A 144,179-nucleotide genomic window follows, 5' to 3' on the forward strand; every position below is an offset into this window, starting at 1 on the left:
GAACATAAAGAAGAAATAGAAAAACTGAAAAAACAAATCGCAGAACTTATGGAAGTGAAGGATAAAGTAGCAAACATAGAAAAAATAATGGATAGCTACAATGATAGATTTAAAGAGACAGAAGATAGAATTAGTGATTTGGAGGATGGAACATCTGAATTCCAAAAAGAAACAGAAACTATAGGGAAAAGAATGGAAAAATTTGAACAGGGTATCAGGGAACTCAAGGACAATATGAACCACACAAATATACGTGTTGTGGGTGTCCCAGAAGGAGAAGAGAAGGGAAAAGGAGGAGAAAAACTAATGGAAGAAATTATCACTGAAAATTTCCCAACTCTTATGAAAGACCTAAAATTACAGATCCAAGAAGTGCAGCGCACCCCAAAGAGATTAGATCCAAATAGGCATTCTCCAAGACACTTACTAGTTAGAATGTCAGAGGTCAAAGAGAAAGAGAAGATCTTGAAAGCAGCAAGAGAAAAACAATCCATTACATACAAGGGAAACCCAATAAGACTTTGTGTAGATTTCTCAGCAGAAACCATGGAAGCTAGAAGACAGTGGGATGATATATTTAAAATACTAAAAGAGAAAAACTGCCAACCAAGACTCCTATATCCAGCAAAATTATCCTTCAAAAATGAGGGAGAAATTAAAACATTCTCAGACAAAAAGTCACTGAAAGAATTTGTGACCAAGAGACCAGCTCTGCAAGAAATACTAAAGGGAGCACTAGAGTCAGATACAAAAAGACAGAAGAGAGAGATATGGAAAAGAGTGTAGAAAGAAGGAAAATCAGATATGATATATATAATACAAAAGGCAAAATGTTAGAGGAAAATATTATCCAAACAGTAATAACACTAAATGTCAATGGACTGAATTCCCCAATCAAAAGACATAGATTGGCAGAATGGATTAAAAAACAGGATCCTTCTATATGCTGTCTACAGGAAACACATCTTAGACCCAAAGATAAACATAGGTTGAAAGTGAAAGGTTGGGAAAAGATATTTCATGCAAATAACAACCAGAAAATAGCAGGAGTGGCTATACTAATATCCAACAAATTAGACTTCAAATGTAAAACAGTTAAAAGAGACAAAGAAGGACACTATATACTAATAAAAGGAACAATTAAACAAGAAGACATAACAATCATAAATATTTACGCACCGAATCAGAATGCCCCAAAATACGTGAGGAATATACTGCAAACACTGAAAAGGGAAATAGACTCATATACCATAATAGTTGGAGACTTCAACTCACCACTCTCATCAAGGGACAGAACATCTAGACAGAGGATCAACAAAGAAATAGAGAATCTGAATATTACTATAAATGAACTAGACTTAATAGACATTTATAGGACATTACATCCCACAACAGCAGGATACACCTTTTTCTCAAGTGCTCATGGATCATTCTCAAAGATAGACCATATGCTGGGTCACAAAGCAAGTCTTAACAAATTTAAAAAGATTGAAATCTTACACAACACTTTCTCGGACCATAAAGGAATGATGTTGGAAATCAATAATAGGCAGAGTGCCAGAAAATTCACAAATACGTGGAGGCTCAACAACACACTCCTAAACAACGACTGGGTCAAAGAAGAAATTGCAAGAGAAATTAGCAAATACCTCGAGGCGAATGAAAATGAAAACACAACATATCAAAACTTATGGGACGCAGCAAAGGCAGTGCTAAGAGGGAAATTTATTGCTCTAAATGCCTATATCAGAAAAGAAGAAAAGGCAAAAATTCAGGAATTAACTATCCATTTGGAAGAACTGGAGAAAGAACAGCAAGCTAACCCCAAAGCAAGCAAAAGGAAAGAAATAACAAAGATTAGAGCACAAATAAATGAAATTGAAAACATGAAAACAATAGAGAAAATCAATAAGGCCAGAAGTTGGTTCTATGAGAAAATCAATAAGATTGATGGGCCCTTAGCAAGATTGACAAAAAGAAGAAGAGAGAGGATGCAAATAAATAAGATCAGAAATGGAAGAGGAGACATAACTACTGACCTCACAGAAATAAAGGAGGTAATAACAGGATACTATGAACAACTTTACGCTAATAAATACAACAATTTAGAGGAAATGGACGGGTTCCTGGAAAGACATGAACAACCAACTTTGACTCAAGAAGACATAGATGACATCAACAAACCAATCACAAGTAAAGAAATTGAATTAGTCATTCAAAAGCTTCCTAAAAAGAAAAGTCCAGGACCAGATGGCTTCACATGTGAATTCTACCAAACGTTCCAGAAAGAATTAGTACCAATTCTCTTCAAACTCTTCAAAAAAATCGAAGTGGAGGGAAAACTACCTAATTCATTCTATGAAGCCAACATCACCCTCATACCAAAACCAGGCAAAGATATTACAAAAAAAGAAAACTACAGACCAATCTCTCTAATGAATACAGATGCAAAAATCCTCAATAAAATTCTAGCAAATCGTATCCAACAACACATTAAAAGAATTATACATCATGACCAAGTAGGATTCATCCCAGGTATGCAAGGATGGTTCAACATAAGAAAATCAATTAATGTAATACACCATATCAACAAATCAAAGCAGAAAAATCACATGATCATCTCAATTGATGCAGAGAAGGCATTCGACAAGATTCAACATCCTTTCCTGTTGAAAACACTTCAAAAGATAGGAATACAAGGGAACTTCCTTAAAATGATAGAGGGAATATATGAAAAACCCACAGCTAATATCATCCTCAATGGGGAAAAATTGAAAACTTTCCCCCTAAGATCAGGAACAAGACAAGGATGTCCACTATCACCACTATTATTCAACATTGTGTTGGAGGTTCTAGCCAGAGCAATTAGACAAGAAAAAGAAATACAAGGCATCAAAATTGGAAAGGAAGAAGTAAAACTATCACTGTTTGCAGACGATATGATACTATACGTCGAAAACCCGGAAAAATCCACAACTAAACTACTAGAGCTAATAAATGAGTACAGCAAAGTAGCAGGTTACAAGATCAACATTCAAAAATCTGTAGCATTTCTATACACTAGTAATGAACAAGCTGAGGGGGAAATCAAGAAACGAATCCCATTTACAATTGCAACTAAAAGAATAAAATACCTAGGAATAAATTTAACTAAAGAGACAAAAAACCTATATAAAGAAAACTACAAAAAACTGCTAAAAGAAATCACAGAAGACCTAAATAGATGGAAGGGCATACCGTGTTCATGGATTGGAAGACTAAATATAGTTAAGATGTCAATCCTACCTAAATTGATTTACAGATTCAATGCAATACCAATCAAAATCCCAACAACTTATTTTTCAGAAATAGAAAAACCAATAAGCAAATTTATCTGGAAGGGCAGGGTGCCCCGAATTGCTAAAAACATCTTGAGGAAAAAAAACGAAGCTGGAGGTCTCGCGCTGCCTGACTTTAAGGCATATTATGAAGCCACAGTGGTCAAAACAGCATGGTATTGGCATAAAGATAGATATATCGACCAATGGAATCGAATAGAGTGCTCAGATATAGACCCTCTCATCTATGGACATTTGATCTTTGATAAGGCAGTCAAGCCAACTCACCTGGGACAGAGCAGTCTCTTCAATAAATGGTGCCTAGAGAACTGGATATCCATATGCAAAAGAATGAAAGAAGACCCATCTCTCACACCCTATACAAAAGTTAACTCAAAATGGATCAAAGATCTAAACATTAGGTCTAAGACCATAAAACAGTTAGAGGAAAATGTTGGGAGATATCTTATGGATCTTACAACTGGAGGCGGTTTTATGGACCTTAAACCTAAAGCAAGAGCACTGAAGAAGGAAATAAATAAATGGGAACTCCTCAAAATTAAACACTTTTGTGCATCAAAGAACTTCATCAAGAAAGTAGAAAGACAGCCTTCACAATGGGAGACAATATTTGGAAATGATATATCAGATAAAGGTCTAGTATCCAGAATTTATAAAGAGATTGTTCATCTCAACAACAAAAAGACAGCCAATCCAATTACAAAATGGGAAAAAGACTTGAACAGACACCTCTCAGAAGAGGAAATACGGATGGCCAAGAGGCACATGAAGAGATGCTCAATGTCCCTGGCCATTAGAGAAATGCAAATCAAAACCACAATGAGATATCATCTCACACCCACCAGAATGGCCATTATCAACAAAACAGAAAATGACAAGTGCTGGAGAGGATGCGGAGAAAGAGGCACACTTATCCACTGTTGGTGGGAATGTCAAAGGGTGCAACCACTGTGGAAGGCAGTTTGGCAGTTCCTCAAAAAGCTGAATATAGAATTGCCATACGACCCAGCAATACCATTGCTAGGTATCTACTCAAAGGACTTAAGGGCAAAGACACAAACGGACATTTGCACACCAATGTTTATAGCAGCATTATTTACAATTGCAAAGAGATGGAAACAGCCAAAATCTCCATCAACAGAAGAGTGGCTAAACAAACTGTGGTATATACATACGATGGAATATTATGCAGCTTTAAGACAAGATAAACTTATGAACCATGTAATAACATGGATGAACCTAGAGAATATTATGCTGAGTGAATCCAGCCAAAAACTAAAGGACAAATACTGTATGGTCCCACTGATGTGAACGGACATTCGAGAATAAACTTGAAATATGTCATTGGTAACAGAGTTCAGCAGGAGTTAGAAACAGGGTAAGACAATGGGTAATTGAAGCTGAAGGGATACAGACTGTGCAACAGGACTAGATACAAAAACTCAAAAATGGACAGCACAATAATACCTAATTGTAAAGTAATCATGTTAAAACACTGAATGAAGCTGCATCTGAGCTATAGTTTTTTGTTTTGTTTTGTTTTGTTTTGATTTTACTATTATTACTTTTATTTTTTTCTCTATATTAACATTCTATATCTTTTTCGGTTATGTTGCTAGTTCTTCTAAACCAATGCAAATGTACTAAGAAATGATGATCATGCATCTATGTGATGATGTTAAGAATTAATGATTGCATGTGTAGAATGGTATGATCTCTAAATGTTGGGTTAATTTCTTTTTTTCCGTTAATTAAAAAAAAAAAAAAAGAGAAGGGATAATTAGAGCTGAAGGGATACAGACTGTACAACGGGACTGGATATACAAACTCAGAAATGGACAGCACAATACTACCCAATTGTAATGCAATTATGTTAAAACACTGAATGAAGCTGCATGTGAGGTACAGGTTTTTTGTTTTTGTTTTTTTTGGTTTTTTTTCTTTCTATTATTGTTTTAATTCTTATTCTGTTGTCTTTTTATTTCTTTTTCTAAATCGATGCAAATGTACTAAGAAATGATGAATATGCAACTATGTGATGTTATTAAGAATTACTGATTGTACATGTAGATTGGAATGATTTCTAATTGTTTTGTTAATTCTTTTTTTAATTAATAAAAAAAAAAGAAAGTAAAAAAAAAATGAGGGAGAAAAAAAAGGAAAAGGAAATAAGGGAGCATTTAAAACATTTTCATACAAACAATCATTGACAGAATTTGTGATCAAGAGACCAATCTGCAAGAAATACTAAAGGGAGTACTAGAGAAAGATAGAAAAATCGAGGAGAAAGAGGTCTGGAGAAAAGTGTAGAAATGAATAATATCTGTAAAGGTAAAAAGATTTTTAAAAAACTAGATATGAGATATGAAATCCAAAGGCAAAATGGTAGAAGAAAGTACTGTCTTTATAGTAATAACACTAAATGTTAATGGATTAAACTCCCCAATCAAAAGTCATAGGCTGATAGAATGGATTAAAAAACAGGACCCATCTATATCATGTCTACAGGAGACTCATTTTAGACCTAAGGACAGAAGTAGTTGAATGTGAAAGGTTTGGGAAAAAATATTTCAAGCAAACAACAATCAGAAAAGAGCAGGAGTAACTATACTAATATCCAACAAATTAGACTTCAAATGTAAAAAAATCAAGAGACAAAGAGGAACACTACATATTAATAAAGGAACAAATCAACAAGAATATATAACAATCATAAATATTTATCCACCAAGCCATAGTGCTCCAAAATACATGAGACAAATACTGACAACACTGAAGGGAGAAGTGGACACCTCTACCATAATATTTGGAGAATTCAATTCCCAACTCTCATCAATGGATAGACCATCTAGACAGAGGATCAAAAAAGAAACAGAGAATTTGAATAACACAATAAATGAACTAGACTTAACCAACACTTACAAAACATTACACCCCACAACAGTAAGGTACACATTTTTCTCAAGTGTTCATGGGTCATTCTTAAGGATAGACCATATTTTGGGTCACAAGGCAAGCCTCAGTAAAGTACAAAAGATTGAAAAAATACAAAACACTTTCTTAGATCATAAACTAATGAAGTTGGATATCAATAACAGGCAGAGGGTTAGAAAATTCACAAATATATGGGGCCCCAACAACACAATCTTAAACAACCAGCAGGTCAAGGAAGAAATTAGTAAATATCTTGAGGCAAATGAAAATGAAAACACAACATATCAAAATTTACGGGATGCAGCAGAGGCAGTACTAAGAGGGAAATTTATTGCACTAAATGCCTATATTAAAAATAAGAAAGAGCAAAATTGGAAATTAACTGTTCACATAGAAAATTTAGAGAAAGAACAGCAAACTAACCCCAAGGCAAACAAAAGAAAAGAAATAATGAAGATCAGAGCAGAAATAAATGAAATTGAGACCATGAAAACAATTGAGAAAATCAACAAAACCAGAAGTTGGTTCTTTGAGAAAATCAATGAAATTGATTGACCTTTACCTAGGTTAATAAAAAGAAAAAGAGGACACAAATAAAAAATCAGAAATGGAAAAGGAGACATAACCACTGACCTTATATAAATAAAGGGGGTAATGAATGGATACTATGGGCAACTATATGCCAATAAACTAGATAATGTAGATGAAATGGACAACTTCCTAGAAAGGCATGGAAAACCAACATTCACTCTAGAAGAAATAGATGACCTCAACAAACCAATCAGAAGTCAAGAGATTGAGTCAGTCATCAGGAAGCTTCCAAAAAAGAAAAGCTTAGAACCAGATGGATTCACATGTGAATTCTACCAAGAATCCAAGAAAGAACTAGTACCAATCCTGATCAAACTCTTCAAAAAATTGAAGAGGAGGGAAAGCTACCTAACTCATTCTATGAAGTCAACATCACTCCTATACCAAAGCCGGACAAAGACACTATGCAAAAAGAAAATTACAGACCAATAACTCTAATGAATACAGATGCAAAAGTCCTCAACAAAATACTTGAAAATTGAATCCAGGAGTATAATAGTAGAATTATACACCATGATCAAGGGATTTATTCCAGGTATGTGAGGACAGTTCAACTTAAGAAAGTAAATTAATGTAATACACTATTCAAATCAAATCAAAACAGAAAAACCACATGATCATGTTGACTGATACAAAAAGGGCACTTGACAAAATTCAACATCCTTTCTTGATGAAAACACTTCACAGAGTAGGAATAGAAGGGAACTTCCTCAACATGATAAAGGAAACATATGAAAATCCACAACTAACATTATCTTCAATGGGGAAAGACTCTACCTCATAAAGATGTCCTTTCAGGCTCTCCCCTCTCTCCTCCATGCCCATGTCCTTCTCCAACACAGTCTGTTAAGCACAGAGTAGACACAGTTCCAGATAGTACAGCTGGTGTGTACTGAAAAGCTGAAGAGACAAAAGAATGAAATCATCAAGAAAAAGCATTATGTTAAATGAATGGAAGACAAGCCATGGTCAGTCAGAAGGAGAGAAAGAGTAAAGGAGACACAGAGTAACAAATGTAGTTCATAATTTGCCATCTGACTGTTCTTTAGTTCTTTGATAAATACTTTGTCTGCCCTGTAGTTGGTTGTAAATTGCTTCCCTTAACCCCTCTTTCTCCCAGCTGAGATGCCCCACTGCAGAGATTCATTCACCTTCCCACCAGCCAGCACTGCACAGAGCTCTCCTTACCTGAGGCTTGTAGCTGGTCTGGGCTTCACTGCCAACCCCTCCTCCTCAAACTGCAGCTTCTCTGACAGCACAGATTCCAGGATGTCGTTATACTCTTTAGTCTCTGAGGAAAAAAAGATATGCCTGCCTCAGTGGAAAGCTGCACTTTCCATATTCTACTGTGGTCATTCCCTCCAAAAGAGGCCAAAAATTGAGCCCAGTGCATGGTTCCTTGCTGGGATTTTCATATCTTTATTTCTCAATCTCTCAATTGCATGGCTATCTCATACACAGGTAAAAATCTTGAAAAGTATGACTCAACTGCAATGAATTAAGGCAAATTTACTTCCCTTCAGGTCTGAAAACAAATCCTGGGCCCCTTTGAAAAGCCTTACAACCCCTTAGTTTGAGCAGTAAGCAGAGAGCCAAGTACAGATTTGCTTATGCTGAGAAATCCCCAGGCTTTTGGGCTGATGGCTTCCTTCTACTGGGAGTTTCAAGGACTTCAAATATTACAGAAATAATATAGATTACCTAGAAAAAACTGTGAAATTGAACACCAAAGACCATATGTATCTGAAATAAATTTACAAATTTCACTAAGTTTGCATTAAATTAAAAGTAGAAGAGGGTGTGGTGGTGGTTCAGTGGCAGATTTCTTACCTGTCATGCTTGAGACCTGGGCTTGATTCCTGGTGTCTGCCCATGACAAAAAAAATGTAGAAGAAATAAATCATTATTACTCTTAATGAGTTATTATTATCATTGTGTCAGGCCATGCTATAGGAGCTTTACAAAAATTAAATCATCTTTATATTAATACAATTCAGCAAGGTTACTATAAGACCATTTTAACAGGCAGGGAATCAAGGCTGTGGAAGACAAGCAACTTGGATTTGAACCCAGGAACTCTGTCATTGGCCTCCATTTTCTTCTCCATTGCATGGTTACCTTCACACATAGTTGGTGGGAGATAAGCTTTTTCTCAGCTTCATTTTTTTACTATTCATATTATGATTATATGGAACGATATTAATACAACTTAGTTTATCCATTCCACAAAGTTTTCTGCTTCAATTCCACATTAGGAGACTTTAATTTTTACTTCCTGAATGTCAGTCATTTTCAAGGTAACAAATCCCCCTTTCAGTTTACTCAAAATTAATTGTAGGAAGTTGAAGCAAAATGCAGCTCACTGTTGACAAGTTTCCAACAACCATTCTGTTGTGTATATATCCTGTTCCCAGGATCATTTCAGGCCAAAGGGTTTCCAAATCAGAAGGATGGCTTTGTGGATGGAAGTGGTTGCCCCACATGCTGGTGGCTGGGCTTGCCTGGTTTGCCTGGTCTAGTGGTCACCTCCATTTAGCTTCATTCTCACACTGACCATGTGTCTCACAGCTCAGATCCTGATAGCCCACATTAACTGCTGGCTGCTGTGAAGCATATAGGCTCAGCAGCTTAGGGAGAGGCACAGACGGGCAGGGGATACTCTGATTTTCCCAGATACACACATGACCTCACCACAGAGTGGTAAATGGATTCTTTGCATTAAAGTGGAAAGAGAGAATTCCCACAGCAGGACTTCCTTCTCATCAGGCCATTTTCTTTAAGTTCAGTGAGAAGCAGACTCATCTTTAAGCTCCTTCAAGTCAGGCATAGTATACTATCAAGCCACTTCCCTCCAGATAACTAGAGAAGTGCTTTGCCAATTTGGCCTCAGTTGATAGAAGTCCATTAGTCTCAACACATTTAGACCCACAAATGATGCTCTATGTTTTTAGTATCAGATCACACATGCAGAGGCTCCTACTGAAATAGTATAATCCATTCATAAGAGAAACAACCATTTTGTACCTACACTGAAAACACAAAAAGTGGAATTTTAGTTCTTGTCCTTCTTTACCTCTCACTGCTAGCAGCAAAATTTATTTTACTACCCTGTGCCTCAGAATTTCCATCCCCTTCAAGTTGAAAGTAAAATAACTATTATTACATCCCCAAGATTGTTGTCTGAATGAAATTGTTTTTAATATAGGTGAGAGAAAGGTAATATCTATAGGATTATTTTATCAGATGGAAGACAAAAAATTGGTAGTAACTTTGGTGTCTTTGACCCTATAGGGCTTACTGTATTTCTGCAGCTGATTGGCCAGGGAGTACACAGTAGCTTGAGATATAAAGAATTTATCTGAAGGTCTCTGAAATTCTGTTTGCTTTTTGCCCACTTGGAGTACAACTCCTGGTTGATTTCCTGGATGCTCATGTCTGTCCTGGGAGTACACAAGGTGCTGCATGAGACTGCCATGCTGAAGCAGATGCAGAAGAGGTGAAGGCAGAGACAGGGGAGAAGAAATCCAAGCATGTGGTGGATTAAAAACAGGTGAAATAAAATGTGTGGTATCAGGAATAGAGAGGAGGATACTGTCGTTCTTAACTTACTGTTAGGAAAATCTTAAACAATACTCCCCAGCACTTGAGTACTCTTAACCACAAAATTGAGGTTCAGATTGCCAGAGTTCAGAGCCTGAGATGCTGCCTGGAGCTCAGCCTCCAACAAGTATGCTGGAGGAAGGGCCCAGCTCACAGGTAACTGCAGTTGGAAGGTGGGGGATGGCATGGAATCCTGGCGGCCTCTTCCTTCTTGCTGCCTAGGCCATGCTGATGCACAAGCCCAGTTGGCCTCCTCTGAAGTCCCTCACCAATGGAGTCCATGCCCTCAGCAGCCACTCTCAGTATTTTGGTATCCTTGTGTATCCTGACACCACCCACCTGTCTCTTTCAAGAAAACTGAATCAATTTCTCATTCCTTCTTGTATAGTTGTAGAATAGTGAGGCATTAATCATCTCCCCAAATCATTATTTTCTCTAGGGCATTCCTGAAGTCAGACCTGTTTCTTTTTAAATTAATGCTGATCTTAGAGCTTTACCTGTGGTGAAAAATGTAAAACTTTTAGAGTAGTGTGATGTTCTTCTCTGGGTCTTCTGTCATATGTTACATATCCAATACAAAACATAGAAAAATTAGTAGCATATATATTAAGTGAATGAATACATACATGCAAAAAATATTTTTTCTTATCTCTTGTTTTTCATCCCAGTATCATGCTTCTTTCTTTTCCCTTCATGGGAAAACAAGTTTGCCCTTCATTAAATTCAACAAGATTGACAGTCTATCACCTAACCTGAAGCTCCTTCCCTATGAGTGATATACTTCATTTTTTTAATGTCACTATACATTACATTTTGTACTTTTCACTTTGGGATTTCAAGTCTCACAACAGCTGTTTCTAAGCTGTCAAAGTTATTACAATAGTCCATGTATATGTCCTTGAATACATGGAATGACTTCTGAGCCTGATGTCATTTTTTAGGTTTTCATTTGGTACACCCATATATTGAAAAGAACAGGGCTCAAGAGCAGGTGTAAGGAGTATTTCATGGTAGGATGTTTGAACTGGCCTAAAACCAGTGACGTGTGCTCTCCCTCCTCTACAGACCATGGTAACATCAAGGCCAAGGCTCTGGGTGTTTGGTGACCCACAGTGTACATGTACTGTGCAGTTCAGTGGCTCAGAGGCTCAGGTTAAGAAGAGAGAGGCTGGCAGGCAGAGGAGAGCAATCCCTTAAATTTCCTCACTTTCTGGTCATCCATTTATACCTAGGCCTTGTGAGACTGAGTCTTGGATAACTCCTCTGTAGCATCCCTCTCTCCAGTTTAGCTGCTGGCTTTGCCTGAGTTAAAGATGACATGGGTGTGGCCATTCACTAAGCATTCATGAAAAGGAAAGATAGGAGGACTGGACCAACCATCTTTATTTTCTTGATTATTAATAGACATTTATTTAATTTCAAGATTTTGGAAAAAATAAATAAATCTAGATAATCTGGAATGATGGCAGAGGAGAGTAGATTGAGTTCATTCCTGATTCATGAAACAAGATATGAGACGGGGAGAAAATGACCATGACTGCAGGCCCAGGGATGTGAGTAAATAAGGAGGGTCTTTAGGAAGTTTTGGGGAGAAGAGCATTGGCAGATCAACCAGGGAGAGTGAGTGGGTCAGGTGAGCTGTGATACATGGGGGAGGTATGATAGGAGGGAGCTGACAGTCCTCAGCACCAGACCTGCACAGCTGTGAGCTGGGAAACCTCTCCATGTGGTTGTGTTGGATGCCCCACAGGGAGGGGCAGGCTGATAATCCACTGAAGCACAGGTCTCAGGGCAGGGGGAGTGATCACCCAGTGCCATGCAGGAATAGCAGGTCTGCAGTTGCACTGAATAGGCTTACTAGCACTGCAGATCAGCTGATGCCCCAAGTTCTGGTCAGCTACCCAGTCCCCCCACCATAGACCTGCTGGCCAGCTGCCCTGGATGAAGAAGTCCCCTTGCCAACCACACTGAGCTTGAGTTACTTTGACCAGGAGGGTTGGGGCTCAGTGAGAAGGAGACTTGGGTGCACCATCTGCTGGCCAAATACAGTGTGTGCAAGTTGGCTATACCAGACAAGGATGGGAGAGCTTGAGGGAGGAGGAGACTTATGGTCTCACCCTGCAGGACAGAAGGAATAAGTGCAGACAAGCTAACTCCCTATCTGCCTAGGTTTTTATTTATTTATGTGTTTGTTAATTTGTTTTTCTTAATTTTCTTTTTTCTTTCACCCTTTTAAAAATATATCCTTTCTATGCATTTTTATTAGTAATATAATTGTTCTTTTCAATTGTTTATTAGTTTATATTATCTTTTTATTTTCTATTTTTTATTTCACATACTATTTTTATTCCATATTATTTGTTTTTATTATTAATATATTATTTTTCTCTTAAACTTTCTCTCCCTTTGGTGGGCACTGACTTGACTTCATTCCCAGTATATCCTGGGATGTCTCCATTTTATTTCTGGGCCTACAAATGTTGGGGTGCATCTTGTTGTGGTTCTTTTTTTTGTGTTTCATAATTTTATGTTATTATCTTACTTTATTATTATTATTATTGTCTCCTTTTTCTTTTTCATTTTTTTGTGCATAAGCTGGGAATTGAGCCTGGGTTTCCTATGCAGTGGGCAGCCATTCTGCCACTGGAGTACTCACTCACCCTGGCCTAACTTCTAATAGACCTTTAAGTTGACTTTTATCCCCTACATGAGCTCCAGACCTTGATTATGTGGAGAGTAATTGACAAAGTGCAAAAGGAAACATTCAGTAAAAAGAAAGTAAATACAAAACATTAGAAGAACAAAGGAAATCAGCTTGCAAAATAACCATATCAAGATAATCAAATGCCCTGAACACAACAGAAAATCACAAAGCACATGAAGAACCAAGCAGAAATGGCCCAGCCATATGACAAAAATCAAAATTCCAGATGGGACACAGAACATGGAACAACTCCTCAAGGATATTTATAAATAAATAAAGGATATCAGAAAGACACTAGAAGAACATAAAGAAGAATTTAAGTGGTTAAATAGAAAAATGGCAGAACACAGAAAAATAAAGATACAGTAGACCAAATTTAAAATATACTGGAGGCACATGATAGCAGATTTGAAAATGCTGTAGTAAGAATAAGTGAGCTAGAAGAGACAACAATAGAATTACAGTGCACAAAAGAACAAATGGCAAGAAAGATGGAAAAAATACAGGTGGATCTTAGGCAAGTGATGGAAAACATAGGATGTGCAAATATAAGAGTCATCGGTGTCCCAGAAGGAGAAGAGTAAAGGGTTGGGAAATTAATTGATGATATCATAAGAGAAAACTTTCAAACCTTTACAAAAGACATGAATATACAAATCAGAGTCTCAGGAAATCCAAATATAATTGCTCCAAAAAGGCCTACTCCAAGACACATATTAATCAGACTATTAGGTGTTGAAGAGAAGCAGGAAGTTCTGAAAGAAGCATGAAAAATGCAATCTACTACATACAAGGGAAAACACAAAAGACTGACAGACTACTCAACAGGCACCCTGGAAGCAAAGAGGCAGTGGTATGATATATTTAAGATTCTGAATGAGAAAGTCTTTCAACCAAGAATTCTTTACCCAGCCAAATTGTCCTTCAAAATTGAGGGAGAGATTAAAATCTTGAAAGACAACGAAAGATAAAGAGAACTAGTAAACAAGAGACCATCCCCACAAGAAATACTAAAGGGAGCCCAATCAGCTGACTAAAAAAGATAAGAGAGGGAGGTCTAGAGGAGGGCACAGAATTGATGAATATGAGTAAAGATAATTTAAAGAAAATGAGAGAGAGAAGGAAAATAATATATAGATCTGACAAATAAAATCTAAACAACAAGATGGTAGAGTCAAGAACCTCTTTTATAGTGATTAATTTCAATGTTAATGAGCTAAACTCAATAATTAAAAGTTACAGACTGGCAGAATGGATCAAAAATATAATCCCCTTTATGCTGTTTATAAGAGATGCATCTTAGACTCAAGGACACAGTTAGATTGAAAGTGAAAGGATGGAATCAAAAGTGAAAGAATGGACTTCCGGAGAAGATGGCGGCTTAGTAAGACGCGCGAGTCTTAGTTCCTCCTCCAGAAAAGCAACTAAAGAAACAGAAACAATACGAAACAGCTCCCGGAGTCACGACAGAGACCAAAAAGACAGCGTACCCCATTCTGGAACGGTTGAACGGGCAGGGAGAATCTGCTGCGGTGAGATACCCGAGGGGCACGCGTTTTCCCGGCCGGGGCGGCTGGCGACTGGGGTCCCCTCCACGCACGTGGCTCCCCGGTCTGACTGGGAACGTTGGATAGCGGGGCCCTCCCGTCACGCTTGGCGTCTCGGGCCAGCTGGGCAATTTGGACGAGCACTCCCCCAAGCCGCGGTGGCCAGCGACCCCCGCCTCCATGCGCAGTTTCCCGGGCCGACTGCCCCGCAGACAGACGAGCTCCACGAGCGCCACCTACTGGGCAGGAAAAGAAAAACAGAGCCCAGAGATTTCACAGAAAAACCTTTCAACCAGTTGGGTCCCACACCCAGGGAAATCTGATCAAATGCCCAGACACCAGCAGAAAATAATGGATGACACTCGAAAAATTGAAGATATGGCCCAGTCAAAGGAACAAACCAATAGTTCAAATGAGATACAGGAGCTGAGACAACTAATGCTGAGTATACGAACAGAAATGGAAAAACTCTTCAAAAACCAAATCAATAAATTGAGGGAGGACATGAAGAAGACATGGGCTGAACAAAAAGAAGAAATAGAAAATCTGAAAAAACAAATCACGGAACTTATGGGAGTGAAGGACAAAGAAGAAAAAATGGAAAAAACAATGGATACCTACAATGGTAGATCTAAAGAGACAGAAGCTACAATTAGTGAACTGGAGGATGGAACATCTGAATTCCAAAAAGAAACAGAAACTATAGGGAAAAGAATGGAAAAACTTGAGCAGGGGATCAGGGAACTGAATGATAATATGAAGCGCACAAATATATGTGTTGTGGGTGTCCCAGAAGGAGAAGAGAAAGGAAAAGGAGGAGAAAAACTAATGGAAGAAATTATCACTGAAAATTTCCCAACTCTTATGAAAGACCTAAATTTACAGATCCAAGAAGTGCAGCGCACCCCAAAGAGAATAGACCCAAATAGGCGTTCTCCAAGACATTTACTAGTTAGAATGTCAGAGGTCAAAGAGAAAGAGAGGATCTTGAAAGCAGCAAGAGAAAAACAATCTGTCACATACAAGGGAAACCCAATAAGACTATGTGTAGATTTCTCAGCAGAAACCATGGAAGCTAGAAGACAGTGGGATGAAATATTTAAATTACTAAAAGAGAAAAACTGCCAACCAAGACTCCTATATCCAGCAAAATTGTCCTTCAAAAATGAAGGAGAAATTAAAACATTTATAGACAAAAAGTCACTGAGAGAATTTGTGACCAAGAGACCAGCTCTGCAAGAAATACTAAAGGGAGCACTAGAGTCAGATACGAAAAGACAGAAGAGAGAGGTATGGAGTAAAGTGTAGAAAGAAGGAAAATCAGATATGATATATATAATACAAAAGCCAAAATGGTAGAGGAAAATATTATCCAAACAGTAATAACACTAAAAGTTAATGGACTGAATTTCCCAATCAAAAGACATAGAATGGCAGAATGGATTATGACCCAGCAATACCTCTGCTAGGTATCTACTCAAAGGACTTAAGGGCAAAGACACAGACGGACATTTGCACACCAGTGTTTATAGCAGCATTATCTACAATTGCAAAGAGATGGAAACAGCCAAATTGTCCATCAACAGACGAGTGGCTAAACAAACTGTGGCGTATACCTACAATGGAATATTATGCAACTTTAAGACAGACTAAACTTATGAAGCATGTAATAACATGGATGGACCTAGAGAACATTATGCTGAGTGAGTCTAGCCCAAAACTAAAGGACAAATACTGTATGGTCCCACTGATGTGAACCCACATTCGAGAATCAGCTTGGAATATATCATTGGTAACAGAGACCAGCAGGAGTTAGAAACGGGGTAAGATAATGGGTAATTGGAGCTGAAGGGATACAGACTGTGCAACAGGACTAGATACAAAAACTCAAAAATGGACAGCACAATAATACCTAAGTGTAATGTAACTAGGTTGAAACACTGAATGAAGCTGCACCTGAAATATGGTTTTTTTGTTTGTTTGTTTGTGTGTTTCTATCTTTTGTTTTTGTTTTTTTTTCTTTTTCCTTTTTATATATATATACTTTTTATTAGTATTATTATTTTAATTCTCTATATTAACATTCTATATCTTTTTCTGCTGTTTTGCTAGTTCTTTTCCTAAATCGATGCAAATGTACTAAGAAATGATGATCATACATCTATGTGATGATACTAAGAATTCCTGAGTGCATGTGTAGAATGGAATGATTTCTAAATGTTGTGTTAATTTCTTTTCTTTTTTTTGATTAATAAAAAAAATTTAAAAAAAAGTGAAAGAATGGGAAAAGATCTTCTATGCAATCTGTAACCAAAAGAAAGCAGGAGTAGCTATACTAATATCAAACTAAATATATTTTAAATGTTAAGATGTCATAAGAGACAAAGAAGGACACTACATATTAATAAAAAGGACAATTCAACCAGGAAGAAATAATGATCATAAATGTGTATGCTCCTAATCAAGGAGCTCCAAAGTACATGAGGCACATATTGGAAAAACAAAGGGAACTATAGGCATATCAACAGCATGGGGGACTTTGATACCCTGCTCTCTACTATAGAGAAAACAACCACACAGAAGATCAACAAGGAAATACAGAACCTAAACAATGGGATAAATGAATTAGATCTAATAGACATATATAAATAATTACATCCCCAAATACCAGGATATACATTCTTCTCTAGCTCACATGGAACATTCTCCAAAATAGATCATATGCTGGGACACAACTCAGTCTCTATAAATTTAATAAGTTTGATATTATTCAAAGAACTTTCTCTGATCACAATGGAATAAAGTGGGAAATTGATAATCACCAAAGAACCAGAGCTTTCACAAGTATGTTGAGATAAAACAACACACTCTTAAATAGTCAGTGGATCAAAGAAGAAATTGCTAGAGAAATTGGTAAATGTCTGGAGATGAATGATAATAAAATAAAACATAGCAAAGCTTATGGGATTTGGCAAAAGCAGTACTGAAAGGGAAATTTATTGCCCTAAACACATATATTAATAGACAAGAATGAGCAAACCTTGAGGATTTAAATGCTCACTTGGAGAATTTCAAGAAAGAACAGAAAATTAACCTCAAAGCAAATAATGAAGAGAAATAGTAAAGACTAAAGCAGAAATAAACCAACTGGAGAGTAAAACAACAGAAAGAAATCAACAGAACTAAAAGTTCGTTCTTTGATAAGATTAATAAAATTGATGGTCTCTGAGCTAGATTAATGAAGAAAGAAAGAGGACACAAATAAACAAAATCAGAGATAAGAGGGGTTCCTTACCACAGACCATGAAGATAGTTAAAAAATCATAAGAGAATATTATGAACAGCTATATGCCAACAAACAAGACAATTTAGATGAAATGGACAAATTCCCAGAAATACATGAATTGACTATACTGACTCAGAAATAGATCTTAACAAACCAATCACAAGTAAAGAGATCCAATCAGTCATCAAAAATCTTCCCAGAGATGAAAGCCTAGGACCAGATGTCTTCACAGGGGAATTTTATCAGGCATTGCCAATCCTGCTCAAACTCTTTCAAAAATTGAGAAAAAAAGAATGCTACCAGCTCATCTTATGAAGCTAACATCATTCTAATACCAAAACTGGGTAAAGACAATTCAAGAAAAGAAAGCTAGGAATCTCCCTAGAAAACAAACATGCAAAAATTCTTAACAAAATACTAGCAAGTCATACCCAATGCCACATTAAAAAAATTATACATCATAACAAAGTGAGATTCATACCAGGAATGCAAGGGTGATTCAACATGAGAAAATTAATCAATGTAATACAGCACATTAACAAATGGAAAGGGAAAAATCACATGATCATATCAACTGATGCTGAAAAAGCAAAATCCTGCATCCTCTCCTGATAAAAACACTTCAAAAGTTAAGAATCTCAATATTAATCTCAAAAGGAAACTTTCTCAATATTATAAAAGGTATATATGAAAAATCCATAACCAGCATCATATTTAATGGTGAGAAATTGAAATCATTTCCTTTGAGATCAGGAATGAGACAAGGATTCCCTGTCACCACTATTATTCAACATTGTACTAGAAGTACTAGCTGGAGCAATTAGACAGGAGAAAGAAATAAAATAGGGAAATAAGATGTAAAACTTTCATCATTTGCAGATGACATGATCCTATACTTAGAAAACCCTGAGAAATCTACAGCAAAACTACTTGAGCTAATAAACGAATTCAGCAAGCTGGCAGGATACAAGATTAATGTACAAAAATAAGAAATGTTTCTATACACAAGCAATGACCTACCTGGGGTGACATCTAAGGAAAAAAATCCATTCAGAATAGCAACCAGAAGAATCAGGTATCTAGGAATAAGCCTAAGCAGGGATGTCAAGGACTTATACACAGAAAATTACCAAAAAAAATGCTTAAAGAAATAAATAATGACCTAAATAGATGTACCAATATTCCGTGCTCATGGATAAGAAGGTTGAATACCCAACTGTCAATTTTACCAAAAATTCTATGCAATATCAGTAAATATCCCAACTACCTACTTTGAAGATTTGGAAAAGTTTGTTATCAAATTTATATGGGTAGGAAAGATATTCCAAATAGCTAGAGATCCTAAAAAGAAGAGAGAACTGGGAGAACTCTCACTTCCTGACTTTAAAGCATACTCTAAAGACACAGTGATCAAAACCACATGGTACTGGCAGAAAAACAGGACTGACCACTAAAATAGAATTGAGATATTGACCACCAAATTTATGGACATTTGATCTTTGAGAAGGTCCCCAAATAAACTGAACTGGGACAGAATAGTCTTTTCATTAAATGGGCATGGAAGAATTGGATTTCAATAACCAAAAGAATGAAGGAGAACCCTTACCTTACATCTTACACAAACATTGATTCAAAATTGATCAACAACCTAAATGTAAGAGCCAGTACCGTAAAACTTCTAGAAAAAATGTAGTGAAACATCTTCAAGATCTAGCAATAGGAGGTAGCTTCTTAAACTTTACATCTAAAGCACAAGCTGTGAAAGAAAAAAATTGACAAATGGGGATTCAAGTTCAAGAGCTTCTGTGCTTCAAAGGACTTTGTTAAAAAAGTGAAGAGGCAGCCAACTCTATGGAAGAAAATATTTGGAAACCACATATCAGATGAAGGCTTCATATCCTTTGTACATAAGGAAATTATACAGCTCAACAACAAAAGAACAAACAACCCAATTATTAGATGGGTAGAGGAAATAAATAGGCATTTTACTGAAGAGCAAATACAGATGGCTTAAAAGCACATGAGGACTTGCTCATCTTCACTGGCTACAAAGGAAATGCAAATTAGATGACGATGATGTATCATCTCATACCTATAAGAATGGGTACTATTAAGCAAACAGGAAACTATAAATGTTAGAGAGAATGTGGAGAAATTGGGACACTTATTCACTGTTGGTGGGAATGTAAAATATTTCAGCCACTGTGGAAGTCAATTTGACAACTTCTTAGAAAACTGCTGAGTTATCCTATGACATGGCAATACAAATATGGGGTATATATGTAGAAGAGTTGAGGACACTATCATGAACAGATATTTTCACACCAATATGCACTATTCATAATTGCCAAAAGATGGAAACAACCCAAGTTTCTGTGAATAGACAAGTGGATAAAGAAAATGTGGTATATACATATGATGGACCTGTTCTATAGCTGCTTGTTGAAGTGGGTGTTGAAAATTATTGCAGTTTTCTTTCTTTTCTTCATGTGTTATATTTTACAAAACATGTTATATTTTACAACAAAAAAGGTAAAAAATAAACAACTACAGGCAACTCTAGGCAGCTGCAGTAATATTAGATAAAATGAATTCCTGAAATCAAAAATTTGCAAATACTTAGTAATATAGCTCACTATTATAGCTAAGTTGATATTTGTAATAACATTTTACTTGATATTCTGAGAGTGCACAGCTTTGATAGTCAATCAAATGGTATTTAAGATACTTTTTAATATTTGTAACTTAAGAAATTCTGATACCTATAGATTTTTTCCTTCCTTTAATTTTAAACTGGTTTATGAAATATATTGTACAAACAAGTTTTATGATGATTACTTAGATTTTTAAGATAAGCTAAATAAGATATCCATATTAGGTGGTTATATTTTATATGTTAATTGCAAAAATATTTGTATCTTCATATTTTCTGGAAATCAGGAAACTGTTTACTAACATAGGTCATTGTTAGCGCTATGCAGATATTTGTAAGAACTTTCTACTTGATATTTTCAGAGCATTCACAGTTTAGACAGCTGCTAAAATGCTACTTGTTATTGTTTAATTTTTTTTTTTGCTATCTGAATTTGTATATTTTTTCCTTGTTGCCTTAATTTTAAATTGGTTTATGAAATTTACTGTGTAAACACAGGTTTTACAATTATAAACTTTACATGATTATATGGAAAGTTTATTTAAATATGCCTATAGTTAAGCTAACTACAATATTCAGTTTTGGTGGTTCTAAGTGTATTGTTTGTTTTCGTAAATAAAAATATATAATCAATAAATGAATAAATAAGTAAACAAAACTAGTGTGAACATCAGGGACAGATTATTGTGTGGATATATAATCCTCTCAAGTAGATGTCATAATTACTGGTATATGTTAAATTCTTAAGAATTTTATCTTTTCAAGTGATTGTACCATTTTTCATTCCCACATGCGGATGAGATTTCCTGTTGCTTTAAAGCTTCACATTTGATAATTTCAGTCATTTAATTTTAGTTATATAAATGGATATGTAATGGTATCATTATTTATTTCCCTGATGATTAATGATTTCAGCATTTATTCAAAGGCTCATTGGTCATTCATATATCTTCTCTGCAAAGATCTGTTTGAATCTTTTGATCAATTATTTTATTCTGTTGTTTGTCTTATCAGGCTTTATGGTATATCCCAAAAATTGTTTGTTTCCATATTTAGTGTCTCCCTTTTATTTTCTCCTGATGGTGTATTCTTTTGTATAAAAATGGATGTGGGGCAGGCCATGGTGGCTCAACAGGCAGAGTTCTCACTTGCCATGCCAGAGACCCAGGTTTGATTCCCAGTGCCTGCCCATGCAAAAAAAAAGTGTGTGTGTGAGTGTGTTTTGTGTGATATTTTATGTAAGAAACCATCAGCTAACAATTTCCAAAAAGGAGCTTTTCTGTTTTCTTTTAAGAATTTTTATACTCATAGCTTTCCAAGTCTGCTATAATCCATGCTTACTAAATTTTTTATATGTTGTGTGAAAATGGTGGACATTTTTTATACCACATCTAGCTTTCCTATCCATATTTGCTGAGAAGAATTAACATGACTCATTGAATTGCCGGAGTACATTTATGAAAAGCAATTGAACATATATTTGTTTGTTTATGTCTGAATCTCTCTGTACCATTAATGTATATGTAACATTTTTAAACTAATAACACAGTATCTTGATTTCTCTAGTTTTCTAAAAATCGTTATAGTTAGTAGTGTTTCTTTCTTTCATGAAAATTCTTCAGCTTTCTCAAATGTATTTTTTTGCATATATTGAGATGATCATGTGGTTTTTCTCTATATCCTGCTGCAAAAAACTGTCATTGATATTTTTGAACATATAAAATAACATATGTTGTATTTTAGGTTGTATGGATTAATGTATACAGTTGAAATTTATTTTAATATCTACATAGAGGTAAAATTGACAATAAGGTACTCATAATTTAAAGTGAAAAATTTAAGAAGTTTATTTATTTATATATATCTACCATCAAGAGTAGGTATATCCATTCCCACAAAATGTTTCCTCATATACCTTAGGAATAACCTTCACACCTTCTCCCCTACCCTAAGCCACAACTTCATAATAGATTAACTTGCATTTTTTAACATTTTCTATGACTGGAATTATTCACTATACTCATTATTTTGTTTGGTATATGTTTCACTCATCATACTTATGCAATTCATCCATGTTTTCATTGGTTCCCTCTTTTATTATTGAGTGGTCTCCATGATAAAGATAGTTCAAAAATTGTTTTATTCATTCAAAGGTCAGTGGATTTGGGTGGTATTATGTGTTAAGTATAAACTTCTATAAACATAAACAACTTTGCATGGGTATGTTTCTTTTCATTTTTGTAGAAAAGCTTTATCATATGGTAGGTGTGTATGTATCTTTAAAGACTGTTAAACTGTTTTCTGAAGTGTTCATACAATTTTACTTTCCCATGAGCAGTGTAAAATTTCTAGTTCATCAATATCTTTGCCAATACTTGATGTGATCAGTCATATACCTTTATATATTTTTGCTGGTAAGCAGTACTATCTCTTTGCATTTTAAATGTGCATCTACCTAATGATGAATGATCTTGAGCATCTACTTTTCAAAGCGTCTTTACAAGTCTTTTGTCCATTTAAAAATTGCTTTGTTCTGTGTTCTTATTAAGTTTTGAGTGTTCTTTATATGTTCTAGATAGAAGTGTTGTATCAGATACACGAATTGCAAATATTGCCTTGCTCTGTGTGGTTTGTCTTTTCATTCACTTGTCAGCATCTTTTGAAGAGGAAAAGTTTTTAATTTAATGAAATCCAGTTGATCAATATGTTCTTTTATTGGTCATACTTTTATTGCCATATTGAAGAAATCTTTGTTTAGGAGAAGTTTACAAAGGCCTACTCCTTCTCATTGCAAACTTGGAAGTTGTTTTTCTCATTTTTATCTTAATTATTGCCTGGAATTTGAACATAAACTACTTGTAAAATTCAAAGAACGATGTCAAGATATAATTTGTTTTCACATGGGGAGAGAATTTGAAGTCTGAAAAGCACTAAGCACATCAAATAGAACACAGAACATCATGATATTTTTACAATGATGAACTAAGAAGTCTTACTAAACTTCCCTCTATTTCCCTAGCTGGCCTGGATGTAGTCATTAGATATAGATATGAACATTTCCTTTTGGAGACCTTGGTAGTAAAGAGTGCCAAATTGAGCCATAATAGAGCCAAGTTGCAGTTTACATTCAGTTAGGCTGGCTGATATCCACAGCTGTTGGAGTGGGATAGGTCATCTAGCTGTTGGAAATAACCAGAAGAAGGATCAGGGCAACCATTAGGGACCTCCCCCAGCAGCATTCATTTCTCCCTCCTATCAACCATCCCTCATTATCTTTTGATTTGTTAATGTTTACTAGACTGTTAGCCTTGTGGGATGGTTAAGTTCCCAGATAACTTGGCAAGATTATGGTGTACAATAGTTTAGTCAAGGCATTACTGGCCAGACTGTTACGGAGAGGGCATTTTTCAGATTTTAATATTTAGTCAGATGTTTGCATCTGTGGTTGAATACATCAACATCTACCATAAAAAACAAATATATTGCCTTCAGCAATGAGAAAAGTCTCATCTAATCCACTGAAGGCCTTAAAGGGAGAACTGATGGTTTTAGCAATTAGAAAAGAAGAATTTCTAACTTTACTTCAGCCAGTCAGCTTCTCCTGGGGAATAGTTCTAAACCTACATTGATGTTCCCACTTTTGGCCAATCCTACAGATTTGGGACAGGCCAGTTCCCTCAGCTGCATGAATCAATTCCTGTAATACTCTCTTAATGCTTATAGATATCCTTTCTGTTCTGTTTATCTGCTGAGCCCCAAGTAATATAACCTGTGATTTGGGATAATATTATATACATCTCTGTATGTATAGGTCTTAGCACAAAGCCAAGTACTAAAGTGCCTCACAAAAATATATCTTCATTGACTGAAATGGGAAATCACTATAAACCTTAAATCATCTCACCTACATTCTTGTTCCAAGCATCCTCTCAGGGATGCTCTACATACTCCAAAGGGTAGCAAATCCCCAGGCTAGAGAGGGTAGTGCCCTTCACAATGCACACCCTATGACCAGTCACCTGGCTGAGCTTTGTTGAAAATGGAGCCATCTTGAGGGTTCCTCTCTATATACATTTCAAATGGAAACACTATCTTAGCCCTTCTGCCCTTCCTATGGACTGCCCCAATCACAGATATGGGGGGGCTACCAGAATTTGTTGGAATTGTTTATGTTCTTCCTCTCTCTGCTTTTAGATCCTCAAGGAATTCTAAATGACATGTAGTTCCAAGTGTTTAACAGTGTAGAAAAAAACTAAGCACTCAGAAAATACTGAGGAGATATTTAGCATAAACCCATCCCAAACTGTAAGTTCAGGAGAATATTATTACTATCACTACTTCAAATGCAAGGATCCCTTTATCCTGGCCTTTCCAGAACTCAGGGGGAAATGTTCAAAGTAAGAATGAACATCTGCAGCACTCCCCCAAATAGAATTTATTCCAGAAAAAATAGTTACATCCTTTTTTTCTTGTAACGGATGCTTCCCACAAGTATAGACCAACTCTTAGTTCACCTCTATATTTCCTTGACTAGTATATGCAGGTAATCAGCTGAGTGACTGTCCCCACTCTCATGGGACAGATGGGACCACGTCATGGATAGCCTACAATTTCCCCTTAAGTTTGAGAACTCCATCTAAAGACTGTCTTTACTCTCACCACCTTTATTTCCCATATGCCCATGTCATTTGGACCACCAATACTTCATCCTTCTTTGTATTATTCTCATCCTTGATACTTGCTAACTTTTTTTATTCCATTTGCTCCTTAATCTCTGTTATTGGTCATTGTGTCCAGCTCAGGTTCCTATCAAAAATATTCATGGGTTCAAAATTGATTGTGATGTTGAATGCACAATTATGATGATACCATTAATCACTGATTATATACTCTAGTTGATTATATAGCATGTAAATATGTCAATAAAATTGAATTTAAATATATATATTTACAAAAGAGACCATCTCAGGTCTTAGCTGAAATTCCCAGGATACTGTATTGTTGTTTTTTTTTAAATTATGTTAAGATATATTCACATACCATACAGTCATCCTAGGGGATTGTTAAAACACATCTCAATCCCTCTTAGATTATGAAAAAATCTAATAAGGAATGTCCCCTGATAATGAGAACATGAGCATTTATTTACTGATGAGGAAACTAAAGGCCCAGAAATAATAAAAGATATTTTTGAGCTCATATTCCTGGATGTCAGTGGAGCCCTCACCCAAAACCTTGACATCAATTTTTCCTGTCCACAGCATACTAACACAGGTGTCAGGACCACACATGTGAATATTAAACACCTAGAAATAAAAACAATTATTTCCATGGTTAAAACAAAAATATCAGAAGAGCCATTCCTGGGAAAAATTTTGCATCACAATTCTGCAGTCCTATTATACTCAATGCTCAAGCACTGGCTGATAGAATGGAATCAGGGAAAACATAAGTATGCAATAATGCTTGCTGCAACCATGATTAAGAGCTTTTTATGAGTTTACATGAAAAAATTTGCTTTTTGTACCAGAGGTCACTTTTCCTGTCTGTCTTCTTCACCCCATTCCACCAGGATCTGCACAATGTTTGATACATAAAACAATCACTGTATTGTTGAAATGAGTAAATATAAGGCACTAGGTTTAATACAACTTAACAATGCCTTCTATTTCCAACCATAATTCTAATCAATCCTATCCTGGGTCAGAACTGAAGCAATATAAGCAAAGCCTCTAGGAAAGTAGAGCCAGATATAAATATATCAGCTTCACAACGCAACAAGTAAATTTTAGTGCACAATTTCCTTACCCTGCTTGAGTTTTATTTATTCCTGTAGAGAAAAAGATGGCAGAATTAACCACTAGAGCACTGAGTAATTCAGTAATAATAAGCAACAGAGAGGTCTCCTAATTCCTGAGAAATAGCTGCCAATATTAAGAACAAATACATTGGTGTAACTGGGATGCTTGTTTAAAAATCTCTGGGAAAATAGCCCAAGAAATGGCAATTCATACAAAATTCCAAAAAGGTTGAATGCAAAATAAAATCCCCACAATTACATAAACAGCCTGGGATGGAGACTCCAAAAACCCTGGTACCAGCAAGATCAACTCAGCTGGAGCTGGAGCAGTGTAAGTCCCTTATCCATGGTGACCACTCAATGGGAAATGTCTCTTTTTCCAGAGAAGGGTATCCCATGTGTTGTGGGATTAAAGAGGAAGTCTGTTACCTCAGTCTAGGCCTTTAGCTTTGATTTGCTTTCATGTTTTTACCTCTGCCCTATTTGGTAGGAGCTCATATGGATACTTGTTCACAAATACCTTGATATTTTCTTTTTTTTGATGGAGAAATAAAGGGGAGAGATCAGTTCTGGGTGTCCACAGTCCTACAGTTACTTGAGATCCACCTACTGGAACTAAAGGAAGTCAGGCCTGAGAAAAATCAGATCAATACAGAGGATCCCAGAGGAGCTTGAGATCACAAGTACAGCCTCTATTTGGAAATAGTATCAACTATGACATCATCATCAGACCTATTTGGTCTGGGAAGGTACATCAACAGATTACAGGGAGGATGGTGGTATGGGGAGTAAAACAAAGCTAGAGAGAAATCTATAAAAATTGAAATAAAGTAAGATGAAAACAAATGGGAAGCCATAAGCCAAAGGCAGAACCCCATGCCACAAAGCCTTATTCCCAGTCTGTTTAGGATAGAATCATGTCTCCTCAAAAGGCATGAAGGCTCAAACCCCCAGTTCTGAGGGTGTGAACCAATTTTTAAGTAGGCCCTTGGAAGATATCATTAGTTAAGGTGTGCCCAAACTGATGAGGGGGTCCTAAACCTCATATGGCTGAAATCCTCAAAATAAAGGAAATTGGACATAAATGGGGTGAAACTACAGGGAATAGCCAGAGGTTGGAAGTCAACAGATACTAGAAGAGAAAGAAGAAGATGCTCCCATGAGCATTGACATGAGATGGAAATGCTAAGTAACCCCAACGGTTGTGAGTCAGTCCAAAGATACCAACCCTTGAAGGAACCAGGAACCCTAGGCTCTGAAACTATTGGCCAATAAATTCCTCTTGTTTAAGCCAATCCCTGGTATGGAGATTGTTTTAGCAGCCTAGAAAACTAAAACTAGTTTTGGTAGTAGAAAGTATAATGATGTTGTTACAAATATCTAAACACATGGAAATGACTTTGGAATTGGAAAATAGGTAGGGGCTGAAAGAATGGTGAGGTGTTTGATAGAAAAAGCCTAAATGGTTTTGAAGGGACTGTTGGTAGAAATATGGACATTAAAGTTACTTCCAATGAGATCTTAGAAAAAAATAATGAATGAGTTATTGGAAAATGTTGAAAAGGTAGTATTTGTTATAAAGTGGCAGAGGACTTAAATTATTTTCTGAGAAGTAAGTCAGAAGTTGAGGTTTCTAAGCTAAGAGTGGAAGGGGCAGTCTGGATTCTCCTTGCAGCTTACTAGTGAAATGAAAAAGGAAATGGATAAACTTGGGATTGAAATGTTAAGCATAAAAAACACAATAAATGATGGTTTGTAAAAATCTCGGACTATCCAGGTAGTATGCTCTGCAATTAGGACAAGAAGCAGCAGTATCAGGGATATCCCTGAGCTTTTGGCAGTTGAGTAACCACATATCAGGGCTCCATGCGAGGCTTAAAAGAAAACCCTTTGCTAAAGAAGGTGTGGCTGAAGTTGGATCCCATTTCACTGGGCCTCATGAATGGAAATGGAGTTATCTAGGAAGGATCTTTGGAAATTTCTATTGCCTGATAGTTTTTGGCACACCTTGGAACTTCATGAAAAGTTTCTATTGCAAACTTTGTGTGATGAGTGAAGCTGCTGCCACCCTGGTCTTAAAGGGATGAATTGAAGGAAGAATTACTCCAAAGGCAGAACCATGTTAGCTAAGGTTTGGGAAAAGAGAGTGAGCTGACCCACATGTGTGGAAATGCTTGGAGGAGGTGGGCTATGTGGGCATATTCTTTGAGGGGGCAGCCTTTGTGCTCCATTGGTCTAAGAGACAGCCACCACTCAAATTTTTACGGACAGTGGTCATTGTGCTTAGTCACTGGCAGGTGAACTGGCTGCCATTCTGATACTTGAAGAAGGTGGGGTCTTCACCCCAGTATTCAGACAGAAGATAGCATTGTACAAGCACTTGAAAGGGGTGAACCTGATTCAATTCTATCAAACACTCAGCATAAAACATCAATCCATAAATGACCCTCAGGCCCTGAAATCCAATGGAGATTGCCCTCTCATATTTGAAACATGTACCCCTATTTTTCTTGCAATTCATTCCTTCTGGAAGGGGAATGTTTATAGTATGCTTGTCTCACCATTGAATATTTGAAGCAGGTAACTTGTTTCCTATGTTCACAGGTCCATCAGAGGAATTCTGCCCTAGGATAGACTATACCCATAACTGATTTTGATGAGACTTCAGACTTGGCATTGTTCTGAAATGGATATTGTGATATAATGTATTTTCCATTTGGAAAGAATAGGTCTTACAGGGATCTAGAAGGTAGACTGTCAGAATACAGTCACATTCCCCACCAAGAAAAACATTCAGGTCCTAACCTCTGCTCCTGTTGGTGTGAACCCATTTGAAAGTAAGGCCTTTGAAGATATTATTAGTGCTCAAATGAATGAGGGTGTGCCTAATCCATTATAGCTGATGTCTTTATGACAAAGGAAATTGGACATGAAAGTGGGAGCCATGGAGAGCAAGCCAGAAGCTGGAATTAAACAGAATTCAGAAGAGAAAGGACAAGATACCACCATGAACATTGATATGAAATGAAAAAAGCACAGAACCCCAAAGATTGTCATTCAACCAGAAGATACCAACCACAGGAAGAAGCAAGTCTTCTAGCCTCTGATGGTGGGCCAATAAATTCCTGTTGTTAAGAAATCTGTTGTATGGCATTTGTTTTAGTAGCCAGGAGACCAAAACATAGGCCTCAAAACCTAAACAGTGGAAGTCCCTCTGGAATTGGCCCAGGTGGATTTCCAACTGTCTTGTAAAAATGACTAATTTATTTTTACTTTGAATACTCCCATTTTGAACTGAAATATCTATAATTGTTATCATATACCTGTCCCATAATTGTATGCTATGAGCACATAAACTATTTCTCTAATTTCACAAGATGACTCATGGAGAGGAAATGGGATCAGGATTTGTATTTAATGGATGAGAGCAGAAGCATCATCAACATCTGATGCCAATGATTGAGATGAGAAGTTAGATTTTTGAGTTAAGAATTTTACATGAGATTTTTTTGGAATTTATAAAGATGCTGTAACTGGATGAGACCAGGGGAACATTGGGAAGGCATGATCATGTTTTGCATGCAGAATATGAAACTCTGAGGCCCAGAGAGGCACTGCGGAAAGTAAAATTTCTTAAATGGCTTCCTGAATATGTCCCACTCAAATCCCCAAAACCTGTATAAAATGAGACTTCATTTCTGTGATGATCATATTTTCTATGTCACTGTTGACTTAAAGATAGCAACATTATACGGGCATGAACTTATCACATGACTTCTTAAATGCACAGAGATTACTCTGACTGGTAAGAGAAACAAAGTCAGAGTGTCTAAGTGTAAGGAATCAATGCACTCTTCCTGGATTTGAGAGAGTATGTATACTAAAGTGAGAAAGGATGCAGGTGGCCTCTAGAAGCAGAGAATGCCCACTGGCTGATAGCCAGCAAAGAAACTAAGACCTCAGTCCTGCAAATATAGGAAATGAATTCTGCAAATCTGGAATGAGTTTGTAAGAAGTGCCTGAGCTCTAGATGAGAATTCAGCCACCCAATACAGTGATTTTGGCTTTGTCAGCCCCTGAGAAGTGAACCCAGCCACCTCTTTACAGACTTCCAACCAGTATACCCATGAGATACTAAATGTGTGTTATTGTAAACCACTAACATTGTACTAATTTGTTATGCCACAATAGAAAACTATATACCAATGCCTATCTGTGTTCTCTTGATTTCTTATTTTTATATACATGTATGTTAACACTTATAGGATTAAAATAAATTTTTAAAAAAAAACACAATTGAAAGTTTTGTACTCACTTTCATGTAACTCTTTCATAGGTCCTTACAACTTGAAGGACAGTATGAAGGACATTTTTTTTTTTTTTTTAAAAGGAAAGACAGAGAGAAGGAAGGAAGGATAGAAGGAAGGAAGGAAGGAAGAAAGGGAAACATCTTTTTAAACATTTTCTTGTTTTATTGTATTCTGTTTCTCCGTTTTTTTTGTTACATGGGCTGGGGCCGGGAATCGAACCGAGGTCCTCCGGCATAGCAGGCAAGCACTTTGCCCGCTGAGCCACCGCGGCCCGCCCACTATGAAGGACATTTTACACAGTTAAGAAACATCTCTTCAATAAGAGATTTTTCAAGATTTCAATACAACCAAGATTTTGAAACAATGAAGATTATAAAACACTTAATATCAACTTAACATGATCATAGAATTCATGATCTATCTTTTCCCCATGGCAAATTTATATTAGCTTTTGTGTGCCTAAATTCACCAGGCATGATTTTTAGTATCACTTACCAGCATAGACAATAGAAATCAAGAAGAGCAATACGATAACCATCATTATTAAGTTCCTCCTGTTAAACTTTGCAGTATGGAATCTCCTCTCTTTTATGCCTACAAACAAGGAAAATATCCATTATTTAAAATCTCAATATAGTGCAAATAATGAAAAATGTCTCTGTTTACAAAATGTTAATCTGCTCAAGCTCAATCATGGAGATCTCATTCTTCAGAGTGGGAAAGTTACCTATTCACTGCAGCCTGGGAGCACAGTCAAGAGAAGTCAAGTTGTCAATCTCAAGACTTGTGAATCAGCTCACAAATCCAGAAAAATGTACAAAGAAGTAGCATTGTGTTTCAAGCCAGAGTAATATCTTTACAGAGCAATTTGTTCAAATTGTCTGTCAGAAAGCAGCAGGCAGAAAACAGAAAAGTCATATTGGTTTCAGCTTTTACTGGATATTAATTAATTTAGGCCAGTTGTCCAAAACCCAGCTCAGTGTAAATTAATTTTGGGAAATATCCCCCAAAGGGGTTAATGCTTGGATAAAATAAATAGTAGCTATCAATTCAATAAACTGTTGGCAAGAGGATAGAGAAGAAATTATTCTTATAAGCAGATGGGGATCTGATTTGGCCCAGCTTCATTACAAGGCAATGAGGCAGGACTTCACAAAATAAAACATGCAGATAGAATGATCCTTCAATTACATTTCCAAGAATCTACCCTAGAGAAATACGTAGCTAACATAAATGGATATAACTATAAGGATATCCATGTCCCTGCAGTATGTCTATAGCAATCAACATTGAAAACAATTTCATGTCCATCCATTTGGGAAACATTTACTTATGTAATGGTCCATTCATCCCATGAAAGGACATGCAGTTGTTTGAAGACACAGAACAAATAATAAAAATTCTGGTGGACTTTTCCATCTCTGAACCTTAAAACCTGAGTCTCTAATTTAAATCGTACTTAGAAAACCCTGTTAGAACCCGAAAGATTCACATTACTAAAGGAGTTTAGCACAAAGAATTTGTTTTTGTAAGAGGTTGTTTTACTAACAACCTCTAAAATTCCAGAGACCAAGAACACAAAGACACTAGAGCAAGATGGACTTTCCATCTTTTGAACTGGCAGGACTAGTGTGTATGGAACATTTTCCATTTTCTAGGCATGGGGCTCAACAATATACCCGCCCATGGTTCAAGACAGATGACAATCCATGTAAAAAGATGTCCTATTTGAGTAATTTTATACCGAAGAATTGACCTGTGGAAAATTCAAGAAACTTTGTCGAAATCAAGCTATTTCTCAGAAGCTTTTGTTACACACAGGCTGCAGTTTCATTACAGTCCATTCTTCTCTTGTTCTCTGTTCTGGAGATTTACAATGAGAAAGAATAAAAGGAAAGCAACCTGTGATGTCTGGAAATGATCTGACACATACAGAGGCAATCTACTGTTTCAATATTGAAGATAAACAATCTTACAGTACATGTACCTCAGAGAAGTTACTCTGCTCATGATAAAAAGTAAAATAACATCATTATACACATGTTTCTAGACAGTGATAAAAACAAGCTAGAAAAATACTGAACATCCTCTCTTGGTAAGTAAATGACTGCTACTTCATATCCCAGTTGTAGAATTGCACATGTTCTGAAAGCATCTGATCTGGAACAATCATGACCCACCAATCCCTTCCTTAAACTCTCCCCCAAATAACTCAGCTAAAGACCAAATCCCATAATAGGTTCTTCCTAATAACCCTTTATTGACACCATAGGGTGTGTTTTACCTCTGTGTGTGAAGTAATAAAACCAATCTGTTTAATGAGAGATGGACTTCTGGAAAAGTTAGGCTGAAGTGCACTGAAATCAGCAGTCCAGGAATGGGCAGCTGTAGAACCACAGCCTTAGGAACAAGTTTTTCAGTAATGCCTTTGTGCTCCTGGTCTCTTAAAATTCAGAGATTGTTCTTACCCTTGCAAAAACAAATTATTTGTGCTAAACTCCTGTAGTAGTGTGAACCTGTAGGATTCCAACAGGATTTTCCCAGTATGATTTAAATTATAGAGATTGAGGTTAAGATTCAAAGCCTAGTTAATAAGTGTAGCAGACAGAGTCTAAAGGGCCTGGATTAGTGAAAACCCAGCTATGAAGATGGAATCAAACCATCAACTTTTTGATTAACAGATGACCAAACTCACCAATTACCCAAAAGAAAGATGCAGATACTCTATTGATGAAGTACTCTGCTCTTCTGGTTGTGCAACTCAAACATCCAGCCAAGACTCACACTGAAAGTTCTACAACTACTCTACAGCACTATCCAAAGAACCTGAAAATTCTGTTGACAACAAAATTATGCTTTCATATACTACTTTCGTATAGCTAGTACCCCAAGGAAAGCTACATTTCTTTAGTATATTAGTTAAAATAAATTTGTCAATTCCCCTGCAACCAATCTTCAATGTATGATGTACTAAAATGCATTTCTGGATCTCACAGAAAGGTTGTCCACCAGTGTCTCTATAGGCTCTGTCCAGCCTCTTTCTCCCACAAGGTCCCTAGCCTTTTCCTCCTGCTTGTTCCCATGTAACTTCAGGATGTTGCCCTCAATTCCTTCCTCCAGATAAGGGAGAATCCCTGAGGTTCTCACAGCTCTCTTTTCTTTCTAGAAATCCTGATACTCATTTGAACCTGTGGACAGACCCTCCAGATTCATTTTTCCTCTTCTCTATTTCCTTGCAATTATTATTTTGATTTTTAGAGGCTGTCCTTTATATTATCTTGTAAATCTTGAGGGTTTTTTATTCCTGCTATTATTATTTTAATTTCCAAGACCTGTATTCTTAACTTGTGATCTGAACAAAGGAGCATGAAGGTCTGACAAGGCCAAGGATTCAGTGAAAACAGGATCCATTATGTCACTTCCCCTCCCTTGGCTGATCTGCCATTAGTTGATTGGGTGGGATGGCAGGAAAAAGGAGCTGGGAGGGGAAGGGCATGCAGTGGAAGGAATTTCAAGTCAAGTGTGATCACAGAAAGGGCCTGCATTAAGTGGGTGACCCAGCTCCAGAGACTGCGATTAAGCATCTACTGCTTTTATGCTATATGTTTTCTTCTTCTAGGAGAACCATTTATCTGAATGTACTTGGAAGTCCACTCTTCTCCGCCCTGGTTACATATTTCTTCCATGTAAACACCAAAAATTAGTATAATTCTCTTTTCCTAAAAATGCTTGACATCTCAGGCCAAGACTTGCACTGGGATCCAGGCTCCTCAGAGACACTGATGTTGGTAGAGAGAGTCACTTTGGTCAGTGGTTGTCAGAAGTGCCTCTTGGGCTGGAGGCTGCCCTTCCCTGGCCCCTGTCAATCCCAAATCATGACACCACCAATTGACAGGTTGGGACCAGATACCACTTCCTATAAATTCCCAGGGTTTCATTAAGGACATAATAGGGGTGACCATTTTTCCCTTTCTTGATGCATTGCCTGGATGGCTGTTTCTTCCTGAAACAAAACTTTACCTGAAATCCTTTGCCTCATCTTTTGTGAGTTTGCCTTTCATCTGGTGCCAAAACCCAGGACTCAGAGTGAGGTGAACCCCAAACACTGGCCTTGCAACCTGGAAGCAGCAGGCAGTGACAGCTCATCTCAGGCTTACTCCCAGATACTGGTTGGTAGGTCCCTGGGTGTGGTTCCCCTGAGTCTCTTCCAGCAGTCTGTGAGGCAAGGGACTCAACCCACCCTGCCTTGCAATTGGGGAAGTGGTAGGTAGTGGCAGCTTATCCTGTGCTTACTCTCCAATCCTGGTGTTTCAGTCATGAACAAAGTTCCATAGTAACCCTCTGAACTCACCCTGCAAACTCCACTTCTGACGATGGCCATGCCACCCATGAAGGAACTGGAAATTCACCCACCCAAGCTCACCAAACTGCCAGAACCAATTCCCCAACCAGAATCTTGCCCAGTGAGACATCATGATGGTCACTGAAAATCAGACTTCCTGATCGAGATCCTAGCCCCCACTGGGATTGTGCCTGGTGTGTCACCATGAAGTCCACTGGAATTCAAGCCAGTTGGAAAACTGTTTCCAGGAAAGTTCCTCTAGCACACTGTATTGACCCAGAGCCAGTATCTTCCTTTCCAGACCTCCTCAGATTGATGATAGAACACTGATTTGTCCTTGGTTCAAAATGACCCCACATATCCATCAGTAAGTCCAAACCAAGGGTCATGATCAAGGTTGGAAGTAAGCTGATCTCCTTTTCAATTAATATGGGAACCACATATTTGGTACTCCCTGAACATTCAGGACTTTTAATCACTTCTTCAATCTCATTTTGGGGGTTGACAGCATCTACCCCTCTAAATAATTAAGTCAATCATATGCTCAGTGGAAAATCTCTCATTCTCCCAACAATTTCCTATGATCCCTACCTGTCCCTTCCCATTCTTAGGCCATGACATTTTATTCAAACTTCATTCTACAATTCCCTCATGAAATCACCTCTCTACTTCCTCACCTTCCAGAGCCTTTAAAACAATTCCTAATATTCTTGCTAAATGAATTCCTTCAAGGCACCTTCCAGTACTTCTAGTGGAAGCAAATCCAGTTCTTATTCTACCTGTCTACCTTTACCTAAACCATGGTTCTAACATCCTTGATTTTTTCTCACTCTACTTTATAGTCAATGCCCAAAAAACTCCTTATCATCCTCTTACAGGAACCATCCAGACAATAGCAACCACAGTCAACCCATCCAACTGCAAGATATCCACCACACTGATGTCCTAACCCTCCTTGCCGTTCCTTTAAGTCCTGAAACCCTCTTATGAGTCTGTGCACACTATACTGGCTTTGGTGGCTGATAGGTCAAAAACTCCCCTCAAGTGTACCAGAAAGTGAAGATATATCTATTCTTCATCAAACCATAAACAAAATGAAAAACTCCCAACCTATAGAAAATTCAGATTCTATTGACATAATTACAGTCTTAATGGTTGTGCTGGTTTGAAAGGATGTATGTCCCCTAGAAAAGCCATGTTTTAATCTAAATCAATTTCATAAAGGCAGAATAATCCCTATTCAATACTGTGTGCTTGAAACTGTAATCAGACCGTCTCCCTGGAGATGTGATTTAATCAAGAGTGGTCGTTAAACTGGATTAGGTGATGACATGTCTCCACCCATTTGGATGGGTCTTGATAAGTTTCTGTAATCCTATAAAAGAGGAAATATTTTGAAGAATGAAGGAGATTTTAGAGAGAGCAGAGACTGCTGCAGCACCATGAAGCAGAGAGTCCATCAGCCAGAACTTTGGAGATGAAGAAGGAAAACACCTCCCGGGAAACTTCATGAAACAGGAAGCCAGGAAAAGAAGCTGGTAGATGATACCATGTTCACCATGTGTCCTTCCAGCTGAGAGAGAAGCCATGACTGTGTTTGCCATGTGCCTTCTCACGTGCGAGAGAAATCCTGAACTTCATCAGCCTTCTTGAACCAAGGTATCTTTCCCTGGATGGATGGCTTTGATTGGACATTGCTATAGACTTGTTTCAATTGGGACATTTTCTTGGCCTTAGAACTTTAAACTAGCAACCAATTAAATTCCCCTTTTTAAAAGCCATTCCATTTCTGGTGTATTGTATTGTAGCAGCCAGCACACTAGAACAATGGTCAAGCCATTCCTATACTTTAAACACCTCTCTTCATGACCCTATGCAGCTGAATTAGGGCATATATCATCTACATCCTGCAATTATACTTTATTCTTTAATACAAACACCTTACAGTGGTATTCAAATCAATATATACCAAGACAGAATCTTAACTCAACCCTTATATGGAATGATTCAGGCATTAACAGAGCCCTCCCTATGTACATAATTACTAAAAAAAAAATAGTGATGGCACTCTATGCTTTAACAGCTCTTATAAACAAACTGGACTGCTTAGTTTGGGAACCTGATTGGGACAAATATATAACTTAATCAAATAAAACAAACAAAAAAAAGGATCTCCTAAATTTTCACTTTTCTTTCTGCAATCTCCTGTGTCAAACAAAGCTAATCTTTAACATCTGTGACCCTCATTACTCTCTTCTATGTGTAAATGTAGTGTATGACAGAACCCAAACATTCAACTTCTCTACCCACTCAAGTTAATATTTTATCCCTTCTGAACCTTCAACAGCCCTGACACACACAGGCACTGGTTTTATTTCCTTTGTGGGAACACTGCATACTTAGTACTTCCTTGACTATGGACAAGAACCTGTATTATAGGATTCATTATTCCTAATGTCACCATCTTAAAACCCAAGAAATGGTCTCTTCCAGACAAATACCTAATCTAGTTTTCTTTCTTGAAACCTCGCTTCAACCTCAAAAAGTGGGAAAAAAAGAAGTTTTTAGAAGATCCAGAATTTGGATTTCATACTCATGCTAATGTTATTCTAGAAGAGCCTGACATAGAGCACACCATCTACTGCAGTCTGTTTTGGTTTGTAGAAATTCCACTATTAGAACAATCAATTTTAAATGTCTCCTTCACATTGCAACTATCCTGGAATGCAACAATACGAGCTATTAATAATCAAACAGGAGATAGTGTAGCTTCAGTCATTCTACAAAACAGGAGAGCATTAGCTGTTCTCACCACAGTCATAGGAGACACCTGTAAAATCATAAATGAGACCTATGTTTCTATATTAATAAAACTGGGCAGGTAGAAGAAAATATTAAATTTTTGAAAGAAAACATAGAAATCATCCAAAAGCCAAGGATGCTAATTATGGGCATCAATCATGGCTATCTTCATTTCTCTCCTATTTCATTTCACTCTAAAATAATTTCTGGTATCCCTTATAATACCATTACTATTGTTATTATTGGTTCTTCTCTTTAGCCCTTGTCTGCAAAGCTCCTCTCCCAGTTCATACATTGAGTCATCTGGTCAATAATCCAAGAATATATGAATGATGTCTCCCAATATGAGAAGCAGCAGAAACAACTTCTCCTGTCCAATGGCACCTCCTCAAGAATATGTGAATGATGTCTCCCAATATGTGAAGGAGTAGAAATAACCTTTTCTCCTATTCCACAGCACCTCTGGTCACCCCCCAAATTTTTCCACTTAGGAAGACTATACCACATTTTAGCTGGAAGCAATTATCAAGAATGGACCATTGTCCCATTTCCCCTATTACCAAAAAGACCCAAATTTTAGCCTGGATTACAGGGTGTGTAATCCAGGCTTTCCCCCAAGGATGTGACCCACCCCTGACAAATAATTCAGAAAGCCTCTCCAATCCAATTCATGCCAGCCCACATCTCCTTCACCCTTCAGCAGCTGCACTCTTGTGATAACCTCCACCCTCCAGCAGATTCATTCTTGCAGTAAACTCCTTTACTCACTATCCACCCTCCAACAGTTACATCCCTGCATAACTAAAGCAGCATTTACGTTCTAAACTTTACCAATGGAAAGCTGCCAACTCCTAAATTAGATCTCTGTTTCTGAAAACTAGCCAATAAGAACATGCCTAACCCTTGTTCCAACTCCCTAATCCTAAGCCATAAAAACCCTATCCCCTGCCACCTCAAGGCAGCCATTCCTCCCTCTATTGAAGTGCTGCCCAAGTGGCTCTGTTTCTTCCTCAAATAAAACTTTGTCTGAAAAAAAGACATAATAGTACCATACATCACAGAATGTTTAGCAGATTGAGATAATTCATCTCCATTCTTGGTGCAGTTTGTGAAGAAAATTTGACTAAGATTAGACATTATAAGTTTTTTTCTTCAACTGTTCCATACAATTTGTAATATGAGCATAAAATAAATGTAAAACTTAAATGAATTATCCACATGAACATGTAATCCCCACCAAGATCAACACCTAGAAAATGTCAAGCTGTCAGGAGCTTCCCACATGTCCCCTCTTGATCACACCCAGTAGTACATTTAGAAGTCAGCACTGCCTAATTCTCATGATATTCAATCCTTGCTTTTCTGCTTATTATGTACCCTTAACAGGTTTGGATTTTAACCTTTAATCATACAGTATATATACTCTATTTGACTTTTTTCACTAAAAAGTATGGATTCAACAGTCATCACTAATTCATCTAATATTTTAGCAATTAAATATACCACAATTGTTTATTTTTCCTAGTGATAGTGGACACTTGGATTATTTCTGTTCTTTGGTATTGAAAGCAACCTAGCTATAGTTTCTCTTATATTTGTGTCCTGGGAGAAGTGAGCCCTCCTTCTCTACATTACACAAAAAGCAGTGGAATTAGTCACTCTGGGATGCATCAGGGCATCACAGTAACCTGTATGATCTCATGCCTTATTCAAGATTCCATGTATTTTTGGTGTTCAAACAACTTGACCATATAAGTTAAATTAGATAAAGAACTACCCAAAATATAAATTTTGCAACATATAAACATCTTGACCTCACACAGAAGTTAAAGTTTGAAAACATGGACCATACCATCCTTTTTGTTTCTGAAAGTTAATTCAACATCCTGTCCTCAAGGTTCATTCACCTAGTTGCCTGCATCAAAACTCCTTTCCTATTTGCAGGTGCATAATAGTTCATTGTATGTATACACTGTTCCCCCTTCCATTCCTCAGTCATTATACCCTTAGGCTGCCTCCATCTGTGAATCTCAAAAACTACCACCTTAAACACCAGTGTGCAAATGAATATTTGTGTCCAGACTTTCAGTTTCTCCAGGTATATATGTAGCAATGAGATTGCAGGATCATATGGCATCCCCACCTCTAGCCTTCTGTGGAAACACCACACTGCCCTTCTGAGGGGCTGCACCTCTCAGCTTCCTTACCAAAACTAGATAGGTACAGCTCCCTCTCCACACTTTCTCCAGAACTTATTTCTCCCTGTTCATTTTACAGTTTTCACTATTTAGAATCATACAATTCAACTTAAGTAAAAAATCAGAGGTTTCTGGTATAAACACATAGCCATATCTTTGCCACCACAATTTATATTAAGGCATTTCCTTTTCTTCTGCAAAGATTCTTATATCTCTTTCCTATATCCCCTGCTTGTTGACATTTAGTTTTGGCATTAAAAGGAAGCATATTACATGTTACTATTGACTTTAGACCCTAGTTTGCACTGACTGTATTTTTTCTGGTACACCATCCCATTTCCAACACCTTGCAACATTGACATTCATTTGTTATCCCTCATGCAAAAACATTCTTATATTCATACATTTAATCAACAATGTTTTCCACTCTAAGGCATTCCTAAGGCATACTATCTCAGTCTTTATCCTCTATCTTTCCTTTTGGTGTCATATGTCCCACAGCTCTTCTCCCTCAACCATACTCACTTCCAGCTTCATTTAGTGTACTTATATTACACTATATCAGATAGTATTGTCTACTGATTTCTGAATTTTTACAATCAGTCCTTGTTCTAGTTTGTTAGCTGCCAGAATGCAACACACCAGAGATGGACTTGTTTTTAATAAAAGGAGATTTATTTCATTAGTTCTTCATAGGAAAGGCAGCTAATTTTCAACTGAGGTTCTTTCTTATGTGAGAAGGCACAAGGTGATCTCTGCTGGCCTTCTCTTCAGGCCTCTGGGTTCCAACAACTTTCCCTGGGGTGATTTCTTTCTGCATTTCCAAAGGCCTGGACTGAGCTGCAAGTGATGAGATGAGGTATGCTGAGCTTCTTGGGCTGTGCTTGGTTGAGTTCTCTCATTTAAGCATCAGCCAATTAAATTAAGCATCATTCACTAGCATGCCTCCTAGCCATTGGCAGATGTAATGAGCAACAGATGAGGTTCATGCACCACTTGCTCATGTCCACAGCAACAGAACTAGGTACTTTTACCTGGCCAAATTGACAACTGAATCTAACTACCACAGTTCTGTACTACCTCAGAACTAAATGCCTAATCTCTACCCTCTTTCTATATCCTGATAACTTGTGTCCTTAACTTTAACTCTCAAAGTTCACATTGATTTTAGTTCATATTAGTGAGACCATAGATTATTTGTCTTTTTGTCTCTGGCTAATTTCACTCAGCCTAATGTTCTCAAGTTTCATACATATTTTTACAGTCTTCATGATTTTATTCTGTTTTACAGCCACATAATATTCCATCAAATGTGGTAGGTAAGACTCCTTCCTCCATGGTGTGACTAGCTCTTAAAGGATATTCCCACAGCAGTTCCATAATGGACAGCCCCTAACAGATATTCCTAAGGAGTTCCATAACCAATCCTATGCCCACCCTCATCCAGTTGCCTCCACCCTCCAGCCCTGTTTGGCTGCAGCGGTGTTTAATTTTGCACACAGCCAAGACTCTCAGATATAAAGAACCTCTAATAGCTCTTCTGGGCTGAAATATGACTTCAGACCTCAACCTTGCCAGTACCTGAATAAATTCCTTTGCCTAGGGTCAGTCTGTCTCTGAGCCTTCTTTAAATCCAATAGTACATATATAACAGCTTGTTTAGTCATGCATCTGGTGATGGACATTTTGACTGTAGAAAGACCTGTCAAACTGCCTTCCAAAGTGGTTGCAACTTTTTACAGTCATAACAGTGGATGTGTGCCTCTTTTTACACATCCTCTCCAGTACTTGACATTTTCAATTTTTTACTTTTTGATAATGGTTATTATAGTGGGTGTGTGATATCTCATTGTGGTTTCAATGTGTATTTCCCTGATAGCCAGTGAAGTTAAGCATCTTTTCATATGAAGTTTAGTCATTTGTATTTCTTCTGGAAAGTGTTCATATCATTTGCACATTTTAATTGGATTTTTTTTGTCTTTTTGTGGTTGACTTGTAGAATCCCTTTATATATTCTGGATATTAAACCCTTATTGTATATGTGGTTGCCAAATATAGTCTCCCATTGAATAGGCTTCCTTTTTACTTTCCTGACAAAATTGCTTGATCCATAAAGGTGTTTAATTTTGATGAGCTCCCATTTATCTACTTATTTTTTCATTGCTTTTGCTTTGGGTGTAAGGTCTAGGAAACCACCTCTTATTACATGATTTATAAATATTTCTATACATTTTCATCTAAAAGTTTTATGGCCTTAGCTTTAATGTTTAGTTTTTCATCAATTTTGAGTGAATTTTGTATGAGGATATCTTTTGCATGTGGATATCCAATTCTCCAAACACCATTTATCAAAGAGACTTCTCTCACCCAGCTGGGTTGGCCTGACAACCTTATCAAAGATCAATTGTCCATAGATGGAAGGGTCTATTCCTGAACATTTGATTAGATTCCATTGGTCAATACATCTATCTTTATGCCAGTACCATGCTGTTTTGACCATGTAGCTTTGTAATATGCTTTAAAGATAGGTAGTGTGAGACCTCCCACTTCGCTTTTCTTTCTCAATATAATTTCAGCTATTTGGAACACGCTGCTCTCCCAAATAAACTTGGTTATTAGTTTTGCTATTTCTGCAAAGTAAGTTTTGGGAATTTTAATTGGTATTGAACTGAATCTATTAATTAATTTGGATATAACTGACATATTAACTTCCAATCCATAAACACTTTATGTCCTTCCATTTATTTCAGACTTCCATGATTTCTTTTAGAAATTCTTATAGTTTTCTGTGTGTATGTTGTTTGTGTCCTTGGTTAAATTTATTCCTAAATATTTGATTCTTTTGGTAGCAAGGATGTTGTCATGAAGAGAGGAAGAGTCTAGGTCTCTGAGGGCTTCTGTTAATGAATGAATCAATGTCTGGGGAGACTTGTGGGACAAAATACATTCAAGATCCCATCAAAATATTTTAATTTTCTTTAAAATCATAAGAAAAAAGTTTAGGACAAAGAAAATACTTCATTATGCAATATTAATATACATTGTTTTATATTTGTCTATTCCAGTTTAGTCATGAATATAATATTCATATTATTCATAAAAAACAATCCATTGAAGGAAAAGTGCTTAGGGCCCACAAAATTCATGATACAGCCCTCTGATACCACCATTATCTTGTTAAATGGTGAGAAGAAACCCTTATTTATAGATAGGTTCTTCTATTCACAGCCTATGCATTCCCACCTGCTGAAGTGAGAAAAGTGTCCTCCTACATCTCTGACATTCTGTTCCTAGAATACAACACAAGCTCTGCTTGGGAAAGAGTGACATTAAGATTTTTTTCAGTTTTTGGCTATCACTGCTTTATAACCCAAACTGAAAGATCTGCCAGGAAGCAGACACTAACATTTCCTCTTTAACTCTTTCAGTTAAAGAGTTTGTGACCCTCACATCACACACCCCTCTCTTCTCTACAGGCGTATCTATGGAAGCAACTGATCACTGTGTGTAGTTTGGGGATGAGCATCCTTATATTAGCAGTGCCTGAGCTCCAAACTAGCCAATAAAGTGCTTTGCTGTAGCACCATTCACTCTAACCTTACGCTGCTATAATTTAAAACCTGGCACCAAACTTTGATGTCATATCATAAGGAAATAATTAAAGTTGCTCTCCAAGAATAAATTTGTTCATGTTTGCAAAAAACCCAACTACACAATAATAGAAGACAGTATAAGCTAGGGAGCATCCATATTTATAAAATCCTTCTGTAGAAATGAGAATAATTATCCAGATTTATATTGATGTAGGGAGATGTTCATTTTTTAAGTGAGAAATCAGGTCAAAATTTTTTCTACCCATGTGCATGGAAACAGCTGAGAATACTATATAGAACAATGACATCAGAAAGATATTTTCATCTGCACGGAAAGATGAAACTGACCGGACAGCCTTCACCTGAGGAAATGTACTTCATACAACAAGGAACCTGGAGCTGGCCTGGCCCTGCCTCCATATTCTGTTATACTCACGCTCATCCTCCTTCCTAGTCGGCCACGCTCTCAGGCTGTCCTTCCGCCTGCTCAGGTGATGACAGCACATCCGGACCAGCCAGCAGCAGAGGAAGGATAGAGCAGTGTCTTCCTTGGACCCCTCTCTCTAGGCCTAGAGACCTTTCCCAGAAGCCTCCACCAGCCTCTGACCCACTCTCATTGGCCAGCTCTAGGTCACATGTGTATGCCTAAACCAATCACTGGAAAGGGGAAATCACTGCTGTTAATGGCTTATGCCAATCTGGATGAACCCCTCTGGATGGGAAGGGGGGAACCTCCCTTAAGCATGTGTCAAAGGTGAGGAGGGGGAAATCTGGACAAATTAAGAGTTTTATTCAAATGGGAGGGTGAGCAGTGGGAGCCGGGAAGTAGTGAACGGCAGCACCAGCTGCGCAGGACACACAGCAAAGAGCTGGTGGGGCATCTCAGTAAAACAAGGTTGCTGAGAGTGTCCCACATTGAAGCCAGCGTCTGCTTACTTTCTAGCTCCACGTCTCTGCTTTAACTGTTTCATTTCTGAATCCCTTAACTATGAAATGCAGATAAGAGTGACAAGATTTTGAACTTTCTCATTAGAGGGCACTGAAGATATACTGCAGGAGGAAGCTGCTTCTCTGACTGATTCCATCAGCTGCATAGTTGGTCAACCTCCTGGTAAGGATAAAACTTTTATTGCTCTGTCTACAGGGAGGGGTCCAGTTCTTCCCTCACTGCCCTAGGTGATGGTGTCCCTCATAAGCAGTGATCCAAATGCAGCTAGAAAGAGCAAGGCCCCCCACTCAAGCCCTGTTCCACCTTCCTATTGGTAACGAGTTAAACACCCTCAAGTCCTTCATCTTGGAAAAAATCTGCACGTTTTCTAGGAAGCACCAAAGCAGATCAACTGCACAGTCTTCATGTTTGTCAGGCAAAAGAAAAACATGGCTTTAAAAAATGGTTCGCAAATGAATGTCAGTATTGCATGACATTGAAAATAGATGATATATGGGTCAAAGTACGATCAATGTAAGCTAGCATCTATAGTCATAATAATATGCTTCCACTGTATGTAAAAAAAGAAATTATTTCAATACTAAATGACAGTGGAAGGGGGAATGGTAAAGGGGCATGGATTCTTTGTGGAGCAAAATAAAATGTCTTCAGATAGGGTATGGTGGTGAAGGCATGTGTATACACTTAGGTTGGTTTGGACTGTATGATGTGTGAATAAAACTATTTAAAATTAACAGAGAGAAACAAATGGTAGAAAGAACATGGAAAAAGTGATGTACTTATTCACCATTGGTAGGGAAATGAGAGGTGCAGCCCCTCAGAGGGCAGTGTGGTAGCTCCACGGGAGACTAAGGATGGGTTGGTATATGATCCCGAAACCCCATTACTCAGTGTGTACCTGGAGGAACTGAGTGTGGAGACATGAATGGACATTTGCACACTGGTGTCTGTGGTGGAAGTGTTCACAATCCACAATGAATTTAGCTGGCCTAAGGGTACAATGACTGAGGAATGGGTGGGTGCACTATGGTGTATATATACAGTGAACTACTGAGTGGCTACAAGAAGGAAGTTGTGTGACATGCAACTAGATGAATTAACTTTAAAGACTGTACTTTGAATGAAATATCAGGAGCAAAAATACAAATATTATCGTGCTTCAATCATATGGACTAATTATAATATAAAATCTCAGTGAACTTAGGTCAAGAGCATGGGTCATAATGTTGACGCCTATTGTAAGCTCTTACAACAGTTGCATATATTCAGGAGGTGTAACTATTAATTCTAAATTCCTAGATACTGAGCTGTTTGTATTTAACATGGCCATTTCCAGAAACTTTGGGTGTTTACATGACACCTGAGACACAGAGTTATAGCTCTGAAGCTATGAAAGTCAGCAGTACCCCTTACAGGAACTGTTTAAAAAGTTAAAATAGTAGTGCCCATTGCTCTTTGGTTGTGCGTTTTTTGCACTCTCGGACCGAAAGAGCGATTGTGCCACTAGGATGAAGCTCGTGAGATTTTTGATGAAATTGAGTCATGAAACTGTAACAATTGAATTGAAGAATGGAACACAGGTCCATGGAACCATCACAGGTGTGGACGTCAGCATGAATACACATCTGAAAGCTGTGAAAATGACCCTGAAGAACAGAGAACCTGTACAGCTGGAAACGCTGAGTATTCGAGGAAATAATATTCGGTATTTTATTCTGCCAGACAGCTTGCCTCTGGATACACTACTTGTGGATGTTGAACCCAAGGTGAAATCCAAGAAAAGGGAAGCTGTTGCAGGAAGAGGCAGAGGCCGAGGGAGAGGAAGAGGACGTGGCCGTGGTAGAGGAAGAGGGGGTCCTAGGCGATAATGTCTCTCAAGATTCATGTTTCAAAGTGCTAAGTAACTGGGCTATTTTTTTTGTACAGCTTTTGTTTGTTTATGTCAGTTTTTAATAAACCTAAATATGGGACCACATTGTCTATTGACTATCAAATTAAAGTTTTAGTAGTTTCATATATATATATATATGTGTATATATATATATATATATATATATATATATATATGCATGATACTAATAAAGGAAGAGTTAAGCATAACTTATTTGGCAGTTCCAGAAAAATTCCATTCTTGGGTGATTATGCTTTAATTTTTTTAATGAAAATTTTTATTTTATGATGAGTCTATACAGAATATACACCTTTTACTTGACATGCATTGTGAGGATACATTTTATTAATTTCCATTCTGTGAAACCTACCCACACATGAAATAAATTCTTTTTTGTACTTCAGAAACTTAAGTCCTGCGGAATGGGGTTACAATTGATTCTTTTTCCTTGAGTTTTACTCCATGGAGACTTAGATATTTGATAAAAAAAATTATGGTCATTTTCTAAATCAGGAGTCAGTGATTTTGTTGTCATTGTTAATATTTTTATTATTTTTTTAATTTTTTATATAAAAAGCTTTTTATTTCAGAAAATTTTAAACACATGTAAAGGTCAAGAAAACAATGTAATGAATCCCCAGGTTTCTCTCACTTAGCTTCAAAAATAATCAACATTTACCCCATCTTGTTTTAGCTCTACTTCCCTCTCCTCCTCAATCTGGATTATTTTAAAGCAAATCCCAGACATCTTTTCATCCACAGTTCACATGGTTTAGCTCAGTTAAATTGACTTAGGGAGGTGCTGGTTTTATCTGTATTCTAGGTGAGGAAACTGAGGCACAAAGAAGTTAAGTAACTTGCCCAGAGTTGCAGTTTGGAAATAACAGAAATGAGCATCAGTCCCAAGCAGTTTGTCCCTAATTACTGCCTTAAACCATTTCTCCTTTACAGCAGCTGTTCAGTGCATGTTTTGGAGCAGACAAATGGCTGGGTAAATGAATGAAAGTAAATGAACAAATGACTTAGACCCCAAGGTCACGCTGTGCCTCAGTTTCACAGACACAGGCCACCTTACTGAGAGGTGCCCCTTTCATGTCCACTGGACCCTTGTGTGCCCAGAAGTCCAGAGATGCTAGAGTTGGCTCTGGCCTGTGCATCCCTGATGGTGTGCCCTCTGTCCCCGGAGGAGACAGTACTCATTGACAGCTGCTGGCAACAATATTTTTTGTTTTATAATAGGTTCTCAGTAGAATAGTTTTAAGTTCTCCTGAGTTGAAACTGCAGATACCTAATTGCTTATCAGTTATGACCAGTGTTAAAACCTCATGCTGATTTGGAATGCACCTACTAATGGCTTTGTCAAGTATGAGGAGTCCTTTAAGAACAAAATGAAAAAGACTTACTTATTTTCAATCACTAATAATGAATTTTTTAAAGTGTTTAATTAAGCTTCACAAAAACTGTATACAAGCCAGTACTGTTTTTGTCAAGCTTACTACCATTTCTGTACTAAGAAAGCAAGCTGAGTTTGAGAATGTGAGTGAACTAAATCTGCATTTTTGTTTAGTTATGCATTGTTGGCTTTTTTGTCTGTTTTTAATGAAAAAAAATTTTCTGCAAGGGCCCTATAAGAGAGTTACTTAATTTGAGAGATGGCAAGAGCACTGTGCGTGTGTGTGCATGTGCATGTGTATTTTAAATGAAACTGTAAGCTTGGAATATATATATATATATATATATATATATACACACACACACATATATATGTATATATATATATATTTTTAAGAGTATCTTGCTCATCTCCTGAACATAATTCCATAGTTGATACGTTTTTTCTGTTGTTCATAAGTCATTGAAGCTGTCCCAGAGTGCTTAGCTATTTTATCACAAATTAACCAGCAGTAGTAGTTAGACAATTTTATCACAATTACTATGATCCAATAAAAGATGGTGGGGATCATATATGAAATCTATGATTAAATGCAATTTTATTTGAATATTTTTTAGTAGTAAATATATTAAACTTCAGCTCCTGTGGCACTCTGCCATCAATATGTAATTTTCCTCTGTACCTTTTGTGAATGAAGACATTGAGGGAATAAATTCATTATTTTCCTAATCTCTTGCTGGTGCCCCTATGGGTTGAAGCCAAAGATAAACCAGAAGGCAAGTTGGAGAGAAGATTTGAAGGGGGCAGACAGAAAAGAACCACACACAGCTACTGAATAAACATAATTGTTTCCTGCATGTTAAGGAAACATAAATACATAATTGCAAATTGTGGTAGAATCTCTGCAGGTAAAAGAGTACTTCATATTTCCTGTCCATTTTAAAAGTAGTATGTAATGGCAGCTCATTTTCATGTTCAAATACTAGATAACATTTAAGATTTTAACTATGTTTTATTTTGAAGGTTTAATGTCTTTAAGATGTTGGCATTGTAAAATCAGTCTAAGAAATGGTTTAAGCATAGGATAAACTACTGTGGATACTAAATTGAATTTATTCTGCTGGAGGTAATTTTTAGGTGAAAAGGCTTAAACTGTGAAGAAAAAGCTGGCTGACGTAATTGCCATAATTAGCTGTTTATAAAGGAAGCATTGCAATGAGAATAAAAGCAAAACCAGACTGTAGCACGCTTCTCTTCCCAAGAAAAAAAAGTCATAAGACTTCAATACAACAGCATTTTGCCCACACCTAATATCTTTTAAAGCTTAAGATATTTAGTGTTTTTTTAAATAATAATTTTATTGACAAATCTTCACACATACAGTGATTTTACTTTAATAAAGACTTTCTGCTAAAGAAAAGTATAAAATTGAACAGGATTGGAGCTTTTTGTATATTCAGACATGATTTGGTGAACTTCTGTTTGTGTCATATAGTGAACATGTGTATTGAATGCTGCCTTTCTTTCAGTTCATTTTCATTGGTTTGTAAGAAGAAAAAGCATGAATTTAATGATATTACATGAAAGAGAAGAAAAAAAAGTTAAAATAGTGATCAGACTTTGAGTAAAGTTATGACTCAAGCTGATATAGTTAGAAATAAGTATATAAGAATACAGGGTAAAGGATGATATTATCTACATTTTAACTTCTGTGTGAGAAATTTTTAACTTCTCAACTTCTGTGTGAGACTAAAGGGAGAGATGTTTATTGGGTGCAAAATTTATATTTTTGGTAGTGAATTTCCTAATTTAACTTGTATTATCAGTTTAGTTGAACCTCATATGTACATGGAATCTTGAATAGGGCATGAGATTTTGTTGGTTTATACTGGTTAGCATGATGCCTCATTAAATTCCACAGTAATTTGGGCAGTGAGTAAATAAGTATTTGCAAAGTACTAAGTACTTTGTAATGGGGAGAAAGAAGGAAATATTCAACTTCTCCATTTGGAGAATTTCTGATATTCTCAGAAGCAGTGGCAATGACCAAATCAAAAGGCTGTGTCCTAGATCTTGGGGTTTGCTCCTATGAAATTTATTCCTGCAAAAGATAGGCTAAAATCTACTTAAAATTAAGCCTAAGAGTCACCTCAGAGAACCCCTTTTGTTGCTCAGATGTGGTCTCTCTCTAAGCCAACTAGGCAAGTGAATTCACTGTCCTCCCCTCTGTATGGGCCATGGCTCCTAGGGATGTAAATCTCCATGGAAATGTGGGACAGAAATCCTGGGATGAGCCAGAACCTCACATCAAGTGATTCAGAAATCCTTCTTGACCAAAATGGGAAAGAGAGAATAAGACAGAATAAAGTTTCAGTGGCTGAGAGATTTCAGAGTCAAGAGGTTATCCTGGAGGTTATTCTTCTGTATTATGTAGATATCAACTTTTAGTTTATGGTGGAGTGGCTGCAGGGAAGTACTTGAATCCATTGAACCATGTTCCAGTAACCTTGATTATTGAAGATGATTGTATGAAGATATAATATTTACAATGTGACTGTGTGTTCTTGAAAACCTTATGTTTGATGTTCCTTTTATACAGGGTATGGACAGATGATTAAAAAATGGATAAAATAAATAAAGAAATAATAGGGAGACAAAGGGCAAAACAAATTGGGTAAATGGAAGTACTAGTGGTAAAAAAAAAATTCCCTAGAGTGAGTCCTAGGCACTCTATTTTTCCAAATTTCACCACTCATCTCAGGTTGTACTCAATGTGCAGAACTACTTCATCAATCACTTGGGCCCTGGGGTCAAAATTCCGGTTGCTACTCACTTGCTGTGTGAATGTGGACAAGGGGTTTCCTCTCTCTGAGCTTGGCTTTCCTTTTCTAAAAGACTCAGTGGGGTGGTATGGAGGTGGGAGTCAATATGTGATGTAAGCAAAGACCCTGGAGTAGTGCCTGGTACATAGTAGGGTCTCAATATATCATGGTGGTGGTTGTTCTTACTATTATTTTGCTGCCAAGCAATCATTGCCAAATTTCTGGGCTCCTGGGAATGTCATTATGATGGAGAGAGTGGGGTAGAGGGAGTGTGATTAGGATCCCTCCCCCTAGCTAAGGCACAGGCATATGTCCCAAGCCAGGCCAATGGGATGCTCCCTCCCTGGAACTGGAAACTTAAATAGATGGGTCGAGGTGGGAACTCCTTCAACCAGTGTGGTGGAATCCTAACCACACTGGCTTTGCCACATGACTAGTCTCAGAATTACCCTCCCTGTCTTCTAGAGCTGCCTCAGTTTCATCTCATTTCCCAGTTCTTCAGCCTCACATGACTTCTGGAAATACCCATCCTCCTGTCAATTTATTTCCATTGACTAAGTTAGCCAAAGTCAGTTTCTGTGGCTTGTGACCAAAGACCCTTGACATTGACATGGGGAAGGAAGGGATCCTGGATGCACTGCTCCAAGGATGGGGCATGCGCTGCACTGTCCTCTTGTCCTTCTGAAAAGTACACTAAATGCAGGGGAGCATCTAGAGGGCAGGATGCAAATCCTGACAGTGGCTCTCAATATTATACAGGTCCATGGCCCAACTCCTCCTTGGTTCACCTTCCACCACAATACGCATTGCTCACACCACTCTGGTTCCCCTGGGATTCTTGCTATTTGTCACTCTCAGTGGGCACACTCCCACTTCAGGGCCTTTGCGTATAGCATTCCCATTGCCTGGGATGCTGCTCCCCAGAAATGCCCAGAGCTCACTCCTGTTCCTCTTTGCTTGAATGCTACACCTCAACAGAGCCTCCTTCAACCATCATGCTTCAAAATAAAACCCCTATCTTTTCAGACCCTCCATATTTCCCTTTCCTGGTTTATTATTCTCCAGAACTCTCAAAATACCATGCCATTTGCTTATTTATTTTGCTGTCTACCACCTAAGCTCTCTAAGGGCAGGAGTTTTTGTCTGTCTTACTCATTTTGTATCTCTGGCAAAGTGGCCTAGCACACAGTAGGTGCTCATTAATATTTGTGGACCTGAGTTGCATTCAGCATAAGCAGTTAGGAATTTGGGGGTGGAGGAGGATGGAACTATTAAAGGAACAAGACTTGGTCCCATACAGCCCACAGCATGCCCTGGATGACAAGGGGCCTCTGTTCAGGGTGAGGGGGAGTCAGGTTGCATGGAAAGCCTTTCCCCCCCATAAATGGCCTGTAACTGGGGAGGGAGCCTCTTAATGGTCTCTCTTGGCTGAAGACCCAGTATATCTTGGAAGACTCTCACTAGAAACAATAATTAATAATAATAGCTGCAGCAGCTATCATTTATGGCTGCAACTCTATTATTTTGCCCTGGGTCTGTGTTTAGAGCTTTGCATTCAATATCACATTTAAGTCTCAGATCACACATATGAGAGAAACATACCCAATTCAGAACTGAGAAAACTGAATCTAGAGGAGGGGCAGTAGGATCCCCAAATTTCCCCTCTGCTTTCTCTGGTCTGGCCCACCAGGCATTCAACAGATGATGCTTCCCTTCCCTGAGAGATGCAAACAGGTTGGGACATGGGGGGGTTGGGCTTCCTTCAGAGGCTCAGGCCTGGCTGCGCAGGAGCTAGGTTATGAGGTTTGCTTTGGGAAAATCAACACTTCCTCTCCCACCTCCCAAATTTTCAGTCCTTGAAGCCACCCCAGAAGTCAGTGTCTCCCACCCTTAAGTGTCCCTGTGCACAGGCTGCTTCTCTTTTGGGCATGTATTGGTGCTCCCTGACAGTCAGGGCTCCTCACCCCCAATAGGGTGTTGAGAAGCAGACCAGATTCAGCTGCTCCTCATCCCCTCCACCCTCCATAGGAGAAAATCTGTAGTGGTGTGGGCCTGGGGAAACACTTAGATGCGTGGAGTTTGCATATGAATGTGCACACACCTGTGTGTGTGTGGGGGACACATAGCTGTGAGTGTGCATATCTGAGAGCATCTGTATATATGCCTAGGGTTTTCTAAGTGTATCTCTGTGGTGTATTACATGTGTGTGCCTCTGTGAAGATCTGTGTTTTTTTTTAGTATAGGTCTGTGTGTATCTATCTGGGTGATGTGTGAGTCTTGTGTAAATGAGTGAAGCTCTGACCAGCATGTGCATGCATGTGTATTTTCATGTGTGTGTCAGCCTGCCATGTCATCCCACACCCCTGCTGCACCTGTATCACTACTGCACCTTGTAAGTCTTCAGACTGAGGCCTCCCATGAACCTTCGGGACAATGCTTGACTCTCTGTGCATGTGTGTGTGTGTACATGCATATGTGTGTATGTCTGTGCATGTGTGACACTTGCATGGGTGTGCATGTGGATTAACATGCTGGAGTTGGCATCAAGGGGCATGCCTGAGCATCAAGGAGTCCTGTCCCCTTCAGTTGCAGGCAGTCAGTCTTATTTCTTGGCACTTCCAAGGGTAGTGGCAAGGCTGGAACTAGTAGCTGTCCCTGTTCCTCTGTGGGAGGTGAATCTCATTTTGTTTAAAGAATCAGCTGTCTGTATCAGGAGACATACAGACACATCAGATCTGGTAGAAAGGCCCAGGAGTTTTCAAACTGATCCTTGTAGACACCCCAGTGTGGACCTGAAGGAAGATCTGACTAGACACTCTTTCTTACAAAACCCACCAACCCAGATCATTATGACTATTTCTGGGGTGGGAAGGGGTGGCATAGACCCCAAGAGTGTTCAAGTTAGGAACTGCTGACTTTCTGTTCTTCTGCCACCCAAACCTGGATGTAACATGTACTCCCCAGATGCTCAAAGTTCAATTGGCTATAGATGGAAGAATTTATTTCTGAACGCTCAATTAGATTTCATTGGTCTATTTCTGTGTCCATGTACCAGTAGCATGTTAATTTTGATTACATTATCTTTATAATAAGTTTTAAGATCAGGAAGTTTGAGTCTTCCAACTTTTTCTTCTTTTTCAAGATTTTTTTTTAGCAATTCAGGACCACTTTCCTTTCCATATAAATGTGATGATTGGCTTTTTCATGTCTGCCAAGAGGGCTGTTGAAATTTTTATTGTGATTGCATTGAATCTGCAATTTATTTTGGATAGATTTGACATCTTGACAATATTCAGTCTTCTAATCCATGAACTTGCAAGGCCCTTCTATTTATATAAGTCTTCTTTGATTTATTTTAGCAATGTTTTCTGTGTATAAGTCCTTTACATCTTTGGTTATATTTATTTCTAGATAATTGATTCTTTTAGTTGCTACTGTAAATAGATTTTTTCTTGCTTTTTCCTTCAGATTTTCATTACTACTGTATAGAGACATTACAAATTTGCACCTACCACTTTTCTGAATTTGTTTATTAGCTCTGGTGACTTTATTTTGAATTTTTGAGTATTTTCTGTATGTAGGATCATGCCATTGCAGATAGAGAAAGTGATACTTCTTACTTTCCAATTTGAATGTCTTTTATTTCTCTTTCTTGCCTAATTTTTTTTTTGGCTAGAACTTCCAGTACTATACTGAGTAGCAATATATTGAGTAACGTAAGAACATCCTTATGTTCTTCCTGTTTTGGGAGAGAAAGCTTTAAGTCTTTCAACTTTGAGTGTAATGTTCACTGTGGGTTTTTCATATATGCCCTTTATCATGTTGAGGAAATTTTCTTCTATTGCTAGTTTTCTAAGTATTTTTATTGAGAAGGGATGCTGGGCTTTGTCAAATGCCTTTTTTTGCATTGATTGTGATGTGATTTTTTTGTGTTTGTTCTATTAATGTAGTATATTACATTAATTGATTTTTTTGTATGTTGAACCACCTTGTATACCTGGAATAAATGCCATTTGATCATGATGTATCATTCTCTTAATATACTGTTGGATTTGATTTGCTAATATTTTGTACAGTATTTATTCATGTGTATTCAAACAGGACATTGTTCCATAATTTTATTTTCTCATGCTATATTTACCTTTGACATTAGGGTGATTTTGGCCTCAAATAATGAGTTAGGAAATATTCCCTCCTCTTTGAATTTTTTGGAAGATTGTGGACAGAGTTGGTGTTAATACTTCTTGGAATGTTTGGTAAAATTCACTAGTGAAGCTATCTGGTCCTGGGCCTTTCTTTGATTAGCTATTTTTTTTATTACCGGTTTGCTGTCTTTATTTGTTATTTGTTTGTTGACCTCTTCTGTTTCTTCTTGTTTTTGTTTGCATGTTTATGGGAATTTGTCCATTTTAGTAAGGTTATGTAATTTGTTGCCATACAGTTGTCATAATCATGTATATTTCTGTAGGATAGATAGTAATGATCTTTCTTTCCCTTCCAGTTTTGGGTATATCTCCCTATTTTTCTTAGCTATTATAGATAAAAGTTTGCTGATTTTACTGATCTTTTCAAAGAAACAACTCTTAGTTTTGTAGATTCTCTCTATTGTGTTAATATTCTCAATTTCTTTCATCTCTTCTCTAATCTTTGTTATTTTCTTCCTTCCTTCTGCTCACTTTGGATTTAGTTTGCCCTTCTTCTTCTAGATCCTCTACTTGGGAAGTTAGGTCTTTGATTGAGATCTTTTTTTTTTTTGGTCTAAACATTTTTTTACTATAGTGTTCCTTTCAGAATTGCCTTTACTTCATCCCATGTTTTGGTGTATTGTGTTTTCATTTTGAATCACTTCAAGATATTTCCCAATTTCCCTTTTTATTTCTTCTTTGTAAAGGAAGAAAATTGGTTGCTTAAGAATGTGTTGTTTAGTATCCAAATATTTGTGAATTTTACAGTTTACCTGTTATTGATTTCTAGATTCATTTCATTATGTTCATAGAATATACATATTACATTATTTCAGTAGTTTTGAACCCTCAAGACTTGCTTTGTGGCCTTAAATAAGGCCTATACTGGGAATGATCCTAGTGCATTAGACAAGGGTGTGTATTCTGCTCTCTTAGGTGAAGTGCTCAATGTAACTAGAACGTTTTTTTTTCCTTTCCTACTTCCTGCTGAGTCTATTCAACCAATAAGAGAAGAAATTGGGGGTTCTCATTTATAGGGGCCCTATTGACTGTGATCTGGACCAAATGCCTTTATGATTATCAAGAACAAAAGAGGAAAACTGTAGAAAGGAAAAGTAACTGTTCATCTTAGATTGTTACTCTATGGGCAGCTGAAACAGATGCACCCTAAATATGCCTTATTTTTAAACCTTGACAGATGCACAGCTGATGTGTGTTTGTGATGACAGTGATAAGCTCACAGGATATTCAGATATGAGAATAAAACTCATCAGGAAGTGCAGGACAAGATCAATTTTTTTGTTGTTGTACTGATTTTTCCCAACCTTTCAAATCTTAGATTCTATGTAACTGGCATGAGTTTTCATTCTTTGGTCTTAAGAGACCAGTGATGCAGGTGGTACACACTCTAATGTGACATATATTATTGAAGTGGGGTTTGGGGTTTGAGATCTGTTGCCCAGGTGCATATGCTGCATCTTGATTTGGCCCAGTTTGCAGATGCCTAGGAAGCCATGTGACTGGTTGCTGAGGCAGATGCAGTCACTGACAGCCAAGTTCAAGATTAATCTGCTGTCATCAGGATGAGAGAAGCTGGCCTGGGAGAGCTGTTACCCTGTTTGGGTTGAGAGAGGGAATGTTGGTTTGGAGGTGCAGTTTTTTCTTCCTACCATCAGATGCATGGAAACCATACCAGCATAAGGGAAATAGGAAGTTGGAGTCTAGTTGAAATTAGCTCATATTAGTGAACCTGTGAGTGAGCAGACATGATTTTCTCCTCCTGTCTAAGAGAATCCAGATCATGTTCTTGTCAGAGTGGGTCTCTATTTCAGGGAAGACTGGATGCTCCCCAATCTCAGCAGGTGAGTAGAAGGGAGATAGTTGAGCCAATCAAGTTAATTCAATTTCCTTTGCTGGGAGAGAACATGTGACATAATTCTGACTAATGAGGGAAGTCTGTTGGGGTGGAGATTCAGGGCATGCTCCTAGGGAAGACGTTTTTTGCTTTTGAAGGGACTCAAGTATGTACCTTTTGGTTTTGTGCCATGGTACCTGGAGCTGTGGCAGCCATCTTATAGCCTGAGGGAACATATCTGAGGACAAATACCAATTCCCTGAGGATATCAAAGCAGAACAATGATCAAAAATTGTGTTTCCTTGAGGCTGTCATTACTCCACTGATGTTACAACCTTAAGTCTCCCTACCACATGACTTCTTACAAGGCAAGATAAAATATATCTGACTGCTTAAGCTTTTTAGAACTGTCCATTCTGTTGCCTGCCTTCCATTTACTAACTGTGATGAGAGGAGGTAAGAATGTCACATCCCTGCTGGTTTTGAGCTCAGCCTTCAGAGTCAGGCAACCCAAGTTTAGGTCCTTGTCTTGATACTGACTTGCCCTGTGATCTTAGGCAAGCTACTTAGCCTTTCTGACCTAAGTTTCTTCATCTGTCCAAATGAGGACACTGGTAAGATTATAGAAGGTACCATGTGAATCACTTAGTACACTAGTACGTTGCCTGACCTCTAGTGAACATGTGATGGGTTACCTGTTTTTAAGAGCTGGCTGGCTATTGGTCTGAAGAATTTTAAAGCCAATTAGACAGCAAAGTTTCGTGATCCAGAATTTTTCCAAGCACCTGTTGTGGGAGTGGAAAACTAGAAATTAGCCCCGTATGACCCAACTTTCTTTAGATTAAAGCTTTCAGGCACCCTATTTAATAGCAGAGTATACTAGGGGAATTTATAATATCTTTATACTCCTATAAAATGGAAACAACATGTACCTTTTCTATTCAAAATTGACTCATCATCAACTGAATATATATATATATATACATATATTCACCAAAATAAACAAAATGTACAAAGATACTTGGCAGAATCATTATTAAGAGCCCCAAACTGTAAATAGGACAAATGTGTGTCAATAACTGGAGGGGCAAATCCATTTGTGGCATATTTGCCCCACAGAGAACCAGACAGCCAGGGCATTAATTCTTACAGAGGTTAAGCAAAGGGAGCCAGATGCCAAGGGGCATATCCTGTGTGATTCCATTTATATGAGGTTAGAAATGGCCCAAGGCAACTGACAGTGATGGAAGTCCAAAGAGAGGTCACTCTTGGGGGTTCAGTGACTGTGAGGGGGCACAAGGGGGCTCCTGGGGGGCTTGGAATCCTTTTTCTTGATCTTAGGTACATTCAATTGAGTTAATTTCATTGCTTCTTAGCAATTATAAGAGGACATGGATAACCAGAAAAATCCTTTGATCCCACACTGCCTGAGTCCCTGGGTGAGGGGGGACCCTATCTATGAGGGCCAGTGGTTCACAAGACCCTCCCTTCCAGCCCACATTTCCTTTTGCAGCACCTCAGTGTCCCCACTGAGAGAGTAAAATGTGATCTTCACTCAGCTTCAAGGTCATCAACTTCATATGTTTAAAACCCAAGCAGAGAGAGGGCCAAAGACTTTTGGTGTCAATGCAGAAACAATAAGGAGCAGGGGTTCCTCCAAACTACGCCATCATCTCAGCCATACTCACACACACTCTCTTTCCCATGTTTCCTGAATTAGAGAAATACCCAACACCTGTTATCTCTTCCCATTATGAAGTTAAAGAAGAAGTTTTAGGTAGGTGGTGACATGCTGGAGTCCAAAGCTTACATAATGGCACAGTCCAAACCTGTCCTGGGTTCCCAAGCCCATGCTTTGTACAGCTCTCAGCTCTGATTCCAAGAGCTGTAGGCATACTTACATTAATTTCCCTCTTTTCCTTTGAGATTTCTCATCTTGCACCTGAAAGGATCTTCTTGGGAGAACTTCAGAAGCTCTCCAGGGGAACAGAATAAAGTGAAGTTTGTAGGTGGAGGCAGAAAAAATGGGGAGCTTGGCACTCAAGAGTGTTGGGGCCAGGCTTAGCTATAGAGCCCAGGGAAACCTGATTGAATTTTAAAAGTGTGCCATTCCTAATCCTTCCAGGATGCTCCTCTTTTTGATCATGTCCTTTTCCCTCCTTTCTATAGGCCTTTTAGATAAAAAAAAAAAGCAAACAACATCATATAATGTACTTCTTGCAACACTTCAGCATGACAGATAGCGTCAGCTATTTCAACTCCTGTTTTAAAGGTTAAGCTCCAGAAGCACCAACTGCTGAGGATAGCAGTGCTTCCCAGGAGCCAGCCATCCCATCCACCCAGAGCCTATCTTGCCTCCTGGAGTCCTTCATATGACCCTTTGTGTTGTCCCCTTTCTGTAGGTGGGGCCCAGGGAGATGAATTCACTTTTGTTCACAATAAGACAGCTTATGAGTGAAGCTACAGTTTGACCAGTTGGATTCCAAAGCTCCTGCTCATGTAACAATATGATTCTGACTTGTTATCTGGAAGAAAAAGCAGGTAAATTTGCAAAGAGAAACAGGAGAAAAAGATAAACAGGAGATAGTTCATCCTATCGAAACCCAAACATATTAATAGTTATGGAGCTGCCTGGATGCAAGGCTGAGAAGTAGTGGCTTATTAGAGCTCTGTGGCCATCAGTTATGGTTGTCCTTTCTGCTAGGGTCCAGCCAGAAAGCCTGCCTTTATTTCTCAGCTGAATCTTTATGCCCCCACCCTTCTGCTTTGGATTTCCTAGAATCACATCCATATAAAGCTTAGGGTGGGAGGTAATGAAATTTCTATCTATTTATTTCTTTAAAAATACTGTTTAAATTATTTTGCATGTTGCATTGCATTTACATCTATTTGGAGCTTGTTCAGATGAAAATGTCAGGCCTTTAGAGCTTTTATTAGCAGGACAGGCAGAAACAAGTAGAAACAGTGGGGACTGCTCCCAGCTTTCCCTAGAAAATATTATTCTTTTTTTCCCTTTATACTCTGAATCACTGTTGTAGAACATGTCATTTGAGTCCACAATGAGTTTCACAGGGAGGATGTATGAAGTTTGGGGATGGACATCAGTGTTTTGCCACAGATGACCTGAAATTCCAAAGAAAGTTACAGATTTAGTTAACATTCTTATCATTGGCTCAGAGTTCACCCAAAATGGACCTAAGCAGAAAGTCACCTCATTTTCCTCCTGAAAATGAGACAGGTTCAGTCTGTCATCTGCAGGATGTAGAGGTGGATTTCTCCTTGCAAATTGATTTTTTGCTGTTCAAATCAGTGCATCTTTACTAAACATCTCCTGGGTCCTGATGCAAGCCCAGCTCTTCCAGCAGCTGAGTGCATGTGTGCAGGTGGGGTAGGCAGGGTCACCCGTATTGGTGACACACATGCAAGGCATCTGCTGAGCAGAACCAGTTGGGAGAGGAGCCAGAAGGGTGGGAAAATACAAGCTGGACTGTATTTAGGGGAGAAAGGGGTCCAGTGTGGGTGGGGAGACCCATTTATACATTCTTCCACTGAGCAGTGTGACAGAGACTCAAGGAGCCTCCTTTCCTGGAGACTTTGTGGATATTAAAAATAAATTCTTTATGTTGTCCATGTTAGAATTCTCTTATCACAGCCATGGAAATTCTAGAAAGCAACTTATGACTTTATATCAGTAGAAGCCAACTAATCTAATATTTCAGCCAGTTAATCCACAGTGATGTAAAAATTTTATTTTGTTAGAATGTAGATATGGGCATTTATTTCTTTTGATCAAACAGAATATGCATTTACTGATTCACTTTTCTTTTTGGAACATTTCACTTTTCACTTTTGCATAGGCACATCCAAGAGGCACCGTTATGATGTCAAGTGCCTGTTTCTTTAAAGTGACATGAGCATGCAAAGACATCTGTTGAAAAAATGTGAGTATTGTTTATGCATTTGGTGATTTATCCTTCCAATATTCCAGATGTCTGTCCCCATTTGTTCTGATAGGAATGCTTTTGGTGACCTGATTCTGTTATATCTTTTCATGCATTCAGATTGTTTTTCATAGAAACGAATTTTGCATTTGCAATTCATTGGTAGAGATTATATTCCACTAAATCATATACTTACTGTGACACATATAACTGGCATAAATAGGTTTGGGAGTGTATAAAAACCAGCTCACTGAAAACAGGTGGCAGAAAAGTGTGGGTGTTAATACATGGTTGTGGGTCCAGGATTCTACAAGGAGCATTCTGGGTGTTGCCGTGAACCAGATAAACCAGGAGGCCCCATCCCCAAGAAACTCAGCATTCACTGAATGTTCACCAGTGACTAGGGCAGGCTGTAGCCATAGTGTTACTGGATAAAATATAGAACAAGTTAAATTTGAATTTCACTTAAACAGCAAATAATTTTTAGCTTCAGTATGTTCAATACAGTATTTGGGATATATTTATACTAAAAGAATTATTTCTTGTTTACCTTAAGTTCATATTTAATTAGACATCCTGTAATTTTATTTACTATATCTGGCAACCCCTACCTATGGTAGATCAGTGCTTGTGAGAACAGTCCTGGGGCCAGACTCCTTGGTTTTGAATCCCAACTCATCCATGCACAAGTTATGTGATCCAGATCTGTGACTTAACCTCTCTGTGCCTCAATTTATGCACCTGGAAATGAGGATAATAATGATCCCTGCCTAATGGGAATGCTGGGAAGATGAAGGGTGCATAGAGGAACTTAGAAGAGGGCTTATCACAGATAATCAATGGGTTAGCTTTGGTCATTATTATCCAGTCCCTGGGGACAATGGCTGTGAAGTAAGGTGACTCCAGGTCCTTCCAACTTGCACCCTTATCCTCAGCAATGGGCTTGCCTAACTTCAGCTCACTGTACTTATATCCCCAGCCAATGCTGGCCTACACACTATAGGAGCGATCTGGCTGCTATACTGGGGACAGAGCGAGAGTGGGCAAGTCCAGGAGGCCCATTGGGACCAGTAGAGTCCAGGAGTGAGGCTGTAGCAACTCACACCAGCTAGCTGGTGGCAGGAGAAGGTGATGGGGGTGGCAATTTGAGTGTGGTCTGGAGACTCTGCTAATGGGTGAGGAGTGGATCACATGAGAAAGTGATGAGCCAGACAGTTCTGAGCTTTGGGGCCTGTGAGACAGACAGAAGGGGTTTGTTCTGACCTAAGATGGGCACAAGGGTGTGAGGAGGTTTGTGGGGGAAGAAGATGAGTGTGTCTGGAGACCATATTGGGTAGACTGTGTTCCTACAAATGAAACACCATAAAGCTTCAGGTGACCTTATTTGGAAGTGGGTCTTTGAAGGAGGAATTAAGGTGAAGCCATCCTGGCTTTCAGTGGGCCCTGAATCCAATGACTGGTGTCCTGGTAAGAAGAGGGAAACTTGGATGCAGAGACAGACAGACACCACGATGACAGGCAGAGAATGAAGTGATGCATGTATAAGCTGAGCCAGCACCAGGAGCTCAGAGATCATGAAACCCAGAGCATTCCAAGGTGCCAGCCCTGCCCACATCTGATTTCACTTCTGGGCTCCAAAGCTATGCAAAAATAGATTTCTATTGTTTTAAGCCCCACATTTATAGCCCTCTGTTATGGCACTGAGGACACTTAGATGGGGTCACATAAAACCCCAGGCACCTATTAGGGGTCTTGGTGGGGTTGTTGAAGCAGCTGCCATGGGGGCCTGGGGAAATAAATCTGGAGCCATTGGTACACTGAGGGATTGGAAGTAGATTAAGGAGCTCTGTCAAGTGCCCCCAATGTGAAGAACACAAGAGGCAGAGGAGGGAAAGGGTATGAAATGGTCCAGGGGTGGGTAGTGTTAAAACAAATTGCGGTGGTTTGGTCCAACACTCATAACCATGCAGCAAGCTGAGGTTGAAAGAGGTTTATTGTAAAGGAGGGGGGTAGAGGAGGGGAGAAGGGGGAAGAGGAAGCGGGGAGGAGGTTAGGGTAAAGGAACACTTTCTTTAAGAGCCTGAAGAAAAGGTCCACCTGTGTTGTGATGTGTTTCTGCTTTTATGCTCTGAAGTTCTCCATCACTTTTTGGTCCTGAATTCTACATTTGGTAGCTTGTCTGATTGCTTTTGGCTAATATTTTTGCTTCCTTCTTTTTGTGCCTGACCTGACCTGTTTGCTCTTTATTGGTTGAGTTTGTGCTTTAAGTCCTTCTTTGATGTGATTTCTTGCCTTGGGCAGCATTTGGCAAGAGGGATCATGAGTTGTGACAAGGAGGAAGGGGAGGGGAGAGGGTCCTGAGTCAGTGGACCATAAGTTTCAGCCATTGCTGCAGGTGAGGAGGGAGTGGGGACTGAGTTTAAATACCTGTGATCTGTCAGGTAATTTGGCATTTCTCATACATATCTTGTTCACCCCCCTGCCTGCAGGCCTGTGCTGAAGCTCTACACTGAGGTCATGATCAGCATCTCTGCTTAATATTAGAAAACCAGGAACTTTAAAAAATATTGATGCCTGAATCCCACCCCAAATCCAGCAGAACAAAATCTCTGGGGGATATAACCTGGGTATTGATGTTTTTAAAAACATCCTCCCTGAATCTTCCTGTGTACTGTGGACTGAGAACCATGGCTGAATAGCATGTCCTGGTTGCAGCAATTTTCCAGGTTACATGGTTGAAGGGCATTTCAGCTTACAGCTTCCTGCCACAGCCCCCATGTGGTTGAGCCTCCTGTTAACTGCCTTTGCACCTGCATGGAAGATTTATCTATTTTAGATACAGTGACTGGACTTGGCAGATCACACAACATGCACTCTTTGAAATTTCATAGATGTGCCAAATTGCCCTAAAATGGCTCCATTAATTTTCCCTTGCTCCAATGAAAGTGTTTTCAAACCATCTTTCCTAATGCTGGATAATATCAAACTTTCACATTTTTCGCCAATTTGAAGAGTAAAAGAGAGGTACCAATTTAAAAGGAATATCAGAGTTTGCACACTGGTTTGGTGAGCTTTCTTAGATAGGTTGTTGAGGAAGTGAAATGAATTGCAGAATATAAAAGACAAGTTTGCTGCCTGGTAGAAACCAAGTGGCAGAAGGATGGGGCAGGCTGATTGCAGCAAAACACGCATCCACCTATGTAAATGAGGGTGCAAAGGTATTTGGAGAAGGAGGCAGAGAGGGCCAGATAGGTAGGGGGCTTGTGCAGGCAGGATGTTCTCCTGGTCTGGAATGATCTACCATCCACAAGGAGAATGCATTTAATTATATAAATAGGAATTAATTTTTCAATTAATTTTTAAATGCTCAAGGAAGATACTGAGGAAATGGAGGCCATGGCCATGGAGAGAGGCAGAGGAGGGAGAAGGAGGAGGAAGCAGAGATGGAGAGGATGAGAATTGGGCTTCCATCTGGTTCTCTTGACTTGGTCCCACAGCTGTTGGGAAGATTGGCACACCGTATATGTGCATGTGTGCAGTGTGTGTGTGTGGACACATGAGTTCATGAGTGTGCACTGTGCATGCATGTTTGGGCATATGTGCAAGTACATGCACATGTGTGAATGTCCATGACACATGTGTGTGCACATAATGCATCTGTGGGCCTTTCAGCACAGAGCACTAGCAGAAAAGGTAGTTAACAGCATTATTTATGAAATTAAATTAAATTTGGGGGGGCATGGACAGGCTCCAGGAATTGCACCCAGGTCTCTGGTATGGCAAGTGAGAATTCTGCTGCTGAGCCACCATTGTACCACCCAAAATTAAGTTAATTTTAAAGTGTTGAAATGAAAAACAGAAGAGTCATTCATTCTCTGTCTTGTTCTCCCTATCTGTGAAGTGGGTATATCCCATAATATCATGCATCTTTGTATATCCTAAGGAATGGTCACATGTGATGGGGACACAGGTGAGAGTATTCTCAATAAATACAAGGAACATGAGGATGTAAAAGAGAGCAATGATCACTTGGCTTTCCTCTGAAATCCACTCTATGGCTTGAGCCTTGGGAGAGGGCTGCATGTTTTACTTCCTCTTCAATCTTGCCCCAGGAGGGACACAGGCTTCGGGAAGGTTCCACTGTCAGGTGGGGTCAGCTGACAGGTTGGCCATACCCCCAGGGAAGCAAGGGTGCAGGTGCTTCCTGCCAGGACCCATCACCTCTCTGTGGATCTGACCAAGTGGGCAGTGGGGCAGAGCTTTGCAGACTGGAGTGAATGACCCTCTCCCAGGTGAGTGCCCTGCCCACATTCCTCATGGGTCCAGACCTTGTGCTGTCTTATGGATGTGCATCCTCTTAGGTGGTGTGGCTTCATTTACTCATGCCAGCCCATACCTGGACCAAACCAGTAAGTGAGAGGAGATATTTTACTCACCACCTGGCCCTTAGGTGTAAATCCAGCTGAGGGGGCACAGCTGGGCTCCATGTGATGACACCATGGTCTTTCTAACAATGGGAAAGACTATCTTGGCTTAACTGCACCAAAACATGCAAAAAAAAACCTGCTAATTTTCATTGCACATGACACTTGACTTGAACCCAAGTCAAGAAGCAATTTCAAAGTAAAACCACACAGGGCTGCCAGTGCCTTTGCCTTGGAGACTGTGACCTGCCGTCAGCCTGAGGGAGGACAGGGAGGAATGAATCCGGGTGGGTAATAGAAGAAGCCATGTGGTTTTCTTTCTTTGTCCCCCTTTATCACCAGCACTCAGTGTTTGTGGGGCTGAATAGTGTTGGGGTGAGGCCACCCCACCAGCCCCACCTCCAGCTGGATCCTGGGGGTCCAGCTAGGGAGAGACCTGCTGCACCTGGACAGGGAGCTTCCTCCATAGGCTTGTCATGGCTGCAGTGAGCACAGGACAGCCCTTTGTCCTCATGGGACTGTGGCTCTTGTCTATGGCTGAAAGCCCCTGAGCAGTAATCAGACAATACCAGCCCACATGGAAGCCTTCCCTGGTGTTGGTTTTGCTGCAGTACATATCAGATGCATATATAACCCTTGTTATTGTCATTGTACAGATGAGAAGACCCAGGATCAGAGAGGGCAGCTACCTTGCCAGACACTGCCCAGGTGGAAGCAGACCTGGACTTCAATCTGGGTTTTCTGTCTCCACAGCCCTCATTGGAACTGCTCCCCATTAGCCTCTTCCCGGTGCCCCCCAGGCACCTGAATGCCTAGAATCCCACCTTGGGATGTGGGCTGGCCTCAGGAAGCGGGAAGGGGGTTGGGTGGACTTTGCAGGAGGAGGCTTGGGGACCTGGTGCAGTGGGCAGAGTGTGCTTTTAGACAGGACAGCCAGGGAGGGGCAGGGTGGGCTGGGGGAAGGCCGGGTGGGGAGCTTTCCCACAGCAGTGCATGAGTGGTGCCACCTGGTGGCCCATAGCAGCACTGCAGACTGAGTAGGCCCATGGGTCCATGGCTTGGACCCGGACCCTCCTCCTCCCGCAGCTCTCCCCGGGGATTAGAGGGGCCCCCTCCTCCTCCCACATACCCTCTGCCAGGCTGGATGGGCATCGGGTTGGGAAGCCAAGGAGCCGCATCTGCCTTCACATTTGGGGGTGCCAGGTTTAGGAAGCAGCATCCACAGCAGGTGAGCTGGCCTGTCCCGAAATGTTTCCTGTATCAGGCACCTGCTTTGCACCTGCTCCTGGCTTGGGCAGCTACAGTAGGAGAGCCAGAGAGAGGCGCATGGGTGGCGACTTGGGCGCTCAGAGCTCAGATCCCCTGGGAAGACCCAAATGCCCTGGGCAGGTTATTCTTGCCGCCTCTGTCTCAATGTGTCCATTTGAAAATGGGCAGATGCTTTGTAGGGCTCCTGAGGATGCATGCGGTCAAGATACAAGATGCTTAGCTTAGGGCTAAGCATCCATTTTGGCTGTGGTAGCCCTCCATTACAATGCCCTTAGTAGTTTCTACCTGCCCCGTTTACAGACTCAGTGAGATCAAGTTCTTTACAAGTGCATAGGGCTGGGGAAGCTGCAGAGTCGGGATGGGAATGCAAGTTGGTCTGACAAGGCAGTCTTTTCTGAGTGCTCTCTCACTTCTTTCCTCTGAAGCACTTTCTTCCATCTTCCCTGTAGCCCTTACCCGGCCTTTCATACTGGGGGAGAATGCCACAAGGGTAATTTGCTTGTAAATATTTAATAACTTGCTTTCTAGAAGAAAATACATATATGTGTATATATGTTATATATATATATACCTTGAAATGTATATTGCAAGCTTTACAGCTGTGAAGGTTTAGCACACAATTTATAAATGATAATTGTTGAGCATGGATAAGACAGAGGTCACATGCTCGCTGCAGAGATATAGCAAAGCTGTCTCCATGGGAATAGGCACCTCATGTCCTGAAAAGACTAAAGTGTTGCAAAGCTGCTTGAGTCTGGGGTGGAAGGAGACCTTGGGAAACATGTCACTTTTGACTCATTCAGACACAGGGAAGCAGATGGTTGAGCCCCTGCTTCCTCCTTCCCCTTCTTTAGTTCTTTTAAGTGCTAAGAAAGTAATACTTTTGTTACTTTCCTTACCTGGAAGCCTTATAAAATAAACAGCTGAGCCTCTTGTGGTCTTTGAGTCTCCATCAGAGCTCCGAGTACCACCTGGTCCCAGCTTTAACTATAACTTTGTCTCTTGTTTTTCTTTCTTAATTTCCTTCACCTCCCTTCAGTCCCGACACTGATCCATGCTGGTCATGGCAAATAATACTATTATATATTATAGATGTTACTGATACAAATATTTTACTAATATAATTCTATAATATATCATAGATTTTACTCAATTTACAGAGTAATAAAATGTATATTACTAATCTTCATGGAATGATTTTGTTCAGTTTTGTCAAATTCTCGATTCCTTTACCAACCTGTGGTTGTCATTTATGAACTTGTGAACTTGCAATGTGAATGTAGGTTGATATTTTCATTTACCTATGTTAAAAATTGGCAGCATCAATTGTGACTCTGGAAGAAAATAATTTAGAATAACAAAATCTCTCTGATCTGGAAGCATGGAGGCAAAGATGGTGGGAAACATGTAAAACATTGTGCAATGGAAAAGAATGAAGTTTTGACCTGTGAAAAGCCCTCTGAGTGATGTGGCCAAGCCCTAGAGGGGAGGAACACTGGGTCAGGGATGCCCCAACTGGGGTATGATGCTGAAGTCCAAAGGCCCATACACTGCTTTCTGAGTTTAGGGTTCAAGAAGCAGAGGCACATTGTACCAAAGCTCCTGGAGCCAGAAGGAGCTAGGCAAACTCAGGGAACCAAAGAACAGGATACCAGGAGATGAAGGAAACCCAGGCTGTAAGGAGGGTTAAGAGAATGGAGATGATCAGACTTGGTTAAGAATGGAAATATTAGTGGTCTTCCTCAGAGGGGAGTGTCAGTTCCATAAGGATGGCAGGAAGTGGCTGCTTCTCAGGGACCCCCTGCTTGTGGGGTGGTGCAGCTCCCCCACAGTAAGCCCCTCTCAGAAACCTATAGGGTCTTTGGGGCAGTGGATGGCACCTGGGCCTCCAGCCTTTGAGACAGTGGGACCCCTCCCTTGGGAGAATGACCACTCTTTCCTAAAGGACATGCAGGTGTCCTCCTGACAAGGCGTCCTCCTGACAGACAAGGTGGTGGGAGCCAGCCTGGATGAGGGCAGGACTGGGAGCAAAGCACAGGGCCCCCAGGGTGCAAGGGGTTGTTGAACACACAGGCAGTGTGTTCAGGGTTCCATCCCTCAGAGCCACCCAAGAATGGATGCTGCTGCATCACTTCCATCGTTCTCATTAAGGTAGCACAGAGAAAAGAATCTTTATTTTCTTCTTAAATAGACTGTTCCTTAAAAAGACATTCTGGTTATTTTGTTTATGGGGACAGGACTTGCTGAGGGAAGAAAAATAGGTGCCTGGGAAAACCTGCAAAATGAACAAGCAAAACTAAACCAATTTACAGGCCCTCAGGACCTGTCTTACCTGAACCAAGCCTCTTTAGAGTGGGTTTCTTTCAGGTGAGAATGAAGCTCCTTGCCTGCACCCAAGGCAGCTTCCCAGCTGGGGAAGAATCCTACTGGCCTCAGACTCCTTTCTCAGTGGGTGCTGGGAGGAGGTGGGTTAGGTGGAGCCCTTGCCCACAGCCCCAGCTGAAGCAGGAGCAGAGGAGGGCACTGTCTCTGTACAACCCTGCCATGAAGGAGAGAGCTCTTCACCAACCTTCTCCTGTGTCTCCCAGCACTGTGGCCTGTCCCCTGCTGGCTCCTGGCACATGCCTCTTCCCAGTTTCTCCTCGGGGGCCAGAATAAGCAGGGACAAAGTCAGCTGAATACCTGAGCTCCATCCTGCCTCACTTTGATCACCATCCATTCAGAAATAACTTGTTATTTTACAAATTTAAATCTGAGACCCCACATAGCTGGGCCGGGGGGGTGGGTTCTGCCCCTGGTTTGATTCACAACTTCCAGACCATGGGCAATTTCTATGTAGTTTTTTCTTAAGGTTTTCTAGCTTTCAAGTGCCCTTACTCAGCAGCTCTTACAGTAATTCACCTGGTCGGTGGTCCTGAGAAACTTCTCATCTCCTCTTGTTCCTCAGAGCCATCAAGAATAACCCAGAACAAAGAAGCAGATTTATTCTTCAAGGCTATGTCTACCCAATACTCCATCTGTTAAACCTGGGGTCATCACCCTGGGGTGTAACTCAGTTGCTGCCTCTTGGAGAAATCAGAGGGACACAATTGAGTTATACATTGCTAAAAAATCAGCCATAGCATTGAGGAAAGCATAGCACTACCATTGCTGCTTCCAGACAAGATTCACCCCATTCCAGCAGTGCATGGTCCAGTTCACCAAAAGAGTATCCCAGTCTTGGAGACACCCAGTACAGGTGAAGGGAAGCAGGAGAAGAATGATAAAAGTATTTGAGTGAGTAGGGGCTGGCATTCCAGGTATATAGGATCTTGTTACCTCCATGCTGTGCTGTTCAACAAGGGTTGTTTGCCCATCAAGAAAGCTGGGATCTGCATACAACAGATGATCTTCTGGCCTGAAACACACAGACACATGAGGGAAGTAGGGCTACATGTGTGTCTTAGGACAAGCTTCCAAGGCATCCTCTGACCAAGGACACACATTGATGCTGGCAGTATTACTAGAACTGCCACAGACATCTTTCTGTCCAAATGGACCTGGGACCAAGATAAGATTCTGCATGTGCTACATAATTAGAGAAACTTGGCAGAATGGATTAAAAAAAATATGATCCATCTGTATGCTGTTTACATGGCATTTAATGGACTATTATATAGCAATAAGTAGTAATAAGGTCCTGTAACATGTGACGACATGGATGAACCCTGAGCACACGATGCTGAGTGAAATAAGCCAGACACAATAGAAAAGAGATTGTATGATTTCACTAGTATGAACTAACTAGAACATGTAAACTTAGAGTCTCAAAAGGTAAAATATAGAGGACCTAGAAATAAACAGAAGCTAGAGAAGGGGGAGTGGTACATAATTGTTAATGAGGTTGAACATAAGTGTTTGGGAATGGATAGAGGAGATAGCAGCCCATTATTGGGACTAAAAGTTATAGTAGCATATTGTAGGTGTATTTGATTGAGAGAGGATGTTTAAAGCCATTTCTCTAAATAAATTTTTGCATGCCACCTACATAAAAATATTCCTACATAAACTAAGGACAATAGTTAATAGTACTGCTTTAATACTATCTCATCAACTGCAACAAATGTAACTACTGTTAAAATAGAATATTGAAAATATGTTATCTTCGGTTGTAACAAATGTTCCTCACCAATGCAAGTATTGGTGATGGGGAACTGTATGAGAATCCTGTATTTTTTATATGATTGTTCTGAAAACCCACAACTTCTCTAAAATATTTTTAATAAAAACATGCAATTTGAAGGGATAAAAGTAGAAACAAGTATTTTAAATGAGTATTTTTTCTAAGCTTTATGTATTTTCCTTTTAAATGTAACTCTCATAAAAGAGCATTACAGGGATAATGTATAAACTGTGTCATAAAACACAGTTGCAGAGGATATTCAAATTATCAAATATAAAGGAAATGTGATTTAGCAGGAATTGAAGATCAAGAAGGATGCCAGCAAATGCACATACACACAGACACACACACACACACAAGGTGAGAGGTGCTGACCAGGCCTGCACTGTGATCACAGAAAAGCTGGTCACTTTTCTGGACCTTCTGAGTGAAGGTCAGGAGAAACATGGGATCCATAGGCTATAGATGAGCATATATTGCCCAAGTTTTCGAAAAGGGGAAGGTGAGGATCTCAGCAGCCTTTAAAGCTGAGCCACTGCTGTCAGGCCAGGCGTAGCTTGGAATGGATTGTAAGTTGAACATCAGTATTTTTGTCCCCTTGGAACTTGGTCTCCACTTTCTGGAACCAGCAAGCAGATTTTCTTCAGGGGCCCTGCTCTCAGTCCAAGGATCTGTGCAGGGACTGGCTCCACCCTTCTGGTAAAGTGAGACATGAGACCAAGTCTTGGCCTATGAGAGCATTGCCATGGGTAGAAAGCAACACTGATCAATCCAGGCATAGAGGTTTGATGCAAGCTGGGTGGTCAGACCACAAAGGCTGTGTTCCCACTCTTTTACTAGATCTGCTTTCCCATTGGAATTATAGCACATATGAGGCCTAGAGATGCTGGATGCCATCTTCCTTCCAGATAGTGCAACTGACTCATCATGAAATCAACATTCATGAAAACAGAAATGAAAAATCGAGAGAGAGTGGGTCCAATGATGATCCCTGAGCACCTGGATCCAGCCATGCCTGAAACTGGATACTTTCTTTTTTTTCCTAAATTCAATTTTATATGGATTCTTCCACTTGCAACCAAAATATTCTTGACTCATAAGGAAGAGTATCTAGTTTGCAGTCCCTTGAAAAGAAAATTATATTCACATGAAACAAGCTTACATTTATTGAGAGCAAGACTGACAATTGAACTCAACCTTATTTCCTCTTTGGAGATGAATTTCTTGATCAGAAAATGCAGTAGCCCTATGTATAAGGATTTCAGAAAGGTAAGAACTCATTTAGGACAAGCCACAAAATGTATTAAGTAAGTAGACTTGGGTGAATTCTTGGCTGTTCTCTTCCTAGATTAAGTTTACCCAGAGGGTGGTCTTGCCACAGGGACAACAACAAGATCTGGCCTAAGCTTGTTCTGTTCAGCCACCTAATAAAGAATTGGTGAATGCTTGTTGGATTTAGGGATGGCCCAGAGGTGGCAGAGAAAGCAGGTATTTGAATAATATACTTGTAATTCAGAAACTCTAAACTGCCTGGGGCATCAGGCCAGAACTGGTGAGATAAAAATATAATAAAAATAATAGATAGTGGTAGAATTCTTGCCTACCATGCAGGAGTCCCAGGTTTAATTTCCTGTCCATGCATTTTCCAAACAAATAAGCCAGCAAAACAAACAAAAACAAGCAAAACAAAAATTCATCAAATGATGCTGTAGTAATGGGATACTCACATGGAAAAATAATGAAATGTAACCCTGCCATGCAGCATACAAAAATAACACAAAGCCTGGACCCCAGTTTTGATAAATACTAGTGAGGGAGGACAAGGGAGGGTGCAAAAGGGCTGCAGTGTTGAATGGACCACAAGCACCTATGAGTCAGCCCCAGGCCCTCTTAGATACATCCATCCACTGCCTTGTTCACAGGCATTTCAGAAGCCTGGCCTTTGTGAGGGATCTCAGGTCTCCTAGAAATGTTCTGCAGAAAAGAATATTATCAGTCTTTCAGTAGAAGATAAAGGCCTTGTGTTCATTAAATAACTCAGACTTTGATGACAAGACCCCATAAAAATATGCATTTGCCTTAAACTTTATGTTAACTGATATGCAAATAATCACTAGCTTTTTTTCTCAACTGATCCTAAAACTGGTCTTTGTATTTCCAAAGTGCTTTTGTCAACAGCTTCTTATTTCCAGTGATTAAAATGTTGTAGCTGATAGTTTTAGCTTTAATTTTAATCAAGATAAAACCAAAGATAGTCACAGCACATGACAATCTATTTTCATGTTACCATTAAGACAAGAAAGTGTTTGGCTTTGAGTGCATGTTCCAAGAATGGTCACAAGGGGGCAGCAGGAACAGTCATTGGGCAGACTTCATGCAGCACCATTCATGTGCAGCAAAAATCCCTGGATTCCTGCCATTTTTCAGATTGGGGGTGGACTGAAACACGGTCTTGCTACCCAGCTCTTCCAAAGACTGTAGCATTAAGCCTGAACATATTATTATACATTATTTTAGCATTTGTTCTGTTGCCTAGGAGCCATATAGTATGGTAGCATTAAATTTACATAAAAAATGCTGGAGCATAACCTCTAAATGATTGTGTGATCTGGAGTTTGTTATTTTTATTAATAAAAACATTGGATGGATGTGAAACTTGCACCAGTGTTGTAACTTTGGCATTGCTGGCACTGCTCTTGGGAAGCACACTGATCCATTATATTTTGTTTTTTGGTCTAAGCTCTGTATTGCAATATGGATGTACCAGTTTGAAGCTATTATGGGAAGCCCCAGGAAAGCCATGTTTTAATCCTGATCCAGTCTTGTGAGAGAAGCCATTTCTTTTAATCCTGATTCAATTCTATAGAGTGGAAACTTTTAATTAGATTATCTCCATGGAGATATGGCATACCCAATTCTGGTTGTGATCTTTTGATTAGATGGAGAGGTGACCCCACCCATTCAAGATGGGTCTTAGTTTACTGGAGTCCTTTAAAAGGTGAAACATTTCAAAGAAATATCAGAGCTGATGCAGAGACTTGGAGAACAGTTGTTTCACAGGTGAAAGGGACATGGATGTTTGGAGATGCTTAGAGCCCAGCAGACATTGCCATGTGCCTTCCCATGAGAATGCTAAGCAATCCAGAACCCAGAGTTGTGTCTCAGAGGAGCTAAGTGAAAGCCCACAGGTGTTTAAAGAGAAAACCACTGGCATCAGAACCTGGAAGCAATGTAACCAGGAACATGGAACAGTAGATGTCAGACATGTGCCTTCCCAGCTGATAGAGGTGTTCTGGATGGTATCAGCCTTTCTTGAGTGAAGTTAACCTCTTGTTGGTGCCTTAATGTGGACATTTTAATGACCTCAGAATTTGTAACTGTTAAATCCCCTATTTAAAGGCATTCCATTTCTGATATATCACATTCCAGCACCTTAAAAAAACTAATAAAATGGGCACAGAAACTTTTAGAAATTTTCTTTGGAGTGGATGGGGGAAGCAAACCATGTCAGTGTCCTACATTTGTGTTTTGTGTGATTGGTGCTGTGGTATATGTTTGGATTGGCACTTAGCACCCATTGTGGTCTCTGTTTGGTGTGCCACCTTTCCAAGACTCCCTGCTGCAAGGACCATGAACACAGACTAAATTCTACTCTCATGAGAGCTTTGAGAGGAAAGGCCATTGTTCAATGTGCCAGCTGCTGCTACTGGCAATCCTGATGGGAAGAGAATGTGATTATGTGCATCTGTGGCCAGTGCATTCTGGCTGAGTACACAGGTGTTCAGAGGCATTTGTGGCCACAGCAGGAGCAGCAGTAAGTCCTGAGGTCCAGGACTGTACCGAATCCCTTTCTGCCTATTCACATTGTAACTGTATATAGATAGAGACATGCACAAACTCTCTGTACATATGTATGCACTTGTGAGAATGTTTATATATATAAATAATGTATGTTTGTACATATAGGTATATATACATTTCTGTGCTGCTGATATTCCTAATAAGGAATAAATTAATTAATTAATTAAACTGTCCCTTCTAGTTTATTCCTTTAACTTATTATTTTTCCTCCAAGTCTATATAAAATTATCTTCATATTTTATATAACTTTTATGATAATTTTCCATATTACAATGGTATATCTTGTTATTAAAATAAGATAATTTACCCCTCATAAAAATATCCTCCTTGTGATCTCTACTTCACTATGCATCTCACCCCACCCCTGAAGTGAGCCATAGTTGACAATTCTTCCATATTCTTTCAGAATTGTTTCTTATAAACATAGAAATGTTTTATTACCTCATTTGTGAAAGGTTTTCTTGCATATATATTTCCTTGATGGATACACAAAGTTGCTTTGTGAAGAAAGAGCAGAAGACTGGACATAACTATTCCCTGTTACACTCTGTTATTTTTACCATATAGGCATAATTTTATTTACAAAAATTTGCAGCATATGGTTCTAGAAGACAGCCTATGCCCAAAGTCTTTATGGTAGATAATTGTATTGGAGTTTAGAAGTAAATGATTATGCTCTCACCTGAATAGTGCTATTACACATGAATAGTGCTCATACGTGCAGGGTCACAATGGTTTCTTCCTTCCTTCCTTCCTTCCTCCCTCCCTCCCTCCCTCCTTCCCTCCTTCCCTCCCAGGGGGTATGCATGATTTTATTATGTTTAGAATTCTTAAAATTCTGGTGTTAGTTCATGGTATTTGATAATGGTTCACCATCTAATTTTTTTTAACTTTTTTATTGTATAGCATAACAAAGCAAAGAAATGTAGAAAATCAATAGTTTTCAAAGCACTCTTCAACAAGTGGCTACAGGACAGATCCCAGAGTGTCATGGGCTACCATATGATCCTCTCATATTTTTCCTTCTAGCTGCTCCAGAATACAGGAGGCTAAAGAGCTTAAATATTTTTTTATCATCACAATCTACATTTTTCCTTCTTTTTTGTGAAAAATAACATATATACAAAAAAACTATAAGTTTCAGAGCACAGCACCACAATTAGTTGTAGAACATATTTCAGACTTTTATATGGGTTACAATTTCACATTTTCAAGTTTTTACTTCTAGCTGCTCTAAAATATTGGAGACTAAAAGAGATATCTATTTAATGATTCAGTATTCATATTCATCTGTTAAATTCTATCTGTATAACTCCACCATCACCTTTCATCTTTCCATACCTCTCTAAAGAGAGTGTTTTGGGTGTTTGGGCTATGGCATTTCTAAATTTTTCATATTGGAAGGGTCTGTCACTAATATGGAGTAGGGAGATGAAGCTATCTGATGATCTGGAGAGGTTTACAAGAAGAGTAAATCTAATGATCAAACACTCATGAGTAATCCCTCATGATTGAGGGCTTGGCCTATTGATTTGGGTGTCCCTAAAGTTTAACACAGTATCAGGGGATTCCCTGATGGTAAGATTTAATAGTTCCATGTTGTTTCTCCTGTCCCTCAGGGGTCTTTGCTTTTTGATTATCTGCTTAATATACTCTAGGATGGTTCCAGACATTACAATAATATATATAGAATTAAAGGAACTCTTTCTTATTCTGTGCTCCCTGTGTTTGTTTTGTTCAAATGAGCTATACAGATAGGTTGAATTAGATTATGCACTACAGAAAATTACAATTTCAGACCAAATAAGTCTTTCTTCCATTGATATCAAGGGGTATGTGTGGTTCTAAAGTATAGACACTGTCTTCCTTATCCCTATGTTCTGAATTATTATAACCCCAGCCTGTTTGGCTTCATTCTTATCTCCAAATATCAGATTATATATATAAAACAGCCTCTCAAAATCCAGAAATAATAATGACTCCAGACTTAATATGTCTCCTCTAAAAGCCTATAATCTAAAAGCCTATAGTCTAAAAGCCCCTGTTTTCTTATAAGCATTTTCTAAAGGTGACCATACCACTCTGGTTCTTTTTTTCAGGCTTATTTTGTGTCACCAAAAGTCCCACATGTTCATTCACATCATTGCATGCCTCACAACTTTGTTCCTTTTTGTAGCAGCACAGCCTTCATTCATAAGTATACACCATTGTTCTCCAATCTACTTCTCCATCAGTGCATCCTTCAGTCACCTGCATTAATCAGGCATCATGTAGAAGGCCCACAGTCCACAGTCCTCTTAACTCTTGTCCTTCCCCTCATTTTTACCACTGCTGTTGTTCTGGTAGTGCTGATGGTTTCCTTTTGAGCACAGCTCATAGCATGCAATAGCAGTTTTTCCCCCATACCCTTGACTTAAATACTCTTTACAGAAGAATATATCTTTGAAGGAATTCTTGGGAGAACTAATTCATATTTCTAGTGTTAATCAGTGGGGCATGTAGGTCTATATAACCAACCCCTTTCAATCTTGTTTGTCTTCAATATGTTAATACTACTTGTAGACCCACTAGAGAATCACCTTCACTCCTATCTATTCCCTTACATTGGAATTCAACCTCATTAGCTAACAGTTCACCCATCTCTAGTTTCTATGTAACCCTAAGACCCCTATATTCTGTATTATAAGTCTCTGATTATACCTTTATGCTAATCATAAAAGTGGAATTATACAGTATCTATCTTTTTGTGTCTGGCTAATTTCACTCAGCATTATGTCCTCAAGGCTCATCCATCTTGTCATGTGCTTCAGGACATCATTTTGTCTTACTGATGCATAATATTCCATCATATTTGTATACTACATTTTGTTGATCTACTCATCTGTTGATGAGCATTTAGATTGTTTCCATCTTTTTGCAACTGTGAATAATGCTGCTATGAATATTGGTGTGCAAATGTCTGTTTGTGTCATTGCTTTCAGCTCTTCTAGGTATATACCAACTAGTGCTACTGCTGGGTCATAGGGCAACTCAATATTTAGTTTCCTAAGAAATCACCAAATAGTCTTCCATAGTGGCTGCACCATTATACATTCCCACTAGAAGTGCTTAAGTGTCCTAGTTTCTCCACATCCTCTCCAACATTTATAATGTCCTATTTGTTTAATAGCAGCCATTCCTGTAGGTGTGATGTGGTATCTCATTGTAGTCTTGATCCACATAAAAGCCAATGAAAATGAGCATCTCCTCATGTGTTTTTGAACCATCTGTATTTGCTCCTCAGAAAAATGCCTATTCATATCTTTAGCCCATTTTTTAAATTGGGTGGTTTACTCTTTTGTTGTTGAGTCATATGATTTCTTTGTATATGCAGGAAATCAAACTTTTGTCCAATATGTGATTTCTAAATATTTTCTCCCATTGAGTTGGCTTCCTCTTCATCTTTTGGACAGTATTTTGTGGTGCAGAAGCATTTGATTTTGAGGAGTTCCCATTTATCTATTTTTTCTTTTGTTGCTTGTGCTTTGTGTGTATAGTTTAGGAAGCTACCTCATATTACTAGGTCTTGAAGATGTTTCTTTACATTTTCTTCTAGAAACTTTATGGTGCTATTTCTTTTATTTAGGCATTTGATCCACTTTGAATTAATTTTTGTGTAGGGTATAAGATAAGGACTCTTTTTCATTCTTTTGGCTATTGGTATCCAGTTCTTCCATGCCCAATTATTGAAAAGACTATTTTGTCCCAGTGAGAGGATTTGGGACTCCTGTTAAAAATTAGTTGACCATAGATTTGTTGGTCTATTTCTGCACTTGATTCAATTCCATTGGTCAATGCTTTGATCTTTGTGCCAGTACCATGCTGTTTTGACCACTATGGCTTTATAATAGGTTTAAAAGTAAGGGAGTGTTAATCCTCCCGCATTGTTCTTCATTTTTAGGATGCTTTTATCTATTCAGGGTTTCTTTCCCTTCTGGATGAATTTGGTAGTTAGCTTTTCCAAATCTTCAAAGTAGGTTGTGGGAATTTTGAGTGGTACTGTGTTGAGTCTGTAGATCAATTCGGGGAGAATTGATATCTTAACTATATTTAGTCTTCCATCCATGAGTAGGGAATGTGTTTCCACCTATTCAAATCATCCAAGTATAATATCATATCATCTGCAAATAATGAGAGTTTTACTTCTTCCTTTCCAATTTGGATGCCTTTTATTTCTTTGTCCTGCCTGATTGCTCTAGCTAGAACTTCTAGCACAATGTTGTGACCAATAGTGGTGACAGTGGGCATTCTTATCTTGTCCCTGATCTTAGGGGGAAAGCTTTCAGTCTCTCTCCATTGAGTACAATGCTGGCTATTGCTTTTTCTTATATTCCCTTTATCATACAGAGGTAGTTTGATTCCTACCTTTTGTTGTGTTTTTATCAGAAAAGGATGCTGAATTTTGCTGAGTGCTTTTTCAGCATCAATGGAGATAGTCATGTGATTTTCCCTTTTGATTTGTTAATGTGCTGTATTACATTAATTTATTTTCTTGCATTGAACCATCCTTGCATTCCTGGCATAAACCCCACTTGGTCAACAGTGTATAATTCCTTTAATGTGTTGTTGGACTCGATTTGCTAATATTTTATTGAGGATTTTTTCATCTACGTTCATTAAGGAGATTGGTCTGTAGTTTTTCTTTCTTATAGCATCTTTACCCAATTTTGATAGTAAAATGATATTAGCTTCATAAAATGAGTTAGGTAGAGTTCCTTTTTCCTCAATTTTTCAGAAAAGTTTGAGCAGGATTGGTGTTAGTTCTTTCTGAAATGTTTGATAAAATTCCCCTGTGAAGCCATCTGGCCCTGGGCTTTTCTTTGTAAGATTTTTGATGACTGATTAAATCTCTTTATTTGTGTTTGGTTTGTTGAGATCTTCTATTTCTTCCTGAGTCAGTGTAGTTTGTTTGTGTGTCTCCAGGAATTTGTCCATTTCACTTAAGTTTTCTAGTTTGTTGGCATATAGTTGTTCATTGTATCATCTTATGATTTCTTTTGTTTCTTCAGAGTCTGTTGTAATGCACCTCTTCTCATTGCTGATTTTGTTTATTTGCATCTTCTCTCTCTCTCTCTCTCTCTCTCTCTCTTTTTCATCAGTCTTCCTAGTGGCCCATCAATTTTATTGATTTTCTCAAAGAATCAACTTTTAGTTTATTGATTCTTTCTATTGTTCTTTTGTTCTCCCATTCATTTGTCTCAGCATCAATCTTTATTATTTCTCTTCTGTTTGCTTTGGGGTTAGTTTGTTGTTCTTTCTCAGGTTCCTGCAGGTGTGTGGTTAAGTCCTCGATTTTTGCTCTTTCTTGTTTTTTAATATAGGCATTTAGGGCAATAAGTTTCCTTCTCAGCACAGCCTTTGCTGCATCCCATAAGTTCTGATAAGTTTTATTCTCATTTTCATTCATCTCCAGACAGCTACTGGTTTCTGTTACAATTTCTTCTTTGACCCACTGGTTGTTTAAGCATGTGTTATTTAATTATGCATGAATGTGTTATTTAATTATGTGTGAGTGTTCTCATTCTTTGGTGATTATTGAGCTCCAACTTCATCCCATTGTGATCAGAGAAAATGCTTTCAATAATTTCAATGTTTTTTTAAATTTACAAAGACCTGTTTTGTGCCCCAGCATATGATCTATCCTGGAGAATGTTCCATGAGCACTAGAGAAGAATGTATATCCTTGTGCTTCAGAGTGCAATAACCTATACATGTTTGTTAGGTCCAATTCATTTATCAAATTATTTAAGATCTTTATTTCCTTGTTGATCTTATGTCTGTTTGCCTATCTTTAGAGGAGAATGGCTTATTGAAGTCTCCCTACTATTATTGTTGAAACATCTTTTGCTCCCTTCAGTTTTGGCAATGTCTGTCTCATGTACTTTTGAACTCCTTGATTGGGAGCATAAACGGTTACAATTGTTATATCTTCTTGGTGAATTGACCTTTTAATTAGTTTATAGTGTCTTTTTTTTCTCTTATGAGACATTTTTTACATTTAAAGCCTATTTTGTCTGATATTAGTCATAGCTACTCCTGCTTTCTTTTGGTTACAACTTTCATGGAAAATATTTTTCCATTCTTTCATTTCCAATCTATCTGTGTCCTTGTGTCTAAAATGAGTCTCTTGCAAGCAGCATATAGCTGGATTATGATTCTTTATCCATTCTGCCAATCTGTATTTTTAATTGGTAAGTTTAGTCAATTAACATTTAAAATTATTACTGAAAATGTGTTTCTTGATTCCATCATCTTATCTTTTCTTTTTATTTGTCAGATCTATATATTTTTCCCTCTTTCTCTTTGTATTCTTTAAATTACCTTTAGTGGTATTCTTTAATTCTGTGCTGTCCTCCAGACATCCTTCTCCTGTCTTTTTTTTTGTCAGCTGTCAGAACTCATTTTAGTATTTCTTGCAGGGCCAGTCTCTTGTTGACAAATTCTTCCAGGACTTCTTTGTCTGTGAAAACTTTAACCTCTCCCTCAATTTTGAAAGGCAATTTGGCTGGGTACAGAATTCTTGACTGGAAGTCTTTCTCTTTCAGGATCTTGAATATATCATACCATGGCCTTCTCGCCTCCTCAACACTAGTTGAGTAGTCTGAACACAGTCTTATTTGGTTTCCTTGTATATAGTAGATTGTTTTTCCCTTGCTTCTTTCAGGATTTTCTGCTTATCTTCAACATTTGACAGACTTATTAGTATGTACCTTGGGGAAAGCTGATTTATTCTTTTTTGGAATTTATTCCTTTTGGAGTTCTTTGGGCTTCTTTGACTTGTGTATTTATGTCCTTTATGAGGGTTGGGAAGTTTTCCCACATTATATCCTCAACTGCTCTTCTTCTCTTCTCCTTCTGGAACACCAATGATTCTTATATTTGTGTGCTTTGTTTTGCCTATCATTTCCCTGAGGTTCCATTCAATTTTTTCCATCTTTTTTTGCCATTTGCTGTTTTGAATCTTTGAAGTCAGTTATTCTGTCCTCTATATCACTGATTCTTTCTTCTGTCTCTTCGGATCTGGTGTTATATGTCTCTAGTATGCTTTTATTTGGTCAACAGAGTCTTTAATCTCCATGATATCTGCTGTTTTCCTATTTATTTTTTCAAATTCCTCTTTATGCTCTTCTACTGTCTTCTTGATATCCTTTATGTCATTTACTATCCCACTTATTTTATTAAGTAAAGTTGTATGAACATGATTGATTAGTTGTTCCCATGTCTGTGTCTCCTCTGGTGTTTTACTTTGATTATTAGGGAGGGCTATATCTGTCTACATTGCGATATGCTTAGTGATCTTCTGCTGTCTTCACAGCATGTCAATATCTTGATTGATTTACTTGGGGGTTGATTTCTTTCAGTTGTATTTGCAGGATGGTTATACAGCAGGGAGCATTGCAGGGGGTGGGACACTCAGTATGGTGATTTGTTTCAGGGTAAGTATAGGCACAGTTTGGGGATGTTATGCTAATGCTTGTGAATGTGAATGCCCAGTGACCAGGGAGGATGGAGCTGTGCAGGTGCACTGGTTTGGGGGGCATGTGCTAGTCCCTTTCTGTGCATGCATAGAGCTGTGGCAGCAGGTTGACATTATACCTGCATGGATTGCAGGCAGATGTGTCACAGCTGCACAGTCAGCACTTTCTGAGAGCTGGGAAGTATGGCTGAGGGCCATGTACATGTGTGGTTCTATGACTACTCTAAAGCCATTGGAAAACTGGTGGGCTCTATTAAGGAGACTAATGAATCTGGATGCAGAAATACACTAGGAACTGGCATAAATGTGGTTAAAGTAGATTTTATTCTCCAGTGTCAATAGGGATGTTATTTTAAGTTATTACACATACTATATTAGAAAAGTTCAGGAGAACTTTTTTCTTCATAAAGCCTTAATGCCATTATTTTTACTTATACAGAAAAACTTAAACCCCTGTTATTTGGGAACTCGTTATTGGCATATTTTTTAGAGTTCAAGTAGAATGTTTTCTACTCCTTAATTGAAGCACAAAATAGGTTACAGAATTGTTACTTGCAGTTTATGAATTTTCCTATCTTTTCTTTTTAAAGCCATCCTGCTTTTTTATTATTATTTGCATGAAAGGGTGTATGAGAACACAATTACTAATGCTGGGGAAAAACTAGCTATCTTCATGGAATCCTGACTCATAACAGTCAAATTTCTGGTAGACAAACCAAAATCCTTTTAAAATAATGCAAGCATTATTGGAGCCAAAATACAAAAGAAGCTTCAGTATTTTCTTTTTAGTGAAACTTATGTCTTCTCAAATGAATTTTTAACTTTCATCAAAAATACATAATGGAAGATAGAGAAAAGCAGGTTATTTTTCCTGTTCCACTTAACAAATTTCTAAACAAATAAACTTAATCAAAGGGAAGTTCTTTCTTTTTAATTGAAATGATAGATTGCTTCTCTATATGAAATAGGCTAGAAATTAAGGGATGGTGCTCATATTTATCATGTACAGTATTATGAGCAGTTAATTATATATACAGTTATGAGCATTTAATGAATATATGGATATATTATATCCATAATATAATATGGATATATTTTTAAAACTGTTCTTTTATATTTCATGTCAAATGGAAAAATTTATTTCTTTTGACTATGTACCTCTAGAAACACAAACCATTTTTACAGAGAAAATCTTCCAAAACTAATAAACCGATCTCAATATTAAAAATGTGTTTTACTTCCATCTTGCTGTGTACTGGGTGGGGAGCTGTCCTTTGTGTGGTGGTGCTTCTGGGGCCAATGGATGGAAATTGTCAGTTTCTCCCTTTCATGCAGGGCCAACTGTTTTTCTATGTCCACGTCAGAGGATACAACACAGCACAGTTTCTGAGTTCACCATAGAATTCAAATATAGCCATGTTCTGGTTAAAAAACCTGTAGTAATAACCTTCCCTTCATACCATTGAATAGAATCAAGATGCAGTCATCACCTGGAAATAATCTGGAAATGTCACCTGGTGACATTTCCCATCTACCTCGCTGATTACATCATCTACATGAGGGGTGTTGCCACCTACTCCTTCTCCTCTACTAAATTTCTCTCTAAATTAATAAGTGGCCTCCTCTCTGATTTTCTTGAATACTTTGAAAACTCAACTCTTCACTTATTTTTGTAATGTTTTTAAACTTTTTTTATTGTGAAATATAACATATATGCAAAAAAGCAATAAATCTCCAAGTACATTTTAACAAGCAGTTATACAACAGATTTTAAAACTTGGTGTGGCTTGCAGTACCACGATTTCTTTTTTTCTTCTACCTGCTGCAAGGCACTGGGGACCAACAGAAATATCAATATAACAGTTCAGCAATCATACTCATTTGTTAAAACCTATCTTCTCTGTTCACTTTAGTCTAACTACTCCGTTTTCTATTTTGTTACAGCTTGCATGGGACTTTTCCACCCTTTCACTTTCAATCATTTGTATCCTTATGTCTAAGATGAATCTCTTGGAAGCAGCATATTGGTGGATTATATTCATTAATCCATTCTGCCAATCCATATCTTTTAATTGGTAAGTTTATTCCATTAACTTTCAAGTTATTACTATAAAGGCATTTCTTGAATCCACCATTTTATCCTTTCAATTTTATTTGTCAGATCAATATATTCTTTTCCCTTTCTCTTTTTATCCTTTAAGTTAACCTTAATGGTACTCTTCACTTCTGTGTCCTCCTCCAGAACTCCCTCACCTGTCTTTTTTTTTCAGCCAGCAGAACCCCCCATAGTATTTCTTGTAGAGCTGGTCTCTTGTTGACATATACTCTCAACCTTTCTGAAAATTTTAATCCCACCCTCAGTTTTGAAGGACAATTGGGTTAAGTACAGAATTCCTGGGTGGAAATCTTTGTCTTTCAGTATCTTAAATATTTCATTCCATTGCCTTCTCATCTCAACAGTGGCAGTTGACTAGTCCAAACTAAGTGTTATGTGGTTTCCCTTGTATGTAGTAGATTCTTTTTCTCTTGCTACTTTCAGGATCTTCTGCTTCTCTTCAACATTCAACAGGCTGATTAGTATGTGTCTTGGGGTAGGACTGTTTGGATTTATTCTGTTTGAAGTTATTGGGATTCTTTGATTTCCATATTTATGTCTTTTATAAAGGTTGGAAAAATTTCCCCCATTATTTCCTCCACTAATCTTCTTAGCCATTTACTATTTTCTTCTTCTTCTGAGACACCAATTATTCTTATATTTGCATGCTTTGTTTTGTTCATTATTTCCTTGAAATCCAATTCAAATGTTTTCATCTTTTTTGTTATTTGCACTTTTCTGATTTCAAAATTTGCACATTTCTGGTTTCAAAATCAGTTGTCCTGTCCTGTAGTTCACTTATTCTTTCTTCTTCCTCTTCAAATCTGCTGTTGTGTGTCTCCAGTATATTTTTATTTGGTCTACATGATCTTTAATCTCTGTGATATCTGCTATTTCTCTATTTATTCGTTCAAATTCCTCTTTATGCTCTTCTAGTGCCTTGGTCTCTTTTATGTCATTAGTCATCCCTCTGATTTTATTTAGTAAAGTTATGTGAACACCTTTATTTAGTTGTTCCAAAGACTGTCTCCTCTGGTTTTACTTTGGTTATTAGACAGGTCTGTATCTGTCTTTATCTTCAGATGGTTAGTGATCATCTGTTGTCTTTGCAATATGTAAATATTTCGATAACATTACTTTGGATGTTTATTTCTGTAAGTTATCTAAAGTTTTGTATCTACAGGAGGCTTTGAGGAGGATGTGGGGTGTGGGGCAGGACACAACAGTTCAGTGATAGTTTGTAGTACAGTGTATGCACAGGTTGTGGACTCTATGCTGGTGCCTGTGAGCATGGGATATGGGTCTCTGGCTGTGGAAATGTGGTATGGGGCCCACAGGGGTGAAATGCAGCTCAGGAATTCCTTGTATAGTAAGAGCAGAATGCAGCATGGGGGACACTGAGGTAAGGTATGGCAGGAGGTGTATAGTGGACCTGAGCAGCTTTGCTAGGGTTGGCATGTGGGCAGGATGTGGATGGGCACAGGAAGCATGTGAGTTGTAGGTGTCAGGGTGTGGGGCACAGGGTACAGAAGTTGGGGCACAGTGAGCCTGAGGCATAGGTGTATCCTTGTGCAGGGGAGTGGTGCAGCATTGTGGGATGTGAATGTGCAAGTATGTAGCAATGGGACACAGTTCATGGAGGATGTGGGCCCTTTGTTGGGGTGGGAGATGTTGGGTGGGTGGGGAACCCTGGTGCAGGTCTGGATGTGCAGAGGTGCGGTAGGGTAGGGGTGCCTGCTTGTTTAGAGCAGATGCTATGTGGCACAGATACACCTGAGAGCACCTGCCAGGTGTGGGAGAAGGGCATTTGTGCCATGGGTTAGGGCAACTGTGTCCACATGGGTGGGACAGGTTTGCAGGGGTCTAAAGGTCTATGAATGAATATGTGGGTACTGGCAGGGAGGGTGTATTTTGCTGTTGCATGGATCTGGGGAGCAGAGCCTTCGTTGTGTAAGGGTCTGGGGGTCAGGGCTCTGGTGTACATGTGCCAGAACCTCAGGGGTAGAGGGGTGGAATTGGGTCTGTATGGACTGGGGGCAGGTGTGGCCTGGATGTGCAGATCAGTGCTTGCACAGAAAGGAGGGGGCGTGGTATCAGGAGGAACATGTGTTTGCCTAAGTCTGAAAAGACCTGACACTGATGTACATATGTGCAAAATTGGTGGGGGAACTGGGTGGGGTAGAAAGAATGTATGGGCTAGATGTGGGTGTAACCTGGTTATGAAGGTGAACACCTGCAGCATGGATGTGCAGGTGGCTGCCTGCAGGAGGCAAGGAGGGGGAGATGAGGGTTGAGGTGTTGGGCATGGATACGTGGTTCTCTGCAGTGGTTGGGGAGGAGGAGACTGTGCTTGCACAAGAGTGGTAGGTCTAGCTGGGAGTGGCCTCTGCACATGCATGAGCTGGGATGTGAGGTGGGGAGTCAGGGAGGGGATTTCTGCAGGCAGGGGAGTCAGAAAGGGGATTCTTGCAGAATGGCTGGGTGGTGGTTAACCAGTTCCCTAAGAATAATTATCATTTTCTGAGTTGACAATTAGAGTGTATGCACTATTTCAAATGTGACCCTCAAGCAACCTAGTGAATCTACCCAGAAGATGGGTGAGAGTGACTGTTACCTCCAGTACACAGAACTGGGAAGTGAATCCTAGAATGGGTAACTTATTCAAAGTCACTGTATTCTCCTATCACTTCTCCATCATATGTCACCTCCTATATACTTCCACATCAGCTTAAAAACACTTAAGAGAAATGTAATCATATTATCAACTGTCTTGACAATTCCATATTTCAGAATATGCACCAAATATGTTTTGTAAATCTATAACTTCAATGGAGGATCTTTGGATTTATAAAGAGATGTTCATCCCAGAACTGTTTGCTAATGGAATACTAGAAAAAGATGATTACCTTGGTAATTGAATGTGCCTAGGGGTTAGAAGAGAGCTAATCATTTGAAATTTGGCTTAGCCAACCACAAGATCTGTAAATAGTTTCTATGAGTTTTAGTCCCGCTTCAAATATTAAAGAAATGCCCAAGACTCATTGACATGTTTCAATTAAGTTAGACCATGTATTCAATAACCCATACCAGTGACAGAACATAAAAAATACTACATCAATTAAGTTAGACCATGTATTTAAAAACTTCCATGCCATGACATAACATAAAAAATACTACATAAATAACATTAATAATTGTTATTAATGCCCATTAAGGAGAAAAAGGTGAGAAAATTACTAAATATAGACTTCAAAGAAAGCAAAGACCTTAGTAATTAACTACATAGTGCCAAATCCTATGTTCATTAAATATCTATGTTACTTTCTAAATCAAAGCTGATATAAGTGACTAGAATATAAGCTTTCTTTGACCTTTGTCAATGTTATACTGAGGTGTGGTAACTTTATTAATTCTAGGACTTGGGAATCGGAGAGGAAACCAAGAAAGTTAAAAGATTTATTGTGCTTAAGCTTAAAATATTCCTTTTGTGGTAGAATTTATGGAGTGAATCATGACCTCCAAAAACATTTGAATGTTAATCTCAAGCCCTGAGGATGTGAACCCATTTGTAAATAGGATATTTAAAGGTATTACTGGTTAAGTTAATGCCAAAAAGAGTCTGAGTAGAGCTTAATCCCAGTGGGGCAGTGATGCAGGCAGATGGGACAGGGGTGATGTCCTGTGGATCTTCCTAGCACTGGTGGATGCAGGAGACACAGGATTTGTGCCCATATTCAATAGTCACTGGGTCTTACAGGTACATCAAGCAGATGGGGCACTTGGCTGCTACTTTGAGGTCAGCCAGGGAGGCTATTAAGTCCATTGTTCCATGAAGAATTCTCTCTTCACAAGATCTGGTTCTCTAAGTTCTAGAGGTTGTGAGAATCTGAATTCTTCCCAGTGTTCTCTCTCTTTCCTGGGATACAGGCTGTAGATTTTCCAGGGTCCTCAAGAATCTATAGTTGCTTAGGCCTATTTCTGCTTCCTTCCCTTCAACTCTATAAGCCCCAGTCAATCACCACCGATGTCAGTTTCTCCATCTATAAGTAATGGTCTGCAATTAAAGTTTCATTGTCCTCTTTGTCAGAAAAGGGTCATGACCCCATGAAGTGATGGAAATCATGACAATGGAAAGACATAATTAAAATCCAGGCTGTGAACAATTCTATGAGACAGTTGGCTGGGTTTCTTAACCAGAGAATAACAAGGATAAAAGAGTACAATGTATATTAAAGAGATGGGAAATATGTGTCGGACAAAATGTTACCTTTATTTTTCCAGATTCTAATCTGTTCATTTCCAAAACAAAAACTGAATAAATTGAGACAGTGGATATCTGATATCAAACAAAGGAGATAATTGTTATAAATTTTGTAATATATTATGATATTTTATTAGAGGATACTCTATACTCAAGAGATACATTGTGTACTATGGATATATAAAAACCTATAACTCTAGGATTTACTTCAAAATGATGAGAGGTGGGATTAGTGGAGACATAAATTGGTAGATGTTTATATGGTATTCATTATACAATTTTCCATACTATTCTATATGCTTTATATAGTTCTATAATAAAAAATTTACTACAAAGGTAATCACTGTTGTTGGTGTCTTCCTACCTCACTCTAGATAAGCCATCCTCACTTTTACTCCCTTCTTTGAGCCAATACTCTCACTTTCCCCTCCACCCCAATTTCTCAGATCACTTCCTTTCCCTCTGTAGGGAACAGAGGTATTAAACTTAAAAGCCCTTCAATCTAATTACAATGTAGAAATTAATTTAGATCCAGTTTCAAATAAGTGGGCTTAAATATTACAATTTAAATAGGAAGGTGGATGTCTGACCATAATTTAAAATATTGCTAATTATTTTTAGTTTCAGTAATGGTATTAGTTTTATTTTCATTTTAAATTAGTTTTATTTCCTCATAGGAAACATATTAAGGAATGTTCACCCATATTATAAAAAATGCCTAGGGATTTCCTTCAAATTGATGCAAAAAGAGAGCTGGTAGTGGTAGAGATAAATAAAAATCAACGACGAATTTGTCATCATTGAAGTTGATTTCTTAGTATATGGAGTTCACTATAATATTCCTTTTACTATTCTGTATAATTAAAATATTCTGTAAATAGAAAATATTTTTCAAATGCTAATTTTTTGAAATTGACTTGTGTGTTACTTCCCCATTCTAGCCAAGGTAAGTTCTCCTTGATCCCTTCTTTGTGCCTCATATCTCATACTTCCATCCCAAAGATCTTAGAACCCTCTATTCTCCTTAAACTCCATGAAAATAATGCATGCTGATGCATTGAGATTGAGGAAATACCAAGGCAGGCAGTAGGGCTCTGTCTACTTATGTGATAGATGGGTGAAGTTACAGGCCTGCTCTCATATAGCCTTTGTTATTTGAGTCTGGTTCCACGCTCCCCCACCATTTCAGGGCAACTGGGAAGGCAATGCCTTTCCATAACTTCCCTTTTAGTTTTGTTTGAACAGAAACAAAAAAAGAGATACATCTTCTGGAACATCTTATTTTAAATAGGAATTTTGCATTGCACAGGACTGAAGAAATTTTGCTAAGTATTTGTAACTTGTTTCATTATTTTACTGATTAATTTTAGATTTGCTGATAATTCTGAGCACTTGGCTCAAACTGTGATTTTTCCACTCAAGAACAACTAAGTCCTTCTAAGGTTCAGTCCCCCTCAGACTGAGCCCTTAGGTCATTTAAATTTTCTCTCTCCCTGAAAAAGTACACATTTTCAGAATCTGCTCCTGACTGTCTCTTCTGATGTCCCAAACTCCTTCATATTTCAGTCCCCCTCAGACCAAGCCCTTAGGTCATTTAAATTTTCTCTCTCCCTGAAAAAGCACACATTTTCAGAATCCGCCCCTGGCTGTTTCTTCTGATGTCCCAAACTCCTTCATATAATCTTCAGCCTCTGCAGATGCACACTTAGCAGACATGCTCCCATTAGCAATGTCTCTCAAACCTCTATTTACTTCTGGATGTCTGGAGTACTGGACAAAGGGAGGGCAGGGCTCTTGCTGGGCAGTGTCAAGTCAGGCTTAGCAGATCTCCCTAGGCATAATGTACCTAAATTATACTTTTGGAGGACCTGAACAAGTAGTTTAAATAAATTCTCTGTAGTATATGGCTTCAGTCACTATCTAAGTTTTGATAAATGTAGATCTCCATCTACAAGCCTGATCTTTCTTAGGGACTTTATATTGTTATATAATGTCCACTTGGTTTCTCACCCATTTGCAGATTATTTCATTCATATATTATTTCAACGCATTTGTTGAGTGCTCATGGTGTGTGCATGTTGACCAGAAGCCAGGAAGACAAGGATAACAGCTCCCCACATCAAGGGCAACAGTGCAGAGGGAGATGGGAGCAACTGAATGTAGACTTTGCCTCATTGATGTGAAGGCCATCTTCTCAGAGGAGACCTGAATTTTCATTAATTTACATACATGACTGCTCTGGACACAGATCTGATATGAAAGGTTTTAAAATGGGAGTAATATATTAAATATTTTATAAATTTTCACTCTCGTAGAAGGGTTACACATCATCTCCTATCCTCTGTCTGCCTTTATAAAGGAAATCATTGTTAATGATTTCTTGAATTTCCCAAATAGTTTGTGTATAAAAGCAAGTGTTTGTATGATTTATATGTGTATATGTAAAGAACATTCCTCTTTTTCATCTCCAAATGAGAGCTACTTATATATTCTACAAATACCTTTTTTCTTTTATTTTTCTCCTATGATTGCAGCTCTACTTCATTTTATTTATATTTAAAATGTGTTGCCAAGGAAAACGCTGAATAGAAATATAATATAGTGGGTGTTTTCTAAATAACTTGTAAGTACATATTTCTCTGGATTTGTCTCCTAAGTGTAGCCAGAATTTACTTAGTTAACATTTTATACGTACTGCTTTAAGTGCTTCATGTATACATCCAGTTGAATTTATGTGGCAGACTTGTGAGGTAACACATTAATGCAGAAGTGGAAAGTAAGTACTACAATGAGTAACTTTTCAGCTCCACAGGGTTTTTTCTGTCACATTTCCATCTTCCCATAACATTCTTCCTAGCCATTCATATTATCCTTAAATCACTTAGAGAACTGTCATTGTATTATCAGACTTGGCAATTACATTTGAGATTGTACCCAAAATAAATCATGTACAAGCAGAAATTTGGAAATTTATAAGACACATGAGCCAGAGTTAAAAGGTAGTACTAAGAAAAATACATGGGTAAAGGAATCTGCTTGGGGATTGGAATGGATTCACCTGGGTTTGAACTTTGCCCAGCTGCTGGCAAGATAGGTGGTCAGGAAAAAGTTCATGAATTGCTCTCAAAGACTATAAAGTATATTATGTCACTAATCTAGAATTCTAGATGTAAATGTAAACTAATGTATAGCAACAGAAAGGTCCTTCAAGGTTTCCTGGGGACTGGGGAGTTGGGGTGGGGGGAGAGGAAAGGACTGCCTACAAACAAGCATAAGCAAACCTTGGAGAGTGACAGAAATTTTTCTTATCTTGATTGTGGTGGTAGTTTCACGACTATATCATTTGTCAGAACTTGCCAAATTTTTAATTTAAAAATCTAGTTTATTATATGCAAGTGTACATCAAAATACTGTTTGTTTTTAAAAAGGGTAACAAAACACTTTCCTATTGTGCATCTGTTTTTTATCTTAAACTAATTTCACTTAACTCTTTACCTCTGTTCCTCTAGTAACCTCAAAGTTGTATGTCAGTTCTACTGTTAAGCAAAATTTTATATGGCACAAATGACCCAACTGACAAATTCTTCTGGAGCATGAGGAATTAATAGACACTGTACATACATAATGGAGGCACTATAGCTTTGATCTTTATTGCTTATTAAGACTCATATTGGAAAGGTCCTTGGAATGTATGATGGAAATTATGAGCCTGGAGTTATTGACAGCGATAAGGGTTCCTGTGGTGCATGAAGATTTCAACCTAGCATTTACCCATATACCCACATTTCCCCAGTGTGGCTCTAATCTGATCATGGATCTTGTCTCATGTGATGTTCTTGCATCTGCCAAAATAAGCATTAAGTCCATAATTTTTGTGAGATTTTGACTTAGGGCATACCACTGGCAATTAGCAAAACACAAATCCTTTATAATGAGCAGTAAACTTGCTGACATTTGCTTTGGGGGGAAAAGATCATTTTTATTTTACATGACAGTAAGCAGACTTGCCCTTTGCTCCAGATGGAAATACTTTCTCTACCTTGCAAGGCTGCTCCCAGTACAGTTACCCTTGAAAAGAGAGTGCAGATTAGTCAGCTTCTCCATCCCCAAGACATACAAAAACATGAGCAAGCCACAGGGAATTGTCTGTCCACAATTCTGTCTGCAATTTTAAGGTACTTATAAAACAGATAAATGTTTAAGTTCAGAACACATCCACAATGTATTTATTGGAAGTGAAAAGTTACAGTTTGCATACTCTAATATTGCAATTCCAGAAAAAAGTTACACAGTTATCCCCACCAGATCTTTTAGTTCCAGTGGTATCCACTGAAAGAATTATGAGCTGCAACAACTTTGTATATTTCAGTCATGGAAACATTTTTGAAAAGTTTTAGTGCTAAATTCATAGGTAGTTGTTCAATGTTCTCCCTACTTTCCCCAAATTGCAGGAGACAATGCAGCAATGAGACAGCCATACAGGTAGTTTATCTTTCATCATCTGTCACTACACAGATAGTAAGAGGTTTGGAATCACATCCAACACAGAAGTAAGGCTTGAGTATTTCAGAAAATCTATTAGTGAAGGTATGGATATGAGTCTTCTCATTCAAACTGTAAAATGAAATCTCACCCAACTCACAGTCCAGATAAATGCCAATTCCTCTGGGCTTGTCAATTAAAGGAAGAGTGACTGGTGCAGTGCCCACTGCAAAATAGTCTCCATTCAGCAGCTGGATTGTCCACCATCTGTTCTGCCTTGATGGTACTTGCTCTCCCTTCCTGGAAAGGGAGTCTTTACAAACCCCCACAGTCCATTTAAGCAGTCACCCACTTGGACCTCCCAATAATGTCTGCCAGAATTGTATCCTTGATAACCCAGTACAGCCAGATCAATCATAAGTCTCTTTGGATTAGGATGAAGCCTTTTCTTTTGCTTCACAAATGTCACAGAATTTTTATCCTCAGAGACAAGTAGATTCAGATGTGCTGTTTCAGAATCGAGCATGGCGTCTTCTATAAATTTCTGTTTAATTTTCTGCAGAGCTGAATACTGCAAAGGAAGACTCAGCCCTTCTTTCCTTAACTGGAAAGAATAGGGGACTGGAGATTTAACGTTTTCACACCTGTGGTGGATACTCTTGACATCTGCCAGCAATTTCACTTCTGACATCACAATCTTCTCTGCAACCTCTTTTAGCAAACTTTTGAGTGTGGAGACATACTCTGAAAATGGTGATATGCTTTTATTGAGTTTCTGATGACTTTTCTTCTCTTCATCAGCTAACCTTGACAGTACCACCTCTTGCTCATATTCTAAACTCTGATTCAGATGCTCAAATTCAGAGAATAGTGTCTGCCTCTGGGTTTCCACCTTCTCTCTCAGCTCTAACAGATTTCTGTCGTGAATGGCTGTTAGTTTTTCTAGGTCTGCCACTTGTGTCTTCAGGAATGCAATGTAACTGTGAAGTATTTTCTTGTGGTGAGTGGTAGCCTCCTCTACTGGCCTAATGTGGTGACCCTGGGAGTCAGGGGACTGAGCACACAGGGGACACAGCACTATCTGATCCTCCTCATGGAAAAGGGTCAGAACCTGACTGTGCTGCTTGCACAACTGTGTCTCTTCCTGCATTCCCCTCTTACTGCTGGTGATGTGGAGGACCTTTGCAAGTTCACTCATCTTTCCCAACTGGGTGTTCCTCCTGAAGTGCCACTCTTGGCATTGGTGCTGGCAGACGGGGCAAGGGAGCCTGGCCTGTGGATTCTCCCAGGACTGCTAGATGCAAGGGTGGCAGAAATTGTTCCCACACTCAGTGGTGACAGGGTCTGTCAAGAAATCCAGGCAGATGAGACAGCTGGCTCCTACCTGGAGTTCTGCCAGGGATGCTGCAAAGGCCATTTGGCAGTGAATGAAGATCCAGACTGAGGGTTTTTTCCAAGAAAGCTGGGCACTGCAGATCCTCTCCAGAATGAGGAAATTAAGGACAGTTTTCAATTTGGGACAACAGGTTCTCTGTGGCTGAGTTAAGTGCCAAGGGGAGCTCAGCTCACAAACTGCATCTAATCACAGAATAGTCTGACAACTATTCTTCTAGCCCTTGGAAATTCAGAGGATATGAATCTAAGCTCTTAGTCAGGAAAACATCAATAATGCCAAGGTGTTTCTTTGTTCCTGTTGAAGAGAAAATATTCTTTAGCTTAGAAAATTGTAGTAATTTTTTAGGCCCTGCTCACCACATTTGAGGGCACCACTGATTTTTCTCTCTACCCCACCAATCCGCCCACATTGAAAGCCTCTACTCTGGGGTGCACAGGAGTGTGGAACAAATATGGGCTTTGGGACTAGATCACCAGTGCCTGGGTTTGTTTCTAGTCTTTGTCATCTACTCTCTTGAACCCAGGAAAAGTTCTTTAGCATCCTCAACTTGAACCTCAAGTAAACAGCATAAAAATCCAAGTTTTAGCATCTCAATCTTTTACATGGAGAATAATAAAACATTTGGCACAGTAAACTTTCTGACACAACTGGATTCATAATATACTGTGGTCTACATTTTTTCATATAAGTTCCAAACTGGATATATCAAACTATGTACACAAGTGGGTGAGAATTGAACTAGGTTAGATTTTCTTCGAGGACCCTGCAACCTGGAAATGGGTTTTTCACATGAACCACAAAATGAAAGTGCAGATCAGGATTCCATCATGAAAAAAAAACATGGGAAACACAAATACACAAGCACACATACACACAACATGACAACTATTCTTTCAAGTCACCGGTGACACTATATGGGGACAAGATCCAGGGAAGAGGAGGGCCCAGGAGTGGAGGTTTCCCTTCAAAACAATGACTGACTGAAATGGAGGCTGGGAGGTTGGGTGGAACTCAGGGAACAAAACCTAGTGTTCAGGGCACTCCAAAGTGGATGGGTCCTGATATATAACCCAAGAGTTAAAATGGGATCATTTTAACCAAATATGAAGTAGAAACAGACTAGCCATAAAAGATATGATTGATTTAGTCATTTCAGCCCCTGATGGGATTAAAGACACATGGGTATGATTACTAGAGACCCTAAACTGAAATATAAAATGTTAAAATTTAAAAACTGCTAGTAAGAAAGTCTTGTTATTGAAATGCTCAAACACTGCTGGAGAGAACTTAAGTTGTACTAACACTTTAGAAAGCTATTTTACATTATCAAGAAACTTTGGACACACTCATATCCTATGACCCAGTTATTCTACTCCATATTTTATAACCATCAGAAACATGAACATTATGTGCACCAACATATGTACATAAATCTTCACATCAACATTATTCATAATTATTCATAATTATTCAATTATTCATAATTGGCCCAAACTGGAAATGAACACAAGCCTCTGCAGCAGTAGAATGGATAAATGATGGTTTAATTATACCATAGAATATGTCATCAAATAAAAGGCACTAACTACTCTATCTGCAACATAGAAGACTCATAAATACAATGTTGTGTGAAAAAGTCAGCCACAAAATAATATAGAATATTTAATTGTATTAAATAGTCAAAGAAGTAAAACCATTTCATATTTTAAATACATCAAAGTCACAATCATATTTTGTGATGAGAGGGTAAAAGGATTGGGAGGAAGCCTGAGCAGAGCTTCTGGGTATGGGAAATAATCTATTTCTTAATGTGCTTAGTGTATGTAGGGATACAGACTTGTGCCATTTTCTAAATACATGTGTATTCAAAAGTAAAGATAACCAAAATAAATATGAGAAGAGATTATGAAAGAATTTTAATATCATCATCTGAGAATGTGCTTCTGACGATTGGTTAAAAGCCAGAAAAAAACTGTTTAGCCAAACATTAATAGCTCCCATAAATCTAGATCTTCAAATCAAGCATAATGAATGCCCAATGTAAAAATGTGTAAAGGAGACAAATCATAGAATCAATGAGCTAGTTATGAAAACAATGCAGATCTTTAATCCAGGAATTACAAAGTGAAGAGAGATTATCTTTGTGCCTCATCTGACTGGAAAAATTTTAAAGTTTACTGACAGAGGTCTTTTGAGGCAGGTATCCCACATCCCCAGAGGGAAGGAAGCCTGGGGGATGGTTGGAGCCAGGTCTGATTCAGGCTGCCTTCACCAAAATCTTGGCCTACCATTCATGGCCATAGAATCTTTGACAGGTGAAAAGATTTACTGAGGAGGATAAGCTCTTCTTAGCATCAGGCCTGGTACATTAAGGTACTAGGTAGATGGTAGCTAATAATTCCCCAGACTTGCCATACTGAGGAACCTACAGTGGAAGCACACACATTGTGTAATCACCACCACCTCCCTCACCAATGCTGCCTGGACATCAACACCCAACTACAACTGCTGAGACCCTTGGCACCCACTCAGGCCTCCAATAAGCTTATGTTCCCCCAGACAGATCTAATCACTACACTATCTCATTTAAAATAGTTCCAGGATTGCTGTTTGCAGCATAAGGACAAGTCCGGACTTGCAGATCCAGCCTCTACCAGCACAAGCTCTCTGCAGCTCTTTCCCTCCTTTTCTTAGGCATGTTGAGCTCCCACTGTGGCACCTTTCTCCAGACAGATCTCAAGGATATCTCCTGGACATACTTCAGCCATTAGCCCACTCAAAGAATATTGGGTTGCATAGCTGTTATTACTCCACTCATCCCACCTCTACAGAAAACCATCCTCACTGAGTCATCCTGGAAGGTGGTTCCACACTTAGCTTCAGGCCTGTAATCTCAGGGCACTTTGTCAGATACAGATAGTAGTCACCCTTCATCTAACTCCTTAAGACCTCATGGGACATGGGGATCTGTATATATAACAAGGATTTTGGGTGATTCTGGGCAAGCCTCTTAAGGAACCAGGAACCATAAGGAAGAGCTTGCTATTTGAAATGATCCAAAACTGATTTACATTCACTTGAAAGGTAGAATCTCATGCTGAGAACAGAGTAGGCATGGAGTGCACCAAGGCTTCCACCACATTCCAGCTCCCACACCCATGGCATCCCCTCTCCCAGCTTACCTGAAGCAGATGGGTCTGAGATACACTGAGGCAAGTGTCCCAGACTGATTTCCACAGACACTCTTGCTTCTGATAATGTGGTCAGTGAGCATGATATTGGCATATATATATATATACAAGTAGGAGGATGGAGCTCTTAGGACACCCAGGATTAAGGGCCCCTCCTTCAAGAAGGGGGTGAGCAGGACTTGGTATGGGTGGGTAAATATTCTGAGGCCCTGGTTGGTGTGGGTTGAAGTCATTTTGATTTAGTCATCTCAGATGTTCCAGGCCCTGTGTTTATACACATGATCTCATTTACATTTCTGTAATCCTCACTTGATCCTTCAACAGTATTTAATCCTATCATCACTGACTAGGGAGCCAAAGATCTGAACAGCTAAGTGTGGAGTATTCATTTTCTCCTACAACCTGCATTTAACTCTGCAGCACACAAGTTTAACCTTCTTATCACAAAATACAGTTTTCAAATAATGGAAAACTTTTCCTTTCAGTTACATAGCTCTGGGATGAGTCCATCCTTTGCTCCTTGTACCCTCACAAAATCTCTAACGTACTCTAGCAACTGAAGATGCCCCTTCCTACCTCCAAAGATGGGCCATTTGTAGATATCTAGAAAGCAGGTCTATCCCAATCTTCTCTAAAACAAGGAAGAAAAATTGTGAAAAGTCCTAAACCCTGACATATTGTATTCAAGAAATGAAGAAGTTGGAGAGAAGAAACTCTTGGAGGAAATGAGCATCCTTGATACTCCAGAAAGAAGCAAGAAACACCAGAGCCAGGAGGCAAAACTGCATGGAGTATAGCAGCCTCTGAGCTTCTGTGGACTCTTTCCTATGAGTTTTCATTCTGTAGGGAAAAAATAAACTGTTTTTCCCTTAACACAGATTCTTCTCAGGTGTATGATACAAACTAATTTCCTTTTTTCCTGTCTAGGGCTTCATGCAGATATAATTGTCCTGAAGGATGGAGGGAAATAATTGTTTCTTTTGATTGTATCTTCTTAATCAGTGGTTCTCAAGTTTTTGCATGCATCATAGAAATCTTCTGATTAATTTGTTAAAATCCATATTATTTTCTGCTCCACTCCTCACCCCCACCAAGTTTCTGACTCAGTAGCTTAGGGACAGTGTTCTAGAACTGGAATTTTAAATTAATTACTACAAGTATTTTATGTAACTGTTCTAGAGGTCATGGGTTGAGAACCAGTGTTACAGAGCACTGCTTGGAAGTTTTATCCTTATTTATCCTCTTGACACTTTCATTGCCTACTCCACTGAAACTGTTATTAATAATTTCACCAACAATCCAGGTTTCCAAGTCCACAGAATGGTTTCACTGCCAATTGTACTGATTCTTCTTCATTTGTTTAGTTTGGGGATCCAATAACTTATGGGCCTCTGCACATCTTATGAGCAGAGACTTTGACTACCATTTAGTTCTAACTTTTCAAGAGTGTATATATGAAGCAATGATAAACAGAGACAAATATTCCCTCTAGGACAGAGGAAAGGTTTGGTGGTTTGAATCTGTTGTGTACCTCAGAAAAGCCATGTCCTTTAATACACGTTCAATATTGCTGGGTGGAATCATTTTTATTGTTTCTATGGAGATATGACCCACCCAATTGTGGATGGTAACTTTTGATAAGATGATTTCCATTGAGATGTGTCTCCACTCATTCCATGTGGGGTTCCTTACTGGAGCCCTTTAAGAGTGGACTGTCATGGTCAGGTTCATGTGTCAAGTTGGCCAAGTGGTGGTACCTGTTTTTCTGGTTTGTCATGTGCTGGCCCATCTGTTGCTATGAGGACATTTCACAGAATTAAATCATGATCACATCAGCTGCATCCACAGCTGATCCCAATTGTAATCAGCCAAAGGGAGTGTCTTCTGCAATGAGTGATGCTTAATCTAATCACTGTAAGCCTTTTAAGGAGGATTCAGAAGAGACAGGTTTCTTCCTGCTTTGGCTGGTGAGCCTCTCCTATGGAGTCCATCCAGATCCTCCATCAGAATAGTCAGTTTCACAGCCTGCCCTACAGATTTCAGACTCTATATTCCCACAGTTATGTGAGACACTTTTATAAATTTTGTATTTATGAATATTTCCTGTTGATTCTGTTTCTCTAGAGAACCTTAACTAATACAGGGACCAACAGAGCAATAGGAAACAACAGATTCCACACAACCAGAGACCTTTGGAGATGAAGAAGGAAACTGCCTCTGGGGGAACTTCATGAAATAAGAAACCAGGAGAGAAAGCTAACAGACATCCCCGTGTGCCATCCCATCTGAGAGAGGAAGTTCAAACTGCATTGGCCTTTCTTAAGTGAATAACCTGTTGCTGGTATGTTAATTTAGACAATTTCTCAGCCTTAGAACTGTAAACTTATAACTTATTAAATCCCCCCTTTTAAAAGCCATTCTATTTCTGGTATATCACATTTTAAAAGCTTGCAAACTAGAAGAGCAGGTATGCTTGCTATCCAGTATAATAAACATAATAACTCACTATGAGCCAATTTTTCATAGATTTCATGTCAGCCCATTAGAGAAGATCAAGCTATCCTAAACTTGGTGCTCCTTAATTGTGATGTAAACTCTCTTGATGCATAAACTCCACCTAGGCCCACATGCATGGATTTGGGCAGAATGGAAGCTGTGAAGCTAACACACAGCTTATGATGCTTGCTTGGCAATGATAAATAAAGTGCTTTTTATCTGACCCCAAATTATGGCATTTTCTGCCACCATCCATGAAGCAGTTGCAGATAATCTCTTTAGCTTGAAACAAGGTAAAGTTTCAAACTGTTCATGGTTCTGTTATAACAATTATACCCCCAGTTTTTATATCAAATATTTTAGTCTCCAGAAACTGGTATTTAGTTCATTTTCATTGATAAAAGGAGTCAGGATTTCTTGGAGAAATTGTTAATTCTAGGTCTGGTGTACAGAAAGTACAAAGTGAGACTGAAACCTCTTATGACAGACAGTAAAAACATATTCAAAGACAAAGGAGGACCTTAATAAGACACAGAAGTCAGCACAAAGGTGCTCAACTCACCACATGTGGAACATTTTGTCTCTAAAAATAAAATCATGGATTACAAGCCATTACATAAAAAAGACTCCATGAGTCCAAACAGTTACAAAAAAGACAGGGAGAGGGTTGTAGAGAATAATATTCTTCCTTAAAGAAGATTGTCAACATTGCATGCAGGAGTGCAAAATTAGAAAACAATTTATTTCTCTCAATGATATCATTGGTTTGAGTAAGAATCATCTTTGTTTTTAAAATATGGAGAAATGTCATGGAACAAGATATTCAGAGTACAAGTAATTTTTATTATGAAAGGGAAAGGTAACTTTATAATGGAAACATCTTCTAGACACTACTTAAACCAATTGATCAAGTAGATATAGTGCATCCCTAATCCAATGGGAAGAACATGGCATAGCCCATGCAATATTCTGGTCAGAAATGTTTAGCCTGAATCTAATCTTGAGGGAACAGTTGAATGAATATAGAATGTGATACATTAAATGAGAACTTAAAATTAGTTTTGAGGATGATTAAATGAATGAACTCTAAAGGAAGTGACTAAACATCTGAATAAGGACATCATGGTAAAGATCAAAGCTCCAAGCCAAGATTTAGGAACAATAATCACTTGGGTGGTAGCTGAAAAACAAGGTTGCTTTTAAATTAGGCTGTCTCACACATCAGGATGCTTTGAAGTGCAAAAATTTTTAGCACTCTTTCTAGCAAATTCTTCTATACATTCCTGGCTATGCCTTGCTAAGAGCTCTATCCTACCTATAACACTTCAAAGACCCCCAGAAAAGCAAACTACTTACAGGGTATAAAGACTGGAACCGGGCATGTTCTGACCTCAGGAGTGAACTGAGAACTTGTGATGGATTGTTTTCTGACTCAGAATAAGAAGACACACTCATTGTATTGAAATACTCACAGTATTTTTGTGGAAAGGAGGAGCTGTCAGTACCAGGCAACTGATATCAGTAGCAATACCCACTTCATAAAGAAATAAGGGCCATTCTGCACCCACCACAGGGCCTGGACTCCACCAGGGCATCTGCAAATGAGTGCAATCTGGGATTCAAGTGTGAAGGGAATATGAAAGAGCTGGAAATTCAGAGAACCCTAAGCTGAAAAAAAACAGTCCTACTCAACTCAGCTGTGCCTGGGGTGAACAAGAAAAGGCACCTCACCATGGTCCTGCAGTTTTGAGGAAGGGTCCTCAAAATCATCAGAGAAAGTGGAAAAGCAGACTCCAGGCTACCCAGGTCATGGTCCATTCTTGGGTATGAAGAAGCTGCATTGTTCAAGTATATCATCTGAGGGTGCATTTACTCCCAAGATGTGTCAAATAGACCCATGGCCTGCCATACAATCTTGACATCACTGGAAGCCAGAATTTATCCCAAGACTCAGACAGAAATGCCTAATTTCAGCTCATTGATTCAGGGAAAGAATGGGTAAGAGGCTTAATTAGGAGAATTTGAGTAGGTCATCCCTTTATTCATGGAGTTAAGTAGAAGAGACAGGTTAGTAAATAAACAGCATTGGTCTCTTCCTCATGTGTTTGGAGGATCCAGGTGAGAACAAAATATTTGGTTATCATTTGTGCCAGTTTGAAAGTATTATGTACCCCATAAAAGCCATGTTTTAATCATAATAGTCTTGTTGAGGAGACTATTTCTTTTAATCCTGATTGAAAAATATAGGTTGGAGATTTTTATTAGATAATCTCTATGGAGATGTGACACACCCAAATGTGGGTATTAACTTTTGCTTAGATAGAGGTGTGACTACACCCATTCAGGTAGGTCTTGATTTTCTTACTGGAATCATTTAAAAGAGGAAACATTTTAGAGAAATCTGAAGAATGATAAAAGCCTCAGAACTGACAGAGCAGATGTAGAGACTTGGTGAACAGTTTCTTCACAGAACAGAGATATGGATGTTTGAAGATGCTTGGAGCCCAGCAGACATCATACATAAGATATTGAGCAAGTGGGAACCTGGAGAGAGCCAAAGGAAGCCAAAAGGTGAAAGCCAGTCCTGGAGAAACAAAGTGAGGAACTCCTACAGTAACAAGAGACTGAAAACAATGGAACTGGGGAGTAAGGGCCCAGCAGATGACAGTCATAGGGCTTTCCAGGTGACAGAGTTTCCTGAGCCATTGGTCTTTCTTGAGTGAAGGTAACATCTTGTAGGTGCCTAAATTTTGACACTTTTACTTCCTTAGAACTGTAAATTTGGAACTTACTAAATTTTCCTTTTTAAAAGCCATTCCAGTTCCAGTGTTTCACTTCCAACACACTATTAACACACACTTTCTAGAAAATATCTTCCTAAATTGTGTGCTATCACATTCCTAAAAGTTTAAAATGAAGAACACCTGTGGTGTCATGTTAGGGGCAAATCCTGTGGACCTTCAGAGAGATCTTATGTTTCTGGAGGCAGAAGGCAGGCTCCAGCTTCTCCTCCACCCTGAATGAAGAAATCATGTCCCACTGCAGAGTTCTTCATTGTCTTGTGTGGGAGGAAGTTTATGTGCAGACTACACTTTCTGGTTCTGGAATAGGATCATGTATGTTTTAATCTTACTCTTCCTCTCTTCTCCTCGTGCCCCTCAATTTTTCTCACCTATATTTCAGAACCACAATTGCAGAGAGGGAGATGAATACCTACATATCTAGTCCTGGTAGGACCCATGTCTCAGGATGTTCATAGGATCAGCCTCCCCCAAAGCCCCTGGAATCCCATGGCAGCCATCCTCTCTGCATTTTGCTCAAGGTACACTCTGGGAACAATCACTTTGTGGAGAGGAACCCTAAGATTCCACAAATTTTAGGTGAGTTCCATTCATCCTCCACACATCAGAGATTGGGGACCATCAGGACTTCCCCATCCAAGGCCCTGTGAGGTGCACAGGCTGGGTATGGGGTGGGGGAACTGAGTAGATGGGCTGGACCTCAGAATGGCAGCTTGCAGCCAAATAAGCACATGGACTATTGAGGGCCCACAGCTTTACCTCTGTAGTTTACCAGTTTATGGACATAGGAATGATAGGCTTGGCTTTCTTGTTTAACACCACCAATGAAGAAAGCATTTCCATATGGGCATTCTTCATATGGGCAGGCTCAGCCACATAATGTTTACTTGGGAAGCTGCAGACCTAAAAAGTACTGCATTGAAAATGTGTCACATTCCTCACAGAGGATCTTCAAAAACAAATCCCTTTAGAATTGAGAGAGCCTTTTTGTGTTTAAAGGATAGAACTTTCCTTCCAAATATTTCCTAAACATTGTTATATTTTTCAGTTAAAGTTAACAGGAGATAGGATAGTGAATCACTGTAGAAAGCTGGGTCATTTACAAAGGTGACTAACTAAGCATGCCTACTATTATCAATCCTTTTTTTTTTTTTTTTTTTTAGAGAGAGGGAGGAAGGGAAGGAAAGACAGAGAGAAGGAAGGAAGGAAAGGAAACATCTTTAAACATTTTCTTGTTTTATTGTATTTTGTTTGTTTGTTTGTTTTTTACATGGGCTGGGGCCGGGAATTGAACCGAGGTCCTCCGGCATGGCAGGCAAGCACTTTGCCCGCTGAGCCACCGCGGCCCGCCCTATTATCAATCCTTTTTATCTACTCATCTGAATATTCAGGCATTTATATTTTATAAGGGTAGTCTGAGTGTAGATTGTTGGTAGCATGCAATATATTATTTGGTCTATAAAAGGAACTCAGTAAATTATTTAGCACTCATTTATGAATACCAATTCACCTAATGAGCAATTTGCCAAAAATAAACTGTAATCCTTCAGGGTTTCAGAAAGCTCAGGGAATGCTTCCCAGAGAAAGTAGCAATGAAGCTAAGATCTGAAGAAAGAGTGGGAGTAAACATGAGAGCAAACAATCGGTATGGGAGTTGAGAGATGCCCTGGGATGGTATATAGGTTATAGTGTGGTATATAGGAAAAAATACACACTAATGTAAGTTATGTGTTATAGTTAATAGTTCAATTAGAATATTTTTCATCAATTGTTTCAAAGGTGCCATTCTAATGCAGAGTATTAATAATAGACAAGGTGTGATGGTTAGGTTCTGGTGTTAACTTGGCCAAGTGATTATGCCCATTTGTCTGGTCAGGCAAGCACTGGTCTGATCATTGCTGAAGGCATATTTCATGGCTGACTGATAAATCAGAAGGCTGGTGTTTTAAATCATCAGTCAGTTGATGACATCTGTGGCTGATTACTTCTGTGATCAATTAAGGCCTGTCTCCCACAATGAGATAATTCAATCAGCTGAAGGTTTTTAAGAAAGATGAGAGACTCTTGCTCTGATTCTTCAGCCAATAAGCTTCTCCTGTCAGGTTCATCCTGAGTCTTCATTGAAGCTGCCGGCTTCACAACCTGCTCTATGGATATTGGGCTTTTCCCTTCCCATGGTTGCAAGAGATACCTTTATAAATCATATATTTACATATCTCTCCTTTTGGTTCTGTTTCTTTGGAGAACCCTGACTAGCACAGCTTGGTACCAGGAGTGGCTCTTGAGAAACAGAATCTTAAAAATCAGTTTTTACAATTGGTTTTCTACTCTGACTATACCCAGAAGCACTAATGACTATTTCCAATAATCAAAGTGGCACCAACAGTCCATAGGATGAGTTGGCAAAAGAAATATTCAAAATATCACCTTTAGATTCTGCTAATTGTATACTTATATGAGACAAGGCTCTGGGTAAGAAATGTTTGACCCCTTTATGGAGTTTTGTGGAATTAAGATGTATAATGATGCTGGCTGGTTGCTGTTAGATATGCTGGATAAAGAGATGAGGGAAAGATGTGAGCTGAAGGTTTCAGATTTGCACCTTAAGTGCCATATGAATGATGTAAAAGTTTCCATGTGTCCCCTGAAAGAAAATCTTATTTCCTGTGTTCACCAACTTGAAATTTCTGAAAACCAACCACAAAGTTTAACTGTGTAAGTAGGAGATTTACAGTATAAACTAAAATCTCAACCTTGCAGTGTATCTACTATTTAAATAAGGACTTTGATTGGAAAACAATGGAATCCTGAAATGTGGGATGGTGATATATGGTTTGATAGTGATGGGGGATGGGAACATGCAATCCCTGGAATGTGCTGAACCTTTGCAAGATTGACCTATAATGAACTGCTCTGAGAAAAGAGTTTACTGATCTCCAGCCTACTTTGAGTAAACAGTTTCCTAGCCTCTAGTCTCCCCAGAGGAATCCAAAATCCAACTACCACCTAATGAGATTAACCCTTCAATGTCTGCTAACCTTGTAATCTCCTCCCCTGGGGAAACAGCCCTCACGCCTCTGTCTGAAGTGACTAATCCTGTTTCACTAGATGCAACTTTAATGTTATGCTCTGAGGTAATTGGCTTGAAAGACACTTCTAAATTTTAGTTTATATCTAGAATAAAGTCCCAACAGTCCTGGAAACTTGAGGAACAAAGTGTGACCCATGAGGAGGTATACTCCTAAAGAACTGCATAAGTTTTTCAATCTATGTAGACAGAAACCAGGGCAATATGTTTGGAAATGGATATAAATGGTGTGGGATAATGGTGGAAGGAAAATAAAGTTGGGTCAAGCTGAAGTTATTGATATGGGACCACTAAGCAGAGATTCTGCATTCAGTGTTGTAGCTCAATTTGTTTGGGTGGTTGGCTGAAACATGGATCCAAAGATGGTTGATACTAACTGAAGTCAATTGCCAGAACTCTCCTGGTATAATGTTGATGAAGGGATCCAGAGGCTTAGATTGGAATGTTAGAGTTGATTTATCATGGAAGTCCTGCTCACATACCCCAAGAATGTCCAGAAGACACTTCTTTCAGCAGAACCTTGAAAAATAAAATTGTGAGCCTGGTGCCATCATCCCTGAAGAGCTCTGTAGTCACCCTTCCCTGTAGGTCAGACATTACTGTGGGAACTGCTGTCACCAAGCTGGAGTCCTTAAATACAGTGGGTATGGTTGGATCCTGATTTGGCAGAAACCATGTAGTGGTTGTTAATCACAATAGACAAGGTAGGCATGGCCACTATAATGGATGGCAGACTCAAAACATCAGTAAAAATAATCTGACTCACAGAGATTTCTGGCATTGGCTAGAAGATCATGGGGTATCTAGAAGTAAAATAGATGGGCAGTCTACTAAATTATTGTTTGAGATGTATAAGCAGAAGGATTGTAGGTCAAGTGAACAGAAGTCTAACTGGAACTACAGAAACGGAGGTTCATGAACCCTTAGTCAGTTCCAAGACTTGAAAGAGTTTACAGATCCAGATCCCCTTGAATTAGGGGAGGGCTGGGTACACTTGGGGAAGGATCCTTTAACACTGCCTCTAATTTAAACTTTTAACCTTCCCCCCAGCCTTCCTCAAGGAGATCTAGAGTGTTTTTGAAATAGATAGAGATGATGGCAGCACATTCTTGTGAGTATAATTAATAGTGCTGACTTGGGAATGAATATGGCTGAAAAGGACAGTTCTGAGTCATATATAGCACAGAAGGAAAGCTACAGGTGAAAACATGGGAATGTATAATACAGTGAATCTTCTACTGGATGATGACTGTGATTAAAAGTACAAATATAAAAAAGTAATCATGATCCAGAACAAATGGATGCCATAATTACAAGGAGCTAATAGAAGGCTATTTGGGAGACAATGTACATATTACAAACTATGGACTATAATGAACAGTAATATCTTAATATTATTTCATCAACAGTAACAAAGGTACCACATTAATAAGAGGGGTCAAGAAAATGGGTAAAGGATATTTTGAGTTTTCTTTATATTTTTATTTCGTATTATTACTGTTGTTATTGTTATTATTTTGGAGTAAAGTGTTCTAAACTATATAATGATATTGGGAAACTATTGCTGTTATACTTTGGATAGATTGTATGGGGTTAGAATATATCTCAATGAAATTGCATTAAAAAATTACCCAGAGAGATTCATAGAAATGGAATTCCAGCCCTTCCTTTTGATGAGGAACTTCAGGCCCATACAGGGATAGGGCTACTGTAACACAGCTCAACAGCTTCAGGGACTTTCCTCTAACCACTCCAAAACACCATAAACTAAAAAGGTATACCTATATAATGCATAAGAATAACCTCCGGGATAACCTCTCAATTCTTCTTGAACTCTCTCAGCCACTGAAACTTTATTTTGTCTCATATATCTCTTCTCCCTTTTGGTCAAGAAGGCTTTCTCAATTCCATGATGCCAGGGTCCCAGTGAATCCTGGGTGTTCCTGCACTTTCTTTTAATTTTTAAAATATTACAATGAACTATATTTATTTAAATTTACAAAGAAATATCTATCACTAAATGCTTTGCCTGTCATCTCAGAGACAGACACTGTTACTTGTTTTCTGTGTAGCTTTCCAGAAATTTTTTATGCATAATTCAAATATGTGTGTATATATCTGTGTGTGTAGACTTGGAAAAACCTGTACTTCCAAGCAGAAATATAATGAAAGCCACTAGGTTTAAAATATTCTAAGATTCACCTTTAAAAAGAATTTAAAAATGGATAAAATTTTAGAGTATATTTTATTTAATTCAATATATTTAAAATATATCTTTTGAACATTTCATAAACACAATGTATATTGATAAGATATTTTATCTTCTTTATTATTTCATACTAAGTATATTGGTTTGCAAAATCCTGCCAGAATGCAATATAGCAGAAAGGAAACTGCTTTTTAAAAAGGAATCTATTAAGTTACAAGTTTACAGTTCTAAGGCCATAAAATGTCCAAACTAAGGCATCCAGTAATGTTACCCTGACTCAAGAAAGTGTGAAGTCTGTCATATAGGAAAGCATGAGGCTGGCATCTGCTGGTCCTTGTTCCTGGTTCCACCACTTCTAGCTTCTGATTCCAGTGATTTTCTCTTAAAGCATCTGTGGGCCTTCACTTAGCTTCTCCTGGTCAGCTCTGGGTTCTGGCTTTATTAGTATCTCCTGGGAAGGCACATAGTGACATCTGCTGGGCTCTGCATCTCCAAATGTCTGTGTCTAAGGCATCTAATCCCTCTTCTGGTGCTCTAAGGATCTCCAAAAGTCTGCATCCTTGTTGGCCCTGAACCACCTGTGTTTTCTGTAAAATGTTCCCTCTATTAAAGAACTCTAGCAAATTAATCAAGACCCACCTCAAATGAGCAGAGTCACATCTCTGTCTAATCAAAAGGTCACACCTACAACTGGTTGTGCCATATCTTCCTGGAGTAAACTAATCAAAAGTTCTCACACACAATTGAGTCAGCCAAACCATATGGGAACAATCTAATCAAGTTTCCACCTTACAATCAGGATTAAAGGACACAGATTTTCTGAAGTACACAACACTTTCAAACCAGCACACCAAGAACTCACAATCTGCTTACAGCATCTTTGTACCTCTGAATCCAGACACATGGCTGGTAGTAACTGAATCAGACAGGACAGATCTCCTGGCTAATTTGCACCTTACTTTTTCCCCTTGGCAGTTTATTTGCAAGCTTAGAATGGTCCTTATCAGAACACACAGATAACACTCACTCTTCTTCTAGGCTACATGGTATGGATATGTCAGCATTCATTTAACCTAGATCTGTCACAAAGGAAGTTTCCAGTCTTTTCATGTAATGATCAATAGTGTGTGATCACCTTCATATTAATGACTTTGCACACAGGTGCAAGTAGATCTTTGGAAAAGATACTAGAATTGTAATTGTAATCATGAAATCATGATTTCTTAATGAACTTAAATACAGAAATCCTCTAGCTCTCAGTTACTATGGCACCCTTAGCTCTCTTCCCCTACTGGTTAAACTCAAAAGCTTTCCTTTTTGCATTCCTTTAAAGATTTTTGAGCTTCATTCTGGGGAGCATTTTAGTGCTGCCATGTGTTGCTTTTAATCTTTGATAAATAATCCCAGAGTGGCCTTTAGTCCAGGGCTAATGATTTCCCCCACAGAGGCAATGCTGCTGATCAGGAAAATGCTTCCTGGGGAGCTTCATGAGACAGGACGCCAGGAGAAGAAGATAGCAGATGATGTCATGTGCCCTTCCAGATGAGAGAGAAGCTCTGAATGTGTTTTCCATGTGCCCTTCCACCTCAGAGAGAAACCCTGAACTTCATTGGCCTTCTTGAACCAAGGTATCCTTCCCTGGTTGCCTTAGATTGGACATTTCTATAGACTTGTTTTAATTGGAACATTTTCTCAGCCTTAGAACTGTAAACTAGCAATTCATTAAATACCCCTTTTTAAAAGCCATTCCATTTCTGGTATATTGCATTCCGGCAGCTAGCAAACTAGAACATGTACATAAAGGAAAGTCTAAATAAAAGAAAACAGTAAGACTCATCAGTTAGGTCATTGCTAGTGTATAGAAATGCTACTGATTTTTGCACATTAATTTTATATCCCACCACCTTGATGAATTTGTTTTTAGTGTGAGCAACTTTGTTGTAGATTTCCTAGGATTTTCCAAGTATAGTATTATGTCATCTACAAATAATGGAAGTTTTATTTCTTCTTTTCCAATTTGGATGCCTTTAATTTCTTTCTCCTTCCTGATTTCTCTAGCTAGCACTTCTAGTATAATTTTGAATAATAGTGGTGACAAAGGGCATCTCGCCTCATTCCTGATCTTAGGGGAAAAGTTTTCAGCCTCTCTCCATTGAGATCAATGCTGATTGTTAGTTTTTCATATATGCCATTTATCATATGAGGAAGTTACCTTTGATTCCTATCTTTTGAAGTGTTTTTCCCAGAAAACGATGCTGAATTCTGTTGAATGCTTCTTCAGCATCAATTGAGATGATGATGTGATTTTTGCTTTTTGATTTGTTAATGTGCTGTATTACATTAAGTGATTGTCTTCTGTTAAACCATCCTTGCATTCCTGGTATAAACTCCACTTGATCATGATGTATAATTCTTTTAATGTGTTGTTGGATTTGATTTGCTATTATTTTGCTGAGAATATTTGCATCTATGTTCATTAGGGAGATTGGCCTGTAGTCTTTGGTTTTGGTATTAAAATTATGTTCACTTTATACAATGAATTAGGTAGTATTACTTTTTCCTCTTTCTTTTTTTTAAAGTTTGAGTGGGATTGATGTTTGTTATTTTTGGAATGTTTGATAAAATTTCCCTGTGAAGCCATCTCACACTGGGCTTTTCTTAGGAAGCCAGGAAGATTTTTAAAGACTGGTTGAATCTCTTTATTTGTGATTTGTTTGTTGAGATCTTCTATTTCTTCCAGAGTCAGTGTAGCTTCTTTGTATGTTTCCAGGAATTTGTTCATTTTATGTAAGCTGACTAGTATGTTGGCATATAGTTGCTCATAGTATCACCTTATGATTTCTTTTATTTTTTTCAGGGTTTGTGGTAATGAATCTCCTCTAATTTCTGATTCTGTTTATTTGCATCCTCTCACTTTTTTTCTTCATCAGCCTTGCTAATGGCTCATCGATTTTATTGATTTTCTCAAAGAACCAGCTTTTGGTTTTATTGATTCTTTCTATTGCTCATTTGTTTTCCCATTCATTCAACCCTGTTTTAATCTTTCTTATTCCTCTTCTATTTTCTTTGGGGTTAGTTTGCTGTTCTTTGTCAAGTTCTTCCAGGTGATCAGCTAAGTATTTGATTTTGTACTTTCTTGTTTTTTAATATAGGCATTTAGGCCAACACAATTCCCTCTCAGCACAGCCTTTGCTGCATCCCATAAGTTGTGAAATGTTGTATTCACATTTTCATTCATCTCCAGAGAGCTACTGATTTCTCTAGCAATTTCTTCTTTGACCCCCTGGTTGTTTAAGAGTGTGTATTTAATCTCCATAGATTTGTGAATGTTCTCCTTCTTTGGTGGAATTTCATTGGAGTTACCAGCTTGTGGCCTGCCCTACAAACCTTGGACTATACATTTCCATTGTTATGGAAGACAATTTTATAAAGTTTATATCTATGGATATCTCCTGCTGATTCTGTTTCTCTAGAGGACTTTACCAAATACAACACAGTATTCACATGCAGTCTCCCATCATGGTACTAAGCAGGCCAGGTACATACAGTTACTAAACAGCAAAAAAATGTGGATAAAGAATAAATGAGTAATGGGGGACAAAATAAACTGTGTATTTGGAAATACTAGTGGTGAATGGGAAGGAGGGGTAAGGGGTATGGTTTGTATGCTTAATTTTCTTTTTGTTTCTTTTATTGGAGGGGCACAAGTGTTCTAAAACATGATCACCATGATGAATACACAACTAAGTGTTGATAACTTGAGTCATTGAATGTGCACCATGTATGGAATGTATGTGTGTGAAGATTTATCAATAAAAATATTAAAAAAGAAAGATAAGTAAGAGACAGGACTGTGCAGATATCAGGTCTTATTTCCAAAGCTCACAGTTTCCCCTGTACTGCCACATTGAGATATAGGTGTGGCAAGTTTGAAATAATTTAATTTCCCACCTAGGCAATAATGGTAATAAGTTCTCTGTCACCATTATGATTATTTTTCAGAAAAAGAAATAAAAAGACAATAGAAAAAGAGATAAAATGAACACAGGAAAGAAAAAAAAGATTATACCTACCATACCCCTTACCTCTCGCTTTCATTGATCACTAGCATTTCAAACTAAATTTATTTTAGCAAGTTGAATTCTTGATATTCTCACAAGCAGTGTGGACAACCAAAGCTATAGGCAGAGCCACCAGTCTTGGGGTTTATTCATATGAAACTTAACCCCGCAAAGGATAGGTCAAGTCTACTTAAAATTTAGGCCTAAGAGTCACCCCCAAGAGAGCCTCTTTTGTTGCTCAGATGTGGCCTATCTCTCCAGCCAACACAACGAGCAGTCTCACCACCCTACCCCTTTCTACGTGGGACATGAGTCCCAGAGGTGTGGCCCTTCCTTGCAACGTGGAACAGAGATCTTGGAATGAGCTGAGACTCAGCATCAAGGGATTGAGAAAACCTTCTCGACCAAAAGGGGGAAGAGGGAAATGAAACTAAGTGTCAATGGCTGAGAGATTCCAAACAGAGTTGAGAGGTTATCCTGGAGGTTATTCTTATGCATTAAATAGATATCACCTTGTTGTTCAAGATGTAGTGGAGAGGCTGGAGGGAACCACCTGAAAATTTAGAGCTGTGTTCCAGTAGCCATGTTTCTTAAGGATGAGTGAATAATGATACAGCTGTCACAATGTGACTGTGTGATTGTGAAAACCTTTTGTTTGATGCTTCTTTTATCTACCTTGTCAACAAAGGAGTAGAACATATGGAATAAAAATAAATAACAGGGGGAACAAATGTGAATGAACCATTATGATTTTAAAAAGACCTACAACCCCCAGTATTCCTAGGTGGGCTCCCATCCAGGCACTAACCAGGCTCATCCCTGCTTAGCTTAGGAGATGAGATGAGCTCAGGCGGTTCAGAGTGGTATGGTCATCATTGTGGTTTCCCGGCACCGGGGGGCCCAAGAACCTGGAATGCAGAGGGTTGCGCTGCCTCGCCCGGCAAGCTGTGGGTGTTGTGCCACCTGGTGCCTGGCTCTCAACCATGGGTACCTGCTCACCTCCATTCTGTGCAACCACGGAATCTGGATGCCTCCCTCCAGCACAATGCCAGGTTGCACAAGCTCAAAGGGCTGCATCTTGGGACTTTCAAGCATCCCAGCCCCATCTACTCCCTGAACAGCCCCCAGCCCCCTCATAACACCTCAACCACATGCCTTCCCCCACCCCGCACACCCCACTTGCCCACCACCTCCTGGGTACTGCTTTCCCCAACTACCTCTCTGAAATCGCCAGCTTCCCCTGTCAAGCTGGCCCAGGTAGCCAGAGGCCGTGCAGCTGCTCCTGGGCCTTCCATGCCAAGCCCATCTGCTGCGCAGTCAGCCCAGCCAGGATATGGGGAGGAGGAACCCTGTGGCCTGCTTAGCCGCTCAACCCCAGACAGGTTTTCCGCCCCTAGCTAGTCTCCTGGCCTCCTGGGACATGGGAAGCGATTCAGCTGGCAGCCTAGTCTTGGGGTGGGTAGGTCCCATTTCACACGCTACCACATCTTCGCACAACAGATACTCATTGTGCAGTTAATGTAGGTTCCACTCAGCATTCGGGGTGACCTCACGGCTCCAAGCACTAATGCTCTGGCTGGAAATCCCAGCCAGGGACCGATATAGAGGCTAGCGGGTCATTCCCTTGGGGACAGGCTGTCTGCCATCATCATGCCTGGCAGAGGAGAGAGATGCCCTTGGAGCTGGCAATGGATCAGTCACCCTGCCAGAAGACCCGGGACCTATTTGGAAAAGTGAGGCTTCGGACACTCCCTGGGATTCGAGCATCCGCCACGGGTCAGTGGGCGGAGCTACCCACACAGTTCCAGACACCATGGCCCCGTCCTCTGACCGACCTTCCGAGGGGTTTGCAGTGCAGAGGGTACAGGCTCTCCATTTGTCTCCCTGACAGGGAGACAAATGTATATTGCCCCACCCTAGAGGCACCCCACAAACCTAGGCCCACCCAGGTCCCAGCTCAAGTCCTGCACGGCCGCCAGGCCACATTGCCTCTTAGGTGCTGGTCTCCTGGGACGTACCATGGGTGACTTCTGGGCAGGGGGGCACCCTGGGATGGCTCAGGCAGACTGTCTGTTTTCTGGGCTCCTTTGTTTTTTACCCTTTGTCTGCATAGGGTTCCTGGAGGGACTGAATGCCCCACATGGTTTCAGGAGTGGACTAGAGGGGTTGGCCAGGTGGGTCATCTCCCCTGGGTATTGGAGTAGAGGGTGAGTCTGTAGCGCTGGGTGCAAAGATCAAGGGAGCAGTGCCAGGTAGGGCAGACAAAGCCTGAAGGCAGGCATGCCTGCTGGTGTGCACCATTTGGAGACAGATGTGAAAGGCCTGGGACCTATGCCAAGAAGGGGCCCAGTGGTCTATCTCATCTGTGGCAGCATGCCCAAATCCATGCTTATAGGACATGGGTCTCTTTGGCTCTGCATGAGATGGCCAGGACTCAGCTGTCTGGCTGTGTGGTGATGTCTCAGTCTGGGGGCCTGGGGCAATGGAGGTGACCTTGTGGGTGCCAGGTTACATGTCGGGAGAAGCTTAGAGACAGGAGGCATTGGTTCTGGTGTGCTGTGCACCTGACAGCAGGCTCCAAAAGCAGGAGACAAGGAGGGACCAAGAAACAAAGTGCCAGGCAAACACCATCAGCATATATTTTGGGTAGTGCATTTTCAAGTTTAACTTCTATGGACAACTTAGTTGCACACAAAAAGTTAATGGAATTTTCAATAGAGTGTGAGATTTTGTTAGTTGTTCCAGGTTAGTGTGATGTCTGATAAATCACAGACTAATTTGAGCAGTGGATGAAGAAATATTTGCAGGGTCACCCTGGGGATTAGGGAGAAAGAAGATAATATTCAATTTCCCCATTTGGAGAATTTTTGATATTCAGACAAGCATGTGCAGAAGACAAAATCAAAGATACAAGCACCAGTTCTTGGGGTTCATCCTTATGAAATGTATTCCAGCAAATAATAGGTTAAGCCTACTTAAAATTAGGCCTAAGAGACACCCACAGTGATCCTCTTTTCTTGCTCAGATGGGGCCTCTCTTCTCTGAGTCAACTCAGCTGGTGAGCTCACTGCTCCCTCATGTGGGATGTGACTCCCAGTGAGACAGATCTCCCTCGAATCACAGGACAGAATTCCTGAGATGAGCCAAGACCTAGCATCAAGGGATTAAGAAAGCCTGCTTGATTCAAAGGGGAAGAGAGACATGAAAGCCAATAATGATTCAGTGGCCAAGAGATTTTGAACAGAGTCCAGATGGTACCCTGATGGATGTTCATAGACATCATATGGACATACATTTATGATTTATGTTGTAATGAAGTGACTGGAGGGAATTCCCTGAAACTGTTGAGAAATGTTCCAGCAGCCTTAATTCATGCAGACGATCATACAAAAATACAACTTTTACAATGAGACTGATATTGGGAAATCCTTGTTTCTGTTGCTCCTTTCATTAAGCTTATGGACATATGTGTGAAAAAGATGTGGATAAAGAGTAAATAAATTGTATGGGGGGGCAAAGCATAAAGTAAATTGTGTATTTGGAAATATTAGTGGTGAATGAGAGAGAAGGATGAGGGGTATGGCTTGTATAAGTTATTTCTTTTTATTCCTTTTTCTGGACTGATGCAAATATTCTACAAAGTGATCATAATCCTTAATACACATCTATGAGATGGTGTTGTGAACTGTTGATTGCCCATGACCTATGGAATGTATTGGTCTCAAGATCAATCTATAAAAATATTTTTTAAAAAAGAAAGAAAAGGTTAGGGACAGGACCCTGCATATATACAATTTTATTCCAAAATTCCCACTTTTGCCATACCAGGACACTGAGTACAGGTGTGCAACTTTGCAATCATATCATTCCCCACTTAAGAAACAATTGTAAGAAGTTCTCTGTCACCATCATGTTTAAAAAACAGGGGAGGCCTGCACTGCCTTACCTGGCTTGCTGGTGGGGTCTGTGCCACCCCATGCCCAGATCCCATTCTGTTGAACCAAAGGCAAGGTGATATTTGTGATCACCTAATTTATAGGTTTGGGTTCAGGGACAGCACAGACTTCAGTGAAATAAAAAACAGATTTTAATAGGAAAGTAATTCAAAGAAAGTAAATTAAAGAGCTTTCAAAAATAAGGCATAGTTACATCGCCAGATGAGATGGTACCAACACTTGAAGAGAAGTGCTAGGATGTATCAGAAGCAGCCTTCCAAGCCTCATTAGTAAAAATCCACAGCCATCTTAGAACCAGCATTCAGAGTCTTATTTGTAAAAATTCACAGCAAGGCATTCTTTTCCCAGAAAAGATTCTGATGAGATGCTCTCTCTTTCTCATAAGATTTTCCTCTCTCTCTGTCTCTCTCTCTGACCACTTGCATGCAGTTTTTATGATGTCTTCCCATGATAGTGACCAAATTCTAATTAGCTTATGTGACTGGGCCAAGTTGGGTCCTCTGGGAACTGACCAGGGATGGAGAGGAGCTTCCTGGGACCTAGATATCATTATCAAGGTACAACCCCTTCCAGAAGGATAGGCAGGCCTCCCAACTGGAGAGCGTATTTCAACTGTTTCTTACCAAGGTCCCACAATGGCAACATCAGTTGCACAGAACACACTCTACAAATGTATCTTTCCCTTACATGACCGCAGTACTCTGATCATGGCCACTGTGGGGCTGCCTCTGGCCAACAACCAGCGTGCTCCGGGTGCTGCATGTTGAGTTCTACCTGCAGCCCAGCCCAGTTTGGTCCTCAATCCCTCCTGGTCCCCTGCCACTTTCCCCACCCCATGCACCCCACCGCTGCCTGGGTCCAGCTTTTCCCAGCCACCTTTCTGAAACCGCCAGTGTCTCCTTGACCTGGCCAGATCAGCAGTGCGGCATCTCCAGACCCTTCCTCGCAAAAGGCGCATGCCTCACAGTCTGACCAGGGCCTCGCCAGTCCGGTGCACTTGCAGGAATGTGCCAGGCCAGGCCAAGCCAGTGGGGAGTAGGAAGCCTGAAACCTGCTTGGCTTACCCACCACAGGCACGTTTCCAGCCCCTAGCTTGTCACCTGGTAGAAGTCCCCTTGCAACTGTACCTCCTCTCCCAGCGGGCCCCTAGCATTTGTTCAGCATGCCCACCCCTCCTCTTCTCCATGCAGCATTGTGCTCCTGCTGCTGAGCTACCCAGGCTGGGGACAGCACCTGACCCTTGCCAGGCTCCAACCTCGATCCTGCAAAGTGGCTTACCTGGAAACCGAGTCCTAGAGGAGGAAGGTTGGACCTGGCGCATCGCTGCGCCCTCCCATCACACAGGGTCTTTGCGTGGGCATGTAGGCTCTGCTCAGCACTCCGCGGGACCTCGCGGCTTGATCCCCTGCGATCTTCTGGGAAAGACCACCCAGGGTCCGAGATGGAGGTTAGCGTTTGTGCTTTTGGGTTGAGGTGGTGTGGATGGCAGGCTGTTCGCTGGCCTCATCTCTTGGCCGAGGAGTTAGCTGCCCTTGGCGCTGGCCAAAGCAATCTGTTTCGGCCTGCCAGAAGTCCTGTCCCTTTTGGAAAGGTGGGCCCTAGAGCGTCCTTGGGATTCCCTGATCCTGGGCAGCAATCACCGCCGTTGCCTCTGCTTGGGCTGCAGGGTGGGTGGGGCCTCCCTCACACCTCCTCCTCCCGTGGCCCTGCCCTCTGACCGACCAGGGCAGGCCTTTGTGATGCAGAGACTGTGGTGCCTGTGATTGACTCCACCCTGCAAGTACCACACAAGTCCAGGCCCACCCGCTCCCCATCCCCAGCCCTGCGAGACCCAGATTGCCCGGTGGACCTGTGTGTCTTTGATTCCTGCAGAATCCTGCACTGCCTGGGACCCAGCCCGCTGCCTTGTTGTCCTGCTGTTGTCGCAGGCTGAGGGGCTGGCGCACAGGAGATGATGGTGCACGTGCTGGGCTCAGAGTGTGGGGGAGCATAGGGGCCTGAGGCAGTGGCAGTAGGGCATCATGCACCAGGTGGCAGGGAGCAAAAGGAGACAGAGAGGGGATAAGACACAAAGGACCCAGTAAAATGCTTCAGCATAGTCTGCGTAGTGTATTTTCTGAATTTCACTTTAATGGACAGTTCAGTTTTACACCATGAGTTCATGAAATCTTTAACAGGGTTGAGATCTTGTTAATTGGTCCAGGATAGTGTGATTCCCTGCTATATCAGAGTATACTTTTGGCAATGAATACAGAACTACCTGCAAGGTCCCCTTGGGGACAGGGGAGAATGAGGGAAATAGTCAACTTCCCTATTTGGAGAATTTCTGATATTCTGACAAACATATGAGGATGACAAAACCAAGGGGCCAAGCCCTACATCTGGTAGTTCATTCTTATGATACATATTCCTGCAAAGGATAGGCTTGGCCTAGGTGAAATTAGGCCTAAGAGACACCTCCAGAGATCCCCCTTAGTTGCTCAGATGGGGCCTCTCCTCTCTAAGCCAACTCAGCAGGTGAAGTCTCTGCCTCCTCTCTCAGTGTGAGACATGACTTCCAGTGGTGCACATCTCCCTAATCACAGGAATCATGGGACAGAATTCCTGGGATGGGCCGGGACCCAGCATCAAGAGATTGAGAAAGCCTGCTTGTCCCAAAGGGGAAGAGGAAAATGAGACAAAATAATTATTTAGTGGCCAAGAGATTTCAAACAGAGTCCAGATGTTATCCTGGTGGTTCTTCATAGCCATTGTATGGACATACATTTTTCATTTGTGGTATAGTGGAGTGGCTGGAGGGAATTACCTGAAACTGCTGAGCTATATTCCAGTTGCCTTGACTCTTGAAGATGATGGTACACAGATACAACATTCACAATGTGACTGTGGGCTTGGGAAATCCTTGTTTCTGTTGCTCCTTTAATCCAGCATATGGACAGATGAGTAAAAAAAAGATATGGTCAAAGAATAAATAAACAAATAATAGGGGAGGCAAAGGTAAAGTAAATTGTGTATTTGGAAGTACTAGTGGGGAATGAGAGGAAGGAATAAGGGGTATGGTTTGTATGAGTTGGCTTTTTCTTATTATTTCTTTTTCTAGAGTGATGCAAATATTCTCTCAAATGGTCATGGTCATAAATGCACACCTATGTGATGATATTGTCAGCTGTTGATTGTCTACCACCTATGGAATGTATTGGTGTCAATATTTATCTATAAAAATATCCTTTTCAAAAAGAAAAAAGTTAGAGACAGGACTGTGCAGATATACAGTTTTATTCCAAAATTCCCACTTTCCTCTTACCGGGACACTGAGCACAGGTGTGCAAGTTTGAAATCATTTGATTCTCCACTTAGGCAATAATGGTAATAAGTTCTCTGTCACCATCATGTTTAAAAAAAAGAAAAGAAAACCCTGAACACTGTATTTCCAGCCAGTCTCCCATCCAGGTGGTAACTGTGCCCAAGCCTACTTGGCTTCTGCGATCAATCAAGAGCACGCACATTCTTGCCATTATGGCTATTCATTTGGGCTACTGCCACCAGCAGGCCTAAGGGCCTCAGCTGTGGAGGGCTGCGCTGCCTCACCGGGCTTTCTGGGAGGTGGAGGTTGGGTTGTGGTGGGGGTCTGCACAATCTGGTGCCCTGCTCCCGACTGCAGGCCCCTGCTTGCCACCACCCTGCACCATCATGGACCTGGGGTGGACTCTCACCCGCACCCTGCCAGGTTGGGCGAGCTCAGGGGCCTGTATCTTGGGACCCTGTGCACAGTCAAACCCATTTCTGTCCTCAAACAACACCCCACCCCCTCCTTCCAGGCCACCTCCCACACCTTCAACCAGCCCACACACCCCATTTGAACACTGCTGCTTGAACCCAGCTTTGCCCCACCATCTCTGCGAAACTGCCAGCACCTCCTGCACCCCTCCCATCCAACCAGCCACTGTGAAGACACTCACAGCACTTCCTCATGAAAACCACACACCCTCAGTCCTACAGGGCCCCACAGGTCCAGTTGATTTCCAGGCATGTGCCAGGCCAGGCTGAGTTATGGGGACAATGGATGCTGTGGCCTACTTGCCTGACATTCTGCCCCTGCAGTGTCAGGCTGTGTGATCCTTATTTAGTATCTGCTACTAGACTGGTATGTAGAAGAGGCTCAGTTGCCATTCCTTAAACAACAATTCTGTTTTTCATATTGTAATGCAATCTATGTACCTATCGGCCATCCTTGTGTTTCATTTCTTGCAGCATCCCAGGTAATTTTGCTGTGCTTCAATATCTGTTTATATGTCAAGCACTTGACTCTCCTCAGCATGGCTGGGAATATATTGTCATCAAACTGAGTTCCAGACAAGTCTGCAAAAGTGTTAGCCCATTATCCCAAAGTAGCAGTGAGCTTTCAGGTCACAGGGCAACTCCTCATTTTCTAAATAACATAGGCACTTGCTTAATTACAGTATGTTGCCACAAAATAAGTTTGTAGTGATTTCCACATCAGAGTATCTCATTTATGGGATTTGCTAACTACTATTGGCCATTTTGTGGGTAGTCTTTTTTATTCTGAATCATTTTCTGAAAGGTTCTCTAGACATTCACACTGTTTATTCCTCATCATAACAGGGCTTCCTCCAGACCTCCAATACCTTTTTCTGTTTGTTTATGGTCTGTTTCATTGCACAAGAAAGCCATGTCCAGGCAGCAGGAACTGCTTCCTTCACTGCTGAATCTCCAATGTGTAGAGCAGAGATTGGGCCAGAGTCAGCATTCAATAATAATTGTCAAGTGAATCAGTCTGTCATAATTCCTGATTGTATTTCATCATGAGGTGGCTAAAGTTAGCCAAGTAGGAAGACATGAGCCAGAAAAGAATTTGAAGCAACATTTTACTTTTACTGTGGTTCCTCCCAGACAATGATCACTTTCAACTTTTTTGTTTCATTTCATTTTAAAGTAAGACTCCAGATTTATTAGTTCTGAACACAATAGTACTGAACATATGCACACAGATACACAATTATATTCACACACATTCACACATATTTCTAGATACATTTACACAATCATTGCCTGTGCCAGCTGAGGTCAACAATTTCATGTTTGAAAAGTCATAGTTATAGGCAAAGTGTATCCTGGTTTTGGGGGTCCATGAGTCTCCTCTCCTCCATGAGATAGGGACATCATGAAACTTTCCTGCATCACTCATATTCTGTCCCATTGAGGGTCCTCTAAGTCATTACTGCAAAGGAGAGAAGGAGAAGAGCAGGGGACCCAGCAAGGAGTACAGATGTTGAAAGACTTGTGCATCATTTCTCTGAAATCCTACAGGATAATTTGGCAACATTCTTAGCAATTTAAGATGTTAATTCACTGAAATAAATGACAACCTGACACAGATTCCAATGTGGAAATGTCTTTGAGTTCTTATCCTGTATTTTATTGACAAAATAAAGCCATGTGTACAGATAGGACCTAGGAGCTGCAGAAGTGTTCTCAAATTATTTCTTATAACCTCATTCTTAAGCTTAATAAAGTCAAATTTCTGATGAATGTGTCGATTAAAAATCTCCCATAAAAATAAATGAGGTTGCTTCGTCTTAAAGCACAGTAACTTATGGGAATATGATCTAATACATTCACACTAACTTATTTCTGCTCTGTAGATTAAGAGTATAAGGCAACTAGGCTGAAATCCCTTGGCAGAGTAATAAATAAGAACCAGAGTTTTAATGGAAAATTGATATAATTAGAAAGGTCTTCACTTTTTCTCAGCTCTGCATCATGGAATAAGACAGTCACCAGACAATTATACTTCAAAATAATTAAATTTCCAAATTAGTTTTTGCTTTCAGAACTCTCTGACTTAAATTATTTTGGGTTAAAATATATATATGTATATATATATATATATATATATATATATATATATATATATATATATATATATATATATATATATATATATATATATATATATATATATATATATATATATATGTCTGTGAGTGTTTTGAGTCATGATTCCACTTTTTTCTCCTTTCCCTTGGGGGCTTTACCTGACTACAACCAGGGTATCTTATGTGCTGAACCTGGTGTAATCTGCTATAGTCAGTTTAAAAATCTGAGGTCGGGAGTGTTCATGTCCCCATTTTACAGATGAACAAACAGAAGCATTAAAAGGCTATGTTATTAACCCTGGGGAGTAAATCCATGTTCTTGTGTATTTACTATGCAGACCTAATGAATAAAGACAGCCAGATGGAGGATGTCTGATTAAACCTCAAGCAGCCAAATGCATGAGGGGAGCAGAAGGGAGGGAGTGACTTTGACCCTCCAGATTCACACCTCAGTTTACAACTCCAGTGTTGCAAATAGAAGTTTGAGTCATCTGGGTCAAGCAGCTTTGGGTGTCTTTGGTGCTTCCTTCCCTGAAGCTCTTTCTAGGAAAACCTCCTCCTGTTTCCCCATCTTTCTCATCCCTTAAAGCAAACCTGTAGGGGTGTTTTGATAATCTGCCTGAGGTGACAGTGGCCTATGAGAGAAATACAATATAATTTAGATAAAGTAAGAAAAAATGGGAAAGAAGAAAAAAGGGGAGCTTGCAGTAGTTTCAGGAATGCCTAGACCCAGGTGCTCAAGGAATATTGTCAGGAATTTAGTGCTCTCTCATATCCATGTTCTCTCCTCCATGTTTGCTTCCTTTTCAGGTGGTTTTTCCCAGGGACCGATGATATGACCACCATCACCTGTGGGTTTAACTGTCCAGCATAGAGATCATGGTGAGAGTTCTAGGGAAGAAGGCAGTTAATGTCACTGACTATTGGGAACTTGGGTGGGTCCTGCCTCATCTTGTCCCAAGCTGTGTGCAGGAAGCCACTCTACTACCACTGGCCAGGCTGAGGCCTCTCATTTCCTCTCTAGGAGTCAGAGGCTGGTGTCTACTCCACTCACCCTTCATGTACTGAGATAACAGAGGCAGTTAGTTCATCAGAAAAATTGTGATGTTACTGGAAAAAGAAGAGGGAAAAGTTTTGTGATTGGTACAGAAAAATGAGGGCAATACTTTACCAAAAGTATTATCAATGGAAAGTTGAATAGCATATGTTAGCTAAAGCTGAGGTGCATAGGTAGCTTTTGTTGGGGCAGGAGAGCTTGGGTAAAAGGAAGTGTTTTCTCAGTGTCCTTGTAATTTGTTATATACTTGGACTTAGAGATTTATAGAGAGGGAGGAAGGGTGAAGAGGAAACCCAGTTCTGATGGAACCTGCTTTTCTTTCCGATGGATAACCCCATGGTGTATTTTTCCCTGCGCTCTACTTGGGACCACCATTGTTAAAACTTTGTTTACTTCCCTTAGTTCCAGATAATCATAAGTGCCATACTTGCTTGAGATTGAAATCTATGATGCTAGATTTTGTGATTCAGTTCATTTGATGTGTAATTGCTAAAGAAACCATAAGCAAGGTAAGGAATAACTTGAATATTTTATAATTTATAAGGGTCTTTGGTTACTTATACAATGTTATAGCATATTTTATCTTAAAGCTCAAGATAGAGCATTTTATTATATTATCTAAATGAACTAGATAATATAATAAAAAAATTTAAAAATCTCTAAATAGGGTTTAGAATTGAGCCCAGCCCAAATTTCCTGAGGACCTACTATGAGCCAGCAATAGGATAAGCACTGAGTGGGTTTGCAGGGTGCATATATAGAGGGGGATGAGGGACAATTCCAATCTATTGTCCTTAAGCCAATATTAGTTTGATCTAACCTTTTTTAGAATGTTCTATGTAGATAATCATGTGATCTACAAATAAAGAATATTTTTTATTTCTTCCTTTTCAGACTTCAGGCATTTTATTTGTTTTTTTCTTGCCTTACGGCACTTCAAAGATTTTCAGGTTTTTGTTGTATAAGATTAACAAGAGAGGGCATCCTTGCCTGTTACCTATCTTAGAGGTTCAGACTTCAATCTTTCTGCATTAAGTAGGATGCTAGCTGTAGGGTTTTGTATGTGCCGTTTATCAGAGTAAGAAAATTCCCATTCTATTTCAATTATTGCCTAGAATTTTTATTATGAGTGGATGTTGAATTGGGTAGAACACTTTTTTGCTGCATCTATTGAAATGATCATACTTTATATTATATGTAGCCTGTAAATTCAGTAAATGCCATTGATTGATTTTTTTTGCATGCATTGATTTTTTTTGCAAAGTTTATTGTTTTTTAAAAGGGCTCGGGTTTGGTTTTAAATCTAGCTGCACACCTTTCATCAGTCTGATGTCTTTCAACATGTCAAACTTACTTCAACTAGCAATGCTTCATTAAGTCCAAAAGAAAAGTATTTCTTTAAATTTTGAGGAGAATAATCCTGTTCTGAAAGCAATTTACATTAGTCTGCAATTGAAAACAGAGCAAGGGTTAATGCTTCATGTTGCTCTGTAGAGCCTTCTTCTAGTGCAGAACAAGGAATGCATTTTTCCTAACTCAGGAAAAAGAATTGCCCTCCAATGACAAGAGCAAAGAAAAAAATCAATATGGTTTTGGGTAGTGGAAAAGAGGAGAACCAAAAAGAAGAAGCAAAGTGCTGTGTCATGAAATGGTGAGGCCATCTGCCACTTTCTCCACAAAGACCTCTGAGGCAGCAGAGCTCAGTGAAAAAATGCTGCCTCTGATACTGACCACTTCACACACACACACACACACACCCTCCCCCAACAACAAAATCAGAATATGTCAAAGGGAAAAGGTTTGTTATGATATTGATGAAAACCCTTGGAGTCAGTCCAAGAAACAATTGGGTTAGGGACTGTTCTAATTCTCCATGCTGTTCTTGCTGGTCTATTGTGTGGTGTTTGCCACTGTCCCACATCTAGTGTGGCTCCTGCCCCAACCTTGGCTTCAATCTGAGTGGGTCATTCAGAAGCACCACATCATCTGCCTTTGAAGGGTACCAGCAAGACTTCACAGCGCTTACTCCAGAGATGACCAGCAAGATTGTAAGGGTCCCTAGATCCTGGCCTGGGATAGTTGCTTGGACCCAGAATCTGTGAACTTATATCCCACTCATATCCTGAAGTCCCAGCTAGCTGTGGAGGAGGTGGATGATACCCTAAAGAGGTTTATGAGTCCAAGTAGGGGAGCAAGAGGAGAAAACCAAGGTAACATTTATCACTGAGCTCTGCTGCCTCAGAGGTCTTTGTGGAGAAAGTGGCAGATGGCCTCATCATTTAATGACACAGCACTTTGCTTCTTCTTTTTGGTTCTCCTTTTTTCCACTACCCAAGACCATATTGATTTTTTTCTTTGTGCTTGTCTTTGGAGGGCAATTCTTTGACTTGGGTCTCCAGAACCTCAGAATATCAAGTCTTAAGAGTTCAGCTTGATTTCTACTCACTTTTAACTGTAATCATTTAGCAGTAGAAGCATTTTCTGTTTGGACTAATAACTTTGGTATTATGAAGCAATTTTACAAACAACAAGGTTATCCTCAGCTGCAAAGTTGTGAAAACTCTTTCCAAGGAAATAGATTTTATTTCAGTTGTTTTTCTTGCTTTTACATTTTAAGATAACAAGTCTTACCAAATAGAAAGAAAACTTTTAATTAAATACTTAAACATAAAGCCATATCTCTCCTTAGCTTTAGTTTAAGTGTAAAACCCAAGCACAGCATTTACATTAGAATGGAAAGGAGACTATACTGCTGGTACTGGAAAAATATTTATTTAATTGAATAATCCCAATTCTTAAAAAAACACAATGGTTTCCTTCACAGTGACTTGTGCTTTATAACATTTATCATCTGTCTTTGATAAATAGAAAAAGATTAAAACATACCCAAATAGTTATGCATGTCTGTGGACTAAAAGAAATTAGTATGCACAACCATGGTAAAAGTGGTATGATTAAGTGATTATAACCCTTTCTCAGCATCATTAGTGGTTGTGGTTTCCAGCTGAAACTGGCCCAGAGGAGATAAGCTGTAAGTACTTTAGTTGAAAAGGTTAAACATTGGGGCAAACATTTTAGCCAATGCAGTTAATTCTCCAACATATTAACTTACTTAAATTGAACCAGAGTAGGTTGGATGAATTAATTACATTCTCTGCTTTCTATGTATATTATCTGAAAGTGCTATTTCCAAAAAGAATACAAAGACGGAATATTTTCTAAAACTTTATTTTTAAAAAGAGATTTCATTATTGTGTGATTGTTTTTAAATAGTAAAAAGACTTTGTTCTTAAAAAAAAAGAATCCTTGGAGTCAATAGACAATCTACCTGAGCTTGGAGGGCATGCTGTTTTGATCTTGAGGTGATGTTAAAGGAAGCTGTTGTCACATTCTGAAATGAAGAATTTTGGATAGTACCATCATTTCATTTTAAAATCCTAGAAGCCATTACAAAAACATTATTTTGTTTTGTTTTGGGGAATGGGGAAGAAAGGAATCTACAGATTTGCATGTAGCTAAAACTGAAAACAACTCTGGCAATAGGAAATAGGCTGTCCACATAGCTGGGCAATATCTGAGGTGTCATCAGTGTGAGACAAGGTCCCAGTCCATTCCTAGTGGTCTAGCTGATCCTAATAAAATGGGAAATTTATGGCTCTGCACAATAAATTCCAGCAAGCAAGGTTACCTTAAGCCTGTATTCAGAGCCTTAGAAGCAGAACATTATTAAATATGTAATATATAGGTGAAAAGAGTGCAAGGGCCCCTAATAATACCCTTCAATTTACTTTGTTAATGTCATCTAGTGACAACTACCTCCAATAAAGGAGCAGCAAAACAGCTTGTCCAGATCAGCACATTGAACCTGGAAAAGAATCTCATAGGCACACAGTTCTTTTACTACTTATTGTGTTGCCCTATGTTTTTCTTCTCCCCTTTTATGGCCTATGGACACATACTCATTAGGCATTGATGGTTTTGAACCAGTGACCTTTTTTTTAATATCAAAGAGAACCTAGTAAGAAAAAAAAAAGAACCTACTGAGGTTTTATAGACCTATGTGTCCTACCATTCAACACTAGAAATATAAATTAGTTCTTGAAAGAACTACTTTAAAGGTATGATTTGTGTACAAAGAGTTTTAAGTCCAGGGTACAGGGGGAAAACTGCTATTCCATGCTATGGGTTATGTTCAAAAGGAAAACATCAGCACTACCACAGCAGCAACAGTAGAGGTAAGTAATGAGGGGAGAGACAAGTATTAAGAAGAGGCTTAGATTTCCTATTTGGTGAGGATGTGTTGGTTATCTTCTCTTGGAAACAATGAAATTATCTAAAATTGAGAATGTTGACAGACTGTGGACTTTGAGCACTATACGTGATACCTGATGAATATGGATGGCTAAAGGATGCACCGACTGAAAGTAGATTGGTGAGCAATGATGTATACCTATGATCAAATGTTGTGCTGCTATAAAAAGGAACAAAGTCATGAGGCATGCAATGATGTGAATGAGTGTGTGGGACATTTAGTGAGGCAAAATAAGCCAGAAATGAAAGAACAATTGTGGTATGGTCCTCTTTAGAAATGCTTATAAGAAAACAGAGGCCTAGATGGTAAGCTTTTAAAGTGGACACATTTAGTCTGGAGTGGTAATTTTTGTTTCTGGATTTTGAGAGGCTATTAATATAATATAATATATATATATATATATATATATTCTGGTGTTTAGAGATAAGAACAAAGCTTATTTTTCAAAACTCAGGTCATGGTTAAAGTAATTCAGAACACAGGGATAAAGAAGACATTGTCTATATTTTAGAACCAATCTACTCTTTGAGACCGAAGGAATAAAGGTTTACTTGGTCTGGAGCCTAAATTTTCTGTAACACATAATCTAATTCAACCTATCTGTATTACTCATTTGAACAATTGAAACACAGGGAGCCCAGAATAAAATGAGGGCCTTAAATTCTGTATGCCTTAATGTAATGCCTGGATATATCTAGAGTACATTAAGCAGATAATCAAAAGGGATTGGAAAAGTCCCTTGAGGGATGGGAGAAAACATATGGAACTATTAAAATTTACCATCAGGAAATCCCCTGATACTGTGTCAAACTATAGGGACACCCAAATCAATAGGCCAAGCCCTTAATCTTGAGTTACTCATGTGAAGCTTATGTAGGTAGTAGAGAAGTATAGCCTACCTATAGGTATGCCTAAGTGTTACTTCTTGCTGGCCTTTTTTGTTGCTTAAATGTGGCCTCATTCTATCTAAGCCCAGCTCTGTCAGTGAAATCATTGCCAACCACCCTATGTGGGACTGACATACAGGGGTGAAAGTCTCCAAGATGGCATGGGAGATGATACCCAGGGATGAGTCTGGCCTGGGCACTATGGAATCAACAATTTCATCCTGAGCAAAAGGGGGAAAAGAAGTGTAACTAATAAAGTATCAGTGGCAGAGAGAGTTCATATAGAGTAGAGAGGTTGCTTTAGAGGTTGTTTTTATGCAAGCTTCAGTTAGACAATACTACCTTTCATAACATACCAAACCCCAACCAGGAAAATTCCAGCCAATCCTAAGGAACATCTATGGCAATATATAAAATTCCACAAAGTTTCCATGCATGAGTGCACCTTTTCAGAAAACTACAACCTCCAGATGGGTCCCTGGACCAGATATGTCCTGAAACCTAGAGGGCCCAGCCTCTCCAGAACATCAGATAGTTCCATCTCCCTATCCCATATTAGTGACAGACCCTTCCAACATGAAAAATTTATAATGGCCATAGCCCAAATATCCCTAAAGAGAGGGATAGAAAGATCAAAGTTGATGGTGGAGTTATACAGAGAAGATAGGATTCAACAAATGAATACGAATGCTGAATCATTAAACTGATATCTCTTTTAGTCTCCAGTAACTTAGAGCAACTAGGAATAAAACCCTAAAATTGTGGAATTGTAACCCAATGCCAAACTCTAAAATAAGTTATACAATTAGTTGTGGTGCTGTGCTTTGAAATTTATTGCTTTTTTGATATGTATGTTATTTTTCACAAAAATTTTAAAAAAAAGAAACTAATAAGAAAGTAACAAGGTCATCAGTGGTTAACTGAACTGTACATATAGGAGACAGTTTGGAAAATACCCATCACAGGCATTTCTTAAGTCCTAAATAATCATGTATTTGTTGCTACTCCTTTGACCACTCCTGAAAATTCAGAGTACACACAGCCCTAAATTAAAAATGTAAAACTACCAGTATTCTGACATCATTAGACAGAAAATCAGAGTAATGCTACAGCCACAATTCTATAATATGTAGAAAGTTTACTAATAACTCTGCCTGTAGTCTACCCCTTCAGAAAAGAAGTTTATGGGATACCTACTTAGCTTCATTGTTGGAAAGGGAAACATTCTCCTCTCAGCTAAGTTCTTTGAAAAGAGAATCTTCTTAAAATCCAATTTCCTCACTAATTTACTAAAACAAAAGGCTCTTGACTACTTTGCCTAACACTAAGTAAGGTTTATGGGAAAACAAACTAAAACAAATACCTCATCACCAGCAAAGACTAAAAACCACCTGGAACATATCATATATATGCCACTGCTTTATTTTGGTGCTTTTTACCCCTAAAAGTGCCCAGGTGGGCTTAAGGTTGCCAATCTGCATACATCTACAGCAACAAGAGCTTCTCCTATTCCATCTACAACTCATATCAGGGAAAAAAGGGAAGGGAAAGGACAGAAGAAAGAGAAAATATGCCCTGCCCTCCACCAAAAAGAGAAAAGGATAAATCCCACCACCAGGAGGTCTATACACCAAGTATAATGGAAGAATGTGCTCCCAAACAGATGGTTCTGCACAGGCTAGTGTTCTGCTGATTTTCCATAGAGAAATATTTTTAAAAAGTTAAAAAAGACAGGGGATTTTGAAATAATTCAATCTTGGCAGAAATCCAAACTCCCAACACTGAGAGCAAAGTCATACTTCACTAAATTAATCACATTTTCTTTCTTCTTTTCTTAAACATGTTATTCATGTTATAGAGAAATTTCTTGTTTGTTTGCTTTTTTTTTATAATCATGAGGAGAGTGGTTGAGGAGCACTGAATCCCATCACTACTTTGATGACACAGTTAATATTCCAGATTCACATTTCCAGGTACCAAGAATTCCCTTTAAATGACACAGTCAAATCAGCCTTCTTTTACATTTTCTACTGAATGCAGCAATGCCCATTGGTATCTATAAAACATAATCACTTCTTAGGTCAGTATTTGTCCAGGTAAAGTAGCTATTTGGAATTGAATGCTTCCATTTTTTTGTCTTACAAACTGAACTGCATCTTCATATTTCATTCCACATTCAGTCAAAGCAAGTGCAATCACCCCAGGTGATTTTTCCAATCCTGCAACACAATGCACTGTAATATAGCAACCTGGCTCTTCACAAAATTTGTTTTTTTAATGGATTTAGCCAGCCATTTACTATCTGATAGGTGATGGTACTTCATCATCAAATGGCCAATCTAGAATGTGGCTTCCTTCTTTTTCAACTGGAGCTTTATTACATGTAGCATCACAGACTGGAATCAAAGTTGTTACTCCATACATCTTCAATTCCACTGTCAACTTGCTGAGGGTAGTATTCGTAGAATTGTGAGTTTTCAGAAAATGCATGTCCCATAGGAGATCTCCACAGGGGCTGGGTGGTTCATTATGGCAAAATATGTGCAGGTTTGTGCATGAGTGTGAGGGGAAAATGGGTAGGGGACAAGGGAAATCAGTAAATCTTAAAATGTTTCATAGCATAAAACATTAAAAAGACCACTAAAATGCCAATTATCAATCAGTGTTTTCTTTCTTCAGCTTGTTTATTGCTTAAGAAGCTCCTCTCTTCAAGGTATGCAGAAGTATTTAGAATCCACTTGGAACCAAATTCAACTTGGGCCTCAGTGACTGTAGATGGAAGCCTTCATTCTCCAAAAAAATCCAACTACAAACAAAACTTAAGCAGTCTTTACTAAATTTAGGCACCAGTGAGACAAGTTAAAAGTATAAATGACTCCTCTTTCCTCAGTCATTTCGGCCAGGCAATGGTGGCTGCTGCATGTGTCCACGAGTCAGTCTTGTTACTCCTGCTGCTGAGCTGCCCCGCTGCTACTGCTGCTTCTGGACAGACAGCAGTTATAGCCTAGCAGATTGCACCACCATCGTCACCACCATCACCGTGTGCAGCAGGACCCAGCTCCTGCCACTCCCGTTGATTGATTTTTTTTTAATTTTGAAACAGTCTTGCATTCCTGGGATAAACCTCATTTCATTGTGTGTTAGTATTTTCATATAGTACTGACATTGATTTCGTAATTTTTTGAGGACGTTTGTACTTAAGTTCATGAAGTATATTGTTCTGCAGTTTTCTTTTCTTATGACATTTTTTCTAGATTTTTTAATGAGATAATGCAGGCTTCATAAAATGGGTTGCAAAGTTTTCCCATTCTGTTTTCTGAGATGCATTATCTATAATTAGTAATATTTATTTCTCAAATGTTTGGTAAAAGTCAACTGTGCAACTATCATGCCCTGCAGCTTTCTTTGTTAGAAGGTTTTTAATCACAAATTCAATATAGATGCAGATATAGAACTATTCAGGCTTTCTATTTCTTCTCCAATGAGTTCTGGTAGTTTGTGTCTTTCAGAAAATTGATCCATTTTTTCTGGGTTGTCAAATTTATGAGTTTATAATTGTTTGTTGTATCCTTTTTGGGTTCCTTTAATATCTGTGATATCTATGCTTCTGTGTCCTCTTTCATTCCTGCATCCCATTAACTTTGAGTACAATGTTGTGCTACCATCAGTACCATCCATTACCCAGACTTTTTCATGACCTAAAACAAAAGCTCTGTACTTATTAGAACTTACCTATATCTTTATTTTTAGAATGGGTTTCCTGTAAAGAGCATGCAGTTGAGAGTTTCTTTTTTATCAAACCTGATACTCTCTGTATTTTTTAACTGTTATGTTTAGACCATTCAAGTTAATGTAATTATCAATATTGCTTGATTAAAATCTATTAAATTTTCAGTTTCAACTTTCTATCCATTTTTCCTGCCTTTTCCAATTTCACTGAAAATTTTTATTCCATTTTCTTTTCTCTATTGAATTACAAATTATATCACTTCAAAAATTTTAGTAGTCACACTAGATTTTATAATATGCATGTATAATTAACCATAGTTTATAGCTCCAAATATTATACCCTTCATGTATGAGATAATTCTCTTATGGAAGTAGACTCCCTATTTTTTCCTGCCATTCTTTATGCCATTGTTTTGTAAATGGCATATATGTGACCCAGTGGTCACAGAACTGCAGTCAATGGCTTTGTAGGTTCTTTGTCAAGTGACACAGTGTCTCCTCTCAAACCCCTTAACTTTTCATTCAATTACAGTTTTTGCTGTGGCCAATAGAGACAGAAATATTGCTTTGCCAATTCTGAAAGCCTAGATTTCATCATTCTTTACATGTCTCCACTTGCATTCTTGAACTGCTGCCTCTTCCAAAAGAAGAACAAGGAAAGTCTAGTCTGATAGGCTGATTGGAGTGTGAAAGAAATGGAAAAGAGAAGCCCAACACACCCAATAGAGACCAGATGACTTTCAGTCATTCCACATGCTTGTGTGATAATTATTGTTGATGCTCTTAAACATATGTTTATTATAAAAAACAAGCAAAAGGTGATGAACCTAGCAAATAGTGAAATGATAAGTCTACATCTATCCTTATAAATGCTTAAATAAAAAGCAAATAGGGCAGACAATGGTGGCTCAGTGGTGGAGTTTTCACCTGCCATCTCAGAGACCTGGGTTCAATTCCTAGTGCCTGCCCATGTTTAAAAGAAAAGGTAAATAGGCTTAACACATTAACCAAAGCATGGAGATTGTAAGGTAAATCATAAAAACATACTCAATCATATATTGTCTATAAGAAACCATTTTAAATTAAGGCTATACATTAATGAAAATAAAAGTGTGAAAGAAGAAATTACAGAAAACACACATGGAAAGGTAGCTTTATTAATATCAGGCAGAGTTGACTTTAAAAATCTAAAAACAATGGGGATATAGAAGATCAATACTTTAGGAAGAAAATCTCATTTCCCTCAGAAGACATAACAGTAATCAGTGTGTGTTCATCTAACAACAGAGCTTCAAAATACATGAAATAAAAATGGAATGGGACTTCCAGAGAAGATGGTGGCTTAGTAAGATGTGCGGATCTTAGTTTCTCCTCCAGGACAGCTACTAGGGGAGTAGAAACGATACAGAACAGCTCCCAAAGCCATGACAGAGATAAAAAAAGACAGCGTACCCCATCCTGGAATGGCTGGCTGGCTGAGAGAACCCGCTTTGGTGAGATCGCCGAGGGGCACAGGCTTCACCGGGCGGGGCGGCAAGCGGCCGGAGTCACTCCCTTCCCCCTTCCCGGGCCGGCTGGGAGAATTGGACAGACGGTCCCCTCAAACTGCGGCGGCTGGCACCCACACCACGTGCGGCCCCCCGGACCAACAGAGAGAATTGGATCGGAAATCCCCAGGCCGTGGAGAACGGTGACGGGGGGGGGGGCCCTTCCAAACCCGTGACTCCCCAGGAACGTGCACTCTCCCGGGCGGGCCGCTGCAGCTGGCGCCCTCCCGCTACACTTGGCATCCCGGGCCGACTAGGAAATTCAGCGGGAGCTTTCCCGGGCTGCAGCAGCCAGTGATCCTCCCCGCGTTTGGACCCCGGGCTGGCTGGCACTCTTCGAAGCCGCTTCGGCTAGCGAACCTCCCGGACGGCGAGAGTTTTCCAAAGTTAAAGGACCCACAGCACCTTTTACTGGTGGGACCCCCAGAAAACGTGTGCCACCAGCGCCACCTACTGGGCAGGATAAGAAAAACAGAACCCAGAAATTTCACAGAAATATCTTACAACCTTGTTGGGTCCGACACCCAGGGAAATCTGACTAAATGCCCAGACACCAGCAGCAGAAGATAACTGTCCATGCTCAGAAGATTGAGAATATGGCCCAGTCAAAGGAACAAACCAATAGTTCAAATGAGATACAAGAGCTGAGACAACTAATGCTGAATATACGAACAGAAAGGAAAACCTCTTCAAAAATGAAATCGATAAATTGAGGGAGGACATGAAGAGGACATGGGCTGAACATAAAGAAGAAATAGAAAAACTGAAAAAACAAATCACAGAACTTATGGAAGTGAAGGATAAAGTATAAAAGATGGAAAAAAAAATGGATACCTACAATCATAGATTTAAACAGACAGAAGATAGAATTAGTGATTTGGATGATGGAACATCTGAATTCCAAAAAGAAACATAAACTATCGGGAAAAGAATGGAAAAATTTGAGCAGGGTATCAGGGAACTCAAGGACAATATGAACCGCACAAATATACGTGTTGTGGGTGTCCCAGAAGGAGAAGAGAAGGGAAAAGGAGGAGAAAAACTAATGGAAGAAATTATCACTGAAAATTTCCCAACTCTTATGAAAGACCTAAAATTACAGATCCAAGAAGTGCAGCGCACCCCAAAGAGATTAGACCCAAATAGGCATTCTCCAAGACACTTACTAGTTAGAATGTCAGAGGTCAAAGAGAAAGAGAGGATCTTGAAAGCAGCAAGAGGAAAACAATCCATCACATACAAGGGAAACCCAATAAGACTATGTGTAGATTTCTCAGCAGAAACCATGGAAGCTAGAAGACAGTGGGATGATATATTTAAATTACTAAAAGAGAAAAACTGCCAACCAAGACTCCTATATCCAGCAAAATTATCCTTCAAAAATGAGGGAGAAATTAAAACATTCTCAGACAAAAAGTCACTGAGAGAATTTGTGACCAAGAGACCAGCTCTGCAAGAAATACAAAAGGGAGCACTAGAGTCAGATACAAAAAGACAGAAGAGAGAGGTATGGAGAAAAGTGTAGAAAGAAGGAAAATTAGATATGATATACGTAATACAAAAGGCAAAATGTTGGTGGAAATTATTATCCAAACAGTAATAACACTAAATGTTCATGGACTGAATTCCCCAATCAAAAGACATAGATTGGCAGAATGGATTAAAAACCAGGATCCTTCTATATGCTGTCTACAGGAAACACATCTTAGACCCAAATATAAACGTAGGTTGAAAGTGAAAGGTTGGGAAAAGATATTTCATGCAAATAACAACCAGAAAAGAGCAGGAGTGGCTATACTAATATCCAACAAAGTACACTTCAAATGTAAAACAGTTAAAAGAGACAAAGAAGGACAGTATCTACTAACAAAAGGAACAATTCAACAAGAAGACATAACAATCATAAATATTTACACACCGAACCAGAATTCCCTAAAATACGTGAGGAATGCACTGCAAACACTGAAAAGGGAAATAGACTCATATACCATAATAGTTGGAGACTTCAATTCACCACTCTCATCAATGGACAGAACATCTAGACAGAGGATCAATAAAGAAATAGAGAATCTGAATATTACTATAAATGAGCTAGACTTAGACATTTATAGGACATTACATCGCACATCAGCAGGATACACCTTTTTCTCAAGTGCTCATGGATCATTCTCAAAGATACACCATATGCTGGGTCACAAAGCAAGTCTTAACAAATTTAAAAAGATTGAAATCATACACAACACTTTCTCGGATCATAAAGGAATGAAGTTGGAAATCAATAATAGGCAGAGTGCCAGAAAATTCACAAATACGTGGAGGCTCAACAACACACTCTTAATCAACGACTGGGTCAAAGAAGAAATTGCTAGAGAAATTAGCAAATACCTCGAGGAGAATGAATATAAAAACACAACATATCAAAACTTATGGGATGCAGCAAAGGCAGTGCTAAGAGGGAAATTTATTGCCCTAAATGCCTATATCAGAAAAGCAGAAAAGGCAAAAATGCAGGAATTAACTGTCCACTTGGAAGAACTGGAGAAAGAACAGCAAACTAATCCCAAAGCAAGCAAAAGGAAAGAAATAACAAAGATTAGAGCAGAAGTAAATGAAATTGAAAACATGAAAACAATAGAGAAAATCAATAAGGCCAGAAGTTGGTTCTATGAGAAAATCAATAAGATTGATGGGCCCTTAGCAAGATTGACAAAAAGAAGAAGAGAGAGGATGCAAATAAATAAGATCAGAAATGGAAGAGGAGACATAACTACTGACCTCACAGAAATAAAGGAGGTAATAACAGGATACTATGAACAACTTTACGCTAATAAATACAACAATTTAGAGGAAATGGACGGGTTCTTGGAAAGACATGAACAACCAACTTTGACTCAAGAAGACATAGATGACCTCAACAAACCAATCACAAGTAAAGAAATTGAATTAGTCATTCAAAAGCTTCCTAAAAAGAAAAGTCCAGGACCAGACAGCTTCACATGTGAATTCTATCAAACATTCCACAAAGAATTAGTACCAACTCTCCTCAAACTCTTCAAAAAAATCGAAGTGGAGAGAAAGCTACCTAATTCATTCTATGAAGCCAACATCACCCTCATACCAAAACCAGGCAAAGATATTACAAAAAAAGAAAACTACAGGCCAATCTCTCTAATGAATATAGATGCAAAAATCCTCAATAAAATTCTAGCAAATCGTATCCAACAACACATTAAAAGAATTATACATCATGACCAAGTAGGATTCATCCCAGGTATGCAAGGATGGTTCAACATAAGAAAATCAATTAATGTAATACACCATATCAACAAATCAAAGCAGAAAAATCACATGATCATCTCAATTGATGCAGAGAAGGCATTGGACAAGATTCAACATCCTTTCCTGTTGAAAACACTTCAAAAGGTAGGAATACAGGGGAACTTCCTTAAAATGATAGAGGGAATATATGAAAAACCCACAGCTAATATCATCCTCAGTGGGGAAAAATTGAAAACTTTCCCCCTAAGATCAGGAACAAGACAAGGAAGTCCACTATCACCACTATTATTCAACGTTGTGTTGGAGGTTCTAGCCAGAGCAGTTAGACAAGAAAAAGAAATACAAGGCATCAAAATTGGAAAGGAAGAAGTAAAACTATCACTGTTTGCAGACGATATGATACTATATGTCGAACACCCGGAAAAATCCACAACAAAACTACTAGAGCTAATAAATGAGTACAGCAAAGTAGCAGGTTACAAGATCAACATTCAAAAATCTGTAGCATTTCTATACACTAGCAATGAACAAGCAGAGGGGGAAATCAAGAAACGAATCCCATTTACAATTGCAACTAAAAGAATAAAATACCTAGGAATAAATTTAACTAAAGAGACAAAACACTTATATAAAGAAAACTACAAAAAACTGCTAAAAGAAATCACAGAAGACCTAAATAGATGGAAGGGCATAACATGTTCATGGATTGGAAGACTAAATATAGTTAAGATGTCAATCCTACCTAAATTGATTTACAGATTCAATGCAATACCAATCAAAATCCCAACAACTTATTTTTCAGAAATAGAAAAACCAATAAGCAAACTTATCTGGAAGGGCAGGGTGCCCCGAATTGCTAAAAACATCTTGAGGAAAAACAACGAAGCTGGAGGTCTTGCACTGCCTGACTTTAAGGCATATTATGAAGCCACAGTGGTCAAAACAGCATGGTATTGGCATAAAGATAGATATATCGACCAATGGAATCGAATAGAGTGCTCAGATATAGACCCTCTCATCTACGGACATTTGATCTTTGATAAGGCAGTCAAGCCAACTAACCTGGGACAGAACAGTCTCTTCAATAAATGGTGCCTAGAGAACTGGATATCCATAATCAAAAGAATGAAAGAAGACCCATATCTCACACCCTACACAAAAGTTAACTCAAAATGGATCAAAGATCTAAACATTAGGTCTAAGACCATAAAACAGTTAGAGGAAAATGTAGGGAGATAACTTATGAATCTTACAATTGGAGGCAGTTTTATGGACCTTAAACCTAAAGCAAGAGCACTGAAGAAGGAAATAAATAAATGGGAACTCCTCAAAATTAAACACTTTTGTGCATCAAAGAACTTCATCAAGAAAGTGGAAAGACAGCCTGCACAATGGGAGACAATATTTGGAAATGACATATCAGATAAAGATCTAGTATCCAGAATTTATAAAGAGATTGTTCAACTCAACAACAAAAAGACAGCCAACCCAATTACAAAATGGGAAAAAGACTTGAATAGACACCTCTCAGAGGAGGAAATACAAATGGCCAAAAGGCACATGAAGAGATGCTCAATGTCCCCGGCCATTAGAGAAATGCAAATCAAAACCGCAATGAGTTATCATCTCACACCCACCAGAATGGCCATTATCAACAAAACAGAAAATGACAAGTGCTGGAGAGGATGCAGTGAAAGAGGCACACTTATCCACTGTTGGTGGGAATGTCAAATGGTGCAACCACTGTGGAAGGCAGTTTGGTGGTTCCTCAAAAAGCTGGATATAGAATTGCCATACGACCCAGCAATACCATTGCTGGGAATCTACTCAAAGGAATTAAGGGCAAAAACTCAAACGGATATTTGCACACCAATGTTTATAGCAGCATTATTTACAATTGCAAAGAGATGGAAACAGCCAAAATGTCCATCAACAAACGAGTGGCTAAACAAACTGTGGTATATACATACGATGGAATATTATGCAGCTTTAAGACAGAATAGAATCATGAAGCATGTAATAACATGGATGGACCTAGAGAACATTATGCTGAGTGAGTCTAGCCAAAAACTAAAGGACAAATACTGTATGGTCCCACTGATGTGAACCCACATTCGAGATTAAACTTGGAATATGTCATTGGTAACAGAGTTCAGCAGGAGTTAGAAACAGGGTAAGATAATGGGTAATTGGAGCTGATGGGATACAGACTGTGTAACAGGACAAGATACAAAAACTCAAAAATGGACAGCACAATAATACCTAATTGTAAAGTAATCATGTTAAAACACTGCATCCGAGCTATAGGTTTTTGTTTTGTTTTGTTCTTACTATTATTACTTTTATTTTTTTCTCTATATTAACATTCTATATCTTTTTCAGTTGTGTTGCTAGTTCTTCTAAACCGATGCAAATGTACTAAGAAACGATGATCATGCATCTATGTGATGATATTAAGAATTACTGATTGCATATGTAGAATGGTATGATTTCTAAATGTTGGGTTAATTTCTTTTTTTCCGTTAATTAATAAAAAAAAAGTCAGATAAATGTCTCCATTGAAACAGCAACCCAAAAGAAAAGTGAAAGTTGTCATCATGGTTTCATAATTCCTTTGACTTCCAATAAGAATTTGTCCTGAATAAACCATATATCTCTACAACACTGAATAGCTGAGTCACTGACTTTTAGTGCGAGTCACATCATAACACAAAAAGAGAAAAAAATCTGTATTTGCTTGAACTACAATTAAAAATTACTCGACATATATTGAGACAGTAAATTTCTATTCCAAAAAATAAGTCTGTTATGGCTGAAACCTCTTTAAACACAGTCAATTGCTTAAATTCTAGGATAGCAAGCAATTCTAAACAAATTATTCTATGCTGAATGGAAATGTAGGCACAGAGCTTTCTTCTAAACAGTTGATAAAGTCAGATATGTGTGGCCCTGGTTTCAGATGTGTGAATCACCATTGGCAGATATGGTACAATCTAACTTTAACTTAGCTTTCCGTGTAGATATTAAGCAGCTCATGACTGCATTCTAACTCAATATGCATAAACAGTCTATTCCACAGCTGGAGCTGCCAGATTTTCATTTCCTAATGTCTAGACAGTGAGTCTAAACACTGTACTCTGAACTTCCATGAAGTATAATTCCCTAAACACTTCTTAAATCTTCAGGTACTGTGAAACACACTACATAATCCCAGTTCATTGCCTTCCTATGTAACCGTTTATATCAAGAAACACAGAATGCAGAACTCTTTAGGAGGGGAAAAAAGATTCTGTCATTCTTTCACTTATAAAATCAATAAAGCTTTAACAACCAGTCACCCGCTCTTCAGTTCACAATCCTCCTGATAGTTTTTGTACTATAATTTATTATAATATTCAATTTATTGGCATGCTTAAGTAGAATTCATTGTAGGAAAAAAATAGAACAGAATCGAATAAAATAAACTTGCCCTCAAGGTTTTGACACCTTAGGGAGCAGTGAATCACAAATCAGTTGTTTGAATTCAAACCACAAGGAATGAGCTAAATCTGCACCTAGCCAAACGACAACTAAGAAAAGTCAGTCAAATTCAGGCAGGGCTTCCAATGATGTGCTTAAAATAAGAATATAGCTTAACAATCAAATGCAGAAAGCAACATATCAAAAGTCAGAAAAAGTCAACAGGTGAGAAAGAATTAGAAAGAGGCCTCACAACAGACACTGTCAAAAAATGTTCAGAGGAGAGTAAGAAGATCCTGAAAATATAACCAATAGTTTAACAAAGGGAGAGCTTCTAAATCTCTCTTAGAGTAGATTATATGGAAATTATTAACTTGTCTTGTCTTTTCAAAATTGTGGTCTTCTTGCATACGGCAATGGTTAATCTAAATTGTTATTATAAATCAAAGTTTCTAGAACACATGGGTGTGTTTAGGAAAAGTTTGTAGAATATACTGAATGTAAGGAAGCAAGAATAGCAGAAATGAGAAGTAAAATGATGTTTGATAGAGATCTGAGACATTTTTTGTTCAAGCCTAGAGCTTTCAAATAAATCTTAGCCTAGGTTCTGAAGAGAGTAGATAAACAGGAGTGCATGGCATAAGTGAAACAGGAACATCCTGACACTGTAGTCTGTTATTGTCTCTTTCTCATTAAAATACAAGCATAATACTATGTATTTTTAAATATTAAAGTGCAATCAGAATGACTCAGCTTTAAGAAATCTGTATCATTTGTTGTTCCCACTCTCATCCCCACAGAATAAAGATTTTTAAATCTTGAACTTTCTTAATGCCAGAAGACTAATGTTGAAAATCACTGTGTTATATGTAAAAAATAATGTTTAAACTGCCATTTGTGTTACTTTATTTAAATTGAGGTATAGCTTTGAGGCATACCTTACATAAATAAAATGCATCCATTTGAAGTGTGCAGTTAAATGAGTTTGCACACCCCTATGTAATCACATCAACAATAGAGAAATATTTTATTGTTTCAGTCTATAAAGTTTTACTTATAGTTTATTAAGATCATCACAAAGTATTTCATGTCTTGGGATGCAATCATAAATGGAATTGTTTTCTTAATTTCATTTGCAAATAGTTTATTGCCAGAGTACAGAAATACATTTATTTCAATTTTTAGGTTTCTTAAGACTTGTTTTGTGAACCAGAATATGGTCTTTCTTGATAAGTTTTCCACTTGAAAAAATATATTTGCTGTTGTTTAATGGAATATATATTACTTCCATTAAACAGCATAAGATAAGATATTAAACTTATGTCTATATCAATGAAGTGATTTTGGGTTGACTTTATTCAAGTCTTCTTTAATCCATACAATCTAATTTTTTAGATTGCTTTTGTATCAACTTCTAAGGCAGAAGTATTGAATCTACAATTGTAATTGTTCATTTGTTTATTTCTTCTTTCACTTCTGTTCTGTCAATAGCTGTTTCATGTATTTTGGTTTTGTTATTAGGTAATGTTTTAGTTTGCTAAAGCTGCCAAAATGCAATATATCAGAAATGGGCTTGTTTTTAACAATGGGAATTTATTACACAAGTTTACAGATCTGAGGACAAGAAAATATCCAAATCAAGACATTATATCTTTTTCCTGAAGATAGGCTGTAGGCACCCATGGACTCCACTATCAGATGACAAGGCACATGGCGGCATCTGCTGCTCTTTTCCCTCTCTTGGTGTCTTCCTTCTCTTGGTGTCATTGCTTTTGGCTTCTGGTTGCAATGGCTTCCTCTCTATTTCTGTGGCTTTCTCTTTCAGCTTCTGTGTCTTTCTCTCTGTGTTTGTCTGAAATTCCTTCTCTTATAAGGAAGAGTTAAGGCCCACCCTAAATAAGGTAAGTCACATTCTAAGTTAAGTCCTACTGACCAAAATATCCTACTGACAATAGGTCCCCATCCACAAGAATGGATTAACTTTAAGAACATATTTTTCTGGGGCCCATACAGCTTCAAACTACCACAGGTACATTCACATCTAGCATCATTATGTCCTGACAAATTGACTCTTTTATAATTATAAAATATCTCTCTTCATATCTGGCAATATCCATTGTCATGAAATACATTTGTTCAATAATATAGCATCTGTAGGTTTCTTAAGATAAGCATTTGCATGGTATATCTTTCTTTAGTCTTACATTTTAAACTGTTTTTAAATTTAAAATGTATATTTTTGCTGTAAGAATATAGTTATGGCTAGTTTTTAATCCATTATTATGTTTGTTGCATTTTAATTATAGACTTTACCCCACTTAAATTTCATTTATGTATTTCTATGACTGGTTTAAGTCTGCCATGTTGCTATTTGTTTTACTATATTTCATATTTGTTCTTAGTTTAATGTTTCCTATTTTTCTGCTTTTTGCATTATTTAATTGCTATTTAGTCATTTGTCTAATGTTTGATTTTGTCTTATTAGCCATACTTAGTCCTTTAATATTTTTAGTATTTGCTTTGGTGTTTACAGTAAGCATTTTTCACTTATCATGTTTGGTTGTAAAGAATGTTTATTATCCTAACTATAGCCATGGTTTCATGTTATATACATATGTCAAAAGTTACTTGGGCTGTAAGTACTGATGGCTCAGAGGCAGAATTCTCACCTGCCATGCTGGAGATACAGGTTCAATTCCCAGAGCCTGCCCATGCAAAAAAAAAAATTACCAAACTGTATATTTAATTATGCTCAGTTTGTTACATGTCAATTATACCTCAATAAAGCTGCCTTTGTTTTTAAAAAGAAGAGGAAGAAAAGCATGAGGGCAATCAATGCTAGTTTCCATAGGGCTCTAAGTTTATCAGACAGTAGTAACAGCTGACTAGAAAAATGTCCTACTCAGTACAAAATTTTGTATATATATATATGTGTGTGTGTGTGTGTCTATATATATGTAAGTAATATTCTTAAATTTTCCTTCTCTCTGGGAATTGGAAGATATTATTTGTTTAAGATCCAAGCTAAATCTCTGAAACATCACAAGCAAATTTTGAGGTGTTTGTGGCTCTAACATAAAAGAAAACTCAAAAGGAAAAATGACCAAAATATCAGAATCTAAAGGAGACAAAAACTTAAAACATTCAACTCCGAGGATCCCATTCCTAAATGTTTTCTCTTATCTATGTTACTTTCATCTGTTCTATATTTCTTTTATTTTTCCTCAGTCATACTTTAGAACATGGGTTGATTTTTTTTTCTGTATAGAGATTAAACTAAAATATTTAGGCTTTACAAACCACCTACAGCCTCTGTCTCATATTCTTCTTTGTTTTTTAAAAAGCATTTATTATAATTTTTCTAACTATGTAATGTTTTAAGAATGTGAAAACAATTCTTACCTTGGGGTTGAACAGAAATAGTCTTCAGATTATATATAGTTTGTCAACCCCTGCTTTACAATTAATTGCTTTTTGACAACATATAGGACCTCATTAATTGCTTTAGGCCGTAAACATATCAAAGGCAGAGATCCAATAATTTGATTCAGTTAGTGTACATTCAGTTTTATTCACTTTGCCTAAATACATATAAAGTACACATTCAAAATCTTACCCATTTAATCAGTTGTTACTGAATGAGAATTGACATGCTGACATTTGTGATGGTAAATTTTAGTGTGCCAACTGTGTTAGATTTCCATGTCCAGTCCTTTGGTCAAACACTAGCCTAGATGTTGATGGGGAGGTATTTTATAAATATGATTAGGTTGGATGATCAGTTGGTTTTAAAAAAATGGAAATTTTCCTTGTTTATGTGGGTGGACATAATCCAATCATTGGAGGCCTTAACAGCTTAAGAGGAAATAAATGAGGGATAAAAAAAAAAGAAGGAGAAGAAATACCATCCCACTCTCTCAACACTATATCATCTTTTTCTCTCTGAGTTTCCAGGCTTTCTTTAAAGATTTGGACTCAAGGTTTCAACATCAACTTTTTTCCTTCCCTGAT

General features: G+C 38.8%; 1 protein-coding gene, 2 long non-coding RNA genes and 1 pseudogene across 5 annotated transcripts; 2 read left to right on the forward strand and 2 right to left on the reverse strand.

Annotated features, from left to right (window-relative positions):
• Positions 1-7,646: 7,646 nt before the first annotated feature.
• Positions 7,647-27,226, reverse strand: LOC143679205 (uncharacterized). Its single transcript, XR_013173585.1, has 4 exons — positions 26,974-27,226; positions 8,694-8,729; positions 8,052-8,154; positions 7,647-7,763 (listed from the first exon to the last, which is right to left on the reverse strand). It is a non-coding gene; the product is annotated as an uncharacterized LOC143679205 (long non-coding RNA).
• A 17,137-nt stretch (positions 27,227-44,363) lies between these two features.
• LOC143681194 (uncharacterized) lies at positions 44,364-99,787 on the forward strand. The gene is made up of 3 exons (XR_013174455.1): positions 44,364-44,452; positions 44,732-44,809; positions 99,515-99,787. It is a non-coding gene; the product is annotated as an uncharacterized LOC143681194 (long non-coding RNA).
• On the forward strand, positions 46,095-46,636 carry LOC143679206 (small nuclear ribonucleoprotein Sm D1-like). The gene has a single exon (XM_077155815.1). The coding sequence runs from the start codon at positions 46,156-46,158 to the stop codon at positions 46,513-46,515; it is 360 nt and encodes a 119-aa protein (XP_077011930.1). The 5' UTR covers positions 46,095-46,155; the 3' UTR covers positions 46,516-46,636.
• On the reverse strand, positions 92,286-117,677 carry LOC143679207 (tripartite motif-containing protein 75 pseudogene; annotated as a pseudogene). 2 transcript variants are annotated; one of them, XR_013173587.1, is made up of 3 exons: positions 117,280-117,677; positions 92,964-94,493; positions 92,286-92,389 (listed from the first exon to the last, which is right to left on the reverse strand). The product of XR_013173587.1 is annotated as a tripartite motif-containing protein 75 pseudogene, transcript variant X2 (transcript). The 2 variants fall into 2 exon arrangements; XR_013173586.1 differs by having other exon boundaries at positions 92,291-94,493.
• Positions 117,678-144,179: the final 26,502 nt, after the last annotated feature.

This window comes from Tamandua tetradactyla, chromosome 4, assembly GCF_023851605.1.
Source record: "Tamandua tetradactyla isolate mTamTet1 chromosome 4, mTamTet1.pri, whole genome shotgun sequence".
NCBI classification, from domain to species: domain Eukaryota; kingdom Metazoa; phylum Chordata; class Mammalia; order Pilosa; family Myrmecophagidae; genus Tamandua; species Tamandua tetradactyla.

Coding starts and splice junctions, on each gene's coding strand:
- LOC143679206 (XM_077155815.1), top strand. CDS start 46,156: ATGAAGCTCGTGAGATTTTTGATGAAATTGAGTCATGAAACTGTAACA.